General features: G+C 30.4%; 3 protein-coding genes across 9 annotated transcripts in view; 1 reads left to right on the forward strand and 2 right to left on the reverse strand.

The window, feature by feature from the left end:
• The first annotated feature begins 3,368 nt into the window (after positions 1-3,368).
• Positions 3,369-60,184, forward strand: LOC142326970 (short transient receptor potential channel 4-like). Its single transcript, XM_075369702.1, has 14 exons — positions 3,369-3,662; positions 5,739-5,879; positions 11,673-11,856; positions 15,568-15,721; positions 28,117-28,343; positions 30,208-30,353; positions 32,774-33,044; positions 38,975-39,080; positions 43,021-43,087; positions 46,353-46,514; positions 49,204-49,282; positions 52,662-52,771; positions 56,050-56,188; positions 59,994-60,184. Exons 1-14 carry the CDS (start codon positions 3,369-3,371, stop codon positions 60,182-60,184), a joined length of 2,271 nt encoding a protein of 756 aa, XP_075225817.1.
• A 5,761-nt stretch (positions 60,185-65,945) lies between these two features.
• On the reverse strand, positions 65,946-89,498 carry LOC142326401 (tRNA wybutosine-synthesizing protein 3 homolog). 2 transcript variants are annotated; one of them, XM_075368878.1, is made up of 4 exons: positions 88,799-89,498; positions 76,299-76,478; positions 73,998-74,138; positions 65,946-66,079 (listed from the first exon to the last, which is right to left on the reverse strand). In XM_075368878.1, the coding sequence occupies exons 1-4, from the start codon at positions 88,979-88,981 to the stop codon at positions 66,041-66,043; spliced, it is 543 nt and encodes a 180-aa protein (XP_075224993.1). In that variant the 5' UTR covers positions 88,982-89,498; the 3' UTR covers positions 65,946-66,040. The 2 variants fall into 2 exon arrangements, with proteins under 2 accessions (XP_075224993.1, XP_075224992.1); XM_075368877.1 differs by lacking the exon at positions 65,946-66,079 and adding an exon at positions 70,599-70,780 and having other exon boundaries at positions 88,799-89,448.
• Positions 89,499-100,915: 11,417 nt separating this feature from the next.
• Positions 100,916-144,179, reverse strand: part of RhoGEF64C (Rho guanine nucleotide exchange factor at 64C) — a 616,090-nt gene continuing 572,826 nt past the window's right edge. For all 6 annotated transcript variants that reach the window (XM_075368882.1, XM_075368880.1, XM_075368883.1 and 3 more), the window contains 11 exons: positions 140,992-141,947; positions 137,229-137,852; positions 134,849-135,018; positions 127,167-127,530; positions 124,780-124,902; positions 123,289-123,426; positions 116,005-116,109; positions 112,928-113,080; positions 108,997-109,116; positions 104,900-105,001; positions 100,916-103,399 (listed from right to left, as the gene is read on the reverse strand). In XM_075368882.1, the coding sequence (XP_075224997.1) occupies positions 103,268-103,399; positions 104,900-105,001; positions 108,997-109,116; positions 112,928-113,080; positions 116,005-116,109; positions 123,289-123,426; positions 124,780-124,902; positions 127,167-127,530; positions 134,849-135,018; positions 137,229-137,852; positions 140,992-141,947 (2,987 nt within the window). In that variant the 3' untranslated portion in view covers positions 100,916-103,267. The remainder of the gene's footprint in view (positions 103,400-104,899; positions 105,002-108,996; positions 109,117-112,927; positions 113,081-116,004; positions 116,110-123,288; positions 123,427-124,779; positions 124,903-127,166; positions 127,531-134,848; positions 135,019-137,228; positions 137,853-140,991; positions 141,948-144,179) is intronic.

A 144,179-nucleotide genomic window follows, 5' to 3' on the forward strand; every position in this document is an offset into this window, starting at 1 on the left:
AATCCCTTAAGTCGTGCGAAAAAACACATCATTTAAAATGCTTACAAAAGCAGAGTAATGCTTACAAATTACAGAATAATCAAACGGCGTTGATTTCAGACGTTAATAAACTGCTAACGTAAGTAGAAGTTGTGCTGCTTCAGTGTACAACGTGATTCTCGAGTATGAATTTACTAATGAATTACGGTCTCCAAAGAAAACAAAACCCCGAAGTCAATTGAGAAAAAGGTGAGAGTTTGATAAAAACGCTATTCGTAAAAAAATTATGTGAATTTGAATTATTTAGAAATAGTTTAGCGGTGTATTATGTCCTTTGGAAGAGAATTCGGCTATTGACTTCGACAACACTTCTTATCATTAAACGAAAAAAATTCCAGCCGTGTTATAGAAAAACAATGATATCAAAATGCGGCTTAGTTCAAAAGGAATAATTTTTGAAGAGGTTTAAGTTAATGTTCAATCATCGCAAAGGGTTTCGCGTATTAAAAGTAATTATAGTCCGTATAAAATTGGTTTGACACACAACGCCATATTGGTAAGTCGTGTTTTTATTCGGCCCCTAACGAATATGTTTGCCGGCCTCCGTGGCGCGAGTGGTAACGTCTCGGACTTTAATCCTGTAGTTCCGAGTTGGAATCCCGGTCAGGCATGGCATTTTCATACGCTATAAATCATTCATATCATCATCTGAAGCGATGCATAACGGTGGTTTCGGAGGTTAGAAAAAACAAAAAAAAAACTAATACTTAGTTGTGCGGTTTCAGTGTTACTATTTGTGAATTTTGTTCTTTGCTTTTACATAGCAAAGAACGCTAAATGACCAAAAAACGATTGTTTGGTCATATATATGTAAAAAAATAACCTAACGAAGGATTTTTTGGTCATTATGTAGGGATATTATTTTCTGTGTATTTGGTTATTTCGACTTTTTTTGTTTGCATAGTCTCAAGTCTATCTGTGCTATAAGAAAGTTGGGTGTTTTAATTTATTTACTGTAAGTCATCCTTCTTGGTGGCTTTTCTTTTTGTTTTGGTGTTTTTTTTTTTTAAATAAAATACAATGTTTTAGCTGTTAAATATAATTCAAAGAAATTTGGGCGTTGTGTTTGACAGCGGCCATCTTGCATTGATCTGATTGGTTTTCCTTTGTTTACATCTCCAAATTAAAAATAGATAGATTTATTAAAAATAGATGAAAACAATCTTTGATGCGGGTTATATATCGTGCTAAAATTTGAGCTCAATCGATGCAGAACATTTTGAGTTTTTGAAGCCGTACACAAACGAACTTAACATTTTTATATATATATAAGTGTGTGTGTGTGTGTGTGTGCGTGTGTGTGTGTGTACATTTTCCAATAATCGTGATCAGTTAGATCGGTTGTAACTGATGCGTGCAAAACTTAGCATTCAACGTACTAACAAATACCCCGTTCGAATTTTTAAAATGGGACGATTGTTTGCAAAGATTATTATAAGAACACCCTATTGCACCTTCCAAAACAGCACCTCAAGGGCAATCCGTTAGTTATCGGTTAATGGTTATGATTGGTCTAACCTTCCACGAGGTGCTCAAATATCTCACCGCTCTAGCCTCACACGCAGTCCCCACTTGCTAAAAAGAATTTTTTAATTTATTTAATATTCTTTTATTTAAGGTAAATTTAATTCTATTATTTTTGTAATATTATTCGTTCTATTGATTTGAATCATTCGGTTCAAACCCAGCTTACATAGTGATAGAGACTCAGGTTCATAATTAATTAAATTCATTAGATTTGTCCTTCAACCGGAAATCTCCATTACTAAAACTAAATTTAAAAAAAATATTTTGATATTAATGTACAAGGCATCGGATAATACGATTTATCATAAACATGAATTTTGAGCAGAAATGGTCAACGTTACAGATATTGAATTTAATGATAACGAAATCAATATTACAAGGGCAAGTCAATTATTATCTGCAATTTAGTTATATTTTTGTTTATGTCGGTAGCACTGTCGCGTTGCGTAGAAGACTCATGCACGGTTTAATTGTTTTTATGTCTACGCAGGTTTGATGTTGCTAGGTTAATTCCATTATCGTTGCCCTGCCGTTAACCGTGGTTGCTCCACTTTCTGTTTGCACCAAAGAAGAACAACGTTCAGTGATCTTTTGCGGTCTGAAGGTGTATCAGGGGCCAAAATTCATCGAAGACTTTCGGTACAGTACGGGAACAGTGTGTTGCCGCAACGAAATGTCTACGAACGGATTGAAAAATTCAAAAACGGTCGCACAAGTGTTACGCACGACGAAGGAGCCGGACACCGTTTACCGCCACAAATGAGGAAAACTTTAAGCGTGCACGTGACTCTGTTTTCTTAGACAGACGAGTAACTATCGATGAAGTGGCGCATAGTCTGAAAATTAGTCACGGTTCTGCCTATAAAATCATCCACAACAGGCTTGGGTTTCATAAAGTCTGTGCAAGATGGGTCCCAAAACGACTCACACAGTCGCATAAACAAACGCGCTTGGACATCTGCCAAAAACATTCGGGTCGCTACGGTAACGAACGGGACATCTTCTTAGATAGAATCATCACCGGTGACGAAACGTGGATCCATATTACGAGCCGGAGAGTAAACGGCAGAGTATGGAATGGAAACATCCAAATTCGCCCTGCAAAAAAAAAGTTCAAGACCCAACCGTCCGTTAAATTAAATGTATGTATACACTCAAATCTAGCAATACCGAAGCATTGTCGGGTCTGCTAGTTATATATATATATAAATACTTTTTTGACATGAAATATATCTAAAAGCCTTTCTCGGTTATATAAATAAACAAGGGTAAAAATTTGGTTGCGATTGATCGAGCAGCAATTTTTTTTTTTTTTTATCCCGACAAACAAAAACCCTCTTCCTCTTTACATAATAGTATAGATATAGATCTGACATCGATGTGATCTATATAATGTATTTTTATGTTACGATAAGAATAAAATTTTTCAAAATAAATGAATTTTTTAGCATAAAGATATTTATTTATATTTCTCGTATTATTTCTTACAGTAAATTACAATTTTATTATTCCAAAGAAAAATAAGAAAAAAAGAAGAAAATGTAACTTATAACAGATGGGAAATATCGTTAGAATAACAAAAATCTTTTTTTGTATATTTTTCTAGATATAAATATTTTTATCGACTGTTGTTTTTAACGGTTATTTTCATAAATAAACTACAGATGTGTTATTTAACAAGGATAATCTCTCAGTATTTAAAAAAAGTCAACTACTATTTAAAACAATGTTTTACTTTTTAATTTTTTTTATCATGAAACACTGTCGCATTTGTACATTTCACGATTTATTAATCTTATTAAATGGCATACAGAACATTAGATGAAGATTATGATGATTTTGAAACCGAGGAAGAGGAAGAAAGGTTACGAGCAGAAAGAGAAAAACAGCTTTCTCAATTAGAAAATATACCGATTAATAATGAATTATATTCAAAAAGAAATTACAATGTTATGGGACATTCGGATCCTATACTATCAAATTTACAAAATAATAAGATCAGTGGTAAGACTGAAAAAGTGTATTATTCAAATCTTCCAGACGAATCTCCTGATAGACATCATCAAAATTCGACGAACAATAATTTTAGGATATCGGTATGTCTCTATTTTTTTTCCTAATAAATATATAAATCATGGAGGTTAAGTACAATTTCCATGTAATATTAACAATAATAGATTTATTGTAATCATTAACAAAAGCATTACATACAATTCGATTTCAAATTTGTTAATATATACTTTGTTCTAATTTACAATTACTTGGTAAATCCAAATTATTTTTTCTGATAAAAAGTCTGGTACGAGATAATAAAATTTCGTTTTTTCGACGCCGAAATTTCATTTCAGCTGGTATCTAACGTCTTCTTTTACATCTTTACACACCTGCTTTGCTTTCATCTGTACCAAACTTCTCTACACGAATTTCTACCTCAAACTACATCGATACTGACCCCCGTAGGGGAAGACGCCCATCTTGAAACGATTCCGGTCGCTTCACCTCCCTTTCCGTTCCTCGCCCTGACGGTCATTTTATTGACTCTAGAACTCTTAATTACATAACGAAGTCATCAGTTTGGCCTCCGTCAAGTTGCCACCGATGTAAACGCCTCTGTAGACATTTCCATCGGTGTTTTAATTTAATTTTGCTTTCGTCTTCGCCAAAGGCTGCTTCTTTATTCCTTTTTTTTTATTCCCGCGCCTCACTCTTAACACCGAAAGACGCAACATTCATTCGTTAAATAAACTTCAAAACTAGACTTAATAACAAGTATATAAATTTGATTCCGTTATAAAAATTTAAAATTATATTCTTGTACCCGTCATCAAAATCGTCGATCGCAACAAAAATTTTGTTCTATAAATACTTCACATACATTTCTTAATTCGACAAAAGTTAACTATAATTTCAGCAAGAGAACACTAACTTCGATCTGGTCTGCTCTCGGAAGCGAGGACAATGCCTTAACCCTTCCGTACACAGCTCATCATAGAGTCCCTGATACTCAAACCTACGGTTTGGTCTGCTACCGGAAGCGAAGGCAACGCTCCACTTTTCTGCTGCTAGGTTCTACGACTCGACCGATAGGGTTGGTCTAGTGGTGAACTCGTCATCGCAAATCAGCCGATTAAAAGGTTCAGAGTTCTGAGGTTCAAATCCTAGTAAAGGCAGTTACTTTTATACGGATTTGAATACTAGATCGTGGATACCGGTGTTTTTTGGTAGTTGGGTTTCAATTAATCACACACCTCAGGAACGGTCGACCTGTGACTGTGCAACACTAAGCTTCATTTACATTCATACATATCGTCCTCTGAAATTATACCTTACGGTGATTACCGGAGACTGAACAGAAAAAAAAGGTCTATTATCTTTTTTGTCTGCCTTCTATAATTTCTATTATATGTATCCAGACCAGTTCCCTTTCTGGGATATTACTAGAATATCTCTTAATTTCTATTTCTTTATGAATGTCTAGCTCAGTCTTTCTATCTAGTCTATACATGTTTATTTTGAACGATTTTAAATATCTACTAAAAGCTTTCAACCCGTTCATATTCCTCCACTCACTTTCGTCACTTGTTTATCCTTATTAACTCTGTCAATTTTATCAATCTGAATGTGACGAGTTAATAATGAATTACATTCGAACACAGATTACACCGTTATAGCACAAGCAGATCCCTTACAATCAAATTTACAAAAAGTTACAATTTGTAAGACTGCAAATTTATATTACTAAACACGAATTTGCTGTCTAAACTGTTTTAGGAGGGAGAGTTTTAAGTGAATTAGCTTAATCTGATAGGCATTTGTCATTAAGACTTGTGCACCCTTGAATCACTCTACAGGTAGAGTGATTCCTTACCAAAGTGATCCTATCCCTTACCAAAGATATATACTGATTCTTCAGGACCTGGTGCTCTTACAAAACTTATCATCATATCTGAACCCACAAAACTGTTGCTGGGGAAAACAGAATCGAAGATAAGCAAAATGGGTGAGTAGCGAGTGAGAAAAGGTAGTTGAAGCATCATGATATTTTACACTCTAACTCAGGATTTGAACTGTATTTTAGAATTGTAGCTTGGTACAATGCAATAATTTATAAAATAAATTCCTATAGAACTAATTATGAATAGTATAAATTATTATTAGAATTTTGCTTCCAGAGATATTACAGCGTATACTTACCAGAACTTCTAGTATCAGAAAGACATTTTTTTAAATTAGTCGAAGAGGGAGATGTAGAGAAGGTGAAAGAATTTTTACAAGAAAGTTCAATGTTTAACATAAACTGTTCAGATTTTCAGGTGAGTAAATAAATAAAATTAAGTAATTTTCATGTCATATATAACTAAGTATAAAATATACTGCTCATGTTTACTGCAAGCACTAAACTCACTTGTATTTCATATGAACACTGGTTTACTAGACAAATAAATGTAATAAATATATCAAGTAGTAAAAGTTTTTTTTTTCAAATAACTGAAACTCCTGGCACTACCAATCTGATTCAAAATAATATTCGGCATGTTTGTTTGATTGAGAACAAGCCATATAAGATCAACAGAGCCATTCAGCATGCACCGCATAATAAATTAAAAAGGAAAACATCACTAAATTTCACATCTCTTAACCTTATTAGAAGTGAAGTTATGTTTATTATGCTTACTGTTTGTAAGCATAAATGAAACAAAAAATGTTACAGTTTGTAACAAAAAATGAAAATGAGTAGAGATATAGAAAGAAAATTGATTGTATAAAACGTATAAACATATTAAAAGATCTGAGAATTGAAATAATTTGGACAACCGAAAATGAGGCAAAGACTAACTACAGATGGATACAGCTGAGACCTAATAATCATAGAAAACAACAATTAACTTTTATATACTATTTTAAGCAATCTAAAATAATACAGACATTAAAAAGCTTCTCTTTTTTATCATGACAGTCCGTGATGTACTTCTATAAATAGATTCACTTAAAATAAAATAAAAAAAGTTTATATTTCAAATTATTAGAGGACATCTATATTAATCTATGAGGTCTGTTCGAAAACTAACCGAACATTTTTAATTACACACAGACAGAAATATTTAGTGATGTGCAATTGGTAGCATTGTGTTTTGCATAACCTCCTTCGTAACCTTCTTGGATTGTTGATCTCATTTAGTTTGAGCAACAATACAACGTAAAATTTCAAGTGAAACTGGGGAAAATTTCCACAGAAACCTTTCAACTTTTAAAACAAGCTTACAGTGATGATGCTCTGCGTCATATGGTACATTAACGAATGGTTTTCACAACTGAAAGTGGTTGTCAGTTGATTGAAGATGACCTTCGACCAGGAAGCCCTTCGACTTCAACTATAGACACCCACATTAAAAATATTAATGATCTGGTGCATGCAAATCAACGACTGACTGTCATAGAACTTGCAGAAGAGGTTAGCATTTTGATTGGATCATACCGTGACATTTTGACTGAAAAATTGAACATTCATAGAACTGCAGCAAAGCTTGTTCCTCATTTGATGACCAAACAGCAGAAAGAACGTAGAGCAGGCATTTTGTCAGCAATTCTTGAATAAGTAGACGATGATGAAACATTCATGCAAAGGATCATAATGGGAGAGAAAGCCAGGTTTACGGCTACGACATCGAGACAAAGTTCAATCATCACAATGGATTATAAAAGGATCTCCACGCCCCAAGAAACCATGTCAGTCTCACCTGATGACAAAGTGATGCTCTCTGTTTTTTTCAATTTTAATGGAATTGTGCATTTTGAATTCTCACCTTAAGGTGAAACAGTGAAAGTGCACACTAACACGGCATTTAACAATGTTTACGTGAAAAAAATCTGCAAGAAGAAACCAGAGTTGTGGTGTTCCTTCACCATGACAATGCCCCTGCACACTCAGCTTTGTCAATTGTCTTTTGCCAAAAAATCAGATGACTGTCCTCCCTCAGCCTCCCTACTCGCCAGAGCTGGCTCCTTGCAAATTTTTCTTACTTCCGAAATTGAAATCGGTGATGAAAGGACACAGTTTTAAGACTATTGATGATATTAAAGCAAATTCATCACGAACCTTTAAGGCGATTTCAAATGAAGCTATCCAGGCCTGCTTTGCGAAGTGGAAACACCGATGGGAAAAGTGTGCGAGTAGGGGAGGGGAGGGAATACTTAGAAGGGGACAAGGACGAATAATCTATCAAATTAATAATAACGATTAAAAAAGTAAAGTTTGGTTATTTCTTGAACAGATCTCAAACATTAAGGACTAAGGACATCTACATTTAATAAGGATTAACAGTAAATGCTTTTTCCAAAAGCTAGAGAACTGAACATTTTTAAAGAAAAAATATAGTATGGAAAGTCATTACAAATATGCTGTTCGAATTAAAAACAAGAAACTTCCCCGCAAAACTTTATAAATGTTAGAAAATAAATTGAATTATAACTGTATTCCAGATAACCGAAAAGAAAAAATGCAAAAAGGTAGTATCAAAGTAGTACCTCAATACAATCAGTCATAAATGGTTTAAGCATTCTTCAGAAACATAAGGTGCAAAAATGTAAACAATATCAATAAGCATATCAAAATAAATAAAATTGATTGATATATTAGTATAAAACTTACACCATTACTTTTAGAAAATGGATTGGTCATTTCACATAGAAGGTTGTATAGGCTGAGGACAGTGTAAGTAAATTTTTATTTTATCAGATAGCTCTAACTACTGATAACTATTTGTCGGTGGGTCTAATTAAAACACATAAGATCTGGCAGATCTAAAATATAATTAATACACCTTATATTCAAACAAAAAACACAGATACTGACCAAATTAAGATCAGTCAGATATCCCAGTAACTTCTACATTATCACGTATTCAAATTTTACATAAGTTTGTTTCTAGTGTGTAAGTTATTATGAATTTTAAATACATTGTTTAATCTAAAAAAAATGAATAAAAACTTATCTTCAAAGTTAGAAATTACTTTTATTTTTATTAAGCCGAGAGAAAGAAAGCGTTAGCATAAAATTAAACTTTCCACTAACAAAACTATGAACCATGAGTGTGGATTGTATCAAATCAACACTGGCCAAAAAATAATATTCATATTTTTTGTCATCAGCCATGTAATGAATATTTGACAGATGATTGGTTTGAAAGAATTTTCCACTCTTCTGGTTCTTTGATAAGCTTTTAAACTCAACTTATGTCTACACATCAGACACACACACACACACACATATATATATATATTTTTTATTACATCAACCAAAGTACAGAATAAGGTAGGATGACTTACCTTATTCCACTATATGTGCAGGAACACTTTTGCGAATAACTTGCATCATCAGCTGCATTACATATTCATATACTCACCTAAAATTCCATTACAAACTTCATAAAATATAATAACTTATGTATTTATTTATTTTATTTAAAATTTAAACCTTTAATCTTTTAATTTTAAGAATTTAAACCTTTATTCAATTAAATTAAAAATTAAAAAAACAAAATTTAAAATGTGAAAAATTAATTAAAATTAACATTAAAAATTAAATTGTAAAAATGCTTACATATATTTAAAAATATGATGGGTCAAGGCATAAAATCAAATTAAAATTAAAAATCAAAATATTTATTTATTTACTTTATTTAAATTACTTTTATTTTTGACTTTAATTCTAATTTTAATTTTAATTTGATCTTATGCCATGATATGTCATATTTATACATATGTAAAAAGTTTTACAATTTAATTTTAATTTAATTTTTAATGTTAATTTTAATTAATTTTTCATATCTTAAATTTTAAATAAAATAAATAAATGTATGATAAGTTATTATATTTTATGAAGTTTGTAATGTAATTTGAGATGAATATTTGCATATGTAATGTAGCTGATGATGCGTGTAAATCGCAAAAGCGCTCCTTCATATGTAGTGGAATAAGGTAAGTCATCCTACTTTATTTATTCTGTATTTTGGTTGATCTAATATAATAAATATATTGTATATAGTACAGAGATTCTAAAAAGAATTGATATATATATATAATAATATATATAATATAATATATATATAATTGATATATATATATATATATATATATATATATTTAAAATAATTTTTATACATTTTTGGACAACAAAGATACAGTCTGAAGTCTATAAATATTACCTCACAGTAATTTTAAGACTTCATAGTAAAAATAAAAAAGACTGTTCATTGCAACAATGAAAGTTAAGATTGAATTTCTTTCTGCTACTTCTTTCTCCTTATTATTTGAACATATCAGTTCTACAAACTAGAACTCATTACAAAATTTCTCTGCTGATTAAGAAGCTCATTGTAAGAAACATAAATAATACCTAACTGATATGGTCAGATAATACGTAATAGCTGCAAGAAATCCAGAAATTATCTTAGAAGCAAAGAATATAATTAATATATAACAATACGAAAAACAGCAACTTTAACATCGACTATATAATTAAACAGCAATTTTAACATTGACTATATAATTATTTTAATTGTTCATTCAAAAAATCATGTAATTTTGGTGATACTTTGGTGATTTAAGGTAAGTGTTTTGATAATTTAATCAGGCTACGTTTAAAAAAAAAACAATTAAAATTTATTGTATAAATATACATACATTTTTATTTTTCCTTATAGATTTCACCCAACATACTTCCTTATACCAAACTAATTCTCAAACTTTCAATTCTTTTCGTGATGACTGGAAAAACACACTATATTTGGGCACTGATTTAAAAAATTCTATACGTTATTACACTAAAAATATAATTATTATTAACTAAATTATTATCTAACAATTATTAACTAAAATCATGCACATTCTTAAAAATTTAAAAATAATAGTAAATACATAAAAGTACCAAAAATACATACGTTTACAAAGCAATACGTACATGAAAAATATCTGATGACACCAGGGAGGTAAATGTAATAATGGACTGGTTGCAATAAGTTAACCGCAGACAGCTATTCCTAGAAAAAATCAATCAAAACCATTTTAATTTTTTTATGGAATAATTTTTTCATGACTTTTTATTACACAAACATTTTAAAAAGAATTGTTTAAATTAACTAAGCATAACTATTTAAAACCGATTGAAAATTTTATTTTTAATGTTGAACCTCCAACTTTTTGACTGAAGGAAAACAGATAAAAGAAAATAACAGAAATTTTATATATTTTACCATATTTCTTTTTCAATTTTTCCATTATCCTACAGTTAAATTTAAAAACCCTTTTCTTTTTCTTTTGACGCTTTTGTAAGAGTAAACCTTTACATTTTGCATATAACAAGTTATAAGATGATCTAACAAAATAAAGATTAATAAAACACAACATCTGTTATTATAACCTCATGTTCAATCCAATTGAAACTGATTTTCAAGTCCTGAAGAACAGACAGTCTACAAATGTAATCAAACAGAAGGAAATACAGTAGAAACTAAAAAAAATTACTTCCGTAAAAATAAATAACATATTATAGTGTTAAGAAAATTTAGGTACGATTAAAAGTAAGATATTGATTTGCCTCTCTTAAAGAAATTATGTTTTTTTTAAAAGCACTGCCTATCGGCAAATGTAAACAGACAAGTTCAAAGTTCTTGTTTAAGTAACTCAGGAGGATGTTTTTTAGATAGATTAGTAAACTGCTTATGCATACAAACTAAGCCATTATAAACCGCTAAATTTACAACCGACCTACACAATAATATTTCCTACTGTGATCAGTACTTCCTCAGTTTTCGGATAATTACAGAATAAGTGAGAGATCAGGAGCTTTTCTCAACAAAGAAAAAAAGAAGAAAAAATAATTATTTACCTCTCATTAACCTACTGATGAGCAAAGATAGTAAATTCCATGTAACAAAATTATATTTTTTTTTGTAATATAAGAATTTTATAACACCAACTTAACCAAAATATAAATTTTCTTTCTACCTTTCTTGACATTACTTATGATAATCTTTTTTGTTACTATTTAGTAAACCAAAAGTTTACATTACCTTGTTATTTTTACATCAGAATTAAATATTTTATAGGGTCTGACAGCACTTCATATAGCAATGCAGGCAAGAAATGATGATATGGTTGATTTTCTGCTACAACAAAAAAGGTTGGATGTAACAGATTCTGCATTACATGCAATAATGCTTGATCAACCACACAATTTAATAAAAATCTTGGATAGATTGAAAGAAGTTTCTCCTGAGCTTGAATATACAGGTTTATTTTAATATTTTAAAAATTGTTTCTAAGAAAGTAATTTTATTACCTTACAAGTGTAGATAAATAATCTTTATATAAATTTAAGTAGAATGAATTTCAGAGGTTAATTAATTTACTATGAAAAACTTAACAATGTTTTCACTAAAAATTTTTTTTAATGGTTTGTACAAATGATGTGCAAGTTATTTGCTTGACTTTCTTACTGAACTATTAATTACCTAAACGTTAATTTAAGTTTTGTGATTTTTTTGTATAATACACAAGTAGCAAGTTAGCAATTATCAAGATTTATGTTTGTTTAAAAATCTTCATTCAAGTTGACTCTGATTACAATTAACATCTGAAGAATGAACGATCAATGTTAATAAAATTTTTCTGATATAATATAAAATATTTAGTGCATCGTTAGTGAAATCAAGCTGAATGGTGATTTAGTTTAGTTAGCTACTTTCACTCGCCAAACAATTTCAAGTTTAGGTCAGCTTTTCCTTCAGGAATCCTGTCCTGTTTTTTTGATTGGTTTTTTAGTTTCTGATGGAAAAGTAATTTCTGTTGCAGCATTTTTAAGCCGATTAATTAAAAAGTAGTCGATCGATACTGTAGTGCTCCATTTCTGAATAAAAATTTCCTTATCTTCCAAAAGATTGTACGGATGATAAGTATTCCTGCTGCCTGCAGTCATCAGCAGACTGACCTTCTTAATCCCTTTATAATGCAAAAATAACATGTACAAGGGAAATCTACTTACATGAAAAATACCTTCTACCTTTGACTAAATAATAACTTTAATTTTGAACTGAAAAAATATTTTTTTCGTAACTTTTAACTGAGGATTGCTTTCAAAAAATAATTAAAAACTGGTATTCAGAGGAACTCCAGATAATGCAATCGGTTTAAAATGAAATATAAATAACTTTTATTCAGTATGGAATCATATACAGAAGGTGGACTAGTATATTTTTTTCTCTACCCAATGTACATGTATTTTTCATAACTACTTTGTTTAGTTTCAGTTTCTGTTAAATATCACTGATTATTCAGAAAGAATTGTTTGTCTAAAAACATGTGAAGTAATATAATTCTGTCAGACTGAAGCAGATTTTGTGTCAATTAGTTTGTATAGTTAAATGTTTGTGACATTTATGAAATAAATCAGCAATTAAGAAATTAATTGACAACATAAACAACTATGGTATAAGCAAAATGGATCCATGAAAAGGACAAAATTATACAAAAAAAATTCCCAAACATTTTTGTAAATGCAAATATTACAAGTGTCAGAATTCTACGCTTCACAGTCTTCTACGCTTCAGTAGAGTTTTGAAAGTTTGAAACAAAACACTAGTCACCGTAGGTTAAATAAAAACTATACCGGAATAGAAATCTTTTATGGTTCAATGAGCAAAATATTCACAAAAGATGAATGATGAGAAGAGGAATAAGTACATACAAACATTCACAATTAATTATTCAACAAACTATTCACAAAAGATGAATGAAAAGAAGAGGAAAGATACAAACCAAAAATAACTGAATTTGAAATATATATTGCTGTCTTTACCAAAATAATTGCTTATATGTAGTGACACTTGATAATGCACATGGTTAGTAATGACACTGGTGCTTATGTATTAACGCCACCGCAGCTACAGCTTTATTTAAAAACAAAGTAGTCAATCGGATAGAGTTTAACATAGATTCAAAACAGTCTCTTTATTAATTTTAATAAATGGTTATATAAATTTATTTATTTTATAAATATAATTTAACCAAACTTAACCTATGCTTGCTTCGCTCGCTAACCTTGACTAATTAACAGGAGTGTTTTGATTATTTAAATAATAAATAATTGCAATAACTACTGAATTTATTAAATAAATACTCAAAAAGTTACGGTGTTAATTAGTCAAGGTAAGTGAGCGTAGGTTAAGTTTGGTTAAATTACATTTATAAAATAAATAAATATAAATAACCATTTATTAAAATTAATAAAGAGACTGTTCATTTTCCACCGAAATCCGATTGACTACTTTGTTTTTAAATAAAGCTGTAGTTGCGGTGGCGTTAATACCATGACACTAACTAATTGTCCAAGAGCCTTCTGAAGCTAATTATTAAACCAAATAAATATTGATAATTAACTTCAAAAGGCTTTCACAACTACTTCCATATAATTTGAAAAATGATTAATAGTAAACATTTTAAAATTTTAGAGTATATTACATTTCATCATGCTGTTTAATAAAAGAATGTACCAAATATAATGTGAAGTATAAAATCTTATAAAAGTTAGTCTATGCATATACTAAATTTAGAGGAGAATGTCATCTCTATGACCTCCTGCTCATAATTTAATACCGACCACAGGTAGCAAGAAGGTCTACAAGAGGAATTGCTTAACATTTTACTGCACTGCCATTCAGTCAGTCACTGGTTAATGGTAATTTTAGAATGATAAAATCTAAGCTGATTACTTTTACTCTATACTGTTTGTCGTTATTTTTATAACAATTTCAACTTCATAACATCTAATATTTCTACCTTACTCATGCTTTCTTCCAATTTAAATTTAATATCTTACCTCAAAAATAAAATTCTTATAATGAAATATAGTCATAATATTTTTTCATCTAATTAAATTTTATTTTTGTTGCTACAATCATTTAATTAAAGTTGAGATGGATAAAATTAGAAAACAAATCTATTGAAATTTCATTAGTAATATTTCAGACTGTACTTTTTGTACCATGATTATATCAAAGCCCATTCATCAAATGAAACAATCGTCTAATGCAGTAGAAATATAATTTGAAATAATGGAAGGAAAAAGAATACAAAAGCAACAGAATCACTTTTAAGAAAAGTGTATCGTGTTATCAAAAATCCTTGAATAAATATTATTAAATTATCTATACTTTTCAGATTTCAAATAATAGAAATTTCTGATTTCTTGCAGTCAGGAGTAAATAATTTTTGCTTTAGAAATACATGACGTGTCATTTTTCTTACTAATTGGTAATAATACAAATATGAGTAAAACCCAGACATGTTGTAAATAGGATTTTAGGATCATTTTTTGAATTTATGAAACATCTGCATTTATTAGAAACTATTAACTCTTATCAGGCTTTATTATAAAACAAAAATAAAGGAAAGAAAAAATCCTCAAATCACACTTTACCAGTAGGAGCATGATGTGGACAACAAATATTAGTTGCTAATGACAACAGAAGTTGAAACTTCAAGTGGAAAGAGAAAAAAATTTAATTTCTAAAAAAACTAATTTCTTTGATTAATACCCTAATTACTTACAATGTGATAATATTGTAAACCCTTGAGATCAAATTGTTTTTTGTTGTCATGAAGGATGCAAAAGATTTGTTTTATTTACTATCTGATATTAATATTTCTACATTGCTTATAACTATTAAAATGCTCATGACTTTGGGAAAGTTAATATTTACTAAAATAATAATAATTTAATATAATACTTATGTGGTGTAATGTAATTTCTTAATTTGTAAAAAAAATTACAAGAGTTTCAAAGATTTAAAATTGCAACAATAAAATAAAAATATTAATATTAATAATGATGAGTCAAATTTTATAAATGTATGGTTATATACATAAATTTTTAAGATAAATTTATACATTTAGTTTATAAATTTTCAATTATAGTAAAAAAATGAACTTTCATTGCTTATTTAGGTTGTATTTACTCTCCTGATTTTTCAATGAACATGACACCATTAATATTAGCAGCACAATGTGGTAATTATGAAATAATTCGCATATTATTAGCTAGAGGGCATTCCATACCACGACCACACAAACCATGCTGTCTTTGTCCTGAGGAATGTTTGTAAGTAATAACATTATACTACACAGTCAGACACACATACACATGCGCACGAACAAATTCAATAGAGCAATGTTATTCAGTAAATTAGTAACTGAAACCATTGATAATTAAAAATCCCCTTTAAAAAATTAATGAAAAAAATCTATCACAAATTCATTTATTGTAGTTCATAAAAACATTTTATTTCGTGCAACATCATTTCCCAATTCAGCACTTATTTTTAATGTTAAATATTAGTTTCAAACGTTATATATATAAAACCACATAAAAACCCCGGATAACAGCCAATGGTGCTTAAACAACCCTTTTCATAAACATTTTTTCGTTTTAATTTCTATAAATATTTTACACTTTGTGCAATTTGCCTCTTTTTTCTTATGCATTGTAATCACACAAAAGATAATAGTTTTTTAATTAGCGAGTTTATTTGCATATCAACTTAACTGTATTTTAAGAGACTCAGTAACTCTTCCATTTAAGGTATATAGTGATCACCATATGCTTGTTAAAAATAATATTTATATTTTATTTGCTTATTTAAGGATTGCTTTTATTCATCATTTCAAGAAAATTATTTATTTTTAAAACTGATAATGAATATTGGTTGTTAAAAATAATAATGCCGATACCACACCTTTAGCTTAAAGAATGAATGAGTCACATGCTAGCATGCAACATGTTATTCTTGCATCACAAATAAATAATATCTTGTACTATTTTTATGTTTGAATCATTCAATTTTTATTTTTCGTTTATCATTTTATCGCATTGATACAGTGTTTTCATTAGTAATTTCATTTTGTTTTTACTATTTTTATAGAAATTGTTATTTTATAAAATGTTCGCTTTCTATGACTAAGTGATCAGTCAATTTCATATGTTAGTGAAATAGTGTTTATTTTGTGATACCCATGCAATATATTTAAAAGAATTAATTTTGTTTTATTAAAGTGTACGAATTTGTTAACATGTGGAATTTTGAAAATTATTGACATTTGAAGAATTGCATTGCATTTTAGAAGATTAAGGTAATATTTCAGAAGCAACTGCCATCGATACAACTTATATTCCACCTAAAGTTGATGAACTTACTAACAAAGATATTGATAAAAATTTTCTAACGGAGACCTCTTCAACAGGTACATTTGAGATTCATTTGCATACTGAAAAAGACATTGATGCTCAAAAATCCAGTTGCAGGAAGAAACCAAAAAACCTTAAAAGAGAAACTGGCTTGTTGTGACTGCCACTATTAGAGAAAATAGGCTTCCTAACTGAACATTAAACAAGAATTACAGAAAATGAATAGAGGTACATGTCAGTTGCTACATAGAATGATAATGCAATGGTGACAGTTGCCAGTAACCACAATGGCATATATCCATTATCAAATATGAAAACATACAGCCAAAAAAAAAGAAAAGACATAATTATAACTCAGCCATTAATGATAGCAGAATATTCTAAAAGAATAGGAGGCGTTGATTCCCATGACAATGGTATTGGAAATTATAGAATTCAAGTGTGTGAAAGAAGATGATGGCCGTTGTTTACAAATGCTGCTGATTCTATTATAGCAAATTCATGTAAAATATACAGACTTGCAAGCAAATAATAGTAAAATCAGTCATATTTATTTTAGGTCATCTCTTGTATCATTATCACTGATAAAGAGTGAAGAAATAAAAATACCATGAAGCACTGCAAGAAGAAAAAACTAAATAGTTTTTCTTCACCATAAATGGCAACCAAGGATCATCTGTCAAAAAACAGTTAGATGTTTGTTATGATCAAATAGGGCATGTTATTTCAGAGCATGTGAAAAAAGCTAGATGAAGATGTAAGCTATGCAAAATCCATAAAAATTTTTATGTGTATAAAATGTATAGTACACCTACATTAAAGTTGTCAAGATTTTCATTTGCAGCAAAGAAAATAATTTTTTATAGAAAAAAAAACGAAAATAGTTTATTTGTAACTGTATATTACTTTCAGTTTAACACATTGTAATATTAATTGTTCATACGTCTTTTTATTACATTCTTCAGAAAATGACATTTTTTGCATGATTTTTGCCAAAGGTATGTAAACGAACAATTTCATTCCTGAGTGATAATTGATTTTTTTGTTGATAAGAAAATATGTCTTGCTTTTTATATACTTAATAATGGATAAAATAAAGGGTTTATTTAGAAAAAAACTGAGTAAAATGTCAGGCAGTTAATGCGTTAAAACTGCGTACATTGAAATTAATCTTTTAAAAGTGTTAACTGAGAAACAGGATTACAAATTTCTTTTCAAAAAACTGAATTTATGATAAAAATTTTAAAATGATCCAGACTTTAAAAACGAGTATGGAAAATACGAGTATGGAAAATACGAGTATGGAAAATACGTATTTAAATACGAGTATGGAAAAGAGTATGGAAAAAATAATAAAGTGAAAAAAAATAAATATCTAGGTAAAATAATTAAACACTTTAGATAAAATAAACTTAAGTGCTAGTAAAGTGGAACTTGAGTATCGCTTAACAAAGCAATACAATAAAAAAATAAATTTCAAGAAAAACAAAAATTAGGCGTTATAATATAGATATTAGATCTGAATGTTTATAAGCCTCAGAGTGTTTATATATGAATAAGATAGGCAAAATTGAAGAGGGGGATTAGACAAAATGAAGAGATTTATAAATCTAATAAGAGACTTTCAGATATTCTAAGGAAAAAAGGCTGATGTTTTTTGGACATCTTTTCAGAATGGAAAATAAAGGACTGATTAAAAGAATTTTTAATTTTGTCTATAATCAAAAAAATAAAAATAGCAGGTTTAATGAAACTTCAAAGGATATGAGAGATAATCACGGATCAAAAGATACCATGGAAGGAATAATCTTACATAAAAATAAATTTAGAAAAGTTATTTTAGTAAACAAGGGTTTCTGGAAAAAACCAAACAAAAAATATGACTACAGATGGAGTGAAGAGAGAAAGCATAAACATGGAGAAAAAAAGAAAAAATTTTGGGAAGAAAAGACATTGAAAGAAGAAAAATGATTAAAATATTTATTGTAGTTAGAAGAAAAAAACTATATTTTCTAAACTAATGTACAGTACAAAGAAATAAAAAGGTCTTAATATTTAAAAATAATTTAAAGCGATTTGACTTTTTACAAAGGGGAATTCTGTGTGTATCATGCACTGTTTAAGTACATTAATTTGTTCCTTTTACACTATTTATCAGTCTTTCTTATACCTTGGCTACATGAAATACATCTGAGGTACAAGCAGTACTCCCAAGTAACAGTTTTCTCCCAAGAGTAATGATGTTCATTACATAGTAAATTCTTTGTAAACACAGATTGAGTCACTTGTAGGGCAAAATATCACTTGTGTTGGTGGGTTTGTCATGCTGTTAAGCAACAGTACAATTAGCTGAGTGAAGAACAGAATTGAAATGCTTCCATTACTCACTTTCTTTCCCTAATAAGACTGGAAAAGGCTTGTTATTCTTTGAAATGGCTGTACCATTAATTTGGCAACTAGCATCACATCCACGTATCTTCAATCATTAAGTTATAATGATTCACATACACAATTTAATACAGAATCTAAATCCTTTTTACTGCACGCCTAGGCATGCAATAAAAGTAGAAAGGAAATACAAAAGTCTTACATTATTTACTTTAGATGTAAATTAATTTATATTATTAATTTTTCTTTTGCAGAAAATGCAGAAACAACAAAATTTAATAACATTCCAGATTCATATTTTCTTGTAACTGTTTGATAATTAGATCAAATTTACAATAATCCAGATTGTAATTTGATCAAATGATTAACAACACTCATGTACAATATACATATTCGTACTACATGCTATGTACAATTTTCACCTACAAAAAAATTAATAACACAACAGTTTAGAAATAATCACACCTAAAAACTATTTCAGCAGAAAGACTAAAACGGACTGATGTATTTTTTAAACAAATCTTTTAATGTATTACGTTAATTAAACAATTAATTAATATTGAATTTGAAGATAATTTCTTGGATGAATGTTTTACAACACAAAATACAATAAAAAAAATGAGTGGAACAAAACTGTTACTTTACCTGTTTTCCAAAGATCATTAAAACGAATTCACGAAAATAATTAAAACTCCAAACGACATAATTAACACAAAACTAACGAAGGTCAGTTATACGAAACGAACGATAAAGCGATGATAGTTTTAACAAACATAACATGTTAAACGTTTCATGAGAAAGCGATAAATACTACATCGACTGCCCTTTTTTTAGTGTTTAGCCTCCAAGAATCACCGTAAAGTATTATTCTAGAAGATATGTAGGAGTGTAACTGAAACATAATCTTGTATAGTCGACCAACATCGAGAGTCTACTGAAGTAGCCTCTCTGATTGGCTGCATGCTACCCAACAGACCACTGCTTCAATTACACGCATTTTTCCGTTTGCTTCTGTACTGTTTATGTTGTCTACTGTGACATCTGCTATTTACTCTTGTACACATCTTCACGAAGTATTACACTTCTTATGGATGTTGAATTCTTTGCTTGTAAATAAAACTACTGCTGAATCTTAATTAACCGAACTTGCGTTAATGAAATTCTGATTACCTCAAATTTTTATATTCTCAAGTAAATGTTAAGTTTTATTTGAATATTGTTCAAATTCTCTTTTCATCATACGTTTTGTTCAATCCAAAATTGACCCAAACTTAATAATAATCCTGAAAATAATAAAAGAGAATAGTAAAGACATAAATCAGTTAACTAAATTATTTCATGTTGTACACACTAATTAAAATATTAAGTCTATTGTTTGTTTTAAAAATACGATCAGTGACTATTAGATTGACAAGTAAAAGTTTAGATTTCAATAAATTGTCACTGTTAACTCGTCCTGAGTCTTTAAACATACATTCTTATAGGTTTTATTCATTACGCTCATAAACTAATAAATTTGTGCATCCTTTGCGTTTCTTACAGATTATGTGCCATTAAATAATTTTTTGTCGTTTGTCATTTATCACGATGTGTTCCAACCAGTCAGCTTTCCTCTTATACACATCTCTCGTAAATTTCATTTTCTGTTTCTGCAGTGCTGAATCCAAACAGCTACTGTATCTTTTTATTCTATATTGTAGCCAAATTTGTAAAATGTTCTCTTTCTTCAGTTTCCTAGTACTAGCGCTATGAATCGTACAATTTTTGTGTGCAAATCCTAATAGCTGCCTAAGCATTTTGTATTATGATACTGCCCAAATAACTATATGTTACTTTTAGAACAACCATCCTGTCTATTTTTGTTCTGAGCAAGCATAGAAATACATATATATTGTAGGTTCCTAACTGCATCTGAGAAAAACAAAGCATTAATCAGTCTGATTATAGATGCTTTGCAGAAACATTGCTTTCAGGCACTTTTGGATATTCATTAAATATGTATTCTACTGCTATCTAATTCATCTGACTTGTAATAGTTCCAATTGAGACTACCGTGTGTTGTTTGCATTTGTGCATACAAAGTAATACATTAAATTTCTCATGTTATCTTGCAATGTTTCTAGGTGCCTGCCAGATTCTGCATGTAACCAACAATCATAGTTTTCTAGCTGAAAAAAAATTATTCATATTCAACATTTTTTGGTATACATCATTAAACTCTTACAATGTAGATTTTATAATAAAAGGTGGGGAGGCATAAGGTTTTTTTTTTTTTGTCTTCAGTCATTTGACTGGTTTGATGCAGCTCTCCAAGATTCCCTTTCTAGTGCTAGTCGTTTCATTTCAGTATACCCTCTACATCCTACATCCCTAACAATTTGTTTTACATATTCCAAACGTGGCCTGCCTCACAATTTTTTCCTTCTACCTGTCCTTCCAATATTAAAGCGACTATTCCAGGATGCCTTAGTATGTGGCCTATAAGTCTGTCTCTTCTTTTAACTATATTTTTCCAAATGCTTCTTTCTTCATCTATTTGCCGCAATACCTCTTCATTTGTCACTTTATCCACCCATCTGATTTTTAACATTCTCCTATAGCACCGCATTTCAAAAGCTTGTAATCTTTTCTTCTCAGATATTCCGATCGTCCAAGTTTCACTTCCATATAAAGCGACACTCCAAACATATACTTTCAAAAATCTTTTCCTGACATTTAAATTAATTTTTGATGTAAACAAATTATATTTCTTACTGAAGGCTCGTTTCGCTTGTGCTATTCGGCATTTTTTATCACTCCTGCTTCGTCCATCTTTAGTAATTCTACTTCCCAAATAACAAAATTCTTCTACCTCCATAATCTTTTCTCCTCCTATTTTCACATTCAGTGGTCCATCTTTGTTATTTCTACTACATTTCATTACTTTTGTTTTGTTCTTGTTTATTTTCACGCGATAATTCTTGCGTAGGACTTCATCTATGCCGTTCATTGTTTCTTCTAAATCCTTTTTACTCTCGGCTAGAATTACTATGTCATCAGCAAATCGTAGCATCTTTATCTTTTCACCTTGTACTGTTACTCCGAATCTAAATTGTTCTTTAACATCATTAACTGCTAGTTCCATGTAAAGATTAACAAGTAACGGAGATAGGGAACATCCTTGTCGGACTCCCTTTCTTATTACAGCTTCTTTCTTATGTTCTTCAATTATTACTGTTGCTGTTTGGTTCCTGTACATGTTAGCAATTGTTCTTCTATCTCTGTATTTGAACCCTAATTTTTTTAAAATGCTGAACATTTTATTCCAGTCTACGTTATCGAATGCCTTTTCTAGGTCTACAAAAGCCAAATATGTTGGTTTCTTTTTCTTTAATCTTCCTTCTACTATTAATCTGAGGCCTAAAATTGCTTCTCTTGTCCCTATACTTTTCCTGAAACCAAATTGGTCTTCTCCTAACATTTCTTCCACTCTCCTCTCAATTCTTCTGTATAGAATTCTAGTTAAGATTTTTGATGCATGACTAGTTAAACTAATTGTTCTGTATTCTTCACATTTATCTGCCCCTGCTTTCTTTGGTATCATGACTATAACACTTTTTTTGAAGTCTGACGGAAATTCCCCTTTTTCATAAATATTACACACCAGTTTGTATAATCTATCAATCGCTTCCTCACCTTCACTGCGCAGTAATTCTACAGGTATTCCATCTATTCCAGGAGCCTTTCTGCCATTTAAATTTTTTAATGGTCTCTTAAATTCAGATCTCAGTATTGTTTCTCCCATTTCATCCTCCTCAACTTCCTCTTCTTCCTCTATAACACCATTTTCTAATTCATTTCCTCCGTATAACTCTTCAATATATTCCACCCATCTATCGACTTTACCTTTCGTATTATATATCGGTGTACTATCTTTGTTTAACACATTATTAGATTTTAATTTATGTACCACAAAATTTTCCTTAACTTTCCTGTATGCTCCATCTATTTTACCAATGTTCATTTCTCTTTCCACTTCTGAACACTTTTCTTTAATCCACTCTTCTTTCGCCAGTTTGCACTTCCTGTTTATAGCAGTTCTTAATTGCCGATAATTCCTTTTACTTTCTTCATCACTAGCATTCTTATATTTTCTACGTTCATCCTCCATCAGCTGCAATATATCATCTGAAACCCAAGGTTTTCTACCAGTTCTCTTTATTCTGCCTAAGTTTCCTTCTGCCGATTTAAGAATTTCCTTTTTAACATTCTCCCATTCTTCTTCTACATTGTCTACCTTATCTTTTTTACTCAGACCTCTTGCGATGTCCTCCTCAAAAATCTTCTCTACCTCCTCTTCCTCAAGCTTCTCTAAATTCCACCGATTCATCTGACACCTTTTCTTCAGGTTTTTAAACCCCAATCTACATTTCATTATCACTAAATTATGGTCGCTATCAATGTCTGCTCCAGGGTAAGTTTTGCAGTCAACGAGTTGATTTCTAAATCTTTGCTTAACCATGATATAATCTATCTGATACCTTGCAGTATCGCCTGGCTTTTTCCAAGTGTATATTCTTCTATTATGATTTTTAAATTGGGTGTTGGCAATTACTAAATTATACTTCGTGCAAAACTAAGTCGGTCCCCTCTTTCATTCCTTTTGCCCAGCCCGTACTCACCCACTATATTTCCTTCCTTGCCTTTTCCAATGCTTGCATTCCAATCTCCATCTATTATTAAATTTTCATCTCCTTTTACGTGTTTAATTGCTTCATCAATCTCTTCATATACACACTCTACCTCATCATCATCATGGGGGCTTGTAGGCATATAGACGTTAACAATCGTTGTCGGTTTAGGTTTTGATTTTATCCTTATTACAATGATTCTATCGCTATGCGTTTTCAAATACTCTACTCTCTTCCCTATCTTCTTGTTCATTATGAAACCTACTCCTGCTTGCCCATTATTTGAAGCTGAGTTAATTATTCTATAATCATCTGACCAAAAGTCACCTTCCTCTTCCCACCGAACCTCACTAATTCCTATTACATCCACATTTATCCTATCCATTTCCCTTTTTAAATTTTCTAGCCTACCAACCTTTTTTAAACTTCTAACATTCCACGCTCCGACTCGTAGAATGTTATTTTTCTGGTGACCCCTTCCTTAGTAGTCCCACCCGGAGATCCAAACGGGGGACTAGTTTACCTCTGGAATATTTTACTAAGGAAGGCGCCTCCATCATTGCTATTTGAAAATGCAGAGAGCTACATTTTTTTGGAAAAAAAGCAGCTGTAGTTTTCCATTGCTTTCAGCTGCGCATACTCAGAGGACTGAGCGATGTTGATATGGCTGTTTAAGTCATTCTGACTCATGCCCCTAACAACTACTGAAAGAGCTGCTGCACTCTTTCAGGAATCATTCCTAAGTCCGGCTCTCAACAGATACCTCTCCGATATGGTTGCACATTCGGTCCAGCTACTCTGTATCCCTGAGCACTCAAGCCCCCTCACCAACGGCAAGGTCTCATGATTCATAGAGGAGGGTTAAAATCAATATAATTTTTTTGTCTTCAATTATTTGACTGGTTTGAAACAGCTCTCCAAGATTCCTTATCTAGTGTCAATCATTTCATTTTAGTATACCACCTACATCCTACATCCCTAACAGTTTGTTTTTTATATTCCAAACATTGCCTGCCTGCACAATTTTTTCCTTTTACCTGTTCCTCCAATATTAAAGCAACTATTCCTGTATGCCTTAACATGTGGCCTATAAGTCTGCCTCTTCTTTTAACTATATTTTTCCAAATGCTTCTTTTTTCATCAATTTTCCACAATTTCGCCTATAGCAGTGCTGTAGCACTGCATTTCAAAAACGTCTGATCTTTTCTTCTCAGGTACTCTGATCGTCCAATTTTCACTTCCATATAAAGCTACACTCCAAACATATACTTTCAAAAATGCTTTCATGACGTTTAAATTAATTTTTGATGTAAGCAAACTATATTTTTGATTGAAAGCTCGTTTCATCTGTGCTATTTAGAATTTTATATAGCTGCTGCTTCGTCCAGCTTTAGTAATTGTACCTCCAAAATAATAAAATTCTTCTACCTCTGTAATCTGTTCCCCCTATTTTTATATTCAGTGGTCCATCTACATTATTTCTGTTAGATTTTACTACTTTGGTTTTGTTCTTATTTATTTTCATCCGGTAGTTCTTGCATAGTACTTCATCATTGTTTCTTCTAAATTTTTTTTACACTTTGCAACAATTACTATATCATCAGCAAATCATAGCATCTTTATGTTTTCACCTTGCACTGTTACTCCAGATCTAAATTGTTCTTTAACATCATTAACTGCTAGTTCTATGTAAAGATTAAAAAGTAACTGGTATAGGGAACATCCTTGTTAATCCTTGATAGGGACTCCCTTTTTTATTACGGCTTCTTTCTTATGTTCTTCGATTTTTATGGTTACAGGTTGGTTCCTGTAAATGGTAGTGATTGTTCTTCCATCTCTACACTTGAACCCTAAATTTTTTAAAATGCTGAATATTTTATCCAGTCTATGTTATCAAATACCTTTTCTAAGTCTATAAATATCTAGTATGTTAGTTTAGTTTTCTTTAATTTTCCTTTTGCTATTAATCTTTGTGTTAAAATTGCTTCCCTAGTCTCTATATGTTTCCTGAAACCAAATTGGTCTTCTCCTAACACTTCCACTCACTTTTCAATTCTTCTGTACAGAATTCTAGAAGATTTTTTATGCATGAATAGTTACACTAATTGTTCTGTATTAGTCACACTTATCAGCTCCTGCTTTCTTTGGTATCATGACAGTAAAAGTGTTTTTAAAGTCTGATGGAACTTACCCCTTTTTTTGTAAATATTACACACCAGTTTGTATAATCTATCTATTGCTTCCTCGCCTGCACTGCACAGTAATTCTGCAGGTATCCTGTCTATTCCAGGAGCCTTTCTGCCATTCAGATTTCTCTTTCCACTTCTGAACACTTTTCTTTAATCCACTCTTCTTTCGCTAATTTGCACTTCCTGTTTATATAGTATTTCTTAGTTGTCGATAGTTGCTTTTACCTTCATCACTTACATTCTTATATTTCTATGTTCATATCCATCAGCTGCAATATATCCTTTGATATCCAAGGTTTTCTACCGGTTCTCTTCTGCTGATTTAAGATTTCCTTTTAACATTCTTCCATTCTTCTGTATTTTCTACCGTATCTTTTTTACTCAGATCTCTTGCAATGTCCTCTTCAAAAATTTTCTTTACCTCCACTTCCTCAAGCATCTCTAAATTCCACAGATTCATTTGACACCTTTTCTTCAGTTTTTAAACCCCAATCTACATTTCATTATCACCAAATTATAGTTGCTATCAATGTCTGGGTAAGCTTTGCAGTCAATGAGTTGATGTCTAAATCTTTGCTTAAATCAGATAGATAGATTATTAGATATCAAGATAACTTATAATCTGATACCTTGCAGTATCACCTGGCTTTTTCCATGTGTATATTCTTCTATTACGATTTTGAAACTGGGTGTTAGCAATTACTAAATTATACTTTGTGCAAAACTCTATAAGTCGGTCCCCTCTTTCATTTCTTTTGCCCAGCTCATATTCACCCACTATATTTCCTTCCTTGCCTTTTCCAATGTTCGCATTCCAATTTAGCTACTATTAAATTTTCATCCCCTTTTATGTGTTTAATTGCTTTGTCAATTTCTTCATATACACACTGTATCTCATCATCATCATGAGTGCTTGTAGGCATATAGACGTTAACAATCGTTGTCAGTTTAGGTTTTGATTTTATCCTTATTACAATGATTTTATCGCTATGCATTTTGAAATACTGTACTCTCTTCCCTACCTTCTTGTTCATTATAAAACCTACGCTCATTGTTTGAAGCTGAGTTAATTATTCTAAAGTCACCTGACCAAAAGTCGTTTTCCTCTTCCTACCAAACCTCAGTAATTCCTACTACATCTACATTTATCCTATCCATTTCCCTCTTTAAATTTTCTAACCTACCAAGATTTTTTAGAGTTTAAAATTCTACGCTCCAATTCGTAGAATGTTATTTTTTAATTTTCTGGTGACCCCCTTCCTTAGTAGTTCCCACCCAGAGATCCAAACGGGGGACTAGTTTACCATCGGAATATTTTACCAAGGAAGGCGCCTCCATCTTTGCTATATGAAAATGCGGAGAGCTAAATTTTCTTGGAAAAAAAGCAGCTATAGTTTTCCATTGCTTTTAGCTGTGCAGTACTCAAGAGGATTGAGTGATGTTGATATAGCCGTTAAGTCGTCCTGAAATACGCCCTTAATAACTACGTAAAGAGCTGCTGCCCTTTTTCAGGAATCATTCCTTAGTCTGGCTCTCAACAGATACATCTCCGATATGGTTGCACCTTTGGTCCAGCTACTCTGTATCACTGAGCACTCAAGCCCCTTCACCATCAACAAGGTCTCATGATTCATAGAGGGAGGTGGTTTTTTTTTTTTAATATTATTTATTAAAATATAAAAACGTGGGATAATTTCAGAAAAATATGGGTAACCAGAGATTTCAACCTAGTAGTTACCAGACTGATACATTAAGATACATTAACAACAAAGTTATTCATGAAGATTTAGGTTGCAAAACCAAACAGACAAGTAACTAACAAATTACAAAGGACAACTATCCTAGTAGAATAGAGGAAAATTTATAATAAAATCCATCCTCACTCTCACTTTTTCTTTCGCTAATTTGATGGCAACTTAACAGAAACAGAAACGCATTTCTACTCACCTAATTACCACAAACTGATAATACTACTCCTTTCTAACTTCCTGTTACCCTCGGTAACATTCCTACAACACTATTAGCTGAATACTATATAAATACATTTTTTATTTTTAATTTACAGAAAAATATTACAGTCGGAAGATGCATTATTAATGATTGTGGCAATACTTGATGTGTATCGTGCAATTTCAAATCCAGCATATATATGTCATATATCATCTGACCCAATATTATATGCATTTGAACTAAGTGATGAATTAGTAAAATGTGCGTATGTACATGCAATTTTCCAAGATGAATTTTTACAAATTTGTGAAGATGTTAAAACCTTTGCTGCTGAGTTCATGTGTAAGTATGATTTTAAAAATTTTGGCTGAAATTTAAATATTATTTTTTTTACTTATAAAAATAAGAAAAGAGACAAATAAAATGAAATATCAAACACCTTTTGAATAATAACTGTATTTTATATTATATTATGTCAGTATTGTGTAGGTTCACTTAATATGTTTAGAGTGACGATTATTTTAACAAACATTTAAAATAAAATTCAAAAACAAAAAATTTGCTCTTGATTGGTTAATGTCCTATAATATATAATACTCCACTGTTTTTAGTCTGTGAACAGTTACTTTAATTTTATAAATACTAGTAGAAGTGCTTTTTTATGTATATTTCATATATATTGTTAAGTTATTAATTATTATTAATTTATTACTGATATATTTTTTTAAATTTATATAATGTTGTTTTCTTGAGCATATATTTCTCAGTATGCACTGACAATGTTTAACATTTGAAATTAGTTTTAGATTTTTTCTGTTTTTTAATTTATTTAAATAACTGTTACCATAGCTCTTTCTCTTAACAGTAAAAATATTATATGTGAACTAAGACAATACATTTATATTATACTGTTGAACGTTCATTAAATAAGTTTCATAACCTACTCACAACAGGTGCCATCAATAACACATCGTCATTAACAGAAGGAGCTGAGTCTGGAAATTTTTAAGTGAATAATTCCTGAGTTTACGGATAGGATTTAGATTAATGCAGTTTTATTCTTTGACCAGAACACTGACTGAAAGTAGAGAATGTAATGAAGTGTTTCTTGATAGAAAGGGATAAATTAATTTGTTACTTTATACTATCTGTCCTAGCCTTTCAAATGGCTGTAATGTAAATGAACAGACTGAAACATCGATCAGAGATACTTTCCCAAGGAAGCCTAGGATGGAAACTTGTTATTGTTAATTTGTACATAGCCAGTTGACATGTCATTTCAGGTTACCACCCATAACCTTACAGATTGGCACGTAGAAAACAACACTTTTCTGGTAGAAAAAATACAGCTTGTTTTGTTAAAAGAATGCATTGGAAAATAATTCTCAAACATAAATACACAACAAACAAAACCAACAAAGTAAGCACTTCCACACCCCAACTGACATTCACTGTCCTTAAGTAGAAAGTTATAACTTAAAACGTAAGAGCTTCATTAACAGGAAAGATAATTCTGACTGCCCTTAATGCATTACATGTTATCTATTATACATAAATATGTATTGTAATCTAGAAGGGAGGACAAGGTGTTTTCATTTGCATTACATCCAAGAAATCATTTAAATAATGGCATTAGAACAACAGTTTATTTCACTAACTTTTTAATTTAAATATTAGATATTATGAAGTACGGAAAGGTTAGTGTGAAATTTTCAAAAACTCATCAAAATAAATGCCAACAGTATAAATCAAAACTCAAACAATAGCTTTAATTGAAAAATCCCTTAAGAAATATTTGTGACATTTACAGGAATATTTTTAAACTGGATTTTTTTATTTCCAATTTTTTAAACATCTATAGATAAACTAATATTTTTTTTTAGATTCTTCACAAAATTATCGGCATGAATCTTGATTGTCTGTAACTGAAGTTACAAACAATACTTCAAAGTGGGGATACTAAAGTCAGTTATGTTGTGTTGCTTTGCCCACGAACAATTAATAGTATTCCTGATATATTTGCGTAAAATTATTCAAATGCATGACAGGTTCTAGAAATGCATGTCTGGAATAATCTATTGCTGTACTGTGCAAATCACAATGTCAAAAATAACAAAATTGTTGTCATGATTGCTACTCAAACAAATCATAATTTTTTATAATTGTTTAGTATATAAATATCTTTACTTTGCTTTTATATTCGCAGCTTGTTGCAGAAGTTGTGAAGAAGCTACTACAGTACTAAATCAGGAAGAAGGAAGCCGCACTAGAGGTCACTTGTTGTTTCCACGCTTAATACTAGCCATGACTCTTAAACAAAAACAATTTGTAGCTACTCACTGTGTTCAACAAGTAATTATAATTAATGTAGTTTTTAATTTACGTCTTTATTCAATTAAAAAAAAAAAATAGACTATAAGACCAGATTAAATTGAATTGTGTTTGCACACAACAAAACAGTGAATTGTAAAGGTAATAACTGTGATGACATCATCACAATACTAAAAGATTGTAAATTTTAAATGGAAAATATGATTCAAATCTATGAATTTTGGGAAGTGTACAAGTGAAGACACTTCTGTACATATTATATCAATTAAATTAGCTGTCAAAGACAAAAATAATTTAAAAAAATATATATCTATAAAACAATAAAGTTTCACACTTAACAAATTCAAAGATGAAAAAAATTAATGGTAAAATCAAATAAAACAACATATAATAAAACTATTGCTATTAATAGCATGGTGTTAAGCTATCTGCTTAAAACTAAATCAAGTGTAGTGTACATACACTACACTATGTAATGTAGTGTACATTATAAATGAAAAAGCTTAGCACTAACGTTGTATACCTTTTGAATCATTTCAAAATTGAAATTTATACTAATTAAAATCTGTTATTTTTTAATTTAAGTTTTTAAGTGGCAGTTTATTTAAAGAAATCTGTAAGAATTGTGTAAAATTATGTAAAAAAAATAATTTTTAATGACAGGTTTTCTACAATAATTTAAATACTAACCATTATTTTATAGTTACAGCTATAACAGTGATACTGACATATTCTAGAGTTGAGTAACATAATGCGTAATTACAATATGGATTTAACCATTCATTTGTCTAGTGTGCCTATTGATTTACCTGTAAATCCCACCATATTCCTCCATCTAAGCACAGAATACTTGTGAAAGGAACATAAAAGACAAAATACTTCTTATGTTGATAGTTTTTTTTTTGTTCAAAAGTTTTTTTTATTCCCCAGGGCTGTTGGTAGGAAAAACTATGAGGTCTGTAAATAAAGTAATGATACTGTTTTTTTTTTCAGTCAAAGTGGCAACACTGTAAAGTTTTTACTAAACATATGGTTATAAGAACAGCTGATTTATATTAGGTATTAATATTTTTAGTCTATTGTTGGCACGTGAGATGCTAACAGCTTTACGTGAAACAAGTTTTTGTTGTGTGTTATAAAAATGATTAATATTAATTATGAGTAATGTTGTGCTAACAAGTTTTGTGTTAAACTCTGTGAGAATGCAACTGAAAATTTTTCAAAATTGAAAAGGGTGTATGAAGATGACGCTCTGTCACAAGCCCAAGTTTTTGAATGGTTTAAAGCACTTTCAGATGGCCGGGAATCAGTTGTGGACAATCCATGCTCTGGAAGACTGTAATCGTCAAAACATGACAACATTGTTGAGTGAATCAGAGACTTGAAACGGTACAACCGGCGATTAACTGTCAGAATGATTGTAGAACAATTGAATTTGAACCATACCACAGTCAATCAAATTTTGACAAACAAATTTGACATAAAAAGTTTGTGCAAAATTGGTCCAAAAAAAAACCTCACTGTTGAACAGAAAAACAAAAGGATGGAAGTGTGCCGCAATCTTCTAGGGAAAATTGAAACTTATCCTGATTTTTTAAAAATGTTAGTACTGGTGATGAATCTCGGATATTTGAGTACAATCCAGAAACAAAACGCCAGAGCAAGGAGTGGCACACTTAAAACTCACCACGTCTCAAAAAAGCTATGCTAATTTTTTCTTCGATAGTAATGGCATTGTCCACAAGGAGTTTTTGCCTACAGGACAGACTGTAAATCTATATGTTTATCAAGAAATTCTTGAAAGACTGTGGAAAAGAGTTGCTCGCATGAGACCAGCCATCAAAGACAATTGGATACTGCATCATGACAATCCACCTTGTCACACTGCATTCTCAATTAATGAGTTTTTGGCAAAGAAAAACATTCTTGTAGTTCCTCAACCACCTTATTCACCTGACTTGAGTCCCTGGAACTTTTTCCTGTTCGCAACTTAAAAACACCTCAAAGGATATCATTTTGGAATAGTAGAAACATAAAAAAAGTAACAGACCATCTGAAGTTTCTAAGTTCCAACACTGCTATGAAGAGTGGGAAAACCATTTGAAGTGTTGCGTGGCTTCCCAAGGGAACTATTTCGAAGTATAATTGGACTGTAAATAAAAAGTTTTTCTGAACCAGTCTCATTACTTTATTTACAAACCTCGCAGTTCACGTGTTTTAGCTGGAACACTTGGTAGATAACTTGCTAACTCAGCTGTAATATGAGCATCATGTTAACTGATAAAAATGAAGGTTTACCCTTATTACTGTACCCAAGTACTAATGATTTTAAAAAATCCTGACTTACCACTTAAATTGTTCCATGAGGTTGATTTTTAGTTTAAGATATAATTTTAACAAAATGAATTCTGTTCATATGAAATAATATGTTATATTTTCAGGTACTAGAAATTGCATGCATTGGAGATTGGTACGAGTGGAAATGTTATCCGTTGGGTAGTAAAATACTAACTGTGTTTCCTCGTATTATAATTTTGCCTGCAATAGTTTTTCTGTGTTTGGTTGCACCAAAATCAAAACTTGTTCAACATTACAGTCTTCCAATAAATCGTATGATAAGTCATTCAGCATCTTACCTAGTATTTCTAATACTTCTTTTTATGCAGTCAAATAAAGATAAAACTGACCAAAGAAAAAATATCCAATTTACTGGTATGCAAAGACACTAATAAAAATAATCATAATTAAAGAATTCTTTTACCATCAGCAACCAATAAAATATATACACTTAACAAACCTATACTTATAACTTTATATCTATATTAGCTAGACTGTATGTTGAAGGATATACATTTTAGTCCAATAAAATTGATCTTAATAAACGCCACCCCAGACTTAATAAATGTCATTAAAGGTTTGATATTTATAAGAAATACCTGTAAGTATTCCTAACTGCAGGTGTCGTAGAACCTAATTGCTTCACTAAACTAGGGAACATTTATAACTTTCTGAATATTGATCCTTTATTCTTTTCAGAGACAAGATTCAATGTAATAGATGATTGTTTTGCCTTATTTAGTTCCTTAACTCCCTCACCTTGATTGCATTGATGCAATCACTTTTTTCCCATATCTCTGTATACTTTTAATACATAAGTGCAGTGCAGTTACTTTTTTAATTTTTTTTTATTTTAAAAAGATGTATTTAACAATATTTAAATGCATACTTTTCTTGAAGGTCATCATGTTTTTAAAAAAATTCATTTCATTTAGTAGATATGCGAGCTAATTTTTATTACTTAGATAAATACATAACTTTTTCATTTTACAATACTTGTTGACAGTGGCAGCTTGCGTGTAAGCACTGTGGAACTGCAACACCCCTTATTTCCACTTGATATTATCAATAACTATAATATAATGAGCACTTTTTTCTTTATACTTGTACAATATATAATCCTAAAGCTTAATGGCAGTAGCCACTCCGTATTTTATGAAAAAGATACAATAACTTTTGTTCGGAACTGTGCGCTTCACAATTCCAGCAGTGTGGTGTTTGGCTGTTGTGTGCATGTGCACATAGGAAGCTGCATGTAAGGCTGTGATAAAGAGAGAGAGAGAGAGAGGGAGAGAGAGAGAGAGAGAGAGAGCAAGAGCACTGTTGCACCTACAGTGCTGACCCTGGTGTGCTGGTGAAAGATAGTTTTTTTTTTTACTCTGTATGTGTATGGAACATTCCTTTTTCGTTTCCTTTTCTAGTTTATCGGTTGAAGAAATATGAAAGCAGTTTAGTTGTTTTCTCAGTAGTAATCAGAAGATGGTGGAAAGCAAGGCCTCTTTGATCGCCAAATTTGTCCAAAAAAATACTGGAAGGGCGAAAGAGAAGATAATTAATAAAAATAAATTATGTAAACAACTGTGTACATAGAAATTTAAATTAAGTACTGTTGAACTATAGTGCTTTTAAGCAAACATTCTATTAAGTTAAAATATATTATCTGTATTGACGTTTTATTATTTATTCAGTTAAACTGAATATGGTTTTCATATTGTGCTTAAAAACAGTGCACCATATTCTTGAATGTGATAAAGTGTAGAATTATATAATTATCCTGCTTCCAGCTATTATATTTGATTCATTTTTTTGCGGTTCTTTTATTTTACAGAAAAATTTAACCATGGCCTTGAAAAGGACCAGAAAAAAATTATCTAGAGCAGCATCCCCACTAATTTTAGCTATGAACCACCACTGCTGGTTGACAGATGTACATAAATAAATATACTTTTGCCAAGAATATTTGTTGAAAGAATTGGTTTGATAAAGCAATTGATTTGTAAATCTGTTAAAAAAATTAATTTATCTTTTTTTTCTAAAAATGATGATACTCATAATACATTATAATTCTAATTATAGACACTGTCTGAGCAAAAATTCAATCACATAATTTCTATTGAATTAAGTCTATAATTTTGTTTTTTTGGCTATCAAATTATTGACTAATGAAATGTTCTCTTTTTTATATGAAACTAAACAACCCAAGGATTGGTTAGACCAGATCATAACTTTTGATGTAAACATTGATCTTGGTTACCTAAAATCAACCATTCACTCCAAATATTTTTTCACATTATCGTATTTTATAAATATAGAATAATTAAACAAATTTATTTTAATTAAAATTGTACAAGAGGCATACATTTAACTGTCTCCTCTAAATTGATTGTCTTTTAATAATGCTACAGTATAATTTAAGTATGTTATCATACATGTTGGTGGTTTTTAGTATTACTGCCAACATTAGTTTCCCTAATGAAAACTTTAGAGAACTTTTTTATTCTTTATTTTTATTGCAAAATTTAGTATTAAAATCACAAAAATATGTGTTTTGGCAATTACATTGTCAAAATCAGAACTTGAGGTTGCTTTAGTTTCAATATTTCATTTTTTTGGTGTTACTTCGTTATACAGCATATAGAATTAGTGTTTTGCATTGCATTGTAGAAAAAAATATTATAAAATATTATAAATATTATAAAAATATTATAAATAATATAAAAATATTATATATTATAAAATATAAAAGAATTAATATTTTCATCTTAATGAACTCTTTTATAATATTTTTACATTTTATTTTAATGCCCATATAACAGTAATTAAATAAGCTACATTTACTTAAAAACATTCATTCTTAGTATTTTTATAATAATCAATGGGAAGTAAAACAGACAAGCTTACAAATTCAGCTGTAACCAATGGTTGTTAATAATTCTTTATGTACTTAATTTATACAAGAAGTAGCTGGGAAAGTCTACTTTTAAATTTTTTTTTATAATTCTTTCCTTTCATCACTAGGAAAGTTTTGCAGTATGGCTTTATTTTTTACAATTTTTCACAATAATTTCCACCATACATTACACCATCGTTTAAAATCAGTCTTAAAAGAAACACTGCCATGTTTAACTGGAAATCTGGGCACACTCATCATCCAAATCCTGTATAAAGGAGGTCATTATCACTCGTAAAACACTTTCTTTCAGTCTGCTTTCTTCTAGGTGTAACACAAAGTAACATAGAGTAAGGTCAGAGCTGTAGGGAGGGTTCTCTAATAATTTTATTCCAGTGCTGTCCAAATACTCAGAGCAAACGTTGGAGCAGTACATAGATCATTATAGTGGTGAAGAAACCACATGTTCATCCTCATAACTTCTTGAGAGCTTTGGCAAATTTAGGCTGACATTCCTAAGTATATAACTTCCCCGAAACTGCCTTCTTAGTTTCCACCACAATGGTCACATAGGGAAATTTCCCATTTTCAAACTTTTTCAGCATTTCATGGCACCATGAAACACCGGCATGCTATCTAATCATTGGTGAAGTTATGCGACACCCATAGGTTATAAAGCTTTCTAATTGTAACTTGAAGGTGATGTTACAGAATAGCATAAACAGCTGATCCATTATTTACCAAGGACATCTGTATTTGGTGGTAGATCACATGCCTATCTTTCTCAAATATTTTTTGTACTGCAGCAATAATTCCCTCAGTGATGGATGAAGACAATTGATCTGAACTTGGACCATCCTCAAGGCCAAAATGTCCTTTTTCAAACTGTTGGTACCACCTAAATATGTTGTACGATGAGAACAATCATCTCTGTGCACAGGAGTTGCCTGTAAAATCTGATCAACACTTAACCCATGTGGAAAATCCCCCCCCCCCGTATTCAGTTTTTGACCACAATGACATCAATGCCTCTTTTTAGTAACACATCTAAAAAGAAAATGACACAGAGAGTGACTAGGATTGGCTGCAATGCAGTTTAGGACCTGTCTAGACATGCACTAACTTGTAATCGCCTAACTTGTAATCTTTTCTGTTGCATTGCAAAACTTTCCTTACGTCCTTTGTACATGGCCTATCCAATAAAAAAAAATCGAAAATGAAAGTAAACATTTACTTCTAAAGTAATAGGAAAACATCAATATCAGCTATTTAAAATAACTGTTACAGCTATTAAAATATATATAATTTAACATTAATTATTCAACAACAGCTAGTTTTCGTGAAAAGTGTATTTTTGAAGTTCAATGATCAGCAATAAGATTTCTATTTTCAGAGGATGTAAAACTATTTAAAATTTATTACTAGATGATCAAATAGTTTTTTAAAAAGTTACAAAACACTTTATTTAAATCAGTCAAAAGGTTACTAGCAGTTAAGGGTTTCTGAAGGGATGATTATTTGAGATTTAACTGCAGCTCTGGTATCTTGCATAGACAAACTTATTCAAGGAGAAAAGTGAGTTAAGTAGAAAGAGTTGCTGATAAATTTTTTTAAAGAATGTGGCTTACAGGAGACCAGGATTCATAATTGTAAGCCAAAATTTCAGTGATAAATCATGAAGTAGTATGCCAGTTAAAATTCCAAGAATTGACCCTTAACCAGTAAGTTATGCTAATGATCATTGATATACTAAAGGTCAAACTTTCTGAATTTTTTTTTAAGTATGGACTACCACTTAGTCATTAATCTATAGTCAGTACTACAGAAATATGTTTGAGAGTAAAGTGCAGTACTGATAAAATAGTGTCTTCAGAAAAAAGAAGCATCTCTTCTTCATTAATTCATTACATGGAGTCAAATTTCTCAAAAATTTCACAAATTTCTCAAGCAACACAGACAAATGTACCAAACTGGTCCAGACACAGACTTTTTCATTGTTGGCACCAGTCATGCCAAGTGTACAAGGTGTAACAAATTATTTCCCAGAATGCACCAATAATAAACATACCTTCAGTACATCACTTGCAACTGTTGCATTTGAAGTACTCCCCTTGTGTTCTTCATACTGGTTTATGCAATTTTCTCATTTCTGTAAGCAAGCCTTAGAATGCTTTAGTGTCTCTTAAGTTCCTTTATCACATTATGTTGTCAAGATTATTCTATTACAGTTCAGGTAATACCATTTTAGAAAAAGCAGGATTTGAAACTAGAATAAAATGACAGTATCCTGACCCCCCACCCCCACCAACATATAGTGGAAGACACCACCAATCTTGTGTAGATCCTGGTTGCCACACCAGCCCCTCTGTTCCTAGCCCTGATGGGCTTTACCAGAGGTCATCTTTTACATCATCCAAACTTGATAACACAGCACAGTCCATCAGTTTGGCCTCTGTCAGGATGCCACTGATGAAATGTCTTTACACACGTTTCCATCATTGTATTTACACAATCTACTATCACCTTCATATGGCCTCTTCCAATCATGATCACCTACCATAACTTACAACTCTCAACTATCAAATTAACTAATTCACAGAAGCGCAATCCCTGCACCTTCCTCTAACACCAAAGGTTTCATGTAAAAACTCTTCCTGTATCTAACTTCAGTTAGATTTTGCAATTAGATCATTACTTGATTGAGTATTTAAACACCAAAAACACTATCCTCATACAAACAAAACAATGATAATTTTGTCCTACAATTCAATTTACTCAAAGTTCTATTTATTTACTTAAAAATCAACAAACAGATTCACAAATTTAATAAGACTCTAATAAAATCATACCCTATCTGTCTGCTCTGGTCCGCTTTTGGGAGCGAGGTCAATCCCTACACCTTCCTACACACTGCAGTTACATCACAGAGTTCTGCACACATCCATTCTTATGCTAATAGCAAATATTCCTATTCCTATAAAATGCCAGCTGTCAAAAACACATTTAATTTTTTATTTCCTGTAGGAGAATTAAATAAAATGATAATGAGTATATTTACTAGGAAAAAAAAGCTACAAATTGCTGATATTTTGTTAAAGACCTATTACTATTACTAATTCCTTAATCTAGAAAGTTTGTTCAAAAATTTTGGTGTTTTGTAAATTTTAGTTCAACCAATTAAATAATAATTAATACACTGATGTAATCTTAATTAGAATTACCAGTTAATCTGGAATTTGTTTTATACAGGCATGTCTCTGTATAATAACCTTTAGAATATCCTTAATTGATGCTTAATGGCATTATTGATATCATTAATTCTTAATGGCATTCTATGGTACAAAAAATTTTAATGTATCAAAAATTAATTATAAGAAATATATTACAATTAAAATTTGAAAATTTTTTTTCATAGGTTTAGAGATACCAATTGCATTATTTGTGATTGGATTAATCTGGGTGGATATAAGATTGCTTATACTTCAAGGTTATGATCAATATACCAGATTCCGTTGGAATGTGTATGTATGGTTCAATCATTAATTTATTTATTTTTGTATTACATAAATAAATGTTTAATTTTATGTCATTTTATTACACTTTTTTTAATTAAAATCTAACAAATAACACACTCAGTTGATATAAAGTGATGTATAAAGGAAGAATAATTAATGCCATGTTGCTATCATCACACCTTCTATGTCATCTGTAGTATATAATACATTGTGGTTCAGAAAATCATCTGAAATTTTAAAATTTTGTTTAAGTAGCCATGTAGACTTTGTAGAAAAAGTTTAGATCAAGAATAATGATTTACTACTATGCAACTGCAGTTACATTTAAAAATATATTGTTTATAACTAAAATATATCATTTATAACCCTTGCTTCTGATTTTTAATCATATTTTATTTATTATATTAAATTTAATACTTTCTAGAATAATCTTCAATCAAACTTTTTTTTAAAACGGTTTACTAGGCAAATCATTTTAGAAAAATCAACACACTAAGACGTTTCTCTTAGTTTCTAGTAAAGGAATAAAACATAATTATCTATTTATAACAATACCTACATGTTTATAAATACTAGAGCAAGAAGTACACAACACATTAAAAAAAAAAAAAGAATAAAATTGAAATAGTGGAGTAAAATTAAAAAGACAGCTTTTTTTCGACACAACATTAAGTACTAACAAAAATTAACCAACAATTACAAAAATACATATTACATTACTGTGAGTCTCATTTAGTATTAAATTTTCATTCTTAAAAATATGACACTTAACAAAAAACATGTCAAAAATTCTATTATTTTCCTGTAGTAAAAACTATACTTGCAGAATATTGACAGTTTAAAAATAATATATAATTGCATTTATGCACTATTGCAGTAGATAAATAAATTTCAAGAAATAAATAATATTTTTGAATTGAAAGTAATTTTTTCTAATACCAAAGCCCTAAAGTGATATGTATTAAAAACAAAATAGGGGTTAATCAAAATTTAGTACATTTAGCTTTACAAAAGAAAACTATGATCAGTTGTAATATTCTTTTTTTATAAAACATTAGAAATTATTAAATCACTTTTAAATTAATGGAAATTGCTCTTCTTGATCATAGTTTGTAGCTAATTAAAGAAGAGATTCTCTTTTCAATGTGTACTCCTTTTTAAGTAATAGAGATAAAAGATAACTCTTTTAGTATGCCGATCTATGTTATGTTATTTGTTAATTATGTTGTTTTGATAAATTGATATATAAATGTGCTGATATATTTATAAATTTCAAACTATAAAATCGCACTGAAATCTTGATCAGTAAATGCTAAAATGTGTAAAATTATAATATTGTGATGGTGCGTGTCTGCGTCTATGTCTGTTTTTGTAGCATGATTTTTAAAGAATTTAAAAAAAATAAATATAATAGAATCAAATTAAATCAATTATATTTAATTTACTATTAACTATGTTACATAATAATATTTTCAACATAGTAGTTTAAAACTGTCCTAAGAATCACTGTAATAAAATATAGAGATCTGGCAAAACATTTTACAAATTAGAAAATGATCAGTTTTCAACGCATTTTTTTAGTACTACAATAATTAAAGTAATCTTCTTCTTTTTTTTTTTTAATTTAATTTCCTTTAGCCTTTTATACTGCAACAAACTTTATATCAAAGTTATATTTCATTTTTACTGTAACATAGGGTGATATAGTAACAATATAACACATCACAGTGTAAATAATATAAATAATAAATACTACAGCAGAGTAGGCAAACACGAGTATTTCTCTTAATATAAAGCACAACCCCAGTGAACAGAAAAATGATCAGTTAAGAAGTTATGTTTATTTATGTGTGTACACTTTGTATCTTATATATAGTAGTAAAACTTAAGATAAACCAGACCCTGAATAAATTCTTTCGTATCTTAGTAATTTTATTAGAAGTTAGATATACTAATAAAATAATGGATATGAAGAAAAGTTTTCAAACTTGGCATCTCAGAAAAGATATTAAGCCAAATAAATTATGATTAAATTAAGTTCACAACAAACAATTTTATGGTTGTTTCAAAAATATAAAGTATGTCAGAAATGTTATAACAAATGGGAAAAGAAACATTTAATAATCTGAAAATTAATTTATTAAAAGAGCAGAATTTCTTTTAGTAGAAAAAAATGAACAATTATGAAAAAAACTGCAAAATCAAAAACTCTTATAATAACTGTTAACAAGAAATAAAAATCTAACAGGATACAAAGCAAATTCAAAGAGGTATTAATAAAAATAGATAACTATAGATAAAACTATATAAACAAAACTTAAAATCTATATCTACACTATTATATAAAGAAGAAGAGGGATTTCGCTTTTTCAGGATAAACAAAAAACTACTCTATCAATCGCAAACCAGATTTTTACCCTTGTTTGTTTTGTTGACCTGAGGAGATTTTAAGATATATTTCATCTTAAAAAAAAATAAATATATATATATAGTAGGGAGATTATTTGCCAGTTGAAACCAAACTTTATGGATTGATTTAATGAACATAGCTTCTACTATGCGAGCTGAATGATAATATTACAAATATAATAAAACTAAATTTACATTAAATAAAATATTAAAAAAATTTCTGTAAATAATAATGGGCTTCCTGTGGGGAACTGTGTGTGAGGCCAGAGTTTGTGAGGTGATGCGAGCATCTCATGTGAGGCTAGACCAATCATCACAATCAACCACTAACAAATGGGATGCCCTTGAGGTATAGTTTTGGGAGTTTCAGCGGGATGCTGTTATAATATCTCTGCAAATAATCACCTGATTTTCAAATTTCAAATGGTGTATTTGTTAATACATAAATAAAATAAAAGAGAAATTAACAGTAGAAATGCTTACAAAATATATTTCTTCTTTATTTTCTTTTTATTAATTTATTTACTTTAAAGTAAATTTTGCTTTAATATCTAACATAAAAATTATTCTGATACTGTTTATGATGAAATTTATATATAATTTCATTTAATCTTTTTAACAATTCACAAACTTTTCTCTTTGCAATTTTATTTCTATAACTAATTATGGTTCATGTTTCTAATCAAATTAATAAATTAAAAATGATTACACTACTTTATAAGATCTGTTTAATATAAAAAAAATGATAAATTCATAATTATTATTAATTAGGTACTTTAAATGAAATTGGTTAGAAAATCTAAAATTTAAAAACTGATACCCAAAATTCACTAATAAAATCTGATATGGACACCACAAGACTTCCTTGTACACCTACTAAATTATGTATACACATTTTTTAGAATGAAAAGTACATAAAATTTTATTTCATTAATAACTTCTAATATTTTTTTCTTTTTATTATTATTGAATTATTATTTTGTATTGTAATTTTTTTTACAATCAGAGATTAATAATTATTAATAAAATCAATGTATTTAAATTTTAAAAAAATTTAAAAAAGGAGAGAAGTCTGATTCAAACTGATGTGCCTTCCCCTTGTAAGATCCAAATATTTCATTAATTAAAATTTTATTTGGCTATAACTCTGGAACCAATGAAAATAAGTACCACTTATGATATATCATTGAAAAGCTCTCAGCGAGGACATATTACTGAATCCAATTTTTTTGATTTTGGGCTTTTTTGGACACTTTTTTTTCAGTCGATTGCAGTCAAAAAGGGAGGTGCACAACTAGATGTTACAACAGACCCAAATCCAAAATTCCAACATCCTATGGCTGACATGGCTTCAACATCCTTGTTTTTGAGTTATGCGAGATACATGTATCTCGCATAACAGTCAAAATGGATATTTCCATTGAGATCTGAAAACTGAATTTTTTTGAGATTACAATATGTCATACAAGGAAGTAAAAAAATTAATATGATTTGAATAATTTCTTCTTTTTTTTTTAATTAAATTTTCATGTTACAGGTATAACATGATCTGTGATCTGGTGTTTATATTACATTATATGTTCTTTATTTCTGCTTACTTTCAGGTAAACACTTCTTAAATAATAATAATAATAATAACAATTATGCCAGATATCAACATTTAAAAATAATAATGATGTATAATTAAAATATTAATGATAAAAATTAATAGAAAAATCAAAAAGTATTACTTGACTTTTAACACATTCTGAATGCAATTTCATTTACACTTTAAAATGTATTACATGTAAACGCATTTAATCTTACTTCAATTTAAAGTATGGGAAGGCTGTCAAGAAAAATGCAAGTGGATAAAAAAAGCAGATTGCAAAATAATCTATATTTTAATGAAAATAAAAAAAATTAATCAAAATAAATGAAAAGTAACTAACTCTGTTTTGGTTGAATGACTACAAAATTCCATTATCATCCATCATAATCACTGTTGGGTGTCAGAAAATGTTTTGCTGTTATACAAAAATAAGAAGAAAAACTATTATATACAGTAGGGTGCAAATTAATTTGAACACTGGGAAATTTTTGTTTACTTCTATATTGAGGCTACATTGCTTTACCACATTCATTAAGCTGTCTGTGTAATGTGAGGTGATTTTCTTTGTTTATTTAGCAATTTTCATGTTATAAATAGTGCTTTTTTAAAATTTATTTCGTTTTTTATTACAAAATCATATTTTCGTATTTTTTGTTCTGCGTGTCTTGAATTTATAATAATAGATATTACTGCAAGAAAGCATCTAAGAATTATTTCTCTTTCTGACAAATAGCTTCTGAGTGTGGTGTTAGGCTAGGATCAGATAATGCTATTTTAAAACAATTTAAAGAAACTGGTTTCTTGTGGTCGTAAAAGAAAAACTTACTCAACACTGGATCAGTGAGAAAAAGTAAACTTGATCCAGAATTACCTGCTGTGGACTTAAATTGAGAATTAGCAGCCAGTAGAACAGATTTATATGTAATAGCTGTTAGATGCAGACTTTGTGCAGCTGGATGGAAAGCTTATTGGCCAGCTAAAAAACTGTTTAAACACCAGCAATGTCCAAAAAAATCAAAATGTTAGCAATGTCCAATGCCCTCTTGTGGGCCAAATTACTTGCTAACTGGGCAAAGAAGAATGGAAAAATGTTGTTTTTAGACATCACATTTTTATGTTCAGCGGCAAAGAGTTCCATATGTTAGAAAAGCATCAGATGAAAATACATCATCTGCTCATACCCAACAATCAGTTAAACATCTGCAGAAAAAAATTGATATTAATGTAGTAGGCAATTTACCACTGTAGTTAGTTATTAGATGTTGTCATTAAAATGCTATATTGAAATAAGAAAATAAATAAAATCATAATATAGTCTAACCAAACTTAGGTTAAGTTTTGTCAACATGGCACCATTTGTATATTATATATAAATAATGAAATTTAGCTTACCAACATATATAGGTATTAATTAGTTTAATATATTCATCCTTGAAGAGATATTTCCATTTTTTAATGTTCGAAATGATTTCTTTTTTAATTTTATTAGCGAGATCTTTTATTACTTTAAATTTTATTTTCCGCTAAAAATTTGTTTTTTCAATAGATAGATTATTATTAATAATAACAAGAGTATTGATTTTATCAGATTTAACAATAAATGCATTTGTTGCATTATCTTTTAATTTGTTTTTATATTTCTGTATATATTATAAATTTTATTACTTTATCGATTATATTAACAAATTGATTTTTTAATTTATTTTTATTACCTATGTTATCAGTTTTAAATATATTATTTTCCTCATCTATAATAGCATTTTTGATAATCTTATTCTTATTTAAAATTGGTATATTAAATTTGTATGCATGTTTAATAATATTGATTTCGTTATCATTGAATTCAATATCTTTAACGTTGACCATATCTGCTCAAAATTCATGTTTATGATAAATTGTAATATCCGATGTCTTCTACATTAATACCAAAATAGTTTTGGGGTTATTTCACATTTGAAATCCCTCATTCATATTGAAAAGTGATGGATATATCACGATTCTGAGGAAAAGGGTTTTGACATACCTAAAAAAATTCCTACAAGATTTGATGGTACATGTCAAAAAAGTGAAAAACTTATATGAAGAATGAAACATTAAAAGTGCTCCTGTGGCCAAAAAATCTCAAAAATTGATTATACCACAAAAATTGACCACATTAAAGCATAAATATCATCAAAAAAATATATAGGTACACTTGTTGAATAGATGCCAAATCACGTACGTGATTAAGAACACATTAATTATTTAGATAATCACAAATTGTACATGTATGATTTTTTTTCTAAATTAAGTTACTCTTTTTATTGAATAACATTTGTACTCTGATTAATTTGTACATTACTGTGCGTGCGGGTGTGTGTAAAATTAAAAAAATTATTTAAAGGTTTATCAAATTGCTTTTTCTTTTCTGTTCTAGTAGAGTACTTTCACATGGATCTCTACTCCACTTAATAAAAAATAAAAATAGTCAGTTTTTAAAAATTGTAGAAACAGTTGTTATTTATCTCAATAATTGAAATAAATGGGCTCTCTCAGCTGCAATATTAAAATCTACATTTAGATAATAAAACTATTTTGGCACCATATATTATTTAAATTATGAATTTTTAATAAAATGAATAAATTTTGTATTAATTTTTTAAGCCGGTGATAATGTAAAAATTTTACTTTGTTATTTATACCTTTTTCATAACTATTATGAATTTTTTTATGTAAAAAAAATGTAACTCTGCCATTATAAATATTTAAAATTTCATACTTTCTAAACCGCCAAATATGTATTAATATATTCTAATGTAATCTGTATAATTATATAATTTTGTAAAGGTTCTTGATAGCATGTTTTAAAAGTTTCTATTACTCAGTCCTAAATAGAATTCAAAATTCATAACTTAATTTTTAAAAGTATATATAAATAATATTTGGTATCAAAATACTAGTTTTACTATATTATTATCTAACAGCAGATTATAGCTACAACAGAATATCATTTTATTTACATAGTTTATTATAAAATAAAGAAATTTTATTATATTACGCCCAAGATTGTGAATAATTAACTACTCTGTACAGTTGTTGGAAATAATTTTTTTATTAATTATTTATAAAAAAAAACTGTTCTGAAGAAGCTCATATTTCTGTAGAAGTACTCAAAAGAGGTAAGAGATTTAATAATTAGTCATATACTTTTCCCTGTTTAATGTCTGTTAAAATTATAATCCTAAATTAATTATCGTTTAAATAATATATTTTTAATTAATTACGAAGAGTTTTTAAAGGTAATGATGCTGTCAGAAGAAGAAAGAGAATTAGAAAGAAAATACTGGCATTATTTGGATCCTCAATTAATTGCAGAAGTATTCTTTGGAGTTGCAACTATCATGTCATATGCCAAACTTTTACTGATAATACAAGTTCATTCTGATATAGGGCCATTACAGGTAAATTAATTTAACTCAATACCTTAATTACTGTTTAAAAAAAACTGCATGGTATTAAATTATAACAATCTGTAACTATGTACAAACACAGAAATTCAGGAGGAGGAACAGTAAATAATTTTGGAACTAATAATAAAGCTTGAAATAAGGAAAGAAGTTGATACAAGCATAGGACACAAAACACTTTGTTTTTGAGTTTGCTAGTGAAAAAGTTTGCCCAGGTTTCAATTCCCTTTGTGAAATCGTATCATACTGAAATTTTGAAGGCGTTGTATAAGGGATGAACTTAATAGTTTTTTGTTTTTTGACCCCAAAAAAAATCAAATAAAATAGGTCACAGAACTGTATCTGTTGTAGTTTTCACGATAACCAACAGAAACATTTGGTCATGAAAAACATGTTTTTTTAGATTTAAAATTCAATAACTTTGTTAAATGATAAATAAATGTGTAAATTCTATTATTAAAGCTTGAAACTTGTGAATAATTTAATTCTGAGAAAATTGATATAATGAAATCTAACAAAACAAAAATAATTTTTTATTATTAAAAACAGAATTTAAGAGAAAAATTGTATGAATTTGTAAAAAATAAATACAATAGTTTTTAGTATAATTTAGACCTTTGAAAAATTAAAATGCATTTAATTTACTTCAAAAAAACTACTCACTATGGTTCGTACTGTGTTAATTTACAATAAATGTTCAAAAATTCAATCATTGACATTGATGCACTTTTCAACTCATTCCCTTACACTTTCTGTCACCAACTTAATGATATCTTTATGTTCCTTGCTGAGGGTAGTAGCATTGAGAATGCGATCAGTTCATCACATCTACTTTTTGGTTGACTATTTCACATTTCATCTTCACCATAAACAGTAATCTAAGGGAGTAAGGTTTGGTGATCTAGGTGGCCCAGTTTACTGGCTCTTATGTCCAATCCATTTACCACAAATTTTTCATCTAAGAATTATCTTACTTCATTTGTAAAATGTGTTTGTGCTCCATCAAGTTGGTTAGTTCATTGTAAATCAGATAATTTCTCCCTGTTGAAACTGTTCTAGTATGTAAGGGCCTATCAACTGGTTGTCGACCACACCACCAAACACCAAGCGGTCATTGAAAATCATTGCTGGAAATTGATTGAACTTCAGCATGTGGATTTTCTTCAGACCACCAAAGTGAATTCCATGTGTTGTTTATGCCATTACAAGTAAAAGTAGCTTCATTCCAAAAATAGTATGAATGGTATTAGGTGGTAATTATTGTTAAACCACTGACAAAACTGCAGTTGTCTGGCATGGTCATGAAACTGGAGGTTTGCATTTTCTGAACAGAAGGATGCATTGTGTGAGCATGTAATGTCCTCTACATTGTACTTTGCAGAAAGCTAAGTTGTGTAGGAATTCTTCATGTTTTCATTGCAGGACTTAATATGTACCACCTGAAGAATGTTTTCCTTTTCATCATTGACAGTCAGATGAAACATGAGCTCTGGGAAGTGTATCATTCTCACAAAGATTACTAAAAATTCTACAAAACATTTTACAATAAATAAATTTATTGTACTAAAGGCAGCTGTTATTAATTTTCACAAATTCATAAAATTTTTCAATTAATTTTTATTTTTAATATTAAAAGTCAATTTTCTCAGAATTAAATTTTAGGCAATAAAATTTACAAATTTAATAATCATTAAATAAAGTGATATTGGCTTGTTTTGTGGTATTGAATTGTTCTGTTTTATATTGGTCATAAAAACAACAGAAGATACAGTTCTGGGACCTGTTTTATGTGATTTTTCAGCTCAATTAACATAGAAACCAATCAAGTTTTTAAACCCACTTATATATTAACACCTTCAAAATTTTAATAAAACCCCTTTTTACTGGGGGAACTGAAACATAGGTAAAATTTTTCACTAGCCAACTCAATAACAAAGAATTTTTGAACCAATGTTTTTATGTACATTTTTCCATATTTCAAGCTTCAGAATCAGTTCCCATATTATTTCCTTTACTCCTGAATCATTCTGTACATAAATACCATATACACATATTGTCACAATATTTTTACAACAACCGATCCTAAAAACTATGGTGACTATTGTGAAAATTTATTCTGCAAATGTTATGATTAAATATGTACATTGTTCCCCAATTATTCTAAGTAGAATATTTCAATTTGTTCTTGAAGTATAGAGGAGCACTTGTCAATCATTATTCTAGCAATTTCTTTTTAAAAGATTTTTTTATATCCTTTATGGGTAATGAGGAAATGCCCGAAGAAAATTACAACATTCAGAAACTGAATAAAAATCTAAAACATACTTTAACTGCAGTTTTATTACTTGTCTTTAATCTTAATATTTTCTAAATTGCTTTTGAACAACACAAAATTACCTGTAAAAAAGAAATTAAAAAAATTTGTCTTTCGGTTATTTGCAAAACAAAAAATTTCAGTAGCTCCAGAAGAATACAGTTTGTCTAAATTTAATAATAATCTATAATTAATCAATGTTACCTGATGAGCTCAGTAGAGATTTCTACAAAAAAAAAATACAAGACCCAGGTTTGGCTCTTTGGCTGTATATTAATATTCCCTATATATATTCAAATAATCTTATTCAAGAATCATTGATTAAAAAGAAACAAAATGTTTTAATTTAAAAAAATGTTTTCTTTGTAGGTCGCCTTAGGTAAAATGATGTGCGACTGTGCAAGATACGCTGTCTTATTCATTGTGGTTATAATGGCTTTTAATGCAGGCAAGTACAAATTAAAATAATTTATTTAAAAGAATATAAATACTAAGCACTTGATGAGTACAGCAAGACATAGTCAAATTATATAAAAGTAATTTTATACAAGGTTTTATTAAAAATATGAAAGTTTTTCTCAAAAAATTGTTATTTATTCATCAATACTGATTTTGTCACCTTCAAGGTACTCCTTTTCAGATATAATATATTTGTGCCAGTGCTTTTTCCAATTTTCAAAACACCTCTGGAATACAATTTATATGGCGTTTAGTTCCTTCAGTGATTCTGACTTTATCTCTGTAATGTTGGCAAAAGGTCATCTTTCATGTTGAGGAATAGGAAGAAATCACAAGGGGTGAGTCTGGAAAATTTTGAAGATGCGGCATCATAATGTTATTGTTTTTGGCCAAAAATGCACGAACAGGCAGTGAAGTGTGAGCAGGTGCATTATTGTTATGCAGTTACTATGAATTGTTTCACCACAAATCTAAGTGTTTTCTTCGGATTGCATCATGCGACTGGCATAAAACTTCTAGGTAGTAATTGTTATTGACTCTTTGATAATGATTCAATGATCATTTTCTTTACTCTTTCGACCTTATCGGTTGTTGATGTGCTGGGATGTCCCGAGGGTATTCATCGTCCTCATGCCCTCTTGGAATTGTTTCCACTTGTAAATGCTTGTTTTATTCACAGAAGAATTGCCAAAAGTAACATTCAAAATTTCCAATGTGGTGCTGCACTTTATTCTGTTCTTAAAGTAAAATTTAATGCAAATTCTTTGTTCCATTTTTTCCACAAGTTAAAAATTGCCGACCACATCAAAACACATGTAATCTTTCCAACAGCAAACAATAAAATAAGCACCCAGTATGGCAATCAATTTAAACTTATTTTAGGGACAAGTGTAACAACAGAAAAAAAATTGACAATTGAAATTATACAGCCTGGAAAATTAAAAAATTCCACGTATTTTCTGATCAAACCTCATAAATGTATAAACAGAAATTATCAGATATTTGTAATATTATAAGTTAACATATTTATAAATACATACTTATGTTCTTTAACAGCTGATCAATTATTTGTACCATTATTTAAATATTATATATCTTACAGTTACTCATAAAAGATATATTCTGATGTATATAAAAAATATGTACCACGAGCCAAACCCCATAACCTTTCAAATGAAAGGCAGAAACGTTACCACTCTACCACAGAGGTTTAATATTAAAAAATACACAAAAAAAAACACAAATTTTAAAAAAGAAGGGTAAGATGATTAAACCCATATTTCATTAACTGAAATTGTAATTCCAATTTAGCTGACTTCTAGGCGAGTGGTAGCATATTTTTCTTTCATATGGAAGGTTCCAGGTCTGAATCTCAGTCAGGCTGGACATTTTTCATATATTAAACAATTACAAGTCATATTCCCTCGCAAAAGTCTTGAGCTCATGAAAAAAATAACTCCAAAAAATAGCAATTTTACCCGCATGATGGTAAATTTGAATAATATACAAAAATCTCAACAAATGAAATTCATATTTCGCATTTGAATAGTTTATATACTTTTAAAATTTAAGAAAATTGCAGTGCTTCTGTTATTATTTTTTTATGAATGTCTTACAGTTTTGTTTACAAATGAAGACTGTATAGATATAACTTTTGTTTACAGATATTGTAATGGAAATATACTAGACACACATAGGGAAAATCAATAAAGATTACCTAACAGAATTCCAAATCCTAAAAACCTGATTAATGGTTGTTAATATTGCAAACTTTCAAAATAAAAAGTTTCTCACGTTATTTTTTCAGAAGTATTTCTAAAAACTTATTTTTATATATCAATATTATTAATAAAACAATGAAATTAAAAATAATTCTTTGAAAAATATCATCTTTATTTTTTATAACAAATTTTATTTCTAGATATGTTTTAGCACCGAAAGGATTCTTATTTTGATTTAAAATTATAATACAGTATTCTTCTGCAAGGTTTTGATCTGTTCTGTTTATATTAAATGTCAAAATCTTATTGCTCAGTTGACATTATATATAACATTTCTTAGAATTAATTCTCAACAAATTTAGTTGCAAAATTAATTTGTTTACTGGCATTTTCATAAAGTTTTTTTTTTACAATAATCTTCTCAAAAATTCTGAGACCTGATTTAGTTCTTAAAATTTACTTCTTAATTAAAAATTTTAGTGTGGCTTCATTTTACCATTAGAATAGAAATCAGAGTAAACTTTTAAGCAAGCTACATCTCCAAAACAAAGAGATCCAGGACCTATTTTTAAGTGCAAGTTTTTTTCATTTTTTACTTCTGGAACATGTTCTGAAATTCTTTTCATTTCTTCACAAGACATGTGAAAATTTGTTGATCACAAATCCATATAAAGGTAAAAAATTAAATTAAAAACTACAATATAATTTAAAAACAAATTTGCAAATATAAGTATTAAATGTAAATAAAATTACAAATATTAGACACATTAAAACATTTTTTTATCAGTGTTAAGTACTTCTAAAATTCAACTACTTCAAAATCACAAATTTTCAACAAAATCATTTTTAGATGTTATTGTGCAACTAAATTGTATGACCATGAAATAAAATAAGAGATACTTAATTTCTAAGTTTACTTTTCGACAGTCATTTTATATGGGCTAAACACATTAAACAGTTAAAGGTGAAATGTTTAACAATTCTATATATGCTACGAGTACTTAGCAACACCAAGCGAGGAGCTAACTGATGATGTATGTTAGGTTTTTATTATTCTTTAGTACTGTCCCCTTTAGAGTATGGTTGTATCGTCTACTCTTCTGCATGTCATACCATGCTTAAGATGATGAATACTGTGTATACTACTCTTTTCTTCATCTTGAGGATTTAGATCAAGCCCTGTGTTGATTGCGGTGAGCCATCACTTTGGAATAGGTGGGATCAGCTGCTAGCACAAAACTAATTTTAACTTTTCATCACAGAAATTTCACCTCTTTCTGCAGAAAAGATTAGAACAGACTAGAGTACTGATACTGTGCAGCGTGGACTTTGACCTTGCACAGGTCACCCACTGTCCAAATCTACTTTCCAACATTTAGATCTTGTGTTATCTTGATCCTAAGCTACTATGGTATATTAAAGAATGAAAAAAGTTTAAATTGATCAAGTTACTACAGTACTGGCTGATACTAGGACAACACTAAATTAAAAGTTTGAGAATAAAACTAAACCATAAGAAAAAAACATAAAATCATCGATGTGGACTCTAATGTATGAGTGTAACAGGCAATCAAAAAAAAAAACATAATCAAGAAAATAATTTATTTTTAGGTAATTAAGTAATATAATAAGATTATTTTATTTCAGGATTATGCAAATTATATAACTATTATGCAGACATGTATCAGATGGATCCTGACACGCAAGTTGTAGTAAGACAAGAACCACCATTCACAAATCCATTTGATACTTTAAAGGTAATACAAAAAAAATCAATAATAAGGAAAAATATTCCTTGGTAAATTATTTCTAAAGTGAAATAAAATCTAAAATTCTTGAAACAAAACTTAAATCACAATGTGGAGTAAATAAAAATTAAAATGTTTGCACAGGAAAAGAAGAAATGAATATATTTCTTGTTACAGACTGTCAGTTTGAACCATCAGCAATACTCTGCAATAGCACATTGTTTATACAGATAAACAAGAAAATAATATTAATTCATTATATCTTATAATCCTGTACAGTAGTTATAAATAAGTTGTTAGTTTTAATGATAGATTGCAGTTACAATCAAGAGAGATTTTTTTTGGAATAACCAGACAGAAAACAGTTCATGTATTTTTGTTCACAGTTTAATATGGCTTTGTGATAATAAATTGATGAGATCAATTTTATCATTATATGATAAATACAATACTCTCTCATATACAATACTGTATATTGTTTTAGTAATTATCATGTAACTAATATTTAGAGAGTTTTGAAAGCAATTATTAGAGAGTTTTGAGAAGAAAGCAATTATAATTACAATAAAAATAAGGAAATATAAAACCTATGGGCAATCAAAGATTAATTATGGTTCCAACATTATTATTTTTTAGCTATAATTGATTGTATGCATTCATATGTTAAAGAAGTTCAGATGCTCATAATAAAGTCACATGAAATGGAGCAAGTACGCTTCTGGAAGTTAATAGAATAATATTATTTGAATGTGTTTTTATTTAAAAAATTAATATGGACTAATTGCATTATTTTTATCTTATAATATGTTTTTATATTTATAATTTATCTTATTTAGATTTATTTAAATTGGTCTTTACGTAAAGCTAATATAATATTCATGAAAAAGTACTATATAATAGTGGTACCATTATCTTTTATACTACATAGGATCACTTTAATCAGTCCATTTCAAAGTCTCTTTGATGGGACTGTTTAGGGCTTGTGGTTCTCCAGTACTTTTTCATTCGTTCTGATCTTTGTGCCATTTCTAGTATTGAAAATGTTCATGTTACGAGTTTTTTCTTGTGAGTGTGAAAGAACTGTTTTTGTTGTCGATTTTCTTGTTTAATTTTTATCTTATCAAGGTCAATTTCCTTCAGATCCCCTCTTATTTTTCTGATCCATCATCTGCATCCTGTCGTGGAGTTTTTCGAATCGAGATTGTACTGTGCTAACCGTTTCAGAAGTCTTGAATCTTTCATCTGCATGATATATCCAAATAATCCTAGTCTCCTGTTATGCATGGTATCAGTGATGCGAGTTCTAACTCTGTACATGACTTTGTTGGGCATAATCCATCACTGCCCATCTCTCTGGACTTTTTATTGATGCAGATTGTTCCAAATCTTCTTTCAATTTTCTTGAGTTTGTCTGTCTGATTGTTCGTTTAGGTGGAAGAGGGTTTCAGCTGCATAAGTGGTTTCTGTTTTTATAACTGTGTTGTAGTGTCTTATTTTTGCATTTATTGATAGGCATTTTTTATTGTAACTGTACCAGGTTAATTTTTAAGCTTTAGCTACTTTATTTCTTCTTATTTGGATCAAGGTTTTTTTCATTTAAGTTGTTTTTATTATTTCTATGAGGTATTTAAATTGAGTTACTATTTTGATTTTATTATCGTTTATGTTGATTCTTTTCTGTTGGTTTTTGAGGCATAATTTTTATATTTTTGAATGATAGTTGAAGGTCAATTTTATTTGAAATATTTTGAAGTTCTAATATCTGTGATTTAGCTTCGTCGATGTTGTTTGCTAGCAGTGCCAAGTCATCGGCGAAACCAAGACATTGTTTGATTTTTCACTTATTTTTACTTTTGGGGGACATTTATTGAGTCATTCTTTCATTACCATTTCTACAGCACAGTTGAATAATTGTGGTAAGAGTCCATCACCTTGTCGCTGTCCTGTTTTGATCACAAATGATTCCAAGAGCTCGTCTCTGAATTTTACCTTTAACCCAATTGTGGCCAACTTGTGGTTACTATAATGATAGGATAAAAAATTTTATGAAAAGGCTAAAGCAGTCTTTAATAGAAAAAGTTTTTATTCTTTTAAAAAATTGTATCCCTCCCAAATAAAAAGATAATAATTAGAGATTGAGGTAAGTCAAAAGTTGAACTTTTGTTGTTAGTCCCAATATCTAAGTAAAAAAAGCCAGTGTGCTGTTTCATTGCATGCCATGCTATATTTGCTATATTATGCTATATTTTTTAATGCTATATTTATTATTTATGCTATATTATTTAATGATCAAAATAGTAAATGCTATTGATTTTTCCCAGTGTTTTACTAGCAGTAAATATGAATGGTTAATAGAATGCTTAAAATTTATTAATATAGATTGTATTTGTAAAATTTTATTTTTCTGCAAACATAGCAGGTTAATCCATAATTCATCATTCTATTAGTTGTACTTTTCAGATACTTGCCCTCATTGCTTTTCCTAAAAACAGCAATGTCAAAAAAAAAATCCTGTAGAAAAAAAAATCAGAATGGATGTAAATATAAATGGTCAAACATGAAATATTATTTTTAATTTCTTTGAAATTATTAAGATCAAACTACCATTTGAGAAATTTAAATAAAGACCCGCACAGTTTCTCTTCATAACTGATAGGTTGAATGAACCCTGAATTCTCAATATACACAGAGCGAAAAATATTTGAAGTATCGATAGAATACGAAGGTATATACGTTGGTATATTCTTCAAATATACCAACTGGTTTCTCTAAAAAAATGAGAGTTGTAACACTTCTTCTCGTTAAACAATCATGTATATTATTATACATTTGTTAGAAACTATGTCTCCATTTATTTAATCAAACAATCTAAAATAATTTAAAAGTGTTTAAAAAAATTACAAAGAATATGACAAATTACACAGAATTATGGCCCAAAAATAATAAAAATAAATATTAAAGTAAATCTTGAAATAAAAAGAAGGTAATTTTACCAGAAATAAAACGTATTTTAAAATAATTTTTATACCCAAAAATACATCAAAAAAATATTTAATTTCAATACTACAAAAACTAAATGATTATCAGTAAAAACCTATGGTACTTAACAAGAACCCAACTCTATCATTCAAACCAAAAGTGGTGTATCATTCAAACCAGACAATTAACCAAACAATTCTCTTAAGTTATTTACTTCATTAATAAATTACTATATTTCTCTCTTTTTGTAAAAACTATTTATAAATATAATCAGAGAAGTAATAAAAAAATAATTTTAACTGTTATAGTTTTTATTCTGGGGTTTGTTTGGCGTTTCTGATCCAGATAATGCAAAAGTAGTGATTGAAAATATACAAGGTGAAGGTGGAAAGACAATTATGAATGAACACTACATAACAGAAGCACTTGGATACTATTCCTTTGCAAGTATGAATGTTTTAAGAATTTTAAAATATTGTTAAATTAGGTAGTGAGCAATCGAGTGTATGCAAGAATGTGTATAAAAAATAAATATATAAATTGTTTAATTTTATAAAATTTGTGGTTGAAAGTTTCTGAATTCAAATTTAAATGGGCAAAAAAATATCAGAAATCATAATAAATAGAAAGGCTATACAATATCAAAACACATGTTTTGTGATTTTTTTTTTGTACTTTATACTGCTTACCTATTGGAAATACTGCAGCTTCATCATTCACTACAATCTAATTTTTCAAGTTAGCCTAAAGCCATCTGCAAACAATTGGTTCCCATTTCTTTTGTTACATAAAAAATAGAATTTGGTGATCAAGGGTTTTTATAAAAGACGACCGTAAAGTTTTTCAGGGCTAGAAACAGAAGAGATTGTGTGAAGACAGGAATTACCACAGAGTGTATCTTCAATTTCATGGGGGAATAACAAAGAGAGAAGGCCTAAAAACAGTTTTCAGCAAGAGTAAAGTTAACAAATTAGAATAAATTCTATTTCTGTTTTCTAATGAAATTAGGACTTTCTTCTAAATTTCAAAATTTTTATTTTCTAAACTTCATATAATCACAAAAATGTATTTATCAATTGAACTACATGTAATACAAAGAAGGTTACAATAGAAATAATTAAAAGTAAATCTGTTAAACAAATTAAGTATTTTTTAACTTTGCAGGTAATTACTCTTTTTTAAATTTTAATCTACAAGTCTGTCTCAAGTGTGGTGTACCAAGTTAATGGGTCTTATGTTCCATTGTGCATATTAGTGCACTGTAATATTAATCAATTTTAATACACATTAAAAAAAATATATAAATTCTTGCATTTACTTTCTTACATTATTATTTAATAAAATGCAATTTTTTCTAACCATAATGCTATTTAATATTGTCATTAATGACAATATTTAATCTTATTTGCTTATTGTTTTTTCTTTTTCCAGAATTTTAAAGATTATTTATTTTTATCAATTTAGTGAAAAACAGATAGAGAACTTATATATCAAGAAAATAAATTTAACACATGTAAAAGTTTCAAAACAAGAAATCTCTCTCATAAGTATTTTGAAAACTGGATAGCTAAACATTTCATGATTTTACATATATATATTAAAGGAAAATAATTTGGGAACTAAGTCTAGAGCTTGAAATAAGGAAAAAAATTCATACAACCATATGTCTAAATTTTTTTGTTATTGAGTTATAGCTAGCAAAAAATTTCACCTGGATTTCAGTTCCATGGTAAAGTGAGGTCTTACTGAGGTTTTTAAGGCATTAAATAAAGAGTAAACTTGATAGTTCTTGTGTTTATTGATGTGAAAATAATTGAATAAAACAGATCACTGTAACTGTACCTCCTATAATTTTCATGATATCTTATGTAAAACAAAAAAATTTGGTGATGAAAAACTTTTCTTTAGGTTTGAAATACGCTAAGTTTGTTAAATCACTGATAAATGTGCACATTTTATTATCTAAACTTGTAAAGAAATTAATTCTGAGAAAAATGAAAAAATTAAAAACAGCTATTTTTAGTACAGTATTTTATAGAGTATTTTGTAGAATTTATAATAATAATCTTTGTGAGAATGGTACACTTCCTAGTGCTCAAGTTTCATCTGAATATCAACCGGTACATGGTGATGAAAGGGAAAAAAATCTTCAGCTGGTACTTCTTAGTCCTGCAATTAGAATACAAAGAATTTTTACATTACTTAGCATTCAACAAAGAATGAGTGGAGGACATTACATGCCCGTAGACTGCATCCTTAGCATGTTCAGAAAGTTCAACACCTCCAGATTGATTGTGCCAGAGAACTGCAGTTTTGTCAGCGAGTTAACAATAATTACCACCTAATTCCATTCATACTTTTCAAACGAAGCGACTTTTACCTATAATGACAGAAACAACACACAGAATTCACATCAATAATTTTTGTTGAACGTTTGGTGTAGCACGATCACAACCAATTAATAGGCCCTTTCATACTAAAAAAACGTGTCAATGGGGAGAAATTACCTGGAATTTTTAAATAAGGAATTTCTTACAGTACTTGAAAATTTCTCATAGGCAAAATGAATTGAAATGTGTGCTACCTACTTGATGGAGCACCATCACATATCATGAATGAAGTATGAAAATTTAGATGAAAAATTTACTGGCAAATGGATTGGATGTAGAGTGCTAGCAAACTGGCTCGTATTCTCGATGCGGCTGCCATCATCAAGGAAGATGAAGATATCATTAGGTTGGTGACAGAATATGTTGGGAAATGAGTTGAAAAGTGCAACGATGTCAGTGGTGTAATTTTCAAACATTTTTAGTAAATTAACTCAATTTTCACAGTGAGTAGTTTATGTTTTTAAAATAAATTAAAAGTGTTTTAATCTTTTAACGGTCTAAATATGTTGTTCTAAAATCTGCTGTTTTTATTCTTTACAAATTCATAAAATGTTTCTCTTAAATTTTTTTTTTAATAATAAAAATTGATTTTTGTTTTATCGTTCATAGACTTTTTTCTCAGAACTAAATTCTTCAGAAGTTTTGATAACAGAATTTATGCATTTATTAGTCATTTAAGAAAGTTATTGAACTTCAAACCTAAAAACCATGTTGTTCTTTGTCACCAAATTTTTCTGTTTTATGTCGAATATCATGAGAACTATGAGAGATACAGTTCTGGGACCTAATTTATTCAATTTTCCAGGTCAAAAAATGTACGAAACTATCATGTTTACCTCATAAACATTTTAAATATTTCAGTATAGACCTCATTTCAAATATTTTGCTAGCTGTAACTTGATAAAATATTTTGATGAATGTTTGTATGAATTTAATTCCTTACTTAAAGCTTTGGAATCAGTTCTCAAATTTTTTACCTTTTCCCTTGAATCATCCTGTATATACGAGGGTTATTTTTTTTTCAAGGTCTGATTGGTCAAATAAAACCTTGGGCAAAAATCAGATGAACCTTTGCGCATATGTGTTGCGCAAATGACAATGCTCAGCTGCACACTGCAGCTGTAACAAAGAAGCTCCTGCAGCGTTTTCATTGGGAAGTGTTTGATCACCCACCATACAGCCCGGACTTGGCTCCATCCGATTTTCACCTCTTTGCTCACATGAAACGCTGGCTAGGAGGACAACAGTTTGGCACAGACATTGAGCTGCAGACCAGCATAGAAACATGGCTGAAAACACAGGCGGCTTAGTTCTATGACGAGGGTATTGGAAAGTTGGTACCATGCTATGACAAATGTCTAAATCGGAGTGGCGATTATGTAGGGAAATAGCGTAACTATGTAAGTACTTGTTACAAATAAAAAATTCTTTATTTTCACTGTGGTTTTAATTTCCTGACCGATCGGATCTTGCAAAAAAAAATATATATATATATATAAAGTCCTGTATATCATCCTGTAAATATTACAAATTATGAAATGCTATTAATCCATGCAAGAAAATTGCTTATCCATTCCCAATGGAAAATATTGGCAGAATGTACAAATATTAAATTATTCAACAGACCTAATTAAAATAAAAGCCATACTTTTCAGTGATTTTTTTTTTTTTTTTTTTTTTAATTTATCAGCTATTTATAAAATTTTAAAAAATTTATCAATAGTATGGATTTTTTTACAATAATATGAAATTAAATTTCTCAAGATTATCAGATAAAAATTTCCTTATTTTTTAATATTAGAGTTAAATGAGTATTTCAGTATTTAGATAATTTTAAAAAATAGATATTTGTCTGGTTTTAGTATTCATGGTCCTAACAGTTATTATAGTACTGAATATGATGATTGCCACTATGGCAAATACATATCAACAAGTGGTCAATAATGTTGGCGTAGAATGGGTGTTTGGAAGAACTGAGGTAAATATTCAATTTGTACAATTATTTGTAGTAGATCTAAAGCTAATAAGAGGGGATCAAGTTTTTTGTAATTAATATGAAAGAAAAATAAACATATATCAAAACAGAACTTCTGCTGGCTGAGGACAGTAAATGAAAAGTTAATACAATTAAGAAAGATTTAGAATAATATTTATTGAGTAGGTACTTCAATTAACTACAGGAACAGTAACTACAGTATCTGTAGCTGTTATTGATTTTGATAACAGAAATCCAAGATTACAAAGATTTTGAATCTAGATTGTTGCAACTCAGCAATATGTTACATTAGTACATGGTCTTTTATATGGATTTATCTGCATAAGTACTTGGATTATATAAGTAGGTAATTGATAAGCAATGAAAAATGTTGAAATTTTGAAGCAAATTCAGGTGTTTCACAGCATGTACTACTTTGTTACTATGGAATGGATTTCAAGTTGATGCAATATGTAATATAGGTTTATCTCAAAGGACACTCATTTATAGAAAGAAAAGGATAGTGAGATGACGGAAGGATAATAGAAATAAATAATAGTATATTTTGTAGTAGGATAGCAGGATTACCAACAATTTATTAGACCTGGGTAACTGTGACTACTGCAAGTAGTGGTAGAAAACTGTGAAGGCCAAGAAGCAAGCCCAATAACTGTGATGACTTAATTTTTTAATTGAAGAATCCCTGAGTGAAAGGCCGAAAGATGCTTATTAGCTTGTCTAGTTAATATTTCCTTGCTCTGCAAGAAAATATGAAATATCTGCCAAAGCAGACATTTCCATCAGTGTATTTACACAACTTACTATCGCCGTTGTATGGCCTCTCCAACCACAACCACCTACCATAACTTACAATCCTCAGCTATCAAATTAACCGATTCATGGAAGCACGATCCCCACACCTTCCTCTAACACTGAAGGTTTCACACAAAAACACCAAAAATGCAATTCTCACACCAACAAAACAAGTGTTGATCACAATAGAAATTTTTTCCCACAATTCAGTTTACTAAAAGTCCTCTTGATTCACTTAAAAATGAAGAAACAGATTCATAAATTTATTAAACCTTTAATGGAAAACATACCCTATCTCTGATCTGCTTTTGAAAGTGAGGTTAATGTCCACACCTTCCCAAACTGTAGTTGCACAGATTTAAGGATGAGAATGGATGTATGGAGAACTATCTCAGCTAACCAGGACTCTATACCAAAACGCCTATCTTGGCAAAGTAAGCATCGAGGCGAGCTTTGAGCCCATTCAATTGCTATTCTATTTTAAACAGCCATCTTCCACAGAGCTAAGAATGTAACAAAGCTAGCAACTATGTCCTGCATTCCCTTTCTTTTTGTAAGCCGCTTTAATCTATTATTCCTTGTCAAAGCCTATTTGAGGTCATCTTTTGATTTATTTAATTTATTTATTGTAAGGTACAAGGTTGTGCTGTGTCCAAAATATTAAAAACTAAACATTCAAACAATTGCAGAAGAAAAGCGCAAGTAATATTTATATAAGTATAATAATTACATCTTTCTTGGTCGATATGGTATATTTACTGACAGCATTGGAGTTAAACCAAATGTATTTGTATATTATGGGACAAATATAGTTGTAACAGTCATACAAATAGCAAATCTGCTATCATATATAACAATATGGGATAGATCAAAATCAATTGCTGAAAACAACAAACCCTTTTTTCTAAAATAATAAAAAATTTCCATAATTCCGGCAAAGAACCTAAAGTGAAAGATATAATTTACAAAATAAAAAATTTTTTAGCAGGAAGTAAAAATAACAATCTGACCAAGAACAGAAAGAAACCTGACTGACCATTTTGGAACAGTAGAAAACATAAAAAAAAAAATGTAATGGACCATCTGAAGGATATTCCGGTTTCTGAGTTCCAACAGTGCTATAAAGAGTGGGAAAAACTGTTTTCCTACTCTAGAGAAAACCTGTTCTACGGGTGTTTGAAGCGTTGCATGGCTTCCCAAGTGAACTATTTCGAAGGTGGTAGAATCCATATATAATTGGATTGTAATTAATCTGAACCAGTCACATTATTTTATTTACGGACTATGTACATATATTAAATGAACACTTATTTGAAAGAAAGGCATTTTCTTTGAAATATAGAACTGTATGTTTATCACAATACAAGTAATAATTAATTAATGATTAATAAAAAATTCAGCATCTAGAAAAATAGTAGAGATTTTTACTATTATCACAATATCTAATACAAGTAATCTACCAAACATGAATGAGAATGATGTACACAAAAAGTACTTACACACACACACCCACAAATATATATATATATATATATATATATATATATATATTTAAATTCTATTAAATAAGCCATGTAGTAGAGAATATTGAGATAGATTTTCAGACAGTACTTTCAAGAGATCCTGCATCCTCAGTCATTATTGAAATAATTCCCTTATTGCAAAATAAAATCTACAAAAATAATAATAATTACATATTAATTTACATGAGTGTTATTATCTGTTGCAGTTTTTATAAGAACGTCTTCCTAAAACACTGCCTGATGGTTTATCAAATTGAAATTTTGTTTGCATTTATAAATGTAATATTTTTCTAATATATTTAATTTTATGTCATCTATTAATTTCTAAATTTACTTTAATATCAGAAATAGAATGTTTATTGTTTATTAGGTCTGCCATATATATATATATATATATATACATCCTTTAAAATTAGTTTATATATATATATATATATATATATATATATATAGAACTCATTTTAAAGGATGTATTTGTTTTTCCTATAATAATATCATAATCATTACATTTAATTTTATAAATTCCAAACAGATTATTTTATTATTTTTGTTTTTTAAAATATTTTATTATGTGGTTGTGTAAACTTGGTATGTTGGTTTAAATTTTCTTTATTGTACATTTTAGTAATGTTTTCAATGATATTAGTGTACAAATACTTTATAAATATTTTTCATTCTTTTGTGTCTTATTATGCCTTGGTTATAAGAGTTATTTCATTATTGTGTATCATATCCATTCTCAACAGCTATATGTTTTATTATGTTAATTTCATTATTTAATCTTTGTTATTACGTGTGTATTTGATTGCTCTTTAATCATATCTGTAAATGTTAATTATATATCAAGGGTAATTTGAATTTTTATGAATTGTATTATTCGATACTGGTTTTCTATATACTAATGTTTCAATTTGGTTGTCCTTGTTTATTCTGATATTGACATCTAAATATTTAAACGTTCTATTAATCTCTATTTCAAATGAGATTTTTATTTTCAGTGTAAGAATTAAATTTGATCTATATTATTAGATGTCAATGTTTGTTACTGGGTTATACATAATGAGAATATCATCAACATACCTTGTCCATATAGAGATTTTATGCAGATATGAGTGATACTATGTACTAATATACTCAAAAAATTCTGTAAATATATTTCTGACATAATAGCTGATAGGGGAAATTCCATAGGTAAGGTATTTTTTGTATATAATATTTGTTATTAGATTAAAAATAATTTTGTTGGCATGTATTTCTTGTAATGTCAACAAACATACGTGTAAACGTATCTGTAAATTAACACACAATTATCATTATGTTAGTATTTTTATTTTTATATTTTATTATGCAATAACGGAATTATTTCAATCATGACTAAGGTTGTGGACCCATGAAAGTACTTTACTGAAAAATTAAGGTAAAATATGTATTATCTCAATATTCTGTATTAGGTGGTTTATTTAATAGAATTTAAATATAATTTAACAGTGCAGAGAAATATAATAATTTTAAAAAGATTAATTTCAGTAGAGTAATATATATATACACGTGTGTGTATTTTATTACCATAATGTGCAATCCTCCATAATCTGCGACTGGCACATTCAAAAGGCAACCAAATATGACTGCTACTACACTGCGTACATTATCTTCTTATTGTTTCCTTTTGTTTTAAAACATTTAATACAATTATAGGACCTTCTAATTGTGAAATATGGCTGGTTATCTTTGTTTTTAATTAAGAATTGTGAACTGGCAGATTCATACGCAGTGAATAGTGAATTTTAAAATGAAATAGCAATGGTGATGAAATGTATTGTTTTGCTGAAACCAAAATTTAAACTAAAACTTGATTAAATACATAATGGAATTATTTCTTTTAAGGAAGAATTTGTACACCCTTTACAAAGAGTAAATACAAGCGCTTGCGACCATGCCTCCTAACTGTTTGCAGTGATACCTTAATGAGATTATACTTCAATTCTTTTATCCTGAGTTCTGCACTCAATAAATCTTTAGAAAAGTAGTAAACTATGAAAGTGTATTTACAAATAGAATATTTCACTTGTAGATTAATTGTTAAATACTATTAATTAACCAAAACAGATAAATAACATAAATAATTTGAAATCTATAGGTATATATTGTCTACACACATCAGTCTGTTTTGCCTCCACCTTTTAATTTAATACCAATAAATGTTGGTTTTAGTAGCTGTCATGAAATCTGTAAAAAATGTTGTAAAGAAAATACTTCAGAAATAGAGGTAATCTAGTAAAAATGTTATATTAAACATATTTAACTTAACTAATGAATAAGATAATACTACTATGATCAGCTAATATACAAGGTCTGTTCAGAAAATAATTGAACATTTTTCATTAGGCGCCAAATGGAGATATTTAGTGGCTTGTAGTTGGCAGCATTGCATTCCACATGTCTCCTTTACAACCACATGTTCTTGGATTGTTGATATCTCGTTCAGTTTTTGTGTTATAATTAAGTGCAACATGTTTAAGTACAACGTGTATAGTACCGATTTTTGTAATGTGTGATTTTTTGACAATTGAACTTTTGTCTCAATGTCGTAGCCGTAAACCCAGCTTTCATGTCCCGTTATGATCCTTTCCATGAATGTTTCATCGTCATTGGCTTGTATAAGAAGTTGCCGACAAACATCCACTCAATGTTATTTCTGCTGTTCAGTTATCAAACTAGTAACAAACTTTGCTGCAACTCACTGTGTTCAATTTTTCAGTCAACTTGTCACTGCATGATCCAATCGAGATGCTAACCTCTTCTACAAGTTCTCTGACACTGGTAATTTGTACAAACCAAATCATTGATTTTCTGACCATGGGTGTCATCAGTTGAAGTCGAAGACCTTCCTGGTCAAGGTTCATTTTAGATTAAGTGACAACCACTTTTAAATAATGAAAACCATTCGTAACATGGAGTACAACCCAAACCATCATCCCTGTAAGCTTGTTTCAAAAGTTGAAACGTTTCTGTGAAAGTTTTCCCCAGTTTAACTCAAAATTTTACATTGTATCGTTCCAGAAAATCACACATTACAAAAATTGCTACTAACACTAAAATATGTTGCACTCTAGTAGGAATAACACAATACTAAACAAGATATCAACAATTCAAGAACATGTGATTACAAAGGAGGTTATGCGAAACAATGCTGTCAACTGCACGTCACTAAACATCTCTATTGGCGCATAATTAAAAAGGTTTAGTTATTTTCTGACATAAATCATGGATTTGTATTATCAACTCATGAAATTTGAAATCTATAGATAAAATAAATTGCTATTAATTTTTTGTTGATATTTTAACAATTTATTCTAAGGATATGGTGCAAGAGCCCAACAGGCAAAATCTATTTTAAAGAAAAATCTAACAAAAAAATTGGTAAAGAAATTCATTTTATAATTTTTTTGTACAATTTTATTATTTTAGAAATTTATTTATATTTGTAATACATGATTTACTCTTAAATAGTTTAGAAAAATGACTTAAGAATTGGTTTCCATCAGGTTAGATTGTCTATTGATCACGTAGTTGCCCTGGAAGTTGCTATTGAAATCGCTTAGAATCGTGGTGTAAATCTACTGGATTCAAGTTTTTCCTGAAAAAAAAATAAGTGCATTTGGTTTTCCTGGTTAAGGGAACATGTGGACCCTCAACTACATTTACATAGTAAACCAGTTGAGAAATGCGTGCAGGTTAGATTTCTAGCTATGTGGTTTGACCAATGGCAAGACTGGTAACACATTTGAAGTTGTTTCTAGCCCATCCAGGAAATATAAGATGTAGTAATCCTACAATTCTTGTTCATATAAAATCAAGATACAACTCAAAAACAAGATTTAGCAACAACCAGTTTTTATTCATTTCACCCATATAATTAATAAAAGTGCTAATTAGGTAGTACCATAATTTATAGTACACATAACCCACAGCAGCACAATATGATGATACTTCATTATCTACCTTTAGGTGGGCCTACTGACTAGAGAACTATAGTTTCATCAAGATTATCAACTTCCCAGATAGAAATCAAGGTAGTCATTTCAACAGCATCTTCCTTAATAGTTCTAACTTTGCTCCAAGTGCTTTTAGCCTGTCATGTAAAAACCAATTTGAATGTGAACTGCAAATGTGGTAACTAAGACAGTAGCCCAATGACAGAAAGATTGGAGACACAGTTGGTAGGGTAGGATTGGAATACTGATTAAGTGATAGGATAAGTGTATCAATGGTAGCAATGATCATACTGAACATTAAAAATGTAACTAAGTATTAATATACATAACAACTATTATGTAAAGACAACCTATGTACAACTTTCTTCGTTAATCTTTCTCAAAATATTGAAAATATTTGGTTAGCTTTTAACAATTATATCTTACTAAACATAATATTTTACAGTATAAAATGAATGGTTATATCAATATTTTAGTACAAATTATGCTAATATAATAACAGATTTACAAAATTATTATAATGAATGGTTTTTTACAACAGGATGATGAAATGGACCAAATGGAAGAAGACAGGGAAGAAGGCAGAATTCATGAATTTCCTCAATTAATGACATTTCTAGCTCAAAGATACTTTAGGTTAAAAAAAAAATCAGTCCCCAAAACCTTGGATTTGAAAATGGGACACTGTAGTCATTGTAGGCACTGGAAATAATACAAATTATTTTATGACTGATCATTTATTTTATAGGAAAAACCTTACACAAGAAATTATCTTGTATAAATAAATGTTAAGAACCATTCAATGCACTCTTAATAAACATATTTTATTCAGTATCAAGATAAAAAGCATATACTTTTAACGTTATCAAATTTGTTGAGAATCATTTAATGTATTGAGGTAAAATATTCTGTAGGTTTTTAAACCGCTATCAAGAATTTTCATCTGGATGGGATAACTTAAAGGTTTATATTTTATAAAGAAAGCCTGCTAAGAATTTCTAGCATTACATGCATAAAAATGTAATGAGGTAAACGAAACTCCCAAAACAAATATAAAATAATAAAGCACTCGACTTTAATTATTGTAAAATTGAACCAGAAAATAAAAATTTCTTACAATTTCATTCAGATACACAAATTACATGAAAATGAAATATTCAGTCTCTAAAAAGAAACTTAATTTATGTAACATATCTGATATGTTTTCTTTTTTGCTCAATGTACCAATAACATACAGATATTTAATCTGAAACTGAATCTTGCTGATTATCACTTTTTTAACAAAATGTGGAGGAGGTACTATAAGTGTGCAGAAAAACACTTTTTTTTATGCAACAATCGTAACTAATTTGAGGTAGAAACTGTCCAAACCACAAATCATGCCTGATATTGTTGCTATAAGAGGTCTATTCAGAAAATATCCAAACATATTTAATTATGTGGAGATATTTAGTGATGTGGTTGGCAGCACTGTATTTGCATAACCTCCTCTGTAACCAAATTTTCTTGGATTGTTGATATCTCTTAATTTTTTTATTATTATTAAAATTTGAGTGCAATATGTTTAAGTGTTACTAGTGATTTTTGTAATGTGTGATTTTCAGGAGCGATAACTTAACATTTTGCATAAAACTGGGGAAAAGTTTCACAGAAACATTTGAACTTTGGAAGTAAGCTTACAGAGATGATGCTCTGGATTGTACACTATGTTATGAATGGTTTTCACAATTTAAAAGTGGTCATCAGTCAATTGAAAATGACCCTTGTCTAGGAAGACCTTCGGCTTCAACTGATGACACCCACGTTCAGAAAATCAACTATCTGAAGCGAGCAATTCACCGATTGACTGTCAGAGAACTTGCATTGGATCACGCCATGACAGTTTGACTGAAAAATTGAACATGCATCGAATTACAGCAAAGTTTGTTCCTTGTTTGATGACAGAACAGCAGAAAAAAGAGTGGAAATTTGTCAACAAATTCTTGAACGAACCAATGACGATGAAACATTCATGCAAAGGATCATAACTGGAGACAGAAGCTGGATTTATGGCTACGACATGCTGCTCTGCAGCAGCAAAAGTCCAATCATGTCAATGGATTAGCAAAGGATCTCAATGCTCCAAGAAAAATGTCAGTCTCGATCCAATGTCAAAGTGATGGATGCTCTCTGTTTTTTTTCATTTTAATAGAGTTGTGTATTTTGAATTCTTGCCTCAAGGTGAAACAGTGAACCGTGTGAACTATCAAGGCATTTTACAATGGTTATGTGAAAAAGTGCGCAAAAAGAGACCAGAGTGCGGTAAGACAACAGTTCCTTTAACACAACAATGCACCCACACACTCATGCTTTGTCAATTCATCAATTTTTGCTAAAAAGATAACGTTCTCCCTCAGCCTCCCTACTCACCAGACCTGGCTCCTTGCGATTTTTCTTATTTCTGAAATAGACATCAGTGATAAAAGGGCACCGTGTTGAGACTATTAATGACATTAAAGCAAATTCATCATGGATCTTAAAGGCCATTTCAAATGAAGCTATCCAGGACTGCTTCGCGAAGAGGAAATACCGCTAAGAAAAAGGGTGTGAATAGGGGAGGGAAGTACTTTGAAAGGGCAAGAGTCGATAATCTGTAAAATAATAAAGATAAAAAAATAAAGTTATTTTCTGAACAGACTTCGTATTACTATATAGGCTCTGAAGAGCTACTGATAATTGACACTGGATAATTCATATCAACTTTTGGTGTGGTGATCATATACAAAATATTAATCTTATGTAGATATAAGTGAAAAATATAAATAAAAATCTATTTGGCATAATAAGAAAATATTATGAGAATTTCAATCTCACTGTTGTGAACTCATGTCTGGGGATTACATTTTTTAAAATAATTATAAGCAGAAATGACCATGTTTATTGAAGAAAAAAGACAACTTTTCATTCAGAAACAACGAGACAATACTGGAGCTTAAACTATCTCCTCCTTATCATCCCTACAGCTATTTAATTTCTACACAGTAAGAAATAAGATTATTAGAAAGAAAAGTATAACAAACTTTGAAAGGTGAAAAATAAATGAAGATGTTCCAAGATTCATAAACTACTTTACTCACCCGAACAATAAAATATTAGGGTTATAATTTTTCCATACGTTTAGATTTACAAATATCCACAAAAAAAGTCTAATTTATTTCTACAAAAAAATTCCATTTCTATCAAACCATGCAACAGAACTATTTTGATGTAAAACAGTACTTTGTACCAAAAAGTAATCTAACCATTTCAAAGAGCTTTCTAACAATTTTCTTATTTTTCTTAAGAGAACTTGATCTGTTCATGAATTTCCAAACATTAATGAGATATTTTAATGGTATTATATTGCGTACTGATTACTTTCCACCAAAGTCTGGGTATATCTGAAAGTCAAATCACTGTTTTATTTGCAAGACTTCCATACCATTGTTCCTGAATGCTTATTGAGTTTGCGTATTGTTTCAGCTTGGGTATCGGCGAACATTCAGTAGTACTGTTTAAATGTTCTATTATTGTGCAAGAATGATGTTTAAAACACGATTATAAACAACCATAGTGCTTTAACAAAGACTACAAAAAGTTACATATATGCAGCAAGGTTAACTGCTGAACTGTGTTTAATACCAAATTTATTTGACTTCAGTACACTTAAAGAACAAAAAAAATTATTCTGCATACCTTTGAATTGAACTCTTATTTAGAAAGTCAAATTTATTTCTAACTATTTTTAAAAATTAAGTATTTTTTTGAAAATGACTGTAAAGCAGTTTGTTTTAGGCATAAGACAGTTTTATTAACAGTGTAGAAATTTGAGTTAATTGAAGGTTGATCGTTATAATGCGAAATCTATTAAATTGCACAAAAACAGTTACCAACTGCCCCAAAAATAAAAAACTACTCGACTCTTAAAATAAAAATGATTGCTGTTTCTTCTGAAGCAGAATATGCCACTCAGGAAGATGCCAACAGAATTAGCTGTGACTACATCTAACAAGTCCATGATATTATACTGTAGTCTACAACTGTTTATTTTTAATTCTATTAATATTTTTGGTGTGTGGTAAACCACAAATAACTAAAATAAGGGTTCAGCAATTCTAATTCTTTTGCATCAATAATAATAGCTTAAAACAGAAAAGCATATTTATTTTCAATAAAAGTATTTAACAAAATATACAAAACAAAATAAGCTGTTTCAATATTCATTTATTCAAAATAATTTTTTCAATAATTGTTTTAAATTTATCTGTTCGCATCTTATTTTCTTCAAATTTTTCATTAACTGTCTCTGTGAGAAATTTCAAATACTGTAAAATAAATAGAGGTCATTAATTTTTTTTTTACAAAAATTACAATTAAAGAGTAATAGATTCTTTTTCATGCTGATTCATTAACTAATTTTTCATAGAGCATATTAGTCTGCCTTTATTTTTATTACAAAAGCTAATTTCATTAACTAATTATATGAAAGAAAAATTAAGTTTAAAAGAATTTAATACTAAATAAATTTATTTAAAAATTACAAAAATTTACCAAACTAGTAATATGTAAGTACAATGAATTACATAATATAAATAAAAATAATCTAGAATTAACGGTATAAAAAGCTGTTATGTTTAATAAAATTCTATAAAATATCTTAGTGCTAAACCCAATCAGAAAACTGTAAATAGAATTTTCTATAAAATTCTTGTACTATAGAAAAAATTATATGCTAATTCTACTTTAAAAAATTTGTTGTATAAATTGTAGGAAAAAGAAATTTCCAAGCTAATTTAAACGTTCAAGTTTCTAATGCAAATATATAAAAAGCTACCATGAATTTACTTTTGTATCGATCAATACAGTTGTCAGACTGTATATTTGTATTCAAGGAAACTACTATGTGCCAATTTAATTTACATCTCATCAAATAAAGCAACCAGCAATCAAGTTCATTAAATCATAAACTGTAAAGAAAAAATATTTAATTTGGATCTGTAGAAAATGGAAAAAAAAAATAATGGTAAGATCACCTTTAGGACTTTGAAGTACAGCTTTAAATAATATATAAGCCAAGGTAGTCAAAATAAATTTAAATTTAAAATCTGTAACCAATGTAGTGGAATGGCTTTATATTTATCAAAATGTTTCTCTTGATGAGCCAAATCTTTTAGAATTAAAAGTCTAAAAGTCTTTCATTACTCTGATGAATAAGAAAGAAATAATGAATGACTTTTGTTTTAATAGTTTTTCTAAGATATGAAAGTATTGCTTAGATTCATATTAGGTTTAGAATTCTAGAGTGAAAATACAGTAAAAAAATTATACATACAACAGGACACTGATTTTACATGTGTCTAACTATCTGGACTGCTTACACTATGCAATTTTAAATAAATTAATATATACTGTTTAAATAATTTAAAATACTATTCAAATAATGCTTTGCTTTAACAGGAAATATGTTATCAACCTTCTTAAATTGGTTTTTTACAATTTGTATGGCACAAATATACTTAAATTTAGGCCTGCATTACAAACTGAACATAAAATTAACCTCTGAAGGAAACCTTAAACTATGATGTAATGATGTGTATTTATTTCGCTGAGCATGTACAATAGGCCAAAACAAATGACATCATTGCTGTATTATTTTCCTTATCTAAGTTTTTGAACTTTATGCAGTGTAGGCTGGTTTTTTTCATAATATAAATATGTAAAATCATGCAGTCTATCTAGATATTTATCTAGATATTTTTATCTAGTTTATCTAGATATTTTAAGCCTAAACCATTAAACCGATATAAATTCACTGAGTTCCATGCGGATAATTAATTTAACTCAAGTGCTGTTAAAGAAAAAATATTTATTTGGATCTTGACACTTGTGTCAATATTGTTAGGGTTCATTGACATCATGTGTACATCTATCGATGAAAGAAATGTAGAAATTTATTGAATCAAGTAAATCTTCAGCAGATGAATTTCTGGACCAATTGAAAAGAAAAAGCCATTATTTTTAATAAGAAACTAAATGAAGATGAAAATTTTAAAGTTAGTATGGGGGTGACTTCAAAATTTTAAACAGTATCATGAAATTCAAGGAAAATAATTATCAGGAAACATCTCAGCAGAAAATGATTTTAAAAGATTGCGATGATTAACTCGCTGTTCAGTCGACAAAATTGGTCTTGAATGGAAAGCTTTTCCTAAGAAAACTTTAGTTTCCTGTACAGAAGAATCAGATCCAGGCTACAAGGTCTAAAGAACTTGTGATATAATTGATTGGTAACACAAGTGAAGATCACTGAATAAACCTTGCTGTCTGGCAAATCAAAAAGACACCACGTACTTTTTGAAATAGTCGTTATTTATAAAAATCAAAAAATGAAATCAATTTATAAAATCAGTTATTTCTTACTAGATGTAAATAAATACCAGCAGATTAAGGGTAAAATGGCAATGTTCTTTTGGTATTAGATGACGCACCTACTCGTCCTTCAGCACGCTGCTTAGAAAGACAGGATAGAAAATTCAAAGTTCCGTTTTTACCTACAAATGTTAACATCAATTTTACAACTAGTGGGTCAAAGGGTTATTATTTCCATAAAATGCCTTTACCGCAAAGAATCAATGAAAAAAAAATTAGATAAATTAATTTTTAAAAAAATGAATATAAAATGATGAACCACAATATCACATTCGAAGATGATGATTTAATTAAAACATAATAAAAATACAATTAACAATTTGTAAATTATAATAGAATAAAGGAAAATTACCACGTTTTAAAACTTAAATCATTCCAGTACTAGATCTCAAAATTTACATATACGTTAATAATGCAATTCAAAATTTCAAAGCAAAAAACAATTTCGAATAAAATGAAAAATTATAAAAAGAATTTCTTTAATGTCATTATCAAATTTAATTCCAACTGAAGATGCGGGATATCATTAAAATCCGATTATGGGAAATTAATAAGTTTAACATACCTAATTACTGTGTTTTGGTGATTTAAATTTCAAATAATATTAAATTTTATTAATCTAGTGGTCAATATGTTAATAAAAAAAAAAAAAACTGACTTAAAAATGAAAATAATTGATAAAGGGTAAAAATAAGTTATAAAATTTCAATAAGAAAACTAGTAGTTCTGAAACATTAGATCATTCATTCTGAATTGAATTTAACAAACTGAAACTACAAAAAAGCTTAGTCATTTAAAAATTATTTGGTTACTTAAAATTTAAATGGGTTGTCTACTACAACTGATATGGAAGGTTTAACTTGAGTCAAAACTAATTTTAATGTATTATATAAATTCTAAGCTTCTTGGCGTTAAAAAGGAAGAGACACTACAGATTGACTGTTGAGGAAATATTTATTCAATATGCTTGTTTTTTTTTTGTACTTTCAGAGATCTTTGTTTTTATAAATGAGATGTCTACAAACTACAAACTAAATTAACATCAATTATTTTTACATAAAACCAAATAAATCTAAAACTTTAACTGTAGAACATGAGAAACGGGTAGCCTACCTCATCTGACACTAGTAACTTTCCCTTATTAGAAAGAGGAACTTCAAGACTATGTGTGCTTCTAACTGCAAGTGTTATTTTTCCGTGCTGACCAACAACAATTCCAGAATTACGAAATCCAGATTCTAATGCACATTTTTGCTGCAAGATATTGTAAATAAACATTATTCTTATTAGAAACCATTTAAAAATTTACTTACTTCTCTAAGAAGAGGCAACTATATAATCATCTATATTTAATAAGTTAATTTTAATCAATATTTTCAGAACTTATACTCTCCTCTCACACTTGTATCTATCTCAATCATTCATTGGATGGGTTGTAATTATGTCACTTTAAACACAGATATTATTTGCTACTTGATCAAGCCATACTGCATCACTTTTGAAATATTTTAATCAGTAACTATGCTTTGCATCGTAATTTAAACATTCATTTCTATTACATATATTCCCATCTAAAAATTAAAAATATAATCCTATATCTTGGAGATACCTGAAAAAATAGCTTGAGTTTTTGGGATATAAAGATTAATGTCTTTGTTGTTTGATCGCATTAAATATTCTACATGAAGTAAGTTACTGATTCAACAAACCATACCTATATCAAACTGTATGGTTAAGCATGTACCCAGGCAAAGAGACCCTAATATAACTGGCCCTGGTGAGATTTTGGGTACGTATGTTATGTTTTAACTATTCTTTGATAGTGGGCATGTACATACACTGCTGAGATTTAATCTTGGCTGGGGGGGCATGGCAGAGAGTTGTTCAATTTATACAAAAAACCTCTTCTGTTTGGCTGCAGTTTACAATCTAGTTTAACACATACTACAAAACGTTTAAATATGTAGCAATCAACAAATCTAAATCATTTTTTGTATATCAATAATAATCACTATTATTTCATAAAATTATTTGATATACTAATATGGACTGTAACTACTTTTTTACGTAGTTACTGAATAAACTACTTTATTACTGTAACTATGTTTTTGTACAGTTTGTAATGCTCCTCTGATGATTCTCCATTAATCCTTCTAGTCAAATGCTGAAGTAGTTTTTTTTTATATAAATGGGATAGGATATCAATTCATAGAGTCCTGATGTGATCTTCCAAAAGAAAATATATAATCTTAGATGATCAACAAAAATTGTAATTTCATTTGGGAACAGATTTATGCAATGTAATACTTTTTATCACATCATGTTTATTCTCATATAACCCAGCATGCCATGCATTATATAATAGTGATCTCACATCACTATGATAAATTATAAAGGCAATTCAATTGCCTTTATAATTTATTACTGAACTATATTTTTTTGTAATAAAACTATTTTTTTATGATTAAATAAATATTAGAAAAAGTTATTATTTAATAAAAGAAACTAGAATAAATAAAACAATGAAAAATGTTCATTTAGTTTTAAAAACAACTAATTATTATTAATGAGTAACTGGCAATAAAAAAAAAATTAGTATGAAATTTAGAATTACACAACAATAAATCAAAGAAATAAAATAATTACCTTTTACATCATCATCAGTAAAGTTTAGCAAATAACTTCTCTTTTAAAAGTTTATAATTTAAAAAGAGTTTTCATCTTTCTAATTTCAACTTCATTTTAGCATATTGATGTCACATGATGTTATATTACTTTGATTACAAATGAGAATGTCCATATGCTTCACTTTAAGCCATGGAGTTGCTGGACTGACCAGAATCAGTTTTACTAATATGGTCATTTAACTTTGAAGAAAGTTTTAGGCATAAATTTACCAAGATTATTTACTGGATAAGCGAAAAGATTTAACTAAAAGCACATCAAGTTGTATACAAGATAGTAGTTAAATGTTTCCATGCGTGAAATTCAGAAAATCAACTTTTATTTTTTAATCTGAGTTTTAATTTAGAATGAAGAATGAAGATGATATATGGAGTAAAAGACATCAACCAACAAGTTGGTTAAGTTTTATTATTTTGTCAGGTATTTGTTTAATAATCATTCTATTGATACCTTAATAATCATTCTACTGATACCAGTAAATGTATAAAACATTTGCATATCTTATTAAAAAATATGATTTCAAAAAGTACTTGTAAAAAAGTTCCTCAACAATCTGAAATCTTACATCATGCTGTAGTTTTTTAAACATATCCCTGTAAGAACCTACTTACCACAAGCTCTGGGAAGCTAGAAACAAGAAGGTTAACAGATAATTCATATATGAAACTTTTTCATTATAAAATAATTACACAAAACAACTCAATGACGGTTATATTTAATTTAATTTACCACAATTTTAGCAGCCTCTAAAGTTCTACACTGAACATGTAAAATGAATGGTTCAAATTTAAGAACAAGTTCACCTTCTGATGGATCTATATGACTAATTAAAATATCTGAATCGATTAAATCATGCCTAGAATAAATCCATTTGCAGTTTTGCTTTCGTTTTTCCTTTTCATAATTATTCTAAAAACAGAAAAGTAAATTCAAAAACAAAAATTTGAACAAAAATAATACTATAAAAAATTTACTTTAGAAATTATTTGATGAAATACTAATTTTAATAAATAATTTTCACAATAAATGAACAAATCAAATGGAATAGAAGATAATAGAAATGGAGTAATAGATAATAGACAAAATAAACAAGATCATATTGAACTAACAAAGCACACATCTGACAAGCAGAGCAACCCATTAACACAATCTAAACTGCAGTAATTAGATTTAATTCTGTATCAAACAGATGTGACATACATTTACCAAATAAATAAAGATAACACAATCGATCTTTACAATTTTTTTTCTCTCCAGGACCAGCGTTAGGTATTGTTTCAGAGGATGAGATGAATGATTTGTAGTGTGCGTGAAAAATGCCATGCCTGACCGGGATTTGAACCCAGGACCTCCGGATGAAAGGCCAAGACGCCACCACTTGTGCCACGGAGGCTGCCACAATCTTTACAAATCACCTCGGACAAACATAACACATTAAAATATATTTACTATAAGTTGATTTTACAAATATCACAGAAAAAAGGTGACAACACAGTTGCTTCTGATACATGGCTTGCACACACACACACACACACACACACACACACACACACACACACACACACACACACACACACACACACACACACACACACACACACACACACACACACACACACACACACACACACACACACACACACACACACACACACACACACACACACACACACACACACACACACACACACACACACACACACACACACACACACACACACACACACACACACACACACACACACACACACACACTACTTAATTTAAAATATTTATCATTTTAATTATATATAATATTTTTTTGTTTATTTAATTCAGTGATTCTAACTAAAGCGATTCTAACTAAAGCGCGTGCGCATACCATATTTAATTCATGCAGGTGAGTTGGTACTAGCAGAGAGGGTTGCATTAGTTTAGTTAAACTAATGCAGTTTCACAACTTACATAGAACAAATTTAATTGTACGGTTGGCAGACCGGTACTGAGTCAACCTGTTGATCAAGTTCAAGACCCAGCGAATATTAATATTCTTTTACATCCTAATACATTTATCCTAATATATTTTTTTGAAAATATTCTTATTCTTTATATTAATTGTTAAAAAATGTGCTAAGAAACATATGACCTTAATTAGGTGAAGTCTTGAGATACTAAGAGTGACCTTGTTCTACAGCCTCACCCCTTGACATTTTAAGCTGAAAATTTAATGGCATACATATAAGTAATCTGACCAAAATTAGTCCAGTAGTTCTGGAGATATAAGGTGATTTAGAGGCCAACTCCACACACACATACACACATACACACACACATACACACACACACATACATACACATACACACATACACACACACATACACACACATACACACACACACATATATATATATATATATATATATATATATAATACTTTCCCTTCTAGAGCTATAGTACTATCTAGACAGGAAAGTAAAATGAAGATCTCAATGTAACACTCGAGCGATGTGAAATTTACAAACATAATGATGAGTATATGAAAAATGGAACACAAAATATATTCTTTGATACAAACACTAAAGGTTTTCACATCTTTTTAAAATAGCTGGATAACAACAGTGACATCAATACCTCCACAGAATATAAAACCGTTATACGAGCTACCTATATCAAAATCTTTATCAAATTAACATGCAGATTATGAAAGTGAAGGAGGCTTACATCATACTTTTTCAAAAAGGGTAAAGGGTCAATCCATTTGAAGTGACCCAAATAACCATAAGCTGGTTGCTTGACCAATTCAAAAAGAATTGAAACTTACCCACTTGTTCCCTACATATTTGAGCACCTTAAAACTATTTTAAAAAATTTTTTATTTAAGTAATTTACCTGTAGCAGCCATTTTTGTTACAGTGCACACACCTATTTTTGTGATTGTAAGGGTTTATGGAAAAATTCTTAACTAAAAAACTGCTGGTCCTGGAAGAATAAACTAAAAAACAATTTATTCATATTTTCTCAAGGTAAAAGACTGGTCCAGTGGTTTATTTACCTATCTGTCTTTTACATGAGAACATTATCAATAAAGTTGAACATGATAAACAGTGAAATTTCACTTTTGCTAATTTTTTCCAAGAGGCCGGGATGGCATACACAGTTTGAATTATTTTTTTTATATGAAGATGTATGTTAGTAGTTTTACCATAAATAATATTACTGGTGACATACTTACCACTAAATTTTTTTAAATATTTGAAAGCTAATTTTTTTTTTAAATTCAAATTTTGGCTTTAAATAACTGGTGATAAAAATCTCAAATTTGCACAACTTGGAGTGTTTTTGTCTATTTTTTTAGCAAATAAAAAATTTCTTGTGTATTGCACTAATAAAAAAGTTATAACCTCTCAAAAATTATGAAAATCCTGTTAAAAGCGATACCATTTTTACTCACTAAATAAGTGCATCAAGGAAGTTCTTGTCTTCTTTGCACTTTACATATTTTATATTTAGCTTCTATGTTGTTGAAGTTGACGATTTCAGTATTTTTAAAATACTTTTTTAAATTATTAATGATAGATCAAAATTTAATGATACTTAACCAGTACCTGTAAACTAATACAATTTTAATTCAAAAATGCTTGTAAAACTTACCCAAACTGAGATTTCAAAGAGTAGCCTACATATTTTTTCAAGAATTCATTTTGTCTTTTATATTGGTTTAATTTTGTAAACACTATCAAAGAAAAAATAAACTGTAGCAAAATTTTAATCATTCTTCAATGAAATAGCCACTTTTTGTAGCAGTGAAAGTTTATTATTTAGTGTGGTTAACAAACAACTGTGATATCTCTTCTGATAATTCTCTTTAAATTTTAATGCTGATGGCCTTTGATCTGTGCCTAATTTTTTCAATTTTGATGGAGGTGATACACTCAAAATACTATAAGCAGCATCCAATTGTTCAATATCGTGGGGCAATGTATTGCTGACAAACATAGCTCTTTTTGTTCTGGTTTGGTTCCATTGTGATTTTGTATTATACTAGCAAATATCTTGTTTGAATTTTGAAAATCAGATGATTGCAGAGATATTATAACAGCACTCCCAAAACCACGCCCCAGGGGCAACTCGTTTGTTACCAGTTGATGGTGATGATTGTTCTCGCACGAAATGCCCACTTGTTTGTGAGTACTTGAAGCACAATATTACATCATTCTTCTGTTTACAAAAGCAAGTTATAAATACGGTAAAAACACTGTTACCACAAGTTAAACTGTTTTTGTGATGGCTCCTCAGCCCAGTATAAAAAGAAAAAATTTCATAAATTTCCATCAAGATTTTGAAATAACAGCTGAATGGCTTTTTTTTGCCTCATACCATGGATAGGGACTACGTGATGGTATTGGTGGAACAGAAAAAAGGACTGTAACAAAAGCAAGCTTTGAAAGGGCAGTCTACAATCAAATTGTTACACCTTTTGAAATGTATAATTATTGCAAAGACAATATTAAAAATATAACATTTATTTTCTGCTCCAATAAAGATGTTCAAGAGACTGAAGAATACTCGTTATCAGGTAATCACAACTGTCCCAGAGACAAGAACCTTTCACAGATATGTTCCAACAAGACATAATGTATTCTGACAATCCAGGCAACCTCTGAATCAGAAACATTTATGTTAGCACTGGTACACAAGAACATTAGTGTTTCCGATTGTTTTATAGGTTTACCAAAGCCAAAATATAAAAATTATGTCTGCTGCATATATGATGGCAAGTGGTGGTTAGGCGAAATCATTGAAGTCAAAATACATGAAAATGAAGAGGAATATCGAATAAACTTTTAACATCCGCAGGGTCCTGGTACTTCATTCAAGAAATCATTGAGAGATAATCACACATGGGTTCAACTAGAAAATATTTTAAAGGTTCTACATATTTTAAAGACTGTAAGGTGGGTAATTAATACCAAACATCATCAAAATCAAAAATAGTGTTAGACTGATCATTTGTCGAATTAAAATGGAATACCCAATTCTTAATATAGTCTCACAGGACCCTTGGCTGAATCTATGTTTAAATGGAAATATAGTCACTACAGAGAGAGAAACTATACCACATGTTCTGTGCTATTAGTCGTGTATGACATATCACTTTATGAAGAGTGCCAACAGTAATCTTCAATGGCTAACTCCAGCTCTGATGACTATTAAGATTAGTTTACAGTTTATCCTCTAGACAAAATACTCTAAACTTAATTCTAACTTTAACCTTAACCCTACCTCTCTCCACAGTACGTATTAGCACCTGAACTGGTCACCATAACTCAGAAACTGATTGCCAATTGACTAGAGTACTGATAACATGGCACAGCCTTTGAATAAGTACATTGCGACCCATGAACAGGATCTAAGGCGAGTATACGAGGGACTGAATGCGCTTTCCGAGCTGTCCTCTCCAGACACAAAGACTTCCCAAGCTACCCAAACGGACCCTATTGCGGGTGACGATTACATGGAGTATATTTTGACCAGCGATTTGAGTGATGAAGGACTCATTGAGCTCCTCCCTAAAAGGTGGCCTAACTCACTTAGGGGCAAGCTAAAGTTGGTCACTGACCTTCCACCTGAAGTCAAAGACACTTGTACTCTTAGAGATTTAAGGAGAGTAGGTGAGCAGGATATGGGTAACAAACTCGCAGCTGGTGACATCATAAAAGACGAAATAACTCTAATAGGAGACCAAACCGTTGAAGAAAAGAAGAAGAAATTTAGGATACATTATGACTCGGGAGCCCCGGAAAAGGAAACCCTTTCTTGTTTATTGAAGACGTTCAAAAAGATAGCTATACAGTCACCAAATTCAGCGTACATACTGCCTTCGGGCAGTATGAGAAATTTTGCCAAGAAGATCATATCCTATATCTTCAGAGCAAGGGAAACACCTGTATATGTGTTAACTCTCCAAGGGGATGGTGGGACCAGGCACATCGGTAATAATCAAATCCCGATAAAGAAGGCTACTCCACCGGCGGAGCAAAGCCGAACAGTGATTGTTAAGGCGGAAGGAAAAACGTACGCGGAGCTCCTCCGGTCCATGAAGGATGCTGTCACCAGCGAGGAGGCAAATAACGTCATCTCATTGCGAAAGGGCCGTAACGAGGAGCTCCATGTTAGGATACAGGGTGCAGAGAAAACGGAACAATTTACATCTATCCTGAGGGACAAGGCTGCCGACCTTCACGTTGATATAAAAAGCAGAGCTGGAAGGAGAACTGTTGTGCACATCCGAGATGTCGAGCATGACACAACAGAGCAAGAGGTTATGGCTGCCATTATAAATCGCGTGGGTTCTAGCGAGGAAGTCAAGATAACATCCATGAGGAAAGGTTTTGGCGAGACACAAAATATTACGGTCATGACCTCTTACAGAGCGGCATGCAAACTGGTCGAGGAAAGAATAAGAATCGGATGGATTAGTTGCCGGGCGTACATCCGGGAAGATGAAGACAGGTGCTACCGTTGTTGGGGCACGGGCCATAGAAGGCACGAATGTAAGGGCCCAGATAGGCTCGATTTGTGCTTCAACTGCGGTAGCAGAGGTCACAAGATAGCGGATTGTCTTGAACCTAAGCAATGCCTCGATTGTAAGAGCGGTGAACACAGGACTGGAGCATGGCAATGTAAGAAAAAATTGCATGATTAGGACTATGTTAGCGAATGCCAATAGGAGTATTCTCGCTCACGACTTAATTAGACGTGTTGTTGCAGACAAGAACGTAGACCTCCTTGTGGTCACCGAACCCAATAAATATGAAGCTGCCAAACTTGGATGGACTGTTGATATGTCGGGAATGTTGCCATTATGGACGTAAGTCATAGTATACAATGGAATTTCAAGTTTAGAGGTAGTGGCGTGGTGTCTGTTGAGACCGAAACAACTCTATTCGTGGGTGTGTACATTTCGCCCAACATTGCGATCGCGGACTTTACTAACTTCATCGACACTTTACAAGGTGTGATTACCAATTCAACCAAGAGGATCGTAATGTTGGGTGATTTTAACAGCAAAATGGTGGCGGCTGGCAATCGACACACCAACAGGAGGGGACAGATCCTTGCCGATCTCTTGGAAACTGCCAGCTGCATCTGCATTAATGACGATACGCCCACGTACGTTGCGAGGTAGCAAAGACCTCGTAGCGAGGTCATCGGTCGGTGCTTGACCTCACCATCCTGGACTGTAGGTGGAGGAGGAATCAGTACCAGTGGATGGTTCTCTCAGAAGATATAGCGAGCGATCACCGCGCCTCTATCTAGGATCTGAAAGACGTAGATTTCAGGCGTGAAGTGCACTCCCCCCCACCGAGATTCTCATCAGTACAAATCGTCAACAGGACTGCAAGTAGACTGTCTGATAGACATCAACAATCACCTGAGGCTTTATCTAATATAATAAAGCAGGAAATGGACAGAATGGCACCTAACAATACAAGGAGGCGCTCCGTATATTGGTGGACTGCTGAAATTGAAGCAGTGAGACAAGAGCTCCAGTCCCTTAGGGGAAGGAAAAAACGTATTCTTAGAAATAACAGAGAAGGGTACCAGGAAATAGCCAATAGATACCTCGAGGCAAGAAGAACGCTCAATAAGGCTATTAAGAGACGTAAAAAGGATTGCTGGATCAGGCTCTGCGAAGAGCTTGACAGCAATCCCTGGAGCCAGGCATATCGTATTGTGACCAAAAAGTTCGGGAGACGTATGCCTATCCTCAATAAGGCCAGTGTTGCAAGGGAGGTAGCCAGGTTGTTGCCGCATACAGTGCCTGATGTCGTGAGATCCACACCTTGCGACAATAGAAGATTCACCATGGAAGAGCTACAACTTGCGGCGAGGAGTTTGGCAACCAAAAAGGGCCCTGGCCCGGACAAGATTCCCACGGCAGTGATCAAGGGGCTGGTTCAGAAGGCCAGTGTTGCAAGGGAGGTAGCCAGGTTGTTGCCGCATACAGTGCCTGATGTCGTGAGATCCACACCTTGCGACAATAGAAGATTCACCATGGAAGAGCTACAACTTGCGGCGAGGAGTTTGGCAACCAAAAAGGGCCCTGGCCCGGACAAGATTCCCACGGCAGTGATCAAGGGGCTGGTTCAGAAGGCTCCCTGGGAGATGCTCGAGATTGCCAGCCATGGCATGGAGAACGGAGACTTCCCCAACTGCTGGAAGGAGGCCAGAGTGGTATTCCTACCTAAAGGCACCTCTTCGTAAGAAGATATAACCTATAGACCCCTGAGCCTCCTTAACATGATGGGGAAGCTAGTAGAAAAGATGCTGGCTCGCCGCATCATCAAAGAACTAGAAGAGGGAGCCGGAATCAGTCCTAACCAGTACGGGTTTATGCGGGGGCGATCCACCGTGCAGGCTATCTGCCAAATTTCGGGATGGGCCGACGAGGTGAAGAGAGGCGCTTGGCGAACCAGGAGAATTCCACTGATGCTGTCACTAGACATAAAAAACGCGTTCGGGGCTATTGGTTGGGGTCACATTAATGACGCAATTGCGGCTAGGGGCCTCAGCCCGTACCTGCGTAGGCAAATTGAATGTTACTTGTCCAACAGAGGATGTCTGGTGGAAGCACAGGAAGAAACAGTACATTTTCAAATGCATGGTGGAGTTCCGCAGGGCTCTGTTCTGGGGCCGTTGTTGTGGCTGGTGATTATAGATCAACTCCTTCAGAAGGAGTTTCCTGTCGGCGTCCAGGTCCTGGCTTATGCAGATGACCTTGCAGTCCTAGTAGAGGGAAGGACGGTCTTGGAGGTGCGGGAGAGGGTGTATGCGGCCATCGACACTATACAGGAGTGGCTGAGGTCCAGGGGTCTGCAACTGTCTATGGAAAAATGCCGGTGTATTGCCTTTACGGGTAGAAGAGTGCTAGAACCATTCAATATTTCCATCAACGGTCATGCTATAGAAGAAGCGAATAACATCAAGTACTTAGGAGTTATCCTCCAGAAAAACGGTAGATACACCGAGCACATAGTCAATGTATGCAACAAGGCAGAAAGGATGATAAAAAGTAAACATCATTATGTCATCGCAGAATGCCCCTCGGGCCTCAAAGCGCCGTTTACTGGCGACCACCGTCGTGGCTTATGTATGCCGTTCCGGCCTGGTGGCGCTCTATCGCCATCAAGCGCAACAAAGAGAGACTGGTGAGGACGCACAGGTGTGTGCTCCTAGGTGTTGTGTCCGCATACAGGACAGTGTCCTATGCCCCCCTGTGCGTGTTATTGGGTACACCTCCTATTGACCTAATCGCAAAAAAGACGGTGGAGAGGACACAAGGCAAGCCAGAACAAGAGGTCAGGGATGCCGTTTATAATATCTGGCAGGAAAGATGGTCGCAGGAAGCTGTGGGTCGATGGACGAGAACCCTCATCCCCAACATCAAACCATGGTTGTCGAGAAGATATGGTGAGATCATCACCTATCGCAGTTTTTTACAGGACATGGTTCCTTCAATAAGTACCTGCACAAAATAGGCAAGAGAGAAGAGCCAATTTGCAACTACTGCAACGAGATAGATGATGCTGAGCACACCTTTTTTGAGTGCAATAGGTGGGACACACTTAGACATAGTAAGGCACTCACAGGTATAACTCCAGAGACAACATGCTAAGAAGCGAGTCAAACTGGAATAATTTTGCTAGTTTTGTTAGACAAGTTGTTCTACAGAAATACTACAATGAGAGATGACAAGGTGTTGACTAGAATAGGACTGGGTGGACAGCCTTGCTGGTGAGGTCCAGCATGCTGCGGTGTGTTGGAACTGATGAGCCACCAAGGACTCCACGGGTAACAGTCAGGCAACAGCACACTGAATACTGAAGGGACCCGGCGCCACGTCGCGGCAAACTGGGTCTGGCGTGGTGTATTAATATTGCCCTTTTGGGTCCCCAAGGGGGCAATATTGATAAAGAACTCTCAAAAAGAGCTAACCGGTAGGCCGACCTGCCTTGCTGGTATATAGCCGGTAGGTGGGGAGGCCTATTTGAGTTTAAAGACACTCCCCTGGGCGGCGTAATACCAACAAGTCGGTCCGGCCCAGGGGAGCTGAGAGAAAAAAAAAGAAGAAAAAAAAGCCTTTGACCTTGCACGGATCACCTGCATTCCAACATTTAGCTCTTGTACTTTCCTGATCTTAAGCAAATCTAAAGACTGTTTGTCCAATGGTGGCAAATAGAAATTAGATGTGCCATAGCATAGCAGCAATAATTTATGGTGGGGGGAAACAACTTGTAAGTTGAGATCAGAACTCTGAACATAAAACATCATATTTATGTACTTTTCTGAAAACATTGTATACTTTTTTTATAAACAATAACTGGATTTAATACTTCCATAATTATCATTGTTTGCAGCTGTTATTTGTTAATAAATTTATTTAATAATGTTAGTGACATTAAAGAAAAACTATTTTTTAATTAACTTTATTTTAACTGTTCTTAAATATTTAACTTATTCCAGTATAAATCAAAACTCATAATGTTCGCAAAAACCAGTAAAATTGGGGGAAAAAGAATAATCAAATGTCAGACTCTAACAATTATTCTCAATATTTATAATTTTATGAAAAAAGCCAATGAAGGGCAAGCAAAAATTTTAAAACATATTCAGACTCATGTTTCTAAAGCGATTATCAGTGTATCAGTTGGAATAATTTAGCATACTTTAAAGCAACAAGAACAGCACAAAACTAATGTAAGTGGTTTCAGTACTCTTCGTAAAAAAACAGCCAATGAAGAAGTTGAAAACTGACCTGGACAATTTTAACAAAGGTATTAATTGGAGGATGGCGAAAAAGTTTCACTTACGGCACAGAAAATACCCCCTATGAGAAAACATTTGCCATAATAAAAGAGCAACGACATTTGAAGGGAGCGTTTTGGCTCTCATGTAGTCGTGAATAATTTATGCTTCCAGTGGACAAAGCTGAAAACAGAGAAATTTTGATCATGAATGATGAGATAAAGGTTGCATTATCTATGTTCCATAATTCAGTACAGAGAAGAAAATCACCCAATTACACAGAAAGATGAAAACTATGTACATTCTTCCCACACAAAGGGTCAACCATGGACTGATGCATCTTCAGAAGGGCTGAAAGCTTCCATTTCTAAAGGGAGTCAAGCAGTAATAGTTAATGAAGGAAAATAGAAGACAGCTTTGTTAAAAATGCTCTCCTAATATTTAAGTTGAGTTTAAAAAACGGTCAATTACCATGATGATATGAATCTTTACAATTTTCAAAAATGAGTTTTATCTCAATTGCTACTGAATCTGTCACTGAGAAGTTATGTTCTAATAAATTCAGCCCCTAATTATGAGAGAACTGAGAAAAAAAAAACGCATAAAATTTAAAAAACACATGATTTACTAGCTTATTAAAAACAAGATACCATTTTTACATGAAACGTTCAAACTTAAACTGTATATGCTGATAAAACTACACAAACCACAATTTAAAATGTAAAAAATAAATTCTTTGTTTGCTGGTAAAGGGCAAACTTGTCAGATTACCAACTTATCATCCTGACTTAGATGCTATTTAGAATGTATGGGCATGTGTTAAAAATTACATTTCCCAAAAGAATGTAACATTTAATTTAGAAGACAATAGAACTGGCAAAAGAAAAATTTAGAGAAAAAATGAAAACTTCTGGAAAGCAGTTTGAAAGATTGTGAGACAAGTTATTTAAAACTTAAACCTATATTAGACAAAAAATTTACCCACCATGTTGGTCTAGTGGTCAACGTGTCTTCCCAAATCAGCTGATTTGGAAGCCGAGAGTTCCAGCGTTCAAGACCTAGTAAAGCCAGTTATTTTTACACGGACTTGAATACTAGATCGTGGATACCGGTGTTCTTTGGTGGTTGGGTTTCAATTAACCACACATCTCAGGAATGGTCGAACTGAGAATGTACAAGACTACACTTCATTTACACTCATACATATCATCCTCTGAAGAATTATCTAAATGGTAGTTACCGGAGGCTAAACAGGAAAAAGAGAGACAAAAAATTTGAATGTTTTATTGTAAAATTACATGAAACTGATTTCAGTTCTGGCAGGTTGATGGACAACAGTGATGACAAATGAGGATGATACCATACTGGGTGTAGTTGAAGAAAAATGTAACCTGAAAAGAAATTAAATGTTGTGTGTTAGGTAATGTATTAATTTAGTGAATCTAGTAAAAATTATTTATGAAACCAATTTGGAAATGGTGTAATATTATAAAGTGATTAATTTTGAAATAACAATAAGTCACTGGTTTTTAATAAGTTGTTTTTTTAGATTACTATTAGCATCATCATCATCGTACTATTTTGTAATGACAAATTGGGAAATATTGATATCAAAGGAATTAAAATTTATTTGATGATTTATACTGTATGATTTGCGTATACAGTCTCAATTGTGATAAAATCAAAGACAAGCTTTGTTTTACTGAAGTAGATTTATGATTAGCTAATTGAGTATAATATATGTGTAATAATATATTAGGGTCATAAGGAACTTCAGCTAAGGTGAAATTATGGAGATGAATTTATTAACTATGACTGTAGATGATTTCCTGTCTGCAGACCAATACTCTGTTACTGGATTGAGACAACTAATAGTTCGCGTAGCTCATACAACACCACTCGCCAAACTGTACTATGGTATATTAAAGTATCAAAAAACTGAAAGTGATAAAGGAATTCCTCAAAACTATCCGTACATTTACATTGTAATTCTTATATAAATTTGTTTTAATAAAATGTATGCAGAGAATACAGAAAAAGTATATTGATATCTATTTCATTCACCGGGTCTTCTTTTGTAAATTTTTGTAATGTTGAACATCTTGCTTGTGAATCACAAGACATTTGCATGCAGCCTAATTTATTTGTTTTGATTTTCTACCGATTTTCTACATTCAGTTGGAAAGGATGTAGAGGCAATCATTAGTTACAGGAATAATTTCTGTATCAAGTATCTGGTTAAGTATTTCATGACCAGATCAGATGCTATGTGTAGAGGCCCTGTATTAAAACAAAAATGTATATTGCTCGCTATAAAAATTAATTACAAATACTTAATTTTGACACTACCTGAATCACTCACTGGTTGGTCTGAACACATTTAAATCTAATTCTTTAAATGCAATACTGAATATTTACTTTTAAATAATTCTTAGATTACCTGGCAAAACAGTAATACTCTTCCCGAACATGAACTAGTGGTGACAAAATCAGCAGAATTATTCATAATCAGGACTAAATCTATTATAGCTTCATCAATACTTCCTTTTCGGCTAACATCAACACCTGCCAGAATCTGCTTTTTTTGATTTTTAAAATCTTTCTCTGACAAATCCATTGACATAACCTAGCATGCATAACAAAAAATACTACTTGTGAATCTGCCTGTAAATGCAGATGACAATTGATTTTTTCTGGCAAATTATAATCCAGTTTTCTAAATTCATTTCATAAGTAATGTTTACTTTAAACAAAAATAATATTAAAAAAATCTTAAATCGTAATTAACATATTTCTTTATTCAAGTTATCACTTAACGCACAATATCTTTAAAAAAATTTCACCAGTAAATAAATAAACTAAACTTGTTAAATCACAGATAATCGCGGTGCCAACGTTCGAAAATGTAGTTATCTAAATACGCTAGATTAGAAAATGAGACTGAACGTTCGATGTAAACTTCTGTAGGACCCACCGGATTGGTCTAGTGGTGAACGCGTCTACCCAAATCAGCTGATTTCGAAATCTATGGTAAATCGTCATGAAAATGAATCGAGTTTAAGAGTCGATCACAAAAAAAAATTATTTACTCGGTTGTTATGTGCGTTAAATTGTAAGTTCGAATAACTTACAATAACAGTGATTTTACGAACCATACTAGATTGTGGATACCGGTGTTCTTTGGTGGTTGGGTTTCAATTAACCACACATCCCAGAAACGGTCGACCTGACATTGTACCATTATTCATTCCTTACATTCATTCATATAATCCTCTGAAGCAATACCTTACGGTGGTTTCGGAGGCTAAGCAGAAAGATAAAGAAAATTTTACGAACCAAGAATTTTATATATAACAAGTTAACAATTTTGTATATAATCTTGACCTATCTATAACTATTTAAAAATGCCGAAATACTGATAAACATCGTTCTAGTGGTAAAAGTTATTTTAAAAAACTATAAATTTTTGATACGTTTTACTAGCTTAATTTGAAAGTATGCAAAATAACTAACTACGCAGTTAGCATTAACTTTTTTAATTTACCAGACCACCGTTAGATATTGCTTCAGAGAATGAGATGAAATGGCTGCAATTTTGTTGGGTGGGAAGTACCATGCCTAACCACCGAACTTATACGATGGATCACTTCGTTATTTCACAAATTTATCCTTTTTGCATAAAAATCTATTCTGAAAAAAAAACAGTTTCACCATTTGACTGCATACTAAAAAACCCAAACCTCAATTATTTTCAATAAAACTACGCTACATCAGACGCACGCTTCGCATTCGAAACTAAACTGGCGTTCTGTAATCCCTTACGTCTCTTTTACACTGCTGAGACCACTACGTGTTCAAACATGACGCTCTCACGGCGAATATTATGCAAGCAGATCAAATTACAAGGAGCACAAACACATAAAGTTTGAACCTGTAAATTGTTCATGTTTATACACTTTATAAATGCATGTATACATGTTCATACCCGTCGCTGTTACCGAATCTAAATAGTTTTAACTAGTTTCATTGGGTTGGGGTTGTGGGGTTGAAAACTATTCAATATATATGTTTTTTTTTACTTTACTTCTTTAGTTATTACTGTACATTTTTCTTCTCATAAACGAGCCACGTCATTAGTGTTAAAAGCAACATTTCTGTTTTCAACCCAAGATTTTAAATCAGATTTTTATTTCAGTTTCTACTTACAACCAATACGGGCGCCCAAACAATACATTTATGTTATTGTGTGTTCAATTCCTTCCAGTTGAGTTGATTACATGTATGAAAGTGCTTAATGATTCAATCTTGCAAACAATAACAATTCCTTAACCAATGACTCATGCTCTGATTGACATTATGTTATGCCTATAAAAATTTATAGATGCAGTTAGAAATTATGTCTTTCGTCACGATTATCTATATTCATTGCTTTTCGAAAATTTGTTGTAATGTAATATTTTTGTTCGTGTTAATAGTCCGGTTTGTTACGGTAGAATTTAAATGCGTAATTAAGAAAAAAAATCTTAGGAGTCAAACACGTAAAATTATCAATAATTTTTATGATTTTATGAATAAAGAAACTCTAAAGGTAGCTAAATTAACTGACGAAGAACATATAATTGGCATTCAAAAATGCTAAGAAAGAAATTCTGCTGCTTGTGGGATGTCAAGAACACAGGTTCAAAACGTCAGAAGAGAAAAAAGACATGATTCTTCCAATCAACATCCCAAAATCGTGTTCTGTCACAACGCCAAAAAGCTATAAACGACGTTCGAAACCTGTTAGTGGACTGGACCGTTTTGATTTAGGTGTAGTTAAAATACATCTAATATATTTCATTCAAAGAAGAATGAATTACCTACTTTTAAAAAAAATAAGGCAAGAACTTCGTCATCTGTTGATTTTAAAGGCGGTGAATCAACTGTAGCTATTATTTTAAAAGTTAAGTTTTAAATGGCGTAAAACTGAAAGTAACTGAAAACATTTAATTGAGAAATCCGATATCAGGTGGAAGAGAATTGAATATTTGCAGATAATGGCTAAGTGTAGGCAAAGCAATGCTACAATTGTTTATTTGGATGAAACGTACGTTTTAAGTTCGCATTGTTTGACAAAGTCGTGGTCTGATGGTATTGTTGAGGGACTTAAAGTGCAGATTAATAGTAATTCATTCTGGATGAGAAATCGGTTTTATTCCGAACGCATTATTAACTTGGAAAGCCAGTTCGAAAAGTGGCGGCTACCATGAAAACAGACATTTCATAAAATGGGCGCGTGAAAAATAGATTCCAAATTTTCCACCAATGTCAGTAGTAGTTGTTGATAACGCCCGTTACCATAATTTAGGTAATGATAAAGCGCTAAATTCTAACTCCAGAAGAAACGATACGACCAATTGGCTGGAGAAAACCCGTATTTCGTAGAATTCAAAAATGCTGAAACCACAGTCATATGAATTAGTAAAGTTCCATATAACTAAAGTATAAAAATATCACTTGGATGAACTTTTGAAAAAACATGGACATCGTGTTATTAGATTTCTACCGTACCATCCTGATTTGAATCCGATCGACATGGTATGGTCAGCCGTAAAAAGACATGTGGCGAGTCATAACACAACATTTTCTTTTACAAATGTTGAAAAATTAACTACGGAGAAAATTAATTCCACGAATAAAAATGATTGGAAACCCTATTGTGATAAAGTAAAAAAATATTGAAAAAGAGTATCATAAACTGAAACCACTGATAGATGAAATGACAGAACATTATATTATACGTATACACTCGATAGTAAAAGTTACAATGATAGTGAGTGATTCGTTTAGCGAGGATGGTGAACTTTCTAGAAGTTTGAATTAGATGCATGAAGAAAATTCAAGTAAGCTTTTGTTTATTATTAAAAATTTAGTACAAATAAAAGTTATAAAAGAATTAATTACATGTTGTTTATAATTAGTAAATGCAAATACGATAGTTACTACCGCGTACAATATGATAAGTAATACTTCGGTTTAATACGCGGAGTTGATGTTTTCAGGCTGAGTAATAATACGCAATCTGCTCGTGACGTCACAAGCTAGTACATTGGCTGGGCCTAGTATATGTTAATACGATTTTCAACAAGTGTTGTTGCTGTACGATGACTTCAGATAACAGTCGCATCTTGCGTATCACCTTACGCGGGCCACCAGTGCCTTCATACTCACAACTTTCTGAGCCATCCATCTCACTTTTGACATCTACTTAAACATTCTTTCATCCTATTTACATTTATCTACATCTATCTAATATTAGATTATTTATATAAATAATATCTATCTAATATCAATTTATATCTTTACCTAACAACAATTTATTTTACAACTGCTTACATTCGTTCACATCAGAGTACATCGATTAACATCAAATTTTAATCAATTAACATAATATACATCCATTTACCTCTATTTACATTTATTCCACGTCAATATTTAGACATCATACCTGCTACCCAACTCGCTCCTTTTGCATCTTTCTAGAAAGTACTCCTCTTCTAAACCAAACTGCACATTTACCCCAAGCAACGCTGGAGGTAAGCATCACTCGCATAATTTCTTCCGGTGAGATAATTCCTGCAATAGGTCTTTCCAAAGTCCACCTTGGACACACAAGGAAGGTGTGCTCAGCACTATCCTTCCCATAGCACTTACAATCGGGCGTGTCACGTCTTCTTCTAGCATACAGATAGGCGTTGAACGATCCATGACCAGATAACCACTGGGTCATCCAGAAATCTTGGGACCAACAAGTTGGTCCCAAGAACAAGAAAGTGGCTGGTGAAATGCAGCAACACAGTGATGGCTACTGGAAGAGTACCAGCAATGTGGAAGAAAGTACATGTTGTGGTGCTACTGAAGCCGAGAAAGGTTCCCAGGAGCCAAATAACTAATGACCAGTATATTTGTTATGTCGTTTTTGAAAGGTTGATCCTCAACAGAGTCCAGAACACCATTAAAGAGAAGCTTATACTACAGCAGGCTGATTCCCATGAAGGAAAAAGCAGCAGCAGCCAAGCAGAAAATCTTGCCCAATATATCAAAATAGAAGCAATATTTTTTCTGTTAGCTGTTAGTGCAGCTTATGATACAATAAATCATGGCAGGCTCATCAAAAAGTGTGCCAACTGACTAAGGATTTCAGTTTACTCAGATAGTTAGATGTTTGCTGAAAGATAGGCGATTCTATATACCATTCATGGATAGGAATAGCTGATGATGGATGCAGAAGAATGGGATAACCCAAGGTAATGTATTAGCATCAGTACTTTTCCCTTATATCTACCGATTGGCAAAGATGAAATATTTCATATACGTAGAGGAACTAGACAAACAGATAAGAAAAGGAGGAAGATAGATTGGAAGATTCTAAAGGAAAACTTTTCTTTTTTTTTTTGGTTGTTTGTGGGTGAAAAACGCCTGGGCGTTATCATCGCCCGGTAGTTATTATTAAAAGGATAATATAACTCCAAAATAATAAGCTATAAAAGGTGTAAAAGTAATATTAATCATATAATAAAAATTTACTAAAACAAGCCAAGAAGTTAAATAAAACCCAAAACTAATATCATAGACAAAGTTGATAAAATATAAAAGATAAAATAATAGAATAAAGAAAGTATAAAAACTTACCTAACTCTGATGGGTTGTGCAAAAAATCCCCATCCCGGATAGTAAAATTAAACACATAGAACTAAAAAATCAAATTGAAAATAAAGGTTAAAATTATTAAAAAAACTCCTCTTACAGAAAAACATATATCCTCGTATGCCCCAACCGTAACCGGCAGAGGACCACTTCCTCACGACGAGAGTTCCTGCAAGAGGAGCCCCCCGGCAACACTGAGTCTTTAATCCGTCGAAGTTTATTATCGACGGCAGCCGTCCAGCCACTTTGCCACCTTGCTCGCAGTGATTGTTTTATATGATTAATAAAATCAAAGGTAGTAACTCGGGTGGTGAAAGGAGGCTGAATACACGCATCTTTCGCAGCAGAATCTGCCCTCTCATTACCAAGAATTCCAATGTGGCTAGGGATCCAGCAAAAACCTGCCCCCCTGTTTCGTTTATCTAACTCAGCGATATTATCATAAATGTCAACGATGACAGGATGTCCGGAATAAGGGGTTTCCAACGCCTGGAGAGCACTGTACGAGTCACTGCAAATAAGAATGTTCCTATATTTAGGGCCAACGATACTTAGAGCCCTATCCACAGCGAGTAGTTCCGCGGTGAACACACTCGTAACACCGGGTAGGCCAAACATATACGTCTGTTCATCGAAAACAAAAGCACAACCAACGTTACCGTCATGTTTCGACCCATCAGTGTATACCACCACGTCTGGGTTCGACTTGGTGAGGAGAAACTGGAACAACTGCTGGTAAACAATAGGTGGCGTTGATTGTTTATCATATGTTGTAAGATCAAACGTAAATTTTACATGGTTTATTCTCCACGAGGTATTCGAGCACGGTCATGATGGAAAGAACGAGGGAGTGCCAACATTCATACGCTGCAGCAGACGTCGTGTACGGACACCCACAGGCGCAGTACAACGTGGACGGTCCTCATACTTCCTCAAATTAGGATTCATAAGAACTAGGTCAAAAGCTGGGTTATTCGGCTGTCCGCTGAGACGGGCAAAATAAGATAACAAAAGCTGGTCTCGTCTATCCCAAAGTGATGGCTCGCCACCGTCTACAAGTAAGCTTGTGATAGGGCTCTATCTAAACGCACCCGTGCAAGCCGAAGAAAAGAATGATGCACACCATCCAGCATCTTAAGTACGGTTTGACGAGCTGAAGAATAGGCGACACAAACATAATCCAAACGGAAACGAACAAGGGAGTAGCAAAGACGTAACATACATAACCGATCGGTCCTCAGTTGATGTTACTAAGGACCCGCATCATATCCAAAAGTTTGGAACACTTTGTCCTCAAATCCCTTATATGTGTGACCCAAGTAAGACGGCTATCAAAAAGCAAACCCAGAAACCTGACGTAAGTAGAGACAGCAATTAGCTCCCTGTTCAGAAAAACCCGCGGATTAGAAGGGTTCCGGAGCCGAGAAAAGACTACACATTTCGTCTTGTCGGGTGAAAATGTGAAACCAGTAGTCCCTGACCAAGCCTCAAGGCGAAATATAGTGTTCTGTATCAGTCGCTCCGCAGTGGGTGTAGAGAGGCTCGCAACGTAAATAACAAAATCATCAACGAAAAGACAACAAGAGACAGGAGCCTGTACACAATTGGTAATGCTGTTTATGGCCACAGAAAACAAGGTGGCACTTAATACACTACCTTGCGGTACCCCATTTTCTGAGACGACACTGTCTGAAAGTGAATCGTCTACACGAACACGAAACGTCCGGTGATTCAAGAATCCCCGGATAAAAAAAAGCAAGCATGTTGCCAGTGATCCCCCACCTCCTAAGGGTGTTAAGAATGCCAGGCCGTGTCGTACGCCTTTTTTATATCGAAAAAGATAGCAACGAGGTGTTGGCGGTTCAGGAAGGCGTTTTGTATGGCTGTCTCCATCGACACCAAATGGTAAATGGAAGATCTCCCCTGTCGGAAACCACACTGTTCCGAAGAAAGAAAGCCATGTTTCTCCAAGTACCATGCAAGGCTGCGGTTCACCATCCTCTCCATTACTTTACACAACACGCTTGTTAAAGAAATAGGGCGTTTTCTCTTTGCCAGGCTTTAGTACTGGTATAATAAATGTTTCCGACCAGTCGGGCGGAAAGACTTCTCCGGAGAATAAACCATTGTAAATACTCAAAAGATGTTGTAGTGCTGAGTCAGGAAGGTGCGAAAGCATACGAAGGCGAACGTTGTCTGGTCCAGGGGAAGTGTCACGTGAGTTCCTAAGTGCGTGCAACAATTCTTTAAGTAAGAATGGAATGTTCAATTCACCAACCGAAACACCAATATTCAACCCCAATACTTCCATCCGTGCTTTGTACCTCAAAAAGTCGTTACTATCTGACGAGGTGAGAGACACCGAACGGAAAGGTTTCGCTAAAGTATTTGCTACAGCCGAAGATGACGTAAGGAGTTCTCCCTCATCGACGAGATTGAGAATAGATTGCCCTGGCGACCTGAAAATTGCATGGATTTTTCTCCACACACTAGACGTGGGAGTAATACGTGAGATGGAGTTCACATACTTCGTCCATACTCTTAGCGGTCAAGAAGACCCGACGGCACACTGCCCTAGCCCTGCGGTACAGATCTAGATGTTCAGTAGTAGATCTATTATTAAATTTGCGTAGTGCTCGCCGTCGATCCCGAATAGTACACTTGCAATCATCATTCCACCACGGAACGGAAGGACGTTTAGGATTACCCGATGTTTGTGGGACAAATCTGCTGGCAGTCTCAAGTATTTTGGACGTAAAAGAGGAAAGTTGCTCAAGGATGTCCGCACCGACGTCACACTGCGATTGGAAGGCCATACGATATCCATCCAAATTCGTCTTTTCAACAATCCAACTCCGTGGCCTTCTCCGAACCTCGTGGTCCACACCGAAACGAAGAACAATTGGTTTATGGTCGCTGCCATGAAAATCATCACAAACAGACCAATCAAAACGAGGGAGTAAAGCCGGCGAGCACATGGAGAAATCGATATTAGACACAGTACCAGATGATAAAGACATGAATGTATGAGACCCATCATTCAACGAACAAAGGTCCAAGTCCTGTCTCACATCGTGTACTATATTTCCCCGAGTGGAGCAGAAAGTCGAGCCCCAAGAAACATGGTGGGCATTGAAGGCTCCCACTATTAACTCCGACGCCTTTGAGTCGTGAGGTTCCTCAACCATATCCTCCAGTATATGGGGTGACGGCGGAGGAGATTTATGAGAATGGGATGTTGCTACTGACATCCCAGGGGGGGGTGGTCACTTTCGTGGGGACCTTGTTAGTCGGCTTACCGCCGTCTGTGGTAACCTCTGCCTGTACCGGCAGCACGTTGGGAGCAGGAACTTTTTTATGGACCACACTGTTGGATTCAATTATTGCGACACAGGACTTTTCACTCACTCTTGTCAGCCCGGAAATAGTAGCTGTCGGCAGCACTTTGGGAGTAGGAAAGTTTGTACGGACCACACTGCTGGATTCCGTTATTGAGACACAGGACTTTTCACTCATCCTCGTCAGCCCGGAAATAGTGGCTGTAAGCGAAGTAACCTGATCAGAAAGCATCTGAACGAGCTTCTTAAGTTCTGTGCAGGATCCGCACTGTGGAGCATGAACAGGTGTAGCAGTCTGTTTTGACGCTGCAGTGGAATAGGACACATCAGGTTGAACGAGATTCTGTGAGTTAACTATCTTCCTATACTCCCTGCGTGCAGCCGGGAAAGATAGTTTCTGCTCAGTACAGATCTTGAGAATCGGCTTCTCTTCCTTAAAGGTTGGGCAATCTCGGGAGCGAGCCATATGCGAACCATTGCAGTTCGCACATCTTTCTCTTTCCTCGCAGTTAGCGTCACTGTGGCCTTCGGTAGCACATCGTGCACAGATCTCCGACCTCGAGCAAGATGTTGTAGTGTGACCGTACCTTTGGCACCTGAAACACCGCCGTGGGTTGGGAATGAACTGGCGTACCCGAACGGAGAGGTAACCCACTCTAATCCTCTGGAGGAACAGGAAGACTGAACGTCAGTATAAGGGACGGCGTCGGTTCTTCTGTCCCGTTCTGCCGTTTCATCATACGTTTCACCTCTACAACACCCTGAGTATTAAGTTCATCAGCAATTTCCCTCAAATTCATTTCTAGAAGGTCACGACAAAAAATCACTCCTCGGGTGGTATTTAGGGTCTTGTGGCATGCCGTACTTACGATTATGCCGCCCATATTGATCAGACGTAACAAACACCGACTCTGCTCGTCGTTATATGTCTCCACTAGAATTGTCCCATCACGCAATTTAATGTTCTTCAGAGAACCAATACATCCTGTGATGCATTTACTAATCAAGAAAGGTGAGACCTTTTGAAGGGAGCCACCCTCCTGATTATTCTTAACAACAACAAAGCAGACATTCTTGCACCTAACACCATCTTCATTGGCTGTAGCAAAATTATCCTCGTCAGACGAAGCTGACCGAGGCCTTTTCACCAGACTTAAAGTGGTGGTTTTTTTCAGATGGACCACCAACCATCATAGAATTGGCTGTAGGAACTGAAATTTTGGTCCCACAAGAACCGGCGATACAATAGACCACTCCAGCAGAGCGCACGCGTACTGGAGCTAGAGCTGAATACAACTGGGTTTGCTCTGGTGCCCAGAGGACATCGTTCGAGACTATGTAGAGCCATTCACCCATCGGCACGATAGTTCCCACCTTAGGTTACAGTTGCATTTTGTACGATGTTGCAACACCATCAAGTGTAAGTGAAAGAGAAAACTGTGTTGGATGTTGTTGTGTAGTCGAGTAAATGTATATGTTGTAATTCATGTAGTGTACCTGGTGTAGTATACGTGTATAGTGAAAAGCATTCTGCAGCTAAGTGTGTAGTGGGAAGAAAAGCTGCAGAGGCTAGGCCTGTGGGGACGCCAACCCCCAAAGTCTTAAAGAATAAGACTCCCCTTCGAGGAATTACATGATCTGAAGTTTTTCCTGTCATGATCATTGCACAGTATCATTACATCATATTCTTCCTGATATAATTCTTATATTGTAAGTATTTTTGTGTGAAAATTCAAGAAATCTGCTGAAAATCTAAGGAAAAAACCATACACATTCTCAGATTACGGAAATGCTCAAGTTGAATAGTTATCTCTTTTTATCATTACTCTTCTGAGTTGACATTTTTTTACATCATTCCTTTTGTTATTTTTATTGAAATTCTATTTTGTTATTCTTTGTCATTTTCTTGCCTTATTTTTTCTCGCAAAACTGCTTCTTTAATGTAGGCAACAATTTATTTTGGGGTCTACTATATTTAAAAAAAAAAAAAATTAATGTATGTAAAAGAAAATAACTTATTTTTTAAACTGAATAAAATCATTTTAAAAAACATATACGGATTAGATAATGGAAAATAATACTTCTCCAGTTCTTCTTTACATTTAACTTCTTTAAGCGATCACAGAATTTAACTGATGCAGTTAAATTCTGTGATACTGAACGTAAATAAAACAAGGTTATAATTTTTTTTTTAATCTAATACTTTATTTAATACAATGAAGTGTATTCAACTGGTAAATAATTACAATAAATTTATTTTTACAAACCAAATTATCATTATAACATTTAAGAACCTATTTGTACATCTATCAGCTAAAACAAATATCTGTTACAGTATAAATAAAACCGAATTTAGCAGATAGTTCATATGTGATACCAAGATTATTTATTAATTTATACAATAGTTCTTGTTTTTCATTTATATGCAGTTTACTTTATTTACATATATTATTACTACATAATTATTAATTTAAATGCTACAAAGAATATACAGAAATATTAATACAATTAATAGAATGAGTTAATCATTTTAAAAATTATATTTTACAAATCTGTTTATCCCTTATTAAAATTTATACATTATCACATAGAGGAATAATTGTAATGTTTTAAGATTCTTTTTCTTAAACAAATTCATTATTACAGTAATACTGCTAGTTAAAAAAAAAATAATTTAAGGTTGTAACAATAACCTTATTATTAGATTATAACAATTTAAGTATAAGCTTTTTATAATTAGTTGTTTATTATTTTGTTGTATTTTTTACATTTTTTTTTTTTTGGTCTTAACCAAAATTGAATCAAATTTTCATAGAATATATATAATATGATTATAATAAATTTTAACACTGAATATTTATAAACTAAAATCAGTTCCATCTTGCCTAAAGGAAATATGGAGATGTAACTGCCGAAAGAATTTAAAAATTAATATTTTCAAAATCTTCATTATACAAGTACATCTTTATTTTTAATTAAAAGTTGCACACTTCAGTTCAATGAAAGATGATTTGTTATAGACGCAAAATCAATAAATTTTATCAAAACAGGCTACAAGTAAAATTTTTATTGAACATTTGGTCTTACCTGAACATATGAAGAGAATTTAAAATGCTAGTCTTTCAGTGGAAATGTATGGTTATGCTATTAATACTTTTAATCTGTTTAAGCTGTAATGTGTTAATATTTTATAAATTACCAGCTGATTTCTAATAATATGATCAAATCATCATTTTATATGTCGTTTAGAGTTTTTATTTAATATGTGATTTTAGACAAGTACAGTCATTTTATTTGTTAAATGTTCAAATGCAAATAATCCTCTATGAAAAGTAAAAAAAAAAAAGAAGCCTTTACCAACAAATCTGTTTTAACCTCTGTAGAGAGGGAAGCCCTTATAGACAGTTAAGCCCTTATCTTCTAGTAAAAATTCAGACCCTAAATAAAAATGAACACAAAATCTTCAGTTTAGCAGTCACTGATACTATGCTGTGAATCACTTAAGTAGTTATGACAATGAAAAGGCTGAAGTGTATTTAATATCCTACAAATAGTATGAAATTATTTTTTTTTAATACCTTTTTATATTTGTATTTTCTAAATAGAAACTCATATCACAAAGACTATATATATAGTAGCTCTCTACCCCACAGCATTTCTCATATATTCCTTCATAAATCCAGTATTAATTATGTAAGATATTTTGCCAGTTATTATGTTTAACATGAATTATTCACAAACACAAATATAGTAAAAATATATTTTTTTAAATCTTCTAGGCAAATGATACCATAGAAAAGATGGTATTATTATAGCTGTAATAATTGCCAAGAACAATTACAAAATAATTCTGAATAAAAAGAGATTTGGAACGCATTACATTTAACACAAGTATTTAATTTTGTAAACACAAACATTAATTTATAACCAAGCTTTGATCAAAGGTTTGATTTTAATATTTCCAGATAAATGCATGAATACTCTTCCCCTTTTTGGAGCAGTAAAACTTCTTGTTGTTCATCAAACTTTTAATAATTCAGCATATAAAACATTTGCATTAAAATAAAACAACTTATTTATTTTTTTCTTAAATACTGATTTATGGTTATGTTATTGTGTTTTGAAATTACTATTAAAATACATGAATAACATAATCTAATTCAACGAAGTGACTGGTGGTGTTAATATTAAATAGTTTTGAATACTTGAGAATGTTGTAATGAAGAGTGTACATTACAACTTTGTAATTTATTTTACTAATTTAGACAATAGTAACGTCTCAGTGAGCAGAAATCATTCACCTCTGTCTAGCTTATGCTCTATAAAAATATATATGAGTCAGTGCTAACTTTAAATTAAGCTGCTTTTAAGTTTGCAACTGGGAATGCTGAGAGCTGTGCTGGTGTATGGTTTGGATATATTACAACAATTGTTATTGTTTATTTATGTTATGAACAGAGTTTATTCATTTAAAATATTGTTTTAATCTATTTTGAGTTGTCAGAGAGGGGTTCTAGTTTCTAATTATTGTTTACTTGTAAGATTTTCAAGTGTTTGCTTACTATTGGATCAAAACAAGTCACATATGTACATATTGAAATAACATAAAAATCTTACAAATGAACTAGAAAATATTAAAACCAGAAACATTAGAGCACCTCAACATCTACAAAAACATTTAAAATTAATAAATTAAATTAAAATCACACGTACTCTATGACCACATTACAAGCCACAATAATCCAGTGGAACCTAATCCAAACACCAGTGCCATAACCAAGATGACAGTATTTAGTATTTGCAGTAGCATTTCTAAAGAAGTAGGATTTAATGTAAAAAACTAGCATACTTTCAGGAAAAGTTTTCATAACTCTTACTTTAAAGTAAAGTGTAATGTAATTTGTTTAAAAATTGTATTTTAAACATATGTTTTTGATATCAAATATATATAAACTTTATATTATGCAACTTTTATGTTAAATATGAGATATTTTTTATACTTAATGGATAAACAGAAATATTTACCTTTTTTTCTATACATGTAAAACATGCTAATAATAATAATTGTTATACGAAATGGTAATGATATAATATGGCAATCTTTATGTTAGTGTGTTATAAATTTAATAAAGCATATGTACCTTATCATCAGTCACTGTTAAATTTAAGTAGTATAAGACACGGATGGCTTTTCTATTACTTATATTATAGTAAGTAAATTCAGCTGAATTAATAATTAAAAATGCAAATATTAATTTATCTGAATAACAACAAATATTATCTATTTTAAATTTGAGCTAAGATATTGCATAAAATTTGTATATCAAATAATAATTCTTCTACCAACAGATAATAATTAAATGATGAAAGGTCTTATTTTTACAATCTTATATGATTTTATAAGTTTAAAACACGTTTAAAAGTTAAGAGATAAATTAACATTTATTGATTGAAAACTAATAAGTAACTGAATTAAATTTACCTCGCAGTATTGAAAAATAAGCCCAATATTACATACTTCAAATCTGAAATGACGTTGTAACTATATCAATTTTTTAAAGTATCTTTGTAAGTACAAACAATAACATAAAATACTTTATTCTAAAGTGATCACATTGCACTGGGAATGTTTTTTCTTTTTTTTAAAAAAAAAGAATTATCAATTAAATTAATGATAAAAATATAATTATTAAGTACTGCAACTTTAAAGCAGTAAATATAAATTAAATAATGATATATTTTACATAGTAACAACTTTTCTAAGTTAAAAATTATAATTACAATATTAATATGTTTATAATTTTTTGTAAGTAAAAGAAGACAATATCAACATAAATAAAGTAAAAAGTAAATTAAAATAATATAATATTATTATTATTGTTAAATCACGCACGTAATTGCATTCCATTTATCATTATATTAGCTAAAGCACATCGACGTCTGCGCCAAGCCCCGAGTCCTTGTGCATGATACTGAAGTGTTCTGTACCATCGTTTAGTGCGTTCCCCATCTTCAGCCTGTAGAAAAAAAATTGAAAAAAGTGTTAATTTTTGTGTATAATTTTTATGATATTTTTCAGTTACATTTGTTTAATAGTTTTGTGATTTACTTTTAATGTGAAATACACCAATTAGAAAACAGATACAACAAAAATGTGCCCATTCAGTGGAAGGTAAGGTATTAAATGATACTTTATGTAACATCTGAAACTGTGAACTTAATAAACACGAGAAAGAAAATGGACAAGAACAGTAATACTATTAGATGAAAAAGTATGAGAATTGGTTCTATAGCAAGACAGTAAATTATATTCCTTACATCCTGATGGTCCCACAATACCTACTTGTCAGGGAGAAGTATCCTAGTAATTGAAGGATGAGAATTAAAATAAAATTCCACCTAACAAACCCATGTTTAATAAATATATTCCTGTAGAAAACCAAAGATAAACAATGCTGGTTGTAGTTACAATGGACATTACTGTCATTTATTAACAATTAATGATCATAACAGTTGTTGTTAAAAAGTATATATGGTAGCAAAACATTGAAAAAAAGCTGACAACACAGTTGTTTTTGATGCATGGCTTACACACACAATTTAAGTTAAAATATTTATCATTTTATTTATAAAATATTTTTTAATTTATTTAATTTAATGATTCTAACTAAAGTGTGCGTGCATATCGTATTTAATTCGCGTGGGTGTAGCACTACTAGTGGTGATGATCGGCACTAACTAAACTAATGTAATTTCACAACTTACATGGAACAAATTTCGCTTGTATGGTAGGCAACTGGTGTAGCTGCAAGGCTTATTGCACCAGGTATTGAGTCGAATGGGCGATCAAGTTAGAGATCCAGCCAGGCTGAGTTACTTTATAAACTTTAAATATTATTCGTTTATTTAATTCTTTTGCTCAGCTATGATGTCACAACATAGCAGATAACTACAACAGCATTTTTAAGTTGAAAATTTAATGGCATCAATGTCTCACATATAGAAGAAGTATTCTGATCGAATTTGGTCGAAATCGATCTGGTAATTCTGGAGATATGAGGTGATTTAGAGGCCAATTAACACTCGAACATACAAACATTAACATCTGGAAAATTTCCATCTTATTTTTTGGGTTCCATAGGTGTCAAAACATCAAGATCTGATGAAAACTGAAAAATGCCCAAATTGGACCGATTACAATACTTTCCTTTCTAGAGCTGCAGTTCTGCTATAGCAACAGACGGAAAAGTAAAATAAAGAGGAAAAGGAGCCAGGAGGAAGATTAAAAGGTGGATCAATTCAGCAAGGAAAAATGTAAAAGGAAATTGATGAAAATGTAATAACAGAATAAGTGTGCAGTTTACACAGAATCAGAAGTGTGAAAGATTGGTTACTGATTCAACATGGGTTAATTTGTTAATAAAACTACTACAAAATGTAACAAAAACTGTACAATAACATGCTTACTTAAGTTAAGAGAAAAAAGGATAACTATAGATAACTTTTAAGCTACTAACCTTGAATATAAATGTATCTTTGGTTGCAAGTTCTTGCACTTCAAAGTAATCTTCCCAGTCAGCATCAGTACAAACAATACATTTGTCCAGGAAAAGTGGATCCTAAAAAAAAATAACGTCAATTTAAAAACCTCAAAACTATGTAGCTCACATTCCATTATATAAATATCCTTCTGATGAATAAATGATTCTATCCTTGAGAATAACTTTTTGCAAAACTCTTTTTTTATGAGAGGCTAGTGTATTGCATGTTAAATTACCTCAGTTATTACCTAAATGATAAATTATAAGTATATGAAGCTCCTTGTTTTCAGGATATAGAATATTGTGCAGAGTAGTATAAATACAATTTTTCTTAGAAAATCTGGTATGACATCCAGTTTATCACTGCAGTTTTTCAGAGAAAAAGCATTAATCTTTTACTTGTTTCTCTTGGTACTAACCTAACATTTTAAAGCCCTAAAAAATTTTGGGTTTAAGTAATATATTGCACATTATTAAAAATTAATAAAAAGGAATTTTTTCTAATACATCATGCACATCTCAGCATAATAACTCATATCTATTGAACATATGAATTTTTTTTTTTTACTATAAGCTACTTTAATGACAAACTGAATGAAATAAGGCAGGTTTTCAATATTTTCTGTTGTTTTCAGTGATCAGGTAATGTTGTTGCTGCTGGTTTTTTTTTATAACTTAGTGTGTCAAGAATTGTACTGTATTACAATTGTGTCTGTCATTTAATATTGTCTGCTGTGTGTTTATACATCATGTAATGTTTGATTGTGTTAGTTTGTGGTCCATTTTGTGTACATTTACATCAATATTTACACAACCTTGTTATGTAAATGTTGATGGGTTTGTCAATGTTTGTTCTCTGTAACAAAACAGCCTTTACTTCCCAACTATCTTATAAATGAATATTATAGATTCACAAACATTAATAATAACTTTGATATTCTAAATATACATGAGAAAAGAAAACATCTTAATATAATTAAACATTATGAAACGTATACAGATAAACAAAAATAACAATATTCTAAATGAATATATACAAGGTGCTACCCAAAAGTTCGGGGAATTTGAATTTCGTGCTGGTACGACCTGCTGCCGCTAGATGTGGCAAACAGTACTCTTTGTGAATCAATGTTCCAACAGCTGTGACGGTGAGAGGCTGCATTGTTGACTTTCATGCGGTTGTGAAACGTTGTGTTTTACTGCTTCAGTGAAGTTCTAAGTGGCAAATTTTAAAGAGCAAAAACCTGCATCAAATTTTGCTTCATGCTTAAAAAAACTGGTACAGAAACCCATCGCATGTTTGTGGAAGCATTTGGTGACAATGCTATGAGTAAAAGTAAAACTTTTTTGTGGTACAAACGATTCAAAGATGGACGAACGACAGTCGATAACGATGAGCGTTCAGGAAGATCATCAACAAGCGCAACACCAGAAAACATCACGAAAGTGCGAGAGGCTATTGTTGCAGATCGTCTACAAAAATCCATGATATTTGTCCAATCGCACAAATGTCATATGGGTCCGTGCAACGCATCTTGTGGGACAATTTGAACATGAGACGCAAGTTCACCGCGGCCAAAAAAAGCACGCCAAGTTCGCAGCAACGTGAAGTTCATGATGATTGTTTTTTTCGACATCAAAGACATTATCCATAAGGAATTTGTTCCTCTTGGTCAAAATGTCAATGGGATGTTCTATTGTGAAGTTTTGAAGCGGTTATGTGAAAGCATTAGGCGCAAACTTTCAGATCTGTGGGGTAACAACAGCTGGGTTCTGCACCATGACAATGCGCCCGCGCACACATCACTAGCCGTTCAGAATTTATTGGCTTCCAAAAAGATGGTAGTGATTCCCCACCACCCTATTCGCCTGACCTTGCCCCGTGCGACTTTTTTCTCTTTCCGAAAATAAAATTTCAATTGAAAGGCCGTCGTTTTAATAACACAATTGAGAAGATTCAGGAAGAAATGCAGAATGTGCTTTGAACACTTACACCTGCAGACTTCCAGGTATGCATGGAATCATGGGAAAAATGCTGGGATCACTGTATCAATGTCCAAGGGGATTACTTTGAAGCAGACAGTGGAAATTATAACATATGGTAAACTATTTTATTTTTATGGTAAAATTCCCCGAAATTTTGGGTAGCACCTTGTATAACATATGAACAAATCCAATGTACTGTTTAATTACATTCTAAATGCATGTTCATCTTACTAAAATGAAAAAACCTGCAATAATATCATTTGATACCAAGATGAGAATGCAGCACCTTCCAGGAAGATGGTCACAAAAGCAATGAATACAAGTATTGAGAATTAAGTTTTGAAAATTATGTATTAAATTTAGTTGTGAAAATTATTAGAATAATTGTGACCTTTTTTGTTTCTATTTTTACGTTAAATGTATCTTTTTAATTATGAAATATATCTTTTTAGGTGTTGACATAGTTCATTTTTCATTTCTTATAAATGATTTGGTGTATACATTATTTAATTTTGATTTGTTTAAATTTATTTAGAAAAAAAACATATTCACAGATGTCAGGTTGCCATCACTGAATAAGAACTTCAACAACAATTTTCAAAGTGAGGTTATGTTGTGTGAATATGCTTCCTTATTTCAAGTTGTTACAGGTTATCAGGAGAGTTTTTGCGCAATTTTCACAGTTTTGGCATAAATTTTCACAACTTTTAAGTTAAATATTGTACTTTACAGAACTTTGTGAGGAATCTTTTGATAAAGGCAAGAAAAGTGACCTTTCCCCTAGAAAAGTGGGGCTGGCCAAGGGTATTCTGCAAGAAAAACTATATAAACACACACACAAGGATAAATAGCAGCTAGGTTAACATTCTGCAAACATATTTGTGTGTAGATTGAAAAAATCTTTAGACTCCTGGGTCTGAGTATGCAAACTCTCGTGTAGGAAAATGTGATCGGAAGAATAAATTTTGCCCAAGAACAGAAAGGAAACTAATTCAAATTGCTAAGAAAAATAGAAAAGCCACCTTGAAAAAACTTGAAAATGAGTACGGCAGAATAGAATGTTTGTGATTCTTCTATATGTTGAAGATTGATTGCTGCTGGACTCCCTGCATATCATTCTCAAAAGAAGGTTAAAATCACGCCTGCTATGGCAAAGAACAGCCTTGCTTGGGCAAAATAAATGCAATAACAATTAAAAAATGACTAGAGCAAGTTTCTTTTAATTAATCAGAAAACTTAAAGTTTCACTTTTTCTTATAATCATCCAAATAGTACAGGTTTTAACTGCACAGCTGCTGTAGGATTTTTTTTGTAAGCTGAATTATAGTTTATACTGTACTGAAGCGTATTTTTATTCTTCAGGTTTGTTTTTCTGATGATCCATGTTTGCAATATTGGAAGAAAGCAGCCAGTACGTAAGAAGTGCTGTTGAAGAATTCTCACCCCAATAGCACAAATGATCAAACATCTTAACCAGGTGATGGCTTGGAGTGTAATATCAGCATGTTTATACATTGTGAATGGCATGTGAACCAGCATCAGTACAAAAAGTACTTGAAAATATGTTATTACCACAGTTAAAGGACTAGTTCCCAAGTAATGACTTCATATTTATGCATGATGGTACACTGTGCCACAAAGCAAAGTTTGTAAATTTTTTTAAGTGAAAACAATATAAAAACCTTGCCTTGACCTGGAAATATCCCAGATATGAACCCTACAGAGAACCTTTAGTCTATTGTGAAGAGGAGGCTGAAGAAATTAGCATTACAACAAGATCAATTTTATAGCAAAACTTATTAAAATTTAGTACCATGATGACAAAGTCAAAGACTGTTGTATACAAAAGTGAAGTTAATAAAACAAAGAATAACATTGGGGTATTCACTTGAACAGGGTTGTGTACAAGTTTTTAAAACAAATTATTTTAACTATACCTTACTTGAGTTACATATTTTTAAGTGGATAAATTGATATTCACCTCAAATTCAACTTCTTTCCTAAATTGGTTAAGACAAAAATTTTCTAAATGATCTGGTTAGTGCAAATAATAATAATAATAATAATAACAACAAATAATACAATACCCTGAGTAATATATATCTGCTACTTTTCTCTTTTAGTAGCAATAATGATGCCTCTTTAATTCCATTTTTCCTCGGAAAAGCTAACAATTCTTCAGAATCAGGTTGGTAGTCTTCATTAGGCTGAAAACACAAAATATACTTGATAAAAGAGTTACTCTTGCACAATATGTTGGTTAGTACTTTTTCTTCTATGAAAAATAAAATAATAAGGGAATTTATTTATCCATGGCAAAAATGTTTAATAATAGACATACTATTTTTTATTGCATTAAAAAATCTTCAAATGTTTTTATAAAATTATTTTATATTAAGAATAAGATTTTTCTTTTTTCTTTCTGGCTTTTAGTTTAATTTGTTACTTTAACTTTATAGCCATGCTACCTTTTTTTTTTATTTCATTTAAGTCAGTGTCATGATGATTGTGGGGTTACACTACCCACAGAGTTTATTTTTTTTTTTGCATAATACATTCATTTACCTTACATTATCTTCTTGTAAATTATTAAATTGTTTCAGAAACTAACTTTGATAATTGAGAGAATAAAGCGAGTTATTTATTTAATTTCATTGTTTTTAACCTATTTCAAATGTTTTTTCATAAATATACACGCGTAGATGTTGATTACATTTAACAATTCTATGTCTATTAAATCTATATCTTATTAGATACCTTAACTTGCAACTCTATGATGAGTTTAAGCATATTACATTATTACAAACTAGGGATTCTGATCTCAGGCCTTCATTCTCTATAGAACAACTACTATGATTTTCATACTAAAAAAAAAACAATGTTCTCAGGTTTTCATATTTCTCTTTTCATATGAGCTGAGTACCCTGGCAACCATTTACTCTTTACCAGAGAAGTAGTAACTGATTCAACACACTCATTTACAGACACAAATTGAAAAAAAAAACAAGTTACAATTGAAGAAACAAGCTTGGGATTGTTCACCAAATTTGCAGTAGAATTCAAAACTGTTATGAAACTGCTCTACTTCTAAAATAAACACAGAAAAAAATGTGTTTGTATTTTTTAAAATCTGTCTGGCATTCAAAGTAGTTTCCTCTGTTATGACTTTTGTTAATGTTATTGATTTTATTATGTATTCTGTTGGTGAAACAGCAATGGACACAAAAGGGATAATCAATCCCTGCAAAAAATTTTATCTTAATATTTCAATGCACCAAGATGTCTGGTTAATGCCTGTTATAATCATGCATTTTCTCTAAGATATATTCTGCTGTGATTGCAAAATGGTTTCCTGACTTTTTTTGCTTTAGTTTATATTCATAGTCAAAAAATGACATTTATCATCTTCTGCATATGTATTGATGTGTATAATTTACGTCATCATAGTCCTTTTAGTAAATGAATACTGATATAACTATAATTTTAGTGTGTCATTTCAAATTTATTACTGTGAACCTGTTTTATTAATTTTTTTAATTTTTATCAGATTCAACGGTTTTTCATATTTTGAATAAATCTAATATCTCTTTCTAAATTTTTGATGAATACATTTTTTAGTATTGTCTTAAGAAAATATGTATCTATTTTTAATTAGTCTGCAACTATCCATCGATTCCTTTTCTGGTTAATTTCAAATTACTCATATTTTTACATTCTATTAGCCAGGAATTTTTTATAAAATAAGTTGAAATAGTTTTTCCTATTACCTTAATATTAACGTGTACAGGTAAGTTAGGGCAGAAGTTGGCTATTTCATGGGACGTAAGTGTAGTTGTATAGTATGGTATACTTTTCAAACCCACATTTCATCATGCTGACTAACAGATTTTGTTTTGTTGTTGGTTTATTGATACAGGTTAAAAAAATAACTGATTTCAAAGGTTATATAACTAGAATTTACGGTACTTACGTATTAACACCACCTCAGCAACAGCTTTATTTAAAAACAATGTAGTCAATCGGATTTCGGTGGAAAATGGGCCGATATAGAGTTTAACATAGATTCAAAACAGTCTCTTTATTAATTTTAATAAATGGTTATTTATATTTATTTATTTTATAAATATAATTTAACCAAACTTAACCTACGCTCGCTTCGCTCACTAACCTTGACTAATTAACAGGAGTATTTTGATTATTTAAATAATAAATAATTGCAATAATTACTGAATTTATTAAATAAATACTCAAAAAATTATGGTGTTAATTAGTCAAGGTTAGCGAGCGTAGGTTAAGTTTGGTTAAATTATATTTATAAAATAAATAAATATAAATAACCATTTATTAAAATTAATAAAGAGACTGTTCATCTTCCACCGAAATCTGATTAACTACTTTGCTTTTAAATAAAGCTGTAGCTGCAGTGGCGTTAATATGTAAGTACCGAATTTACAGTTAACATTTTTAATGGTTAATGATAGCTGCATAAAAAAATCTTACTTTCTGAAGGAACTGATTTATAAATTTATTAACTAATTACAATAATCCTTAATGTATATTACTAGAAAAAAAAAAGTCTTTGAAACCCTAGTTATTACAATTATTTTATAAAGGGATATTCAGTAAAATATAACATTAATTTACCTAAACAAAATAATGATAATAAAATTGTAATTCAGATGTACATTTTAATTTGTAATTTCTTTATTGGTAAATTGAAATTATTTTCATTACTGAATTTATGGATATTTAAAAAAAAGTTGTTAAATTTTTAATTCATTTTTCCTTTTAGTTAAAAGAAATCTGAAATACTGTCTGTACTGTTACTTGTGTTGTAAAAAAATTATCAGTTTTATTAAAAAAAAGAAACAATATCTAATCTTATGAAATTGAAAACAGAAATGTTTTTGTTGTCACAGCACAATATTTTGGTATACAAGTAAAGAATCTTATTATGCTTCCATTGCCAATTTAAAAAATTAGAAACCCATTTAAAATCCTTCCCAAAAATTTCTTTATTAAATTAAATTTTATTAATTTTTTAATAAATTAATCCTTTGTTTTTGATTAAATACAACTAGAAGATCCTTCTTTTTTTAGACATATTATTCTGTAAATGAGTTTTTAAATAAAACCAATATTATTCAGCAAATACATTTTTAAATATTATTTTTTAAAAATACTGAATTTTCTGTACGTTCATGTAAAATGTACAAATAATTAAATAATTTTCACTATAAATTGGAATTCTACTTATTTTATTTATTTAGAATCTTTATGTATCTGTTTTTCTATTTTTTCATAAATTTATTATTTATTTATTAAAATTGTTTTTTACATTTATTATTATATTTACTTTGCCTAGGTAATTATATATCTTGTGATATTGCTCTGATCATGGTTTTATTATATATTACGTTGATCCAATTTTTCCTTTTTTATCCAAAGAGAATTACATTACATCTAACCATTTCTTACATAATCTATATAATATATTTATTATGTAGTGATCATATGCTTATACTGTTCAACTGCATGTAAATAACAGAATATAAAAGTGCCAAGCTGTACTCAAAGTCAACAACTATCCATAATTTTTATTAAGCAACACACATTAGGTTTGTCTGTTCTGTTGTGCATCTTAAGATGCGTCTTAATTTATAGGTTGATATAACGTATCAATTATTCATTAAAACTCTTTAATTACAGGAAAAATTGATTGGTTTCAATTAATCTAACATTTTATTGTATATATGGGATTTCCACGATACAATAAAAAATGATTAATCACTATCTACATGATTTTGCTTTTTAAGTTGCTTTCAATAGCTGGAAAAATTTTAAAAAATTGAAAATTATTTAGACTTATTTGCTTTTGAGGGAGTGTGAGCACCATCCCTATTTATGAGGACTATTTAATTGTTATTAAATTATCCTAGAAATATATTTGTCTCAGAAGTATGTTATGTCCCAGAAGCTGTATATGAAAAAAATAAAAATTTTTTTGTTTGATAATACCTTTCCCAATGTGACAAGTAAAGCATTAACTGGAGTAAGCTTAATTGTTCGTCCTCGTCTCCAGTTACTGTCTGTTGGTTGGGTAAATAACAATTTTCCCTCGATTGCAAATCTGACTTCATCATGATTCCATTCCAGTACATCCACTGCAATCTAAATAAATAATAAATATTAAATTATATATATTAAAAAGAGCACAGCATTTAAATCACATAATCAAATTAAATAAGGAAGTTCTAAAATAAGAAGTAAAATTATTACATAACGTGAACTGAGTAATAGCCTAATTATAAAAATTATTATATAATACTAGGAGTTTTATATTTTATTATTTACCATATAAAAAAATTAAATTTAAGAAAATATAAATAAATATTTTTATGCAAAACAGACCATGCAAATTATCATTCATTTTTTTTTCTTTAAAAATCTTATGACAATGGCTGCTACAATTTACTAATCAATCACTAATAAAAGCTGACAGTATTAAGTTATCCACATTTATGTTGTTACATTCTACATTTAAATTAAGTCAGTCATAGCATTTATTTAGTAAGTTTGTGTTTGTGGCAGATCTAAGCCATAGGAATATTGACCACAATAAACTAATTTTTTTTTTTTTTTGGGAGATGCGAAAAACAGTTTTGTGTTACCATTGCCTGAACAATAAACTAATAATTCAAGTTCATATAATATTCAAAGTTCTTAAATAGATATCCACATGAAGATTTTCAGAAAATGATTCAGCTATCAATATTACAATGATAATATAGAAGAAAAAATAGAATATGAAGAATAAAATATAAAAGATATAAGCAGATGTAATTTTTTTCTTCTTTACAGTCTACTACCCAAGTTCTTTCAAATTTAGGAAAAATATTTTATACATGGTATGTGTCCTTCATAGTATTAAAGGAATGATGACACTACATGATTTCAACTGGGCAGTTATATTTACAGATGCCTGACATTACTCAGATATATCTAGCAAAAAACTAGGCTAGTTTAATAACATATTTATCATCTGTTTTTTACTTTTCATAAATTGACACGGTCTATTAAAATCTACAAATAACTTGGTATACTAATACTAAGTGTATTGTCTTTTATGTGCCTCTGGTACTATAACTATGATTAAGACAGACACTGCAATAAGTCAATGTACCCCAGTGCCGGCTTTAGAGTAGGGCAACAGGGATGATTGCGCAGGGGCACCTTTGGGACTCCCCAAAACCTTTTTTTTATTTTTATTCACTGTACATGGGCTACTAAATTTACATTACCTGGGTTTCATTAGATAGCAGTCAAGCACCTAAATCCACACACCCTAAGCTCTACTTTACTACTCTATTTGATACACTACTAACATCTTTCAAAGAACGCTTTCTTTTGCTTCATGAATATTCTAAAGTTTGGAGCTTCTTATAGGACATCAAAAAATTACCTTCTGACAAACAGACATTACTAAAAAAAAAGCAACATTTTACAAGAAAGATTAACGAATGAGTCAGTTGTAGATACTGATGGTATTAGTCTGTGTGATCAGCTCACTAGTATTCAATATTTGTTTTGAAAATGTCAAAGACTCTAGTCCATTAGCTGTATTGAATTTTACAAAAAAAAGGAAGCTTGAAGATTTGCACCCAAATATATACATCTTGCTCAGACTACTTTTAACCATGCCAGTAACAGTTGCAAGTGGTGAAAGGAGTTTTTCGAAATTAAAACTAATTAAGATGTACTCGAGAGCTACAATATGTGAAAGTCAACTAAATTATTTAGCTAAATCATCCATTGAAGACGAAGTTGCTGCCAATATAAATTATAAAAAAATTGTTAAAACATTTACAGATGCTAAAGCAAGAAAAAATATTTTTTTTAAATGAAGGATTATAATGTAACATTTTTGTAAAAATATTATACTTGTATACATAGAAACATAAAAAAAAACTGATGTAGAATTGTTTTATTTTTTAAAGTGTAATGTTTTAACCTCCCCCCCTACCCATAACAGTCATCAAAATGTTTACTAGGAAACTTCCAGCCTTACCTGGAGTGCCAACATTTCTCACCCAGGGTGCCAAAATGGCTAAAGCTGGCACTGATGTATCTCTTTTTGTTATGAAGCAATGTATCATATGAGTATGAAAGTTTCTTCAACTCAATAGGGGTGATGTCTATACTTGTTTCTGATTATAACAATTATTATAAATAATTATACATAATTTTCTCTTGCTTAGTTGAAGCAGTGTATCTAACATATTATTTGAGAAAAATTGTTTGTTAATTTATCTGGCTCATCTTTCTTGTAGCTTTGAGGCATTTAAAAAGACATCAGATTCAAAAAACATCAATCAGAGTTGTTTTTTCTGAGAGCAAGTCCATTGTAAAGAAAATTTTATAATAGCCTTTAAGCTTTTAAAAGGTTGAAAGGTATAAAGCTAGAAGATAGTGTGTGTCTTTCAGTCTAGAAATCATTTAGAATTTTGGTCAATGAGATTCAGTGAACATCCCTCTAGGGAACCAACCAAAGTCAAAGATAAAATTTACATTGAGTTTGTGATTGCATCTCTAAAATTATTAGAACTATGATAAAATAGAGGAGATTAAATTTTTTGTTTTCTAATTCAAGGACTGTAAATTGAAATCAAACTTAAATCATGCACGATTTATACACTTTTACTTCAGATACAACTTGTAACCAATAATATCATTAGTTAAAGATAGTTGAATCTATTGCCTGATTAATTACTTCTTGCATTCCAGTTATTGTGAAATAAGGAAGTGCCAGCTTTCTCATACTGTATCTCACAGTGCGATAGTATTTGGAATAGAGAAAAATATAAAATCAATTCACTTTAACTTTTTATTTAAATCAGCTCTCCAAATTGATTAAGAATTTAGAACAAAAAAAAAAGGTAAGAATGATAAAAGAAAATATCTAAATAAAAAGAATCTAATGACAAATCTATTAAAAACAAATTCTAATAATTTATGTATTTTGACTTTTTAGCCAAAATATCTAAATAATTCTATCATACAAAACTGATATTTCTAGCAGTAATAATTAAACTTACTTTTCTCAATTTTATATTTATCATATCAGCTTCACCACTAGCACGACGCCCATTAATTATTGATATCCTTCGCCATAATTTAGTTGTACTGATGTCCTTTGCTAACTATAATAAAAAATAAAAATTATATTTTAATAATTAAAGTTTGTAGGATTAAATAAAAATTGTTTATATTACAATCTACCCAAAGGTTTTGCATGTGAATTATACTGTCTTTTTTTTACTATTTCTGAATAAAAAAAAATGTTTTGTAATTCTTATTGTTGGTAGGCTAGAAAATTTAAAAAGGGAAATGGATAGGGTGAATGTGGATATAGTAGGAATTAGTGAGGTTCGGTGGGAAGAGGAAGGCGACTTTTGGTCAGGTGATTTTAGAGTAATTAACTCAGCGTCAAATAATGGGCAGGCAGGAGTAGGTTTCGTGATGAACAAGAAGATAGGGAGGAGAGTGGAGTATTTCAAAACGCATAGCGATAGAATCATTGTAATAAGGATAAAATCAAAACCTAAACCGACAACGATTGTTAACGTTTATATGCCTACAAGCGCCCATGATGATGATGAGGTAGAGTGTGTATACGAAGAGATTGATGAAGCAATTAAACACGTAAAAGGAGATGAAAATTTAATAATAGTTGGAGATTGGAATGCAAGCATTGGAAAAGGCAAGGAAGGAATTATAGTGGGTGAATACGGGCTGGGCAAAAGGAATGAAAGAGGGGACCGACTTATAGAGTTTTGCACGAAGTATAATTTAGTAATTGCCAACACCCAATTTAAAAATCATAATAGAAGAATATACACTTGGAAAAAGCCAGGCGATACTGCAAGGTATCAGATAGATTATATCATGGTTAAGCAAAGATTTAGAAATCAACTCGTTGACTGTAAAACTTACCCTGGAGCAGACATTGATAGCGACCATAATTTGGTGATAATGAAATGTAGATTGGGGTTTAAAAACCTGAAGAAAAGGTGTCAGATGAATCGGTGGAATTTAGAGAAGCTTGAGGAAGAGGAGGTAAAGAAGATTTTTGAGGAGGACATCGCAAGAGGTCTGAGTAAAAAAGATAAGGTAGAAAATGTAGAAGAAGAATGGGAGAATGTTAAAAAGGAAATTCTTAAATCAGCAGAAGCAAACTTAGGCGGAATAAAGAGAACTGGTAGAAAACCTTGGGTTTCAGACGATATATTGCAGCTGATGGATGAACGTAGAAAATATAAGAATGCTAGTGATGAAGAAAGTAAAAGGAACTATCGGCAATTAAGAAATGCTATAAACAGGAAGTGCAAACTGGCGAAAGAAAAGTGGATTAAAGAAAAGTGTTCAGAAGTGGAAAGAGAAATGAACATTGGTAAAATAGACGGAGCATACAGGAAAGTTAAGGAAAATTTTGGGGTACATAAATTAAAATGTAATAATGTGTTAAACAAAGATGGTACACCAATATATAATACGAAAGGTAAAGTCGATAGATGGGTGGAATATATTGAAGAGTTATACGGAGGAAATGAATTAGAAAATGGTGTTATAGAGAAAGAAGAGGAAGTTGAGGAGGATGAAATGGGAGAAACAATATTGAGATCTGAATTTAAGAGAGCATTAAAAGATTTAAATGGCAGAAAGGCTCCTGGAATAGACGGAATACCTGTAGAATTACTGCGCAGTGCAGGTGAGGAAGCGATTGATAGATTATACAAACTGGTGTGTAATATTTATGAAAATGGGGAATTTCCATCAGACTTCAAAAAAAGTGTTATAGTTATGATACCAAAGAAAGCAGGGGCAGATAAATGTGAAGAATACAGAACAATTAGTTTAACTAGTCATGCATCAAAAATCTTAACTAGAATTTTATACAGAAGAATTGAGAGGAGAGTGGAAGAAGTGTTAGGAGAAGACCAATTTGGTTTCAGGAAAAGTATAGGGACAAGGGAAGCAATTTTAGGCCTCAGATTAATAGTAGAAGGAAGATTAAAGAAAAACAAACCAACATACTTGGCGTTTATAGACCTAGAAAAGGCTTTCGATAACGTAGACTGGAATAAAATGTTCAGCATTTTAAAAAAATTAGGGTTCAAATACAGAGATAGAAGAACAATTGCTAACATGTACAGGAACCAAACAGCAACAATAACAATTGAAGAACATAAGAAAGAAGCCCTAATAAGAAAGGGAGTCCGACAAGGATGTTCCCTATCGCCGTTACTTTTTAATCTTTACATGGAACTAGCAGTTAATGACGTTAAAGAACAATTTAGATTCGGAGTAACAGTACAAGGTGAAAAGATAAAGATGCTACGATTTGCTGATGATATAGTAATTCTAGCCGAGAGTAAAAAGGATTTAGAAGAAACAATGAACGGCATAGATGAAGTCCTACGCAAAAACTATTGCATGAAAATAAACAAGAACAAAACAAAAGTAATGAAATGTAGTAGAAATAACAAAGATGGACCACTGAATGTGAAAATAGGAGGAGAAAAGATTATGGAGGTAGAAGAATTTTGTTATTTGGGAAGTAAAATTACTAAAGATGGACGAAGCAGGAGCGATATAAAATGCCGAATAGCACAAGCTAAACGAGCCTTCAGTAAGAAATATAATTTGTTTACATCAAAAATGAATTTAAATGTCAGGAAAAGATTTTTGAAAGTGTATGTTTGGAGTGTCGCTTTATATGGAAGTGAAACTTGGACAATCGGAGTATCTGAGAAGAAAAGATTAGAAGCTTTTGAAATGCGGTGCTATAGGAGAATGTTAAAAATCAGATGGGTGGATAAAGTGACAAATGAAGAGGTATTGCGGCAAATAGATGAAGAAAGTAGCATTTGGAAAAATATAGTTAAAAGAAGAAACAGACTTATAGGTCACATACTAAGGCATCCTGGAATAGTCGCTTTAATATTGGAAGGACAGGTAGAAGGGAAAAATTGTGTAGGCAGGCCACGTTTGGAGTATGTAAAACAAATTGTTGGGGATGTAGGATGTAGAGGGTATACTGAAATGAAACGACTAGCACTAGATAGGGAATCTTGGAGAGCTGCATCAAACCAGTCAAATGACTGAAGACAAAAAAAAAAAAAAAAAAATTCTTATTGTACTACACATAATGTGTTCAATCCCTAGCTGTTTGTTTTGAATCAACCAAAGGGAAGGATTGAAATATGAAACAATCAAATTCCTCTACAGAATAACTTCAAGATGCCTTCCATATAAAAGGCACCCATATCATCCACATTTATAGGATTGCTTACGCAACATAAGCTTATCCAAAACTTTCAAGAAGGGATAATAACCAGGCCAAACAAACTGGCTGGCAACCTTCATCAAAACCCTTGAAAGATGTTTAATAGTCTGTAAAATTCTAACTTCAAAATACATGAACATATACAGATAAAAAACTAAAATATTATGTTGATTAATTATTTTTTATGCTAGATCCTACAGATAGAACATAATTTTTAACAGTATAAGCTAGTGTCAGTTGCTGATATTAAAATTTTACAATTTACATGTTAACTTAAGGAAGAATAAAAATTGAAAATTTCAACAACCAGGCAATTTTTCCTGTCGGGTATCATCTGTTTCTCTTTTCAACAGATACTGTTGTATGCATAAGTAGATATACCTCATCCATCCTCAAAAATTAATCATAAACAATCCCAATATCCTTACCCAACCACAATTCTGTTTCTCTAAAATTCTGTTTAAAATTTTGGCAAGAGGAAATTATTTGATACCAATTTCAGCGATTTCAATTTTTTGGAGAAACAGACTTATTTATGGTTGGGAAAAGTTATGAGGTGATTTTTAATTACTTTTAGGATTGATGAGCTAAAAAATTAAATCTACTCAAGGTGTGCTTATACATGAACACACACACACACACACAGAGAGAGAGAGAGAGAGAGAGAGTGAGAGTGAGAGTGTGTGTGTGAGAGAGATTGAGGGGGAAGAGAGATACACACAAAGTACATATTTAATGAATATTTACTAATGGTAATACTATTTACACATATGTTTATTTGTTAAGCATATTTATATATAAAGGACTTGTAAATATGAGCAGTAATTAAAGTTCATTCAAGGAAAAAAGAGTATATGAGAGAAACATAAGAAAGGTTTCTTATGTTTATGTCCATGTTAGATGGTAAAAATGCTAATATACGAGTAGAATTTAAACTTCTGTAACAACAAATCAAATTGTATAATAAAATGTTTTTTATAAAGTAAAAAAAGACATTTAAAATATTTTCATTCATCCTTGCAATCATCCTCAGTGACTGCAGCTCCTATTTTACACTGATCTCAACTGATATTATTGCAGGGGATTTTTTTTCTAATTAAGCAGACACATCTTAAAAATGTGTACAGTTTGATTGAGTTGCCTCTGTTCAGTTTAAACTTACATTGTGGATTTTTTATTTCATAACATTAGTGTATTAAGATATGATCCTCTTTTTTTGTGCATGTTTGGAATATCACGGTTATTGTTAATGTTCACGAGTCTATATAACACCACATGTGCGCTGAACTACGGTGGAATTAAACTGTTCCAGTTGTACAATGTTTTATGTTGGTCAAATAGGATGCAGTTTCAAAGGAAAGCTACAATGCTATAATTACTTAAAAGCCCTCCACAGCAACACAGATTCAACATTTGCTAACTATGTCAGATGCAAGTCCATCACTACCTACAACTGATATACGAGATTATACAAAAAAGGTACTACATCTTAATGCACTTAAACATTATGAAATATATAATTATTGGAAAAATACACATAACAATTGTATTCTAAATGGACACAATACAATCACATTTATCTTTAGACCACTTTCATTAGAAATTTCTATGTAATAAAAAAAAGACTGCCAGTACTAACATCAGCTGACCCTACTGTGAATACAGCAAACCTGCAACTGACAATAATTACAAAGGCAAATGACATTTTGAAGTAAATCTTTAAAAATCATTTTATTGTACAATTTGCTTTGGTTTGTTAAATTCAACTTAATAAAAAATTAATTGTAACATAATTAAATTTACAACATTGTACTTTGTACTAAGAATTTGTAACATAATTATGTGTAATATATTATGAAAATAGATTTTGAAAGCTTTCTATTGTCACTATTGTAATTTAAAACACTTGTAAATGGTTACGATTAATAAACAGTATATCTCCAATATTTTATCACCAATTATATTTCTGTTTCAATAAAACAACCAGCATTATCCATTAATGAGCATCAAATGGGAACATTTTAATAGGCTGTGTAAGAATATAGATCAATCTAACTTCACGCTTTTTAATTAAGATTACACATGATAATGAAAACTGCATGAAATTTTCTTGAGTAATAAATTAAAATTTTCATACAGATAGATACCATTATAACATCTTATTCTTTAATTAAGATGACAGAAGTAATAAGAGTAAAAAATCTAGCAGGTGTGCCACACAAGATGTCAACATGTCAAAATGATGTGCACTGGGAACAAAATATATAGGAACATAACCTTCATTAATGTTCAGGCTTAGTGAGAATTTGTAAAATTTTTCTGAACTCAATATCATTATTTATATAATAGTTTTCACTTACCAACAATCTTTAATAGTAATGTTCGAGCGCTTTCAGATTATTAATCCATCCTCAGGAACAACGATGTGTTTCACATTATAATTATTTACGTCACATATTAATTATACTAAATTGAATTTCATAAAAATATAAATATAACAATTGATCATCAAAAGATAAAATAAAGTTAATGTTATCTGTCATGTCAGTATGAAGGTCTCAGTTGTTATGATACCAAATCAATTGTTATTGATAACAATTGAGACAATCATACTGACATGATGGATAATGTTAACTTTATTTTACCTTTTGACGATCAATTGTTATATTTATATTTTTATAAAATTCAATTTGTATAATTAGGGATATGTGAAGTAAATAATTATAATGTATAACACATCATTGTTCCTGAGGGTGGATTATTAATCCGAAAGCGCTCGAACATTACTATTAAAGATTATTTTTAAGTGAAAACTATTATATAAATAATTTATATATTAATACCAACAGACCATGCTTAATAAAATAATCAATACTATACTGGAGAAGCTGAGTTATAAGATATCTACAAGCATGTCAAAATAACTGCCAAGGTAGTAGTCAAAATATTCTCATCCTCTTTGAAAAGATATGGTATTTCAGTGCAACACCAATTTTTAACTTCTGTTGAGTCTGGGAAGAGGTAATTTCTCTTGGGTTTCCTGTGGCTCAATAATTGAAGTTTTGTATATTTGCATAGCAAAATGGGTGGAAATGTGTTTTGTAGGTCATTGGAAAAAGGGTTTTATCATTGATAATTCCAAGTAATTAATATTTCTTTAGAAATTTATTAGTAATTAATCAAATTTATCTTGACTAGCAATGCCTAAAATATAAGAAAATAATAACATAAAATGAAAGAATATATAAAAGAAAACATAAATAAGATTTTCATACACTTATGTATATTCATTGACACTTTAGTTGCTCCGATTTAAGATGCTAAAACACCTCAAAAAATAAAGAAAATTACAAAACATTGGTAGGTTAAATTATTTGTTAAGCAAAGCTCTACAAAAAAGCTCTAAAATAAATTTTTCATTAGATAAGAAGAAAACCATTATTACACTTTAAAAGCATTCACCCCTTAATTTTAGGTTTAGTTTTATTTATATCTTTTTTATTATTAAAGTTGCAACAAAACATATAAATAACATTTTTAGATAATATCTACAGAAAAGCTCTTTACAAAATTCTTGTGTGTTACAGTTTTCAAGATAAATGGAAAACTGGTTAAACCCTTTCTTTCAAGATGGTGGCTGAATGGGGGGCTCTCCCACCCCGAAAATTGAAATTTAAGTTCAGATTTGACCCTTCTACATGATGAAAAAACCGCTGCCTACCCAAAATTCATGATTGACCTTTTTTTAATGCTGGATTTACTTTACTAAAACTTAAAACTATTTCTACTGAAGTGATATAACCTGAGATATATTCATATGCTCATAATATTACAAAAATATATTTACTAATATGCATTAAGCTGCTTGTATCAGAAATTAATAAAATGTAAGATTTTGAGTAACCTAATGGCTGTGATTGTACAGATATGACAAGAAAGCCTGTACATAAAAAATGTTACTATTGAATATTGAATGCATAATGCACTTTATCACATAATTGAAATATATTTTATGTAATTAAACTATACTGACAGAGTTCATGTGCTCCAAGTGTAACTCTATTTTATGTTGAGCTTCCTTGAGCATTTCTCGGCCCACATGATGTACAGGTGTCACTTTGTACAGTCGCGCCAGCAGAAGCGGGTACTTTGTAACGCGCTGTACTGGCACCTGAAAGATCATGTATTCTATTCAAATATCAAAATAAAGTTAAAAAACATATTTACAACACAAATATTTCTGCTATTATGATTCATCATAATTTACAATTATATGCATTATTTAAATGTAAAATTGCCATAAATTACATAAATATAATTTAACTAAAAAATGACAAATTATGACATAAAGTAAGATTTCTAATATCTTAGAATTTAAACACAGTTAAGAGCTATTCATTTATTTTTAAACAGTTCAAAAAACTAGATCAGCAGAACAAAAATACTGATTTTCCAGTTTTATGAATTTTAGTTTCAGTTTACTTATACAAGTCTTGTTGTGTCTTTACAGATGAACTGTACTTTAGTAAATCACTTCACTGTAAAAAGTCAAGTCTAATCTTATTTGATAATCCATTCCTTCTCTTATTATCTGATGCGATCCCATTTCATTACTGAAATCTGTCTAACTAAACACTAATTATAACCTAGCAGTTGCTTAAAAAAAAAGTTTTTTAATTCAAATTATAAATTATTCATTGTTGTCAAATAATGAATACTTTTAGTTATAATTCATGTTACTATTAAAACTATAATTATATTAATTTTGAAATATAACCTTCATAACTGAAATAGTTATAACTTGAAAAATACAAAACAGGATGTAAATCTATTTGTAAAAAAGCTTAAACTGGCTGAGGGGAATGAAAAAAGACAATTATTTGGCAGAACATATTTTTAGAATATAGTTTATGTATTAAACAAGTTTAAATTTAATATCAGTGGAAGTGTTCATAAAAATATAATTTTTTTAGTTTGTATTTCAGTTTTTTGAAGAAAAATTTGAATTATGAAATGAAATTGCATTGGTTAAATAACTTCCCAAAATATTGGTAAGTTAAATAAAACTACCCTAAACTTTTTTATTTATCTTTATGAATAAATCTTTTGTTCAATCTTTTTTACGCAGTCAGTTATTAAGTTTCTAATTCATCAGCAAAGATTCAAAGGGATTAGTACAGTGAAATTCACAAACCCCAAGTGTTATGTTTGCAGTTAAATAACACTGCAGATCTCTAATTTAAATATAGTCAAAGGAGTTCTTATTACCCAGTTATTTTGAATTTAAAATCACTCAAATAAAGTTAGAACTAATGGTTTAGTAAGGACAATTGAGCTTACAGCATAATTGTATTGTACAGCCTAGACACTTGTATAAACTAAAAAACAAGTTACTTTCCAATTAAATGTTTAAGAGAACTGCCTTATAATTTCTTAGCCTCATATAAAGTAGTTTAAAAGAAATGTAATCTGGCTCTGCTTATAAATCAAATAAAATTAAAGTGCATACAGTTTGCTTACTCACCATTAGAAATGAATTAAGATTCATTCGCCTTAATACTGTGTTCTCCATTTGAGATACTTTAAGAAATATCCTAAGCAGTTCTTTTTCTTTTTCTAAATTAGCAAGTAACATCGATGCAGCTCCCTAAAAAAACAAAGTATAATGAAATATTATTAAATCTACTTAAGTTATTTTAAATAAAGTACACAATATTTTTACTCGTGTGGTATAGTTCAATGGATTATATGAACTAGTTGGCATACTAACTTCTCATTCAACTAGTCTTGGGTTTAATTTCCTATAACAATCGGATATTTTTTTATAATTTTATTCTCATCATAAAAACATATATATCAAATATTTATAAACTACTAAACTAAAAACATTTTCATTATTAAAATAACACACATTTCAATATGTATGTGCATTAAATTTTTTTTTCTTTTTTGTGATTTGCCATTTGACTGGTTATTTTACAAATTTTTCTGTTTGTTTTGTATTAATTTTTAACCCTCCTCAACATAGTTATTACATTTTCAATTGTCTGTTTAAAATTCCAATCTTTTCTTCCTCAACAATCTTTGCCCTTTAACACTTTTAATATTTTAACACTTTTTTCTTTTATTTTTATTTTTTTTACCAAATTGATTAATTCTAGATGTTTTAGAGTATCCCAGGAGATGCCGGCCAAACTTAGGAAGTGATTCAAGAATCAAAATAAACTTAAAAGTTTATTTTGATTTTTTTTTTTTCAATAAAAATCTATTTCTTAAGAATGGATTGAGATATTGAAATATTATAATGAAATGTGATATCTTGAACACCTTCTACAAAAAAAGTCACAAAATCTTACCTCTGAAAATTAAAAAATTGTGGTCATTTAAATTTGTTATCGTTAAGTCTTTTATGGTGAACAAAATGGCATCTCATTTGTTCAAATCAGTAGATAAGAAGCTGAAGTATGACTTGGTATTGTTAAAGCAATACCGCAAAAATTTTGCAGTCTGACAATTTGAGCCTGGTTTCACTTACATATAATAGAAATGATTAATAATTATTTTTAACTCAATTAGTGAAGTACTTTTCTTCTAATTTTTTTTCAATGCTGAATTAATTCACCACATAAGCTTACAAAGAAGCTTGTTCATGGAAAAATGAAACTGAACATTTATAGCATATGAAAAATGTTATGCCTGACCAGGATTCAAACTCTGAACCTACGGATGAAAGGTTGAGAAGCTAACACTTTGTCGTGGAGATTGGTGGAGTTCTTCTAACTTAATATTTAATTGCTCATTATCCTCTTTTCTGCCATGTTTCATTGTTTTTGCTTTAGTTTTATTTACTTTCATACCAAATTTTTAAGCTAACAATACATTCACACAATTTAGTTTTTCTTCTGAATGAATCATTATAGTTACTATATCCTTGCCTCAGTCTTTTCTGAATCTTGCTTTCTTCATATTCTTCTCTTGTATTTGTCACCTGATTTCTGTATCAGTTATAAATTTATTCAAAGAATTTATAATAAGATCTTACTGATCTTATTATAATAATTAAATATAAGAATATATTTGAAATGAATATAAATGCTTTTGGTTTCAATATTTCAGATATTGTAAGGCAAACATTTAATGGGCTAAGACTGACTCAGATCAGGAAAATTAATGGAGATAATATTCTTTACATTAATAATCTGCTCAGTCTCAGTTAAAGAGAAATGATGTTTTAATATGAGTTGGAATTATTGTTCTTCTTGAAACAATAATTAATTCCCGGGTTATTTAATAAAGAAAAATGACATTACTTTTATTTATCCTTAAAAAAAATTATTTGGTAAAAAATATTGATTAAGCTAATTTGATCATTTGTATTGGAGTCTAATTTTGGATTTAATTATATGTTTGCTGATGTGTACGAGTATAATATTTATGTAAATAGTAATTCCTAATTAGATTATAAAACCTTTTGTTTCATGAAGATTTGTTTGGATTTGACCTGTATAGTTTCACACTTTGTTATGATTAAATAAATAAATGAAAACATCACTGTCATTGAAGTTCCTCATAAAAAAAACAAAAAAAAAAACAGTGACTATAAACCTTCACAATGTTTTTCTAAGAAATATTCATTTCTGTTATGATGCATCAAAAACACGCATCAATTCTGCTTTTCTGTTGAAAAAATAATCTTTTTCTAATGCTAAATAAGCATTCTTCTCTTACCAATAATTATGATTAGTGAAATCTAATTTATTTTTACTAAAAATTATTAGTTATTATTAATAATTAATTATTAATATATATATCACTAGAGAAGTATCTTTTCTGACTTGACAATCGAGTTGTATTTTATGTATTTCAGACAAAAGTTATATTTATAAGATTTAATACTTTATTTATTCATACCTGTCTTGTACAATATGATTCAAATGCATGTAACATTGGTGTTGCATCCAAGAACTGCCTTCCAATATTAACAGTCAACAAATCTTCATCTCCTTGATCAAGTGCTATTTCTAAGGCATCTCTTAATTTTTCAGCAAGATTAGCATTATGTTCAAGCAATTCTTCAGTATTAAGAAATATTGCTGATAATTGTTCTGGCGTTAATAAACCAGCCACTAACATCGGTTTGTAAAATTCATCTAATGTAATACGTAAATCTCGGCCATATTTTTCTTCAGTCTCAACTATTTCAGTTATTATCTCACGACGTTCTGCTCTTCTTTTTGCACATTTACGACATACTAAAGGTGCAAACATCAGTCCGCTGAAAACAATAAATCATTTATTGAATAACTAGAATATGATATTCTACATAAATAATAAAAAATGCTGTTGTTAAAAATACCCCAGCAATAAATAATATTAATTGTTGACAGATTAATATTGAACAATAATTTTTTGAAACATTAAATAATTATTTAATTATTATCATGTTATAACAATATGTAATAATAAATGATTAATGATGATTATTAAGGTAATTTAATTGATTTCATGGATTCATAAAACAAAGTGACTTCTTCACTTAAGGACATGTTCTACTTCATATTTCTATTCACTAAGATAATATAAATTCTAATAACAGAAAGAAATAATTAATTTTAAGAGAATTATCTAAATGTATAATAAGAAAATATGTAAACACTCATTTCTTCTGTGAAATATGAGAGGCATAAAATATTTTTTTGAAAAATATTTAAAAAAAAGAAATAAAAAAAGGATATTTTATATCTTATTAATATAATATCATAAATATCATTTCTGATGCTTCTTGCAGGTAACATTTGTCCAGGAACCTTGTTTTCTTTTAGGGGTTTATAAAAAAAAATGCATACATAATAGTTGAGGGATGTATTGGGTAAACTATATCTCCTAATCTTACTATTTAAGTGGATGCAAAAAAGAAGGCATGCTGCTATTTTAATGTGTTTTCTGCAGAATACAATCTTATAAAAATGGTATATTAAAAAAAGTTTTCCAAAGTTATAACCTAACTTTTTAAACATTTTTTTAAGCATGTTTTCTATTATAATTTTTTTTTATAATTTATTAATATTTCTGTTAAGGTATTTGTTACATATAAAGCTTATAAACAAAATTGGGTTGGCTACTTATATGTTTTTTTTTTATTTTACCCGGTTTAATTTATATTAAATTATTAAAGAAAACACTTATACAGGTGTGGCTGAGAAAATAAATCAAATATGAACAGCATTTAGTATGCATTTTTCAATGAGAAATTGAAGAACATAACAATTTATCAGACACTAAAAACTGGTTATTTTATTTTTGTTTAATTAAAACTGGTGGGTGCAGACACATTTTTTTAGATCAAATTGATGGCCAACACACAAAACAATTTTTAATTTAAAAAAATTTTTATGTTTATTAATATGTAGTTTGTTTTTAAATCAAACATAACTGCCACATCTTTCAAATGATAGTAGTGATGGTTCCATAAATAAAACATTGATAGTTTACAAAAAAATTACAAATTGACATAGTACTATGTTTCTCAGCCAATTTACTAAACTAACAGACATACTTAAAAATTATTTGATTTTATTAAATTTTAATAAATAATATCTTTGTGTAACTATTTTGATTAAATATATAAATCCAAAATATATATAACAATTTTTTAAATTATTTTCACTTATTAATCTTGCAATTTTGTTATAGAATCCTACACTACATGTACTCAGACTGACAATAAAATTCTGAGATAGATTTTTTTTATTGACAAATACATAAATGTCATCTTATGAGCAATAAATTTAAACGATAGGGTTATCCTTAATCTGCAATGTGGCAACATGTTAAGTATGTTGGGAAACATGGTGCCATATTCTGTAAATGGTGGGAAATAATTGTCACATTAGTGCTTTGGGAAACAGTGAATATCAAATTTTGTTTCAAACTCAGGAGAATATCTGAGTTCGTGGAGTTGGTTGAGAAGTGTATGAGGATAATTGTTTATTTCTTGTACAGACAAATAGTTTGTGACATCAAAAATGGTAGAGAAAACTTGGTAAAGAAAAAAACAATGGTAAAGAAAAATAAAAGCCTACAATTCAATCAGTGTTTATAATAGCTATTATTGTCAAAGTAAGAATAAGGATTTAAGAACCTCGCTGAGCGATTATGATAATGATCTAAGTGACTTTTATCTTTGAAAATTTTGATAGATGATTCGGGATTGTTAAAGAGTGGCTGTTTGTATTCTACAAGGCAATCTTTTAAACTGCGTGAAAAAATAAATATTTATTGAATTTGAGATTGGTGATGGATGATGACTGATGACTGATGAAGCTGATGGTGAATGATTTCACTCAAACACTTGGTTTTTCATTGCAATTTTATTTTATTAATTGCCAAGCTGTTGGAGGCAAGTTCCTGGAATCATCAAAGGCAAGAATAGTTGCCTTCAAAAGCCTAAGGATAAAGACAGTGGTTGTCTATTTCCACAACAGCAAAGGAATTCCTGTCCGTGAATTTGTCCCCCTGAGAAAAAACAATTAGTGGTACTTATGTATTAACGCCACTGCAGCTACAGTTTTATTTAAAAACAAAGTAATCAATCGGATTTCGGTGGAAATGGGCCAATATAGAGTTTAACATAGATTCAAAACAGTCTCTTTATTAATTTTAATAAATGGTTATTTATATTTATTTATTTTATAAATATAATTTAACCAAACTTAACCTACGCTCGCTAACCTTGACTAATTAACACCATAATTTTTGAGTATTTATTTAATAAATTCAGTAATTATTGCAATTATTTATTATTTAAATAATCAAAACACTCCTGTTAATTAGTCAAGGTTAGTGAGCGAAGCGAGCGTAGGTTAAGTTTGGTTAAATTATATTTATAAAATAAATAAATATAAATAACCATTTATTAAAATTAATAAAGAGACTGTTTTGAATCTATGTTAAACTCTATATCGGCCCATTTTCCACCGAAATCCGATTGACTACATTGTTTTTAAATAAAGCTGTAGCTGCGGTGGCGTTAATACGTAAGTACCCAATTAGTGAAAATTTTTATTTGAATGTTCAGAAGTGCTTATTAATATGTCCAGCATGAGTATTCAACAACATACGTAATTGGTGGTCCTTTTTCATTACAATCATACTCAGTGATAGTAGTTTTCCAGGCAATTTTTGTCCTGAAAACAAGTGTGTGTGTGTGTGTGTGTGTGGGTGGGTTGGTTCTGGGTGTGTGTGTGTTTAATCACTTATCCTAGTCTCCAGATTTATCTTTTTAAAATTATTTGATGTTTTGTTTTGAATACAATATATATAATATTCAGTTGTTTTGTTTCTGTTTAAATCCATGATGTCTGTCATATTGTTATTATTTTTTATGATGTGACAATTATGAGTATTTCATTATCACACTATTTATTTTTGAATTCCTCTCTTTCTAAGCATTTTAATTTGGTATCCCCAATTTATTTTATCCCCCAATTTTTTATTTTATCTCCTATTTTAATATCTTCATTTTATAAGAAGAGTCTACTATCCTTAATTTAAATTTTTTTCTAATTGTCATATACAACCTTTATAATTTGAGAAATGTGGTACTGATTTGAATAAAGAGCAGTTGTCCAACTGTATTGAAATTATGGAGCAAAACAAAAAAAAAAGAAAAAAAATATATATATATATTAATATATATATATACAACCACATTCATATGTGTAAGATTGTAATTACACTCTTAGACTCTTCTTCAGTCGGCTAAAAAAGCAAGTCATAAGATTTACTAAGATTTTCAGATTTATTACACTGATACTTCTTTTTGCAAAAAAATGTACTGTATTTTACTTATTTTTTATTAAAATATTTCTTTTTTTTTATTTGCTTTAAATTTTAAGAGAACAAAATACAAGTCTGCCATAATACTTTACATAGTAACAACAGAAAAATAATATGCTTGGTAAACCATGTGTAACCATATTCAGTAGCTATCATTATGTAACAGAAACCAACAACATACTTCTCATATTTTCATCTTTTCAAAACAGAATTTATTTATTTCTCAATTTTACAAACATCCTATATTAAACAATAAAAACATTTAAATCATAATTGAAGGATAATGGTCATAGTTTTATAAAATATGAAATAATGAATTGTTCATCTTTTCTGAATTTATAGAGTGAAAATGAAAAACTAAATTTTTTTATCAGAAACACTATTTAATAATTTTTCTCTATAATTTATGACAGGTAATGAATTTAACAGTTGATGAACATAAATACTATTTTTACTACTTTGTAACATTTTTAAGAATCCTAGCATGTTTTCTGCCTTTTTAATTGTTTTCCAATTATATGACAGTGAGTGGTAGGTAAATAGCAACGTAATTAATACTGATAAGTAACTATTGTGTGTCTTTACTTGTATAATTATGAATAAAATCCACTAACACTGAAACATTTTGATATTCCATTCGATCACAGAATACTCAGTGAAAAGAAATAGTTTAAATCCAAAATAATTTTCAATCATATTCTAAATACATGTCTTTTCTTTCTTTTTCCTGTTTAGCCTCCGGTAACTACCGTTTTAGATAATACTTCAGAGGATGAATGAGGATGATATATATGAGTGTAAATGAAGTGCAGTCTTGTACAGTCTCAGTTTGACCGTTCCTGAGATGTGTGGTTAATTGAAACCCAACCACCAAAGAATACCGGTATCCACGATCTAGTATTCAAATCCGTGTAAAAATAGCTGGCTTTACTAGGACTTGAACGCTGGAACTCTCGACTTCCAAATCAGTTGATTTGGGAAGACGCGTTCACCACTAGACCAACCCAGTGGGTTTCTAAATACATGTCTGCCTAATATAAAAGGCAACTGAAGATGGCTGGAAGAGTGACCAAAAACATTTGGACATGTTTTAATATAAGTATTATATTATTAAGTTTGGTTCTCTTATTCTTATTCCAAATTTTACATTAGAATAAAATAATAATATCCTAAATTTGCACTCCCATTGTTTTGGTAATTACTTGCCATGTTTTCTCAGACCAAAATTAGATAACCTGAACTTATGAGGTGATACCTTAAAACATTGCAAATATTCAACCTTAAAATAAGAAAAAAGTAAATATGCTACATTTACTTAATTTTGAAACGTGCTATTTGAAATATACATATATTATATTTCACCGACTATTACAGTTCCATCAAATGAAAAAAAAATACTTGTAAGTTTTGGACTTAAATTTAGATGAAAAATGAAATTAAGTAAAATATACTTGTAAATATTTTAATTATGGTAATAATTAAAATAATTTTTATAATTAAAATTTAAGAAAAAACTCAGTTATGATATTAAATTTATTAACATTACCATCTTCCTGATATATTAGTATTTTTTTTTAATATATAAACAGGTCAATCACTAAAAGCATGAAAAAGTGAAATTATTAATGAAAACTGCTTTTCAATAAAGCGTTTTGAGTCTACATGTATACATAAAAGTTTGTTAGTATTGGAAATTTCAACAACAATGAAAATTTTTTTTATGAAATAAATTGACATGTTAACCGTTCAAAAATTTATTTAAATAAACCAAGACGGGGTAATGATCATTAGAATGCTTCATATTGTTTCACAGAAGTAAAATTAAATTAAGAGTATAATTAGAATTCAAACATTTAAATTATCCATATTAAAAAATAAAACGTGAAAATTTTCACATTTTAATGTTAAGTTACTGCAATAGATTAGAAAAATATTCAAAGCTAGGATCAAATATATTTGCTTAAATTATATTCTGTACCTACATCTTAATGGATTATTTTTTCATTTTAAAAATGGTTTATTCAACATTTCATTACTCTCTCTTTCTATCTAGGTGAAGAGATTCTATCTGCATTTTCCTGTCTTTTTACTTTGTGTGCGTGTGTGTGTATGTGTGTGAGTGTAAGAGAGAGACAGACAGAGAGAGGGAGGGAGAGAGAGAGAGAGAGAGAGAGAGAGTGTATGTCATTTTTCCTGCATCATCAGTTGGCATTTAATTCTATAATTATATTAAAATAAATTGTTTTTTATGATTAGTGAATCTTGAATTTGTTGAAATTGTTACGGTTTTATAAATTTTAAATTTATTATGGACAAATATGCAAATTCTGCTGTTTATCATTGGAATCATTCCTATATCATTTTAGTGGGAATGATGTGGGATCACGTGAAAAATTCATTTTTCATTATTCTAGTAAATGTAAGTGGGCTAACCCTGTTGTTAAGATGTAAATAGATAAATAAAATATGGTAGGTTTAAGTTATCTATTTACTGTGTTTTGGTGATTTAAATTTCATTTAATATTAGATATACACAAAATTCAGTTAATAAAATATATAAAGGGTCTTTCATTTTCACAGCATAAAATAAAATTGCAATAAAACAAAAAGAAAGTGAAATATCAACCAAAATTTTGTTTTTATTTCAAATCTTATAACCTTACATTATGTTCAAAAAACAAATCATTCATATGGCCTCCACGGCTTTGCTTGTTATAACCAACCCAATTAAAAAATTGTGTGATTCTTTAGCACAAATCAGCTTGATTTCCACTAATAACACATCAAATATTTACTTTCAAGTCATCAATCGTTAGTGGTTTATTACTACAGACTTGTGACTTAACACAACCATACAGAAAAAATCTATGGGGGTCAAATCACATGATCTTAGTGGTCAATTGACATTACCTTTTTGTGAAATTATTGGATCACCAGTCTTTTAACTGAATTCTTTCAGCAGCCATTTGGCATATGGCACCATCCTGTTGAAATCACATCTCATTCTAATCAAAATTTTCTAGTTTTCATACAAAAATCATGAATCATAACTTGATAATATTCACCATTTACTGTAACAGCATCTCTTTGCTTATTTTCGAAAAAAAATGGCCCAATGATACCACCAGCCCATAACCCATACTAAACAGTAATCATTTGTGGATTGGAATCATTCCAAATAAGGCAATTCCACTTGTTTACAAAGCCATCAAGCCAAAAATAAGCGTCATTTTCACAAAAAAAAGATGTTTTTTTTTTGTGAAAATTTGGATCCCCTTCAAGTTGCTCTAGAGTCCAGTCAGCAAACTGTCTATCCAAAGAATGGTCTTGTGGCTTTAATTCTTGACTTAATTGAATCTTATATGGGTGTAGGCCAAGATCTTAATGCAAAATTTGTCATGTTGTTCTTATTCACAGTTCTTGTGAATGACGTGAAACTGATAAAATTGAATTTTTACCATATATTTTGTGAATTGGTGATTCAAAATCAAGTAGAGAAAATTGCCTTTGAATTTTTTAACCAAACAATGAACTGTGCTTTTGTTTGGCCAGTTATAGTCACAAATATCATAAATATCACGAAGTGTGTTATACATAGCTGTAACCAATTCCATATAATCTTAAATAATCAATCAGATATCTTCTTCATTTTTATTCTTTGGATCATATTATTTTACAATGTTACACTATGTTTACTATCAGTAACACATTGTCTGTACAAGAGTTAATTATTTTATAATATTTTTCAACTTTACCTGTCAGTAACTTGTGTTTCAACAGGTTGATCACAATCTTCACAGCTATGCTGTTGATCTTCTCTAATACAACTTGCTGGAAGGTGCTGCCATCTACTTCTAGAACATTTACTTGTTTCTGAACCGACACCTGAATCATTTCTTTCAATTTCTGCACTACTCTTCCTTATCTGAAAAAAAGAAAATCATACATGTTTACAATATTAAAATAAAATAAAAAATAATTAATATCCTTTTATAAAGTTCTAAAATTAGATAATAACTTTAATGTATTTTCAGTGGATCCATCATCATAAAAGACATCAAAAATAAAAATAACAAATTAAAAAAGGTTGAAAATAAAGTTGTTATACTTTCTGGCATTGGTTATTTAATCTTATATAGTGGTAAAACAATGATACATAAATACATTTTTTTTTAAATATCTGCAATTTCTACTCTTTCTGCTCACCCACCCCCAAAATCCCCTCCCAATAAAATTGTTTGATTTGTCTATGTTATTATACTAAATGGACGAAGATAAAAAAATTTCCACTGAAAAATGTACAACCAATAAAAATTTACTTAAAATTTCGTTTTGGGAGGTGGGGGTGAATTATGGTGAAATTTTATTGTATTATTATCATTATCAAAAGTTTAAATAAATCAAAAAAGTTTAAAAATCAAGTTTTTTAAACTTTTATGAGCTCTACTACCAACAATATTGCCCCAAGGTATTTTTTTTGGGTTGTTTGCACTACTATTATGCCTAGGAAGACATAAAAAAAATTTGTAAAAAACTGTGCAATAAATATGAAAATAGCTTTTATGATTTTTGGGGAAGAGAAGAATTTGAGGCCAAAAATTTTTTTTAAATGGTAAGATAAGTATGTATGCATGTACTGAGCTTAATATAAAGTGGGGTTATGTTTGCAAAATTTTGAGAAAATTGACTCCAAAGAAACTATGTTACCCCCTGGAAATATTGATCCAAAACATTTACCAACACATTGCCCCATATAAAAGAGTGAGTGTCTGTGCCAAATTTCATCAAAATAAATTTATCCAGTCAAAAGTTATTAAGCTTCAAACACACCAGTACATATGAACATTACCCCCAACTTTTTTTTGTTGTTTTTTGGTGTACCTGGGTCATGAAATATCAAGAAATGCAAAAAAACCCTATACGTCATTTTTTGACTGATTACCATACTTCTTGCTAGCAGCATAGCTCTCTCTAGCTACGATGCTAGGAAACCAATACAAAAAAATTGTTTAATTACAAAGAAAAAAATATAATAACATTTTTAAGGTAGAATATTCTTTAAAAAAACATACAAAAAGTAAGTTTGTTTTCTTATTTACGTTTTGTTTTTCGTACTATTTACCCAGTTATAAGAATGTGAATAGAAAGTTAGTTTATTTAAAATAAGGGGTAATTCATTCTTTTTCTTCATATTAAATCAATTTTAAAAGTTTTCCATTTACTTTCTCTTTCTTAAGAAGCATATGACGTCGGTAAAGCATAATATTAGAATCATTGAGACATCCTAAGATATTGTAAATTTATTCATTCTGATTAATAAACAAAAAAAACATTTATTATGCAATACCGTATTTCAAATATCATCAATCAAATAAATTTAATAAAAACTAATTTTTAATATTATTTTTTTCATAGGCATTTCTCTACACTAGTATTGAGCCTAATAAGATGGAAGACTAACATTTATACCTATGCTAACCTATGCTAACATTTATATCGACAAAAAAATTTTTTTTTTTTTGCTAGAAATAACTTAATTTTTTTTTATTATTACACTTTAATGAAACAGCATCCTAAAACTATCTCTTCTAGAGTTATGGTAATACTTTTCTTAATTCTGCGCAACCCCATTCATCTGAACTAAATAGGGTTAGTTATCATCTGGAAAAATGAAAGTCTGGATTATCCACAAATGTCATACATTCTGTGGGATCACAATAGTCATTAAATCACTCATGTTTCTTTGAATATGATATGGATGAGTTCAATCTACTGTTACGGCTACAAAAGCTTAAGCTTGTATATAAATGCACTCATCTAACTGATGAATTTACTGGTAATTAACTGATTAATTTACAATATGTAATTTACTGATGAATAAATATAAAAATTCTAAATTTTATGATAAAAAAATTAATAATTTAAGTTCATTATTCTGTTACATTTCATAATTCTATACTAGTTTGAAACAAAATAAAAAATGAAAATTAATTATGAAATGACTAGGTTTTGAAATAACAAATAAAATAATTAATGCATATAAATATCCTGAACCCAAATGTTGGCTTATTGAATGGGACCAGTTAAATTGGGATATATTGTATAATTATAATAATAAAGACTAAAATTACTAACCTTGTCAGACGATATAGATGCTGTATCAGGTGTTGATATGACAAGATTACAGGAATCTTCACTCGAGTCACTAGCATTACTAAGATGACTGATACGACTACTAAGATCAAGTGAATTAATTCTCGAATGCTGTGGTGATGATTCATCTTCAGGTTCAGTCTGATCTTCCGGTATGATGCCTCGTTCTTTGGCACCGACTAGGTAATTAAGAATGTCATATTTTGAAGCACCTTCAAATATTGATCTAACAGGAGGCGGTGATAAAGGTAAAGGTGGTGGAGTATCAGATATATCTTCATTAATTTCCTCATAAATCGGGTCTCGTAACGTGTCATAGTGGTTTTCTTCAAATAATGTATGCACTTCGACTTCATCGTCTTGTTTGTCTTGTTCTGAAGAATATATTGGTGTATTATCCTCAGTAATAAATACTTCATCTTCTACACTCATTTGAGATTCTACATTTTTTCTCTTTTCTTCTAATCGATTACCATTCATATTATCCCTTGAACCTTCATTATCCTCATGAGATTGTCCATTTGAATCATTTTGTACAGTTTGAATTCTACCGAGTCCACATACATGTGGTACTAAATTTTTTCTTACGGCTTCAACTGGATCAACCTTAAAAAAATTATTATGTAATTATATTAAATATAAATTATATTTATTTAAAGTAATGCATAATTATAAAGAACAAATTAAAGGTTAAAAAAACTAAAATTAAATTAAAATACAATGAAGGTAAAAGTTTTAATCTTAAAAGATTTATAAATTTCTGCAAGATTTAGTACTACAACAAAATTATGAAAATTCTTCCAGATCTTTCTTGACTTTAGAAAAAGTGGACCACCTCATGTTTGGGAGTCATGGGATTGTGTATCCATTTCTGGGTTCACCTTTTTCCCTTATGCTTACTAGATAGTAGGACTTGTTTGTTTTTAAAATACAGAAATAATATCAAGAGAATAACAATTTTTAAACTTACTGGTTGGTATAAATCTACTGTTATTCTCAGTGAAAAAGGTTTCTTATTTATCTTTATTCTCTTTTAACAGATTTACAATGTTTATTTTTAACTAATAATGAAGTCTTACAATTTTCTGAATTAATAATGAAAAAACATATTTATATTGAAAAATTATGTGTGACTAATAACGTTATTTTTTTCTTTTAAAATAATAATTTTAGGTAATAGTTAAATGGTATTCTGGACATTATTTAATTTTATTCAATTAATATTTTTAATTAATTTTTATGAGGATAATTATATGCAGCTTTTTGCAAATAGAAATATGCCTTGTAGGTAGTTAGAATGAAATATCCTGAAAAAACATACTGGCTCTAAACTTTACTAGTAGTTCTGCAGACCTCAGTTATTTTGTACTGAAGTAAATAAATTGAGATTTACAACAAAATTGAATAATAAAGTAAAAATTAAAATAAAGTACAATAAAAATCTAACCGTTAATAGTGATTAATTATGGAAGGTTAAATCAGAAAGAAACAAAATAATCTTACTGTATTATCAACATTTTATGTATTGTTTCCAAGAACATCAGACATTAATAAGTAATGACTGTTAAGGAGATATAATAAATCCCTTTTTTTGTATTTTACAACCTTTTTGTGAATAAATTTTCTGAATGTAAAATAATAAAAAATAAGCGTAATGAAAACCAAAGAAAAAGAAAGAATCATTTCATAGTGCAATGAGAAAATCATAATTTTGTACAGTTGTAAAACAGTCTTACATAAACAAAAGCTTAAAGTTGGAGTTAAAAGTTGAAGAGTAAAGTGTATGCATGTAGCTGGTGAAACTGGAAATGGTGTGAGAAGTTAAGAATGGATTACATCAAAAATGGAGGAGAGGATCTAGTTGTGAACTCGTCATCGCAGATCTGCTGATTTCGAAGTTGAGAGTTCTACGGATCAAACCCAAGTAAAGGCAATATGATTTAGATTTGAATCCTAGATTGTGGATACTGGTGTCCTTTGGTGGTTGGGTTTCAATTAATCCACATCTCAGGAATGGTCAACCTGAGACTGTACAAGATTACACTTAATTTACATTCATTCATATTATCCTCATTCATTCTCTGAACAGGATTTTGAGTGGGAGAATTACCTCCATAAGACCAGTTCATACCTATCTATAAAAAATTGCAAACACCATTTAGAAATGAAAGATTTTTACACATATGTAGCAACAAATTCTTAGAGAAATTTCATATAAATAAGAAAATGTGTTTGGCTGAGACACTGCATCGCAAACTCATGAAGACACAGACACTGTGCAAAAAGAGTGCGTTAAAGCAGTGGTCCTGATTTGCTTGTACTAAAGTAAGGTCCTCTTTGTCTGGTCAGTGATGTATAAAACTAAGTTATCTGAAGCAGAAAAAGAAAGTCTTGTCTTTTGCCTCACAACTAATCAACTAAATAACATAACAATAAAATTCAACAGCTTTATTCTACTTGTAGGATATACACATGAAATTAAACGTTTTGGAAATTAAATTCTTTATCAAATAAATTTCTGCATCATTATGTGTTCTGTATCTGAATAATACAAGTTTATTCAACAAATAACATGCTGTATTAAATATTTATGTTCATTATTAACATGAATAAGAATTCAGTTGAAATTTCTGTCAAGGTATAAGTACAAAATAACATAAATATATACCATAATATAAGTACATTTTTTCAATGTCTTAATCATAAATAAATGTCATGTTATTTACTTCTGTAACTTAATTTCATTACTAGTCATTTGACTAGTTTGATGATGTATTTCACTCCTTTTTGAACTACAAAATATTTACTACATTCTTGCATTTTCTTGTGGGTTTTACCATATTGGTAAAACCAATATTTCTCGTTACCCATATTGGTAAATAATTTGTTAGCCTCTTGCGGGTTTGTAACGAATTATTCATTTTTATTTATCATTAAATACTTTAAAGAGTAATATTCAATTACATCAAAAAAATTGAAAATATTTATTGATAAATTACATTTAGATAAATAAAATTTCAGGTATGAGTGTAAATGCTAATGGCAGGCAGGAAGGTTGCACTTTATTATCTCGAGTGAGGTCTGCTCTGTGCGGGATATCTCATGTCTCTGCCTGACTTTGTGGACAGTAGCTTTTTCAGACCAGATCTGGGATTACATGCTGTGTAGTAGATGGTTCCAGACTGATTCAGTCTCTGTTGTTTGCTTTTTAGCAGAGAATTTTGCTTCGTGAAAATTGAATCAGTTGTGCTAGATGAACACATTCAGTAGTCTTAAGATTTCCTAAAGTGGACTCTGGACCAGGTTTGCTCCCAACAAAAAATTATAGTTTTTGACTGAATTCTGGAAGCGAGAAGGGTTGATTCATGTATTCCTAAAGGGCACAAATAAACAAATGGTGAACTTTGAATTGGAATGCCAATGGGTGAACACTAATAAAGCTTGTTTCAGTGATAAAATTAAAATTGAAGCAAGTGGCATGTGACTTGATAGAGGCTTGCAATTAAGTGAAGGCTCAGTTTTTTCATTTGCTCTACTACCATTGTTGAAGGGTGGGCCATGCTGAAGGATAAAAATCGCTGTTAGGTCAGGTTTTACAGTACTTTGAATGTCACTTTTCGTGTTTCTTCAAAACAAAAAATGTCAATTTAAATTTCTTGCATTAAAAATATCAATAGCCTTTCAATGTATTATTAATAATAGTAATAACAATTAAAAAATAAATGAATAGTAATGAAATAAATACCTTTTGTCTAATCAGTTCATTTAATTCATGTTCTGCAGTAAGATCAATTGTAGATGTAGAACGATTAGCTCTATTACAAGGAATCGATGAAGACTGAAGTTCATTCATAGGTTTTGTAGCCGTATCTAAAACAAATACAGTGCTACGATACTCAGGAAGAGGTTGTTTTGTTACAACAGATGTACTTTCTAAATTGGTTGGGCTTTGTATTCTTTGGCAGAATGTAGTACCACCAACACTGATTGTTACTTTATTATCTTCCACTTTTGTCGGTATGACATCAGATGAAGAATGGTTATTTTTGTTAGTAAAATCTCCTATTAATACAGATGTTTTAGTGAGCGGCAGGTCTTCATTCGTTATCAATATCGATGTACGTCGATTAGAAGGTTGCGGTGAAGGTGTTGATGAAGGAGGTGGTGATACAGTTATAACTGTGCACGTTTGACCGGTTTCAGGAAGATCATCTTCTTTTTCTTTCGTTGGTTCACAAGGCGGTACTGTTAATCTAACTGATGCTTCTGATCTGAATGTCACGCTAGGTAATAGTACTGAAGAAGTCGATGATGAATTTACTGAATCTGTTGTCGAAGAAGAATTTATAATTTCTGGTTCTTGTTCGGTTTCGATATCGTCAGTCTTTTTTATCAGAACTTGATTATTTATTTGTTCCAGCTCTTCTTTTGTAAATGGAAATATCTGTCTCGGTGGTGGGGGAGGTGGTGGAGGTGGTGGTGGCGGTTCCTTTGGTCTAGGCCGACTTGGACTGAGCAGTCGTTTTGGCTTCGTTTCATCAGGACTTTGGTCAGATGAAAACCTTTCTCTTGTATCTGGACGAGCTTGTCGCACTCTAAGTCTCATTGTATCATTAAATTGTGTCCTAACATCACAGGAACCACTTTGACGATCACTTAAGCTTCTGTGTAATCTCACCGGTGGTCTTTTATCTTCATCACCTGTTGAAAGAAATATTAACATTGTAATAAAGAACAAAAAAAAGAAAAAGTTAAATGAAAGATACTCAAAAAATATAATAAAAAAATTGTTGTATTTTATCTTTAAATTATACTCTAATTTTTTTATTAATCTTGCCATTATATTTCATACATTGAATGACATCTTTAAAAATATACATAATTTTTAAAGATATCATTCAAAGATGCTTATTTCTTGATGAAAACTTATTCTTACAACAACAGAGAGTACTTTTTATCAATATTCTCGAGGATGATTTTATTTTTTATTTTTGATTGACTTCTATTTTATAAACCTTTTGTCATATGTAATGGTGTGTTTATCTAAAGTTTCTTTACTTTATATTTTTTGAAAGTAGTGCTATCACTGTTTTCAAAAAGCGGTGGTGATGGTGTAAATAATAGTTTACTAACATCACTTATTAAATACTGTGTTATTTTTAGAAAAAAAACATTAGAGAAATTACCCATAATGTCTAATAAATTAAAATTTTTGTTGCAGTGAAATATGTTATTGATTCAATTACCTCATAAAAAAAAGAAGTTTACGTTGGTGTACAATACACAATGCATATGCAGTCATTTTCTGCAAAAGGATGCATGTGATTGATCTACAAATATTTAGTGTAGCAGGTATTTATGTAAGACATAACTATTAGTATAGTTTGATAATTTTGGATTATTATTGTGTGTAATTTTTCCTTTCCTGTCTGGAAGCTATTTTCAGAAAAAAAAATCATCATTTTGTGTTATAAACTGTCAAAATTCTGAATATATGAGCAGCATTTGTTTACTTTTTAATTTTAAAATAAATAGTTGGGTAAAAAAATATACCAGCAAAATAGGGTTTTTAAATTTTGTTAAATTATAAAGTAAGGAAAAACTACATCTGATTTTTTATTGGGAAAAAACTGATATTTATTAAAAGAGATTTATTACATATTTCTCCCAAAAATCATAATTGATGTGATGCTTATAAAAAAAAATTATAAGATGTTAAAAAAATTATAAAAATGTTAAAACTTCAGTACCTGAATTATTAAAGTGGCTTTGGTCACTGGATTCATCTTTACTTCATATCATTAAATTTGTAAAATTAGATGTTCCAGGTGTTACAGAATTACCAGGTTGCAGTAAATGCAATTTACCAGCTTACAATTGGAGCCTCTTTTATGTATGTATAAATGCATTTTGCATGATTTTTAATATAATTGAATTATTTTTTTTTTATGTAATCAGATGAACGGAAGAATTATTCAGAAGTTATATTATTTATGTTGTGTTAGTTATTTTCTATATAAAGAATGCTCTGCATAATTTTTATAAACCATTGTATATAATAAAAAGAAATACCATATAAAACAAATTCTTAAGTACACAGTTAATATCAATTTGAATATATAGTTACAACTAAAAACAATTCATAAAAATCAAATTGAAAGAGGATAAAATTAACTAGTCTGTAGATAATTGTATAAGCATATTTAAATTAATCTTTTTTATTTTTCTATATTGCTTTAAATAAGTAACTGTAATAGGTGCACTTGTAAGGAATAGCTAAAGAAAAGAATTGTTCCAGAAAAAAGTTAGGTAAATTTCTTCTAGTTAAAATTTGTATTTGAATAACTAAATATCTATCAGTAACCAGGTACCTATTGTTCACTGATAATGAAATTAATATAAGTAATTGTGTAGGAGTAATGTAGATCTTAGCATATGATGTTTTTAACAAATCCATTTACGTAAAATAATTGAACCAAAATATAGATGCTTAGGGTCACACATAAAGAGTGAAGGGATATACGCATGAATTCTCAAATTCCATTTGAAAAAGTTACATGCAGTAGTTGCAGTGATTTTATCTGAGAATAATGGTATTTGCTATGTAGCCATAGTGAAAAGAGTAAAAATTTAACTTATAAAGTTGAATATTTATTGCATTTTGATGAGCTTGACATGTTTATGAGCAAAAGTATGTTTAGCTTAGAAAAGAGTACAATGGGAAACTGCTTCACTCCTCATTATCCCTACTAAGACTGGTATAGGACGTTTATAACCTTAAGAATAAAAAATTATTTTTATAAATAAAATTATTGATATTAATTATTAATTAAAAAGGTTACTGAAACTAAAATTATTAATATTTAGAACTTTAAAACTTGATACTCAGCAGTCATTTTTCTTTAGGTATTAAGTTGTGTGACTAAAAATGTT

The sequence above is a fragment of the Lycorma delicatula genome, chromosome 6 (assembly GCF_047948215.1).
Source record: "Lycorma delicatula isolate Av1 chromosome 6, ASM4794821v1, whole genome shotgun sequence".
Lineage (NCBI taxonomy): Eukaryota > Metazoa > Arthropoda > Insecta > Hemiptera > Fulgoridae > Lycorma > Lycorma delicatula.

Excerpts from the sequence above, each read along its gene's own strand:
- LOC142326970 (XM_075369702.1), top strand. The coding sequence starts at position 3,369 with ATGGCATACAGAACATTAGATGAAGATTATGATGATTTTGAAACCGAG. Across the intron at positions 5,880-11,672 it reads TAAACTGTTCAGATTTTCAG|GGTCTGACAGCACTTCATAT; the intron begins GTGAGTAAATAA and ends AATATTTTATAG. Across the intron at positions 28,344-30,207 it reads CTTTGCTGCTGAGTTCATGT|CTTGTTGCAGAAGTTGTGAA; the intron begins GTAAGTATGATT and ends TTATATTCGCAG.
- LOC142326401 (XM_075368877.1), bottom strand. The coding sequence starts at position 88,981 with ATGTCAATGGATTTGTCAGAGAAAGATTTTAAAAATCAAAAAAAGCAG. Across the intron at positions 76,479-88,798 it reads GAGTATTACTGTTTTGCCAG|AATAATTATGAAAAGGAAAA; the intron begins GTAATCTAAGAA and ends TTCTGTTTTTAG. Across the intron at positions 70,781-73,997 it reads AGTTACTAGTGTCAGATGAG|TATTTGAAATTTCTCACAGA; the intron begins GTAGGCTACCCG and ends TTTATTTTACAG.